Raw genomic sequence first — 144,179 nt, forward strand, 5'->3', positions numbered from 1 at the left:
CTCAATTTCTCTTTCCCTTCCCCAAATTTGGCATGTTTGAGTGTTATAAATCAGTCATTGTTTAGATTTCCTTATATCAATATCTTATTGCTGCTGTAACAAATCACCAACAATTTAGTGGCTTAAAGCAACACAAATGTAGTATTTTAAGTCTGGAGGTCAGAACAAAATGAGTCTCACTAAGCTAAAATCAAGGTGCCAAACTGACTGTATTTCTTCCTAGGGGGTCTACAAGAGAATCTGTTTTTCTTTTCTGTTCTTTTCTCTTCTTCTCTTTTCTCCTTTATTCTTTTTTCTCTTTTTTCTCCCTTCCTTCCTTCCTCCCCTTTCTTTCCTTCTTTCTTTCTCCCTTCCTTCCTTAAGATTTATTTATTTTGATTAGCAGCCACTCTCATTTTTTGGTTTGTGGCCTCATTCCTCTATCTTTTTAGTCAGCAACACCGGGTGAAGTCTTCTCACACACAGCTACTTCCATGATTCTCTTTCTTTTTGGCTCCCTTTTCCACCTAGAAGGACTCTTGTGATCACATTGGTATCACAGAAATATTCCAGGATAATCTCTCCATCTCAAGGTCATCTGATTAGCAAAATTTATTTCATTTGTAAGCCTAATTCATCTTGGCCATGTAACCAAATATATAGACAGATTCTGGGGATATGGATACCTTTAGGGAGGTCATTATTCTGATTGCCACAGCCTTTCATTTTGGGTTTTTCCAATGTCTCCTCAAGTCTTTTGAGCAAGAATATCACTGCTGCTGTTTCACTTCATTGCACATTCATGCATAGCACATCATATCTTTTGGATGCTTTCTTAGTGGTATTAACATTAATCACTTGATGATAATAGATCAGCCAAGTTTTGGCACTGTAATGTTACTTAGGAACATTAATAGCTCTTTTTGTGGTGAGAGTCTTGAATATCCCACCTCCATCCCCAATTTCAGTCACTACTTTTAGGATCCACTGTTGTATGTTTCTTAAGTTAATGATCATTCAGAATAATTGTTGAATGATGCTCTTCAAAACCATCATTTTTTCCATATTTATTTGGCTTACTAATCCAAGTAGCACTTTCTTTTCTATTATTAGTACATTTATATCTATGTGTACTTGCAGTTTCCTGTCTTAGTCAATGGTCTATGATTTCCTACTATCATTATTTTGATTCTCCAACCTGTCTATTTGGCCTGTGGGAATCTTTTCGACTTGACTTCTATGTCTTTTTTACTGAATCCCTATCATTCCCTGACCATCTGTTTACTTTCTTACAAAACAAGATTTATTAGGCTCACCTTATTTTTTCTCTACCCCAGCCCTAGATTTCTTAATTGGAGAGTGATACATGAGAAACAAGTAGGAACTAGAAGAGCTTATTGGTACTGGCAGTGAAAAAAGCCGGAAGAGATATGCATATATCTACATGCATACACACACCCCTATTGATTCCTGTATCTATGCATGAATGTTGGTAACCATAAGCATATTACAGCACTGCAAACATAGTGTTACACTACCTCCACCCACTTCTAAATGTCTGTCTTCCTTGATGGAGTGTGAAATACAGCTCCCATCACATCAATCTTCTTGAACACAGCCAATTTTCATGGCTGCCAGGCTGCTGTATTTCCACAAGTGTGGCCCTTAACTGCCTTAAGCCGGTCTAGCCCAGGGCTGCTGACGTCATTTGCGTTTGCCTAGTGGATCTTTGCAAAGGAAAGAAGGAAGGAAGGAGACAAGGAGAGTGGAAGCCAGAGTGAGAAAAGTGGTAAATACTGTTTAAAGAAAAGGGGAAGGGGTGGGGGGAAGAAGAACCGGCTCTGCCTTTGTGAGAGCCATTTGTAAATGTCTAGCGATTTCTAGAAATTTTTACTCAAATGATTTCAAATTTACAGAAAATTTGCATAAATAAAAGTAGTACAATGAACACCTATAAATCCTTTACTAGACTGACCTATTGTAAATACTTTGCCACATTTGCTTTCTCACTCTTTCACTCCCGTCGTCTCTCCATCTTATATGGCTCATGTGTATAAGCCTATGCAACTACATAAACATATATGTGTATACATACGACTCTGCGTATACATAAAAGCTTTTTCTTTCTAAATCATTTGAGGAGTTCCCGTCGTGGCGCAGTGGTTAACGCGTCCGGGTTAACGATCCGGCGTTGCCGTGAGCTGTGGTGTAGGTTGCAGACGCGGCTCGGATCCTGCGTTGCTGTGGCTCTGGCTAGGCCAGTGGCTACAGCTCCGATTCGACCCCTAGCCTGGGAACCTCCATATGCCGCGGGAGCGGCCCAAGAAATGGCAAAAAGAGAAAAAAAAAGAAAATCATTTGAAAGTTAGTTTCATATACCACAGCTATTTACTCCTATTTTAATGTATGTTTGCTCAAAATAAGAACATTGCCTTACATACTCCAGTATCGTTGCTTGCATGAGAAATGTAACATTGATACTTTTGTCTAATTAACTACATGTATTCCAATTTAGTCACTTTATCTAATAAGTCCTTTATAGCATTTTAAAAATTCAGCACAGAATTCCATCTAGAATCAGGTATTACAATTAACTGTCCTGTCTTTTTAGTCTTCTTTAATCTGAAGTACTTCCAAAGCCCTGCTTTGTCTCTTATGACACTGACATTGATAAAGAATACAGTTCCTCTACCTTTTTAGTGCATTACATCTGTTATTAAAATATGCATTTATTTGGATAAGCTGATTAGTTTCTTACAAATTAATATTATGTGAAATACTTCCTCATGTACATAAAATATGTTAATAATTGTGTAAATTTCAACTTTTTAAAAATAGAACATCAAAAACAATCTGTATATCTATTAAGAGAGAATTAGTTATATACATGATTCTGTGTCTGCATAATTGAAACACTACCTATTTATTCAAAAACTTAATATTTTAGTGATGGAAAGACATGCTTGAGTCATTATTACTGGGTAAAAAACAAATGATATAAAAGTATGATTAGTACTGTAATCACATGCATACCCTACCAATGTGTATACATTACCAAAATTATAGGGTATTGTTGCTTCTATAAGTATGATGACTGAACCACATTTTGAAAAATTTTATATTGATATTATTTTGAACTAAATATTTTTCCTATCCAGCACACAAATGTAGAATGTTTTTCAAATTACATTTTAATTCTAATATAAATCATTAAAATCTCTCTTATTTAAAAAATTTAGAAATTTTACTAATCAACTTCTTACATTAGACATCTATAAGAATTTTAGTGCCATCTAAAAGTATTATTATAACCTCAAGTATTTTACTCACTCTAGGATTTCTAATAGCAATTCTCTTTATAAATTCAGAAAAACAGTGTCCACTAGTGTTTTGAAGTATGTAAGGTTATTATTAATTAATATAACTGATAATTTTGATAACATGTCCAGTATATAGTCTATTACATACTGAAGATAAATGTCTGTGTGTTAATTGGCTATCTAAATAGTGTGTAGAAGTTATTGTTTGAATCAACTTGTAGATATTCAGAAAAGAAAGCCCCATGTAGAAATATACTCTATAATCAAAAGGCATGTAAATTCCCAACCCCCCCAAGAAAAATCATGCAATAGGTGGTAGAATATTGCTCCTAATTGGTATATGTTTTTCTCCTAAAAGTGAAAATTCTAACCTTTTACTTGACAGATGTTTGGGTAAAATGCCATGTAACATTTTGAGAGCTTATCTATGCTCTTTACAGTTGTGTTTATGCTGCCACACATTCAGGAGCAAACAAATGAAAAAGTAAACAAAAGGAAAAACATGACCTAGTTAGCTACTAACACATAAACACATAAATCAAAAGCAAGTTAATTTCAAATAGGTAAAACATTTAGGAAATTGATCCAATAAAATTTCAACCCAGAAAGCATATTTCTAAACATTTGGAACATTTGAGAACAAATGGCATGTAGGATGGTCAAGGAATTAGTAATTATAAATAAATACCATTCTGTATATTTTAAAACACATATAACTCTTAAATGGTCACAATAGCCATTTTGTTAGCATGTAACTACACAGTGGGCTTATACTATTAATAGTAGTGGCAGCTATTTTTTAGAGTTACTAAAATCCTTTCCAAATGTCATCTGGTCTCCAAAAATTTGGGAGAGAGTGATATCAGATATTTTATTAGTATTTCTGAGATGTTAAAATTTAGTCTCTGGGACATTTACCGACTTGTCTACTGGACCAGATGAAACCTATGTCTCCCAACAACATTTTCAACATCGTTAACACTACAGTCTATGCTGAAGAGCCCACCACAACAAAGACTTTCAGAAGCTAGTAGGCATGATTAAGACTGCTGATGATCCTATGTACTTTATTATTCACTATGGTTATATTTATGAATGTTGTATTGAATGAATATATTTACTAACAGGTTTTGTTGCAAATGCTCACTAAGTCCACATACAGGTATTAGCTTTGAGTTCTCGCCTCATAGAAATCTTAAGCCCATCAAGAGGAGTGATGAGTGTATTCCAAAAGAACAGATATGAGGACAAATTTGAGTTTCAGTGACTGAATCCACATTTTTATAAGAAAACAGTAATTTATTAATATGGCATCCATCTCATTGATTCATTAAAGAAACCTATCAGATATTGGACCTTAACCCTAATAATAATATTGAAACATAGCAATTAAGATGCCTTATCTAAAGACTTAAATCATAAAAGTAGAAAGCACTGATAAATCTTTTCCCTTTGATATGTTATATGACAGCATACCATGTACCTAGAAATTAATACCTCCCTTTGGCTTTGATTGGTTTCACAACAATGATATGCCAAAGGGCAACATGACAAGACAGATTTAAGGAGCTGAGAAAAACTGGCTGACAACCAGCAAGGAAATGGGGTCCTCATTCTTAATTATCACACAGAACTGAATTTGGCCAACAACCCTGGTTCACAGACAAAGGACTTTCCTTGTCTGCCTTGTTCACTCTTATAATTTCCAAACCCAAAATGTACATCTTATTGGCTAAGTCAGTGAATGAATGACTTGCATTTCTGCTTTTGTAGATTGCTCTTTAATATCACTTGCACAGTTGGGAGGGATTTCTTGTGAGATGATTCCATTTTTCTTGATTTGAAGGAGCTAGAGGTTCTCTATTAAATGTGTAGTATTGTAGGTAGCACAGTGGAAATGAATACCACTAGGAACCATGAGGTTGCAGGTTCAATCCCTGGCCTCACTCAGTGGGTTAAGGATCCAGCATTGCCATGAGCTGGATGAAGGTCGCAGATGAAGCTTGGATTTGGTATTGCTTTGGCTGTGGCGTAGGCCGGTGGCTACAGCTCTGATTGGACCCCTAGCCTGGGAATCTCCACATGCTGCGGGTGCAGCACTAAGAAAAGACAAAAAAAAAAAGCATAGTATTGTTAGAATGAGAAATTTAGAAGAGGAATCTATTTTGTAGGTGGAAAGAAATGCACCAAAGTGAGTTACTAGAAATAAAAAATAATTCATTCATAAAATCAGAAGACCACTGTCTTGTTCAGCTAATCTTATACAAAGAGAAAAAAAATAAGGAGAAAAAAATGTGCAGAAGTGTGGAAATTGCCCATTGTCTCTGGTGTAGGAGGGAAGAAGCAAGAATGCAGGGCTTCTTGGGTATATAGAGCTAAGGTTTTATTCAAGACTGAAGAATCACTCCTGGTTGCAGAGAGAAGAGTAGAATGAGTCTGCATAATAAAGAAGGCATGGAGGAAGAAAGGCGTATTATTTATAAAAAACACAAATTGAGTCCAAATGCTAAAGGGATGCTGGGGTGCTGTAGAGCTGTTCTTTCTACCATGGTTTAGCTACAATATTTGCCCACAAGTCAAGCAATTCAGGTTCCATGCTATCTTGCTCTTCTTCCCATCAGCTTGCTCCCTAAAAATGTCATTTGCCCTGGCAATGGTCAAGCCCCCCTAATGCTGGCCAATGAGTCGGGGACTTGAGAAAATGCAGCAGCTGCTGCTGGCCTTCCCTCTCACTCTATAACTAGGGTTACATCACTTGGAGATAATACTTAACAGTGTTTTTTCATCATCCTTGAATTTCAAAAATTAAAGGGGCTATTTCTGTGTTGGCCTCTACATTTTTCTTGGTAGTCAATAAGCTATTTTAATGAACAAAAGTGGGCCTTTGTTCACCCCTAAAACATTTTCCCCTCTTGTTTTTATGGTTATAGATCTTCCACATTTTCACATTCTATTTTGTTCTCTCCTTTACAGCTTGTTATTTATTATTGTGTCTGTTAATGGATACTCTGCACCTGTCGACATGTTTATTTTTCTCTGATTTTATTTCTCTTCACAGGCCCCTTTCCTTTGAATTACAGAAAAAAATAGCTGATTGTTTCCCTGTCTTCTCTAAGTTTTTTGGCAGTATGCCTTTTGATATCGACCAAACCTATTGTGGTTTTACATTTTGCAGTCATGACTTTTCGAATTTTATATTATTTCTCTTTCATGGCTGCTTCTTCAAGTTTCTTGGATTCACTATCTCTGAAACCATTTTTGAGAATATAACTACAATTTCAGAGAAGACTTTACATTAATCCCACTTCACAAGAGAATATATGTTCCCTGAATGTGGTGCTGAAATTCTTCTCTGCAGTTACCTGTGTGTCAGAAAGATGCACTCACCCTGTTCATCTTCACAGAAGGAGATCATTGAGGGTAAAGACAGTTTCCCCAAGAGACTGTGCAGATTCTGATCAGATTCAGACAAATATAAAGGTTTGGTTATCTGGGGGCACTTCCCAGAACTACTGATAAAACAAAATATACAATCACCCTACTCCCCACACCCTACTCTTCACTCTACTTCTCTCCAGTGCATAAGATATTTATGTTTTTTCTAATCTTTTCCTCTTCTTCCCAGGGAAGCAGCTTTGGGGAGTTAAGACTCAAGAAGTTTCCTTCAATCTAATTCCATCTCAAGCATATCTATAAAAAACTCTTCACTATTCAAATATGTCATCATTTCCTTTTCATATGATGTACATTTTTTTTCTTTTTCCTTAAATTTTCTAATGATATTTTCAATGACAATTTAGCAAAGTTTGAGTCAAGGGAGGGATAAGTGACATGTTACCAATTTACTTTGAAACTAAGGCAGTATTTTAGGCCTTGATTAATCAGAAATATTTATTTCTTTTTGGAGTTCCCGTCGTGGCGCAGTGGTTAACGAATCCGACTGGGAACCATGAGGTTGCGGGTTCGGTCCCTGCCCTTGCTCAGTGGGTTAAGGATCCGGCGTTGCCATGAGCTGTGGTGTAGGTTGCAGACGCGGCTTGGATCCCACATTGCTGTGGCTCTGGCATAGGCCAGTGGCTACAGCTCTGATTCGACCCCTAGCCTGGGAACTTCCATATGCAGCGGGAGCGGTCCAAGAAATGGCAAAAAGACAAAAAAAAAAAAAAGAAATATTTATTTCTTTTAATGTATGTGTACATTTCAAGCACTTTTGTTTCCTTAAATGTTTTCTTTCTAAACCCAAACTACTTGGAGTGACGAACTGCTGTCCAAAGTGCTGAAGGGTGTTCTAACTGAGTCCATGGAATATAGGGAATTCTATGGGTTGCTTCTTCAGAAATACTCCCCCAAAACAATGTACTGTTGTCAAGGAACAATTTTAGATATAAATGCACCAGAAATCAGTTCAAAAGCATTTAGCAGATTCCTGGAAGTGTCCATGACTCAAGAATCTAGTAACCACTTCTGTAATATTGTTAATGTATACTTGTCAAAATGGCTGAGTGATAAAATAAACTTTTCAACCCTCACCATTGGTATGCCCTTCTCTGGCTGCTTTTGCCTGTTCACAGCAGCTGTGCCCTTTACCTCTAACTAGATGGAATTATATGTCCATCTTTCACCAGTCAGGTCGAGAAAGATCTCTATATCTCAACAAACATTTTGCTGCTGAACCTGAGTAGTAAAATAAAGAGGCTGCTCCCTGGGCCATTTCTTATTTTCCTGCTACTTCTGAGATTTGCTTGTGTTACAATAGTTAAGCGTCCCACAGCAAATGAGGCTTCTGATCAAAGTACAGGAAGCTTTTTCTTTTAAAAAATAGATTTTTTCAATTATTAAAAGATATTTCATATAGTATAGTGCATCACACAAATTCATTTCACCTCTCTTAAAATTTTAATATTAGCAGAGCAAAGCTGCTTTGGGATCATTTTCTAAAACATGGTTACTTCAGTATTTGTACACAATGAGTTAGCTAATCAAGTACATACAATTTCTACAAGCATTCATGAAAAAATGTGTACAAGCTGAATTTATAGATCACTATCAAATTTATTGGAAAGGAGTTCCATAGCATTTAATAGATTCTTGAAAGGATTCTTGTCACAAAGGGGTTTGATTACCACTGTAACTTATTAATAAACCTTCAGAATAGTGTTAATTTATGTTTGTATAAATGGCCAAACAGTACAATACATTTAATATTTTTTCTTGTTTTCTGCTTTTCTCTGGTTTCTAAGCCTCAATCAAATAATTTAGAAGGGAAAAATAGGTAATCCCAACTCATCTAATTATTATAGCTAATAACACAATTTCAGAATTTAACCTGTGATTTTCTAAGACGAGTTGGCCAGTACTTAAATAAATCCTCAAACCTTTAAATTCCTAGTGTTTAATACTATGCTTATGGTTGTCACATATCAAACTTATATAGCAATAACCAGTTTTAGTGAGACATAAAGCTATGTCAGAAACAAAGCCAAAGTTGGACTTAATTTTTCAATGTTTAATTAAAATATTATACATCTTTATATTATATTTTAGTATTGGCAATTTGTAAGTGACCACGGACTTTTTTCTCTCATCTTTTCTAGAAACAAGTGACACTGACTCAGAAAGATGTGGACACTCTCTGAGAATCTGATTTTAGAGATTAGGTTTCAGCAGCTCCAAAAATCATTCCGGCCATGGTAAATTTAAAGACGATTCATGCCAATGGTTCCTTTTATTTAACATTTAACATGATTTCAAAAACATCACTTGAGTGGGAACAGACATGATTTTATTGGATATGTACTTGTTTACGTATGTTTAGGAGGGAAAAACTAAACAAAGGTGCTTTACCTAAAACAAAAGTCTGCTATTTCCAGGGTGACAGACAATAGCTGTTTAACAGTGGTTGGTTTTCAATTGAACTGCTCCGAATTTTTAAAAGATAAGAGGAAATAATATGCCTAGCTCACTGAAAAGAGGAATTTACATAAGTAGAACATAATTATCCAAGTAAGACCTTGTCACAGAGACTTGGGAGGGTTAATGATTATGATGATAATTAAAATGCAGAGGATTTGTAGAGCACTTATTTGCTTTCCGAAGAGCTCAGTGTACTCCTCTATTGATCTCTGTGCGATAGCTATACAATAGGATGTTTAAATACCTCAGAATAATGGGGAAAAAAACGTGTGACCTGTTATAACCCTAAGTGATGATAAGATTTTGGGTTTTGCCTCACCTGAAAGGCAGGACCTCCAGTGACATCGCTTTTTGAAACATCATTTCAGGTCATCATAGCAAAACTGACTCTGAGGAAAGAGTGCCACCTACTGAATCAAATTGCCTGGGTTTCCTCCTTGGGCTGGTCTCTCAGCTTTAGAATTGTCCTAACATACTTAACTCTAAGAAATAATGGGAACGCTGAACTATGCATGAGATACTTATTATTTTTGTCCCCAACTTCAGGCACTTTAACAATCCAGTAGTAATTTCTATAAGTTAACTATTTCATTCATAAACTTTTCATTTGTTTTGAAAACTAGTACACCAAGATTGAACAAATCTAACGTTGTTCTTATGAAGGGAATTTCGAAACCAAATGCCTGTCTGTCTTTATTGTCAAAGTGGCCACAAGGGGGCGCGAGCACGCAACTTCTTATGGGGCAGGATCGTTGAGATTTCATAATTAATTGAACACTTTTATTTCTGGCTAAGGCATAAGACATAAACATGCCATTTGAAATTTATGAAGCTCGAGATAATTTTTCTCAGTTACATTTTGCACAATGTAATCTAACTCCCCTTATTAATATATGCTAATACATTCGATATAATGTAACCTGTGTTTTTTGGTCTGACAACTCCTGTTTCTATTTGGCTTCTCTTTCAGATATTCTACACACAGGTACACAAACACAATTTATTTTAACTGTACCATATAATTTTCCATTGTAAAACCTAAATATAAAAATCTTAAATTGCCTGTTAAATTTAAGTCTCAATACTTAAACATCCTAAAGTAAGAGCCCTTGTTCAAAATTTCATCATTGGCAACTAATTTATAAATTTTTCCTTCTGATTTAATATTTAGAAATATACAGAAAATACATAACACCAGTTGGACATGTTTAGTTCAATAAATGAACACATTTAGTTCATTTATTGTGTGAATTTCAAATTCATAGAACTTCCATATTTCTGTAGGGTTAATCCTGGAGTTTTAACTTTGTTAGGAACTTACTTCCCATGGTGGAAGGAGAGCACATGTATATGAATATGTTATATTGTAACATAACATACATATAATAGAAGAGACTCAAAATATATCATTTTGTGACAAATATTTTCATAGCAAGATTGAATAATTTTTAAAAAATGAGAAAAAATTACCATTCAGTTTAATATACTGCTTACTGCTGAAGCTATTTTACATTTTTCTTATTTTTGTTGTTACGGAAGAGAGATTTTTGCTCTCAAAAATTTTTAAATTATAAAATATTTCTCTTGAAATTTAAAATTTATAGTTAATTTGAATTACTTTCTTAAAATTCATATCTATCATAAAGGAGAAAGATATGTTTTAGTGATTGTTCAATTGGTGGTGTGAATTTGGCATTTGTTAAAATGGGAAGCTTTAATTAAAACTCAGTAATTGGCCAATAGCTGTGTGTTGGAGATGAGTCTCAAATATCTGTAATACACAATGGAAACTAGAACTAGCTCTGAGTGAAACACCTATGGATTTAAATAAGATATTTCAATATGATATTAGCAGAGAGAGAATTTTTCAGTCATATAAACAGCTGCTGTATTGGAGATATTGGCCTCAAAAATTTTTCTTAAGAAATGTATTCTAGGGATTACGTCATGGCTTAGTGGTTAACGAACCCAACTAGTAACCATGAGGTTGTGGGTTCGATCCCTGGCCTTGCTCAGTGTGTTAAGGATCCCACATTGCCATGAGCTGTGGTGTAGCTCGAAGACGCAGCTCAGATCCCGCGTTGCCGTGGCTGTGGTGTAGGCCAGCGGCTGCAGCTCAGATTCAACCCCTAGCCTGGGAACCTCCCTCCATATGCTGTGGGTGCAGCCCTCAAAAGGCAAAAGACAAAAATAAATAAATAAATAAATAAATAAATAAATAAATAAAAATAAAGGTAGCCTGTTTAAAATAAGTAAAGAAAGAACTGTATTTTATTGAACTCAAGAAGACAGCAAGCCGCACAAATTTTGGAAGAATGTTATAACTGCTGCCATTGTGGCTGCATGCATAAACTCTCAGATGTACTACTACAGCTAGCTAATAAGAAATTTAAAGAACTTCTCTGAGATAAAATTAAATAACTTAAATAACAAAAAAATTCATAAAATGGTATTTTAAGTTTACTCCTTAACAATGAAGATATTTAATCATTTATTTAATGTAACAGTATTTAATCAGCCTTTACCAGTCTATAAAAATGGACCATGGTATTTCTCTGTTTGAAGTTGTTTCAACATAATCAATTTATCTTAAAGCTAGCATATCTTATTAATTAAATAAAGTCATGTTAATAAATATTTCTAAGTACTTTTTCTCAGTGGGTGTGCATCCACATATATATGTATTGATTAAATTACACAAGATCTTTGGATGTTCAGTATTTATGTAATTTGAAAAGAATAATCTAATTTTGGTTTAAAGTTGAGACTATCATTTGTAATTACATAGTGTGATTATCAACCAGTCTCTTCTTGAGAAATATGAGACTGTAAATTCCTCAGCTAGATATCATATATCCATAGCCAACTATGGTATAAAAACCAGTAGTAACTCTGAACTGTTTAATAATATATCATCTCTTTAAAAAAAATGAGCTTAACATTTTAAGAATAGTCAAAAAGAAATTTCTCAAAATGATATAGTAAACAGAAAAATGTTTGGGAAAAAATATAATTTAAGAGAGGGTTACAAATCAGGAGTGAATACATTTTCAAAAATTGTGTCTGGTTAATGGGAAGACAAACAATTGGAAATATCAATTGATTCCATTTCCTTTAAAAATGAAAGAGGGATGATATGTAAAGATTAAAATCAACTATTGTGGGTACATGTCAGTCTTTAACAACAGAACTCAATGCTACAAATTAATGTATAATACATCTGCTATGTAGTAGTTCTGTCTGCTCCCCTTGACCCAAACCCTCGGTATTCACCATAAGCATGGTAGTTCTCTTTCTATACACTAGGGGGAGGTGTGACACAATTACTCTGAAGGGTTGGTGGGCAAATTAGTGTCTGATGATGTGTTGCATGTCACTTGCTGATCTCTTCTTAGACGCTGTGGTTTTCCCCTCATTTGCATAACAGCACATCTAACTAAAGATAACTAATAAACCATATTACCCTTTCCTTGGAAGTTTTTCGTCTTCTTGTTTTTGCTTTACTGCAAACCTCAGGTAAGGATATTTTATGACTTTCCTTGGATTACTAATATAATGCAAAAAAATCATAGATTTATCATAAATAGGACAAATTTGATGAAGTGGTGATTAATATATGTGTGTAATCTCTACTCATGATGTAAGTCAGCTGCTACTTTTAAAGGAGTTCCTTAGTTGCCTAGTGGTTAGATTCAGTGCTGTCACAGCTGTGGCTGGTTTTGTATCCCTGGCCTGGGAACTTCCACATGCTGTGGGAATGGCCAAAATAAATAAATAAAACCTCTAAACCTCATTTTCCAAGGTACAAACCAAGGTACACACAATAGGACAGAGGTACGAACCCCTGCCTGAGAAATGTAAATGTGAGTTTCCATGGGTCAGGGTAGTTAGACATCCACTCAGGGAAAACAACTTAGATCTCTACAAAGCTCTAGCTCCCCTGTTTAGCAAAGGCATGTGCATGGAAACTCTCTATTTAGAAAATACAAAGACATTTTAGTATTTGAAGGTCTGGCTCTAGAGCACTCCTCTTTGAATTTTTAAACTGTTAAAGATAGTCTTTTAAGGGAATGGTGAATTTAGGATCCAGATCAGATTGCAATTCAGACTATAGGTAATCTCATTGAATCCTCTAGGAAATAAATAGCTCCTTTACCTAAATCTTTAAGCAATTTATCCTAGCAACAATCATCGGAACTTTCTTGTAATCGGTCTGGATTTGATTTTCTTTGAATCTTCACTGATTCATGTTAGACTTGTACATTAGTCATTCACAATTTATAAATGGCAACTTAACTTTAGTATTTATGAATAGCGATCAATAGTCTAGCAATCAAACACTCACCTTTTCTATTTCAATACTTCAATTTTCTTTTTCATTCTTAACTCTTTCCTGGAACAGCTGTATCACGAACAAAACCAGTCCTTGCTTGTGGATGTTTGTGATTATAGTTTGGGGAGAAAGAATCTCTGAGATTAAGAACTGTAGTGGTGGAAATAGATGAATCAGAACTCTGTGTGTGTGTGTGTGTGTGTGTGTGTGTGTGTGTGTGTGTTGGTAGTGATGGTGGTAATATTATTACTTAGAAAGCATGAATCTTAACAGATCTCCCACTGATCTGTCTTGGTATTTGGTGTTCAATTTCTAGTCACAGGGGCTTTGGCAAATGTGGCCATCGACACTTATTTGGTCTTAAGGTCTAACATTCAAATTTCCAATGGGAACTTTAATGACAAGACAGAAGTAAACAAAACACCAAAATAATTATGAGTTGGTATATGAATATCTGTTTTACTTTGAATCTGGGCTGGGATGTTGGTGACTGAAAAGGGTAAAGCCCTAAGTGTTATTCTGCTATATTTGAGTTTTAACAAGCTACAAAGCTTGAATTGACCAGTCTTTCTCCTTAAAGGGGAGACGCTTTTTCTCTGGAGAGACGCGGCCTTTCTTTCACAGGGCTTCTGCTTTTCTTCTGAAACGCTTTCATAATCAAGTGACTTTCCTTGTCAGGGTGCCTGGGGACAACCTATTTTCTCTGAGGATAAAGAAAGTTACATATTGATTGCTGTTGCTTGCGGTGTGCTTGCACCAGCGCGGGCAGAAGCGGGCGCGCTAGCACCCTCGCATTTACGCACACTCATTGAAATACACAACACATCCCCCCCGCCTCAGAAACGTACACGCGCAGCACCCCCCGCGCTCGCGTGCGCGCGCGCGCGCGCGTACACACACACACACACACACACACACACACACACACACACACTTCTGCACCTCATTTAGATGGGTCCATGCGCAACCAGAAGATCTGCGCCTCCTTTGGTATGGTTGAGTGTGTGGTGCTTGTGTGTGTGTACTGAAATCCATCAGGAAGACCGCAGCTACCTTATTCTGCAAGCATGCTGCGATTCCGGTTCCGTTTACATTGGATAAAGCAATAAACAGATCGCTGTCAAACTTTTTTTAAAATTTTCTCTTTTCCAGAAGAAGACGGTGGAGGCTCTTCTTCCGGTGGTTAAAAACTCAGGAGACCCTGCGGCGAGGCCCTGGGCTCCGCGGCCAAAGCTAGCGCTGGGCTCCGGCAGCCCGGCCGGTCTCCCATCTAACTGATCTAATCAATGGCCCTGAAGCTCCGGGCTCCAGGCTCCGCCCCCACCAGTCTCTCCTCTGCCTTCCATTGGGCGCAGGCCGAGGAGGCAGCGCCTTGCTCCTCACGCGGATTGGCTGGCAGGGAATCAGTATCAATGTTTAAGCGGCGGCGTGAGGTGAATAGAGTCAGTCAGCAAGAGGCGCTGGGGAGAGAGCAGGGACTGCGAGCCCCTCGGATGCGGCAGCGCGGAGGGCGGCTGGGGAGACGCTACTCCAACTGTTGAATTTTCACCTTTCATTTCCACCGATGGTTTGCTTGCGGAGATGGATTTATTTGCTTTGAAATCCGCATGTCTTTCGCAGGTTGTGAGCTGATCCTGACAGGCACCAGACTGAAAGAGACCACCCGTGACAGAAAAGAAGGAAAGGGGAAAAAAAAAACAAAAAACAAAAAAACCCTCCACATCGGACTGCACAATTAACTACGCACACCGGTGCTGGACTTTGTGAATAGAGAACATTGAGAGGAAAATCGTGAACTATGATGCGGGGCTAAGCTGTGAACAGTCACTGTAATCCTAATTTTTCCCCCCCAAGACTGAAAAATTTGGGGGTTCCTCACGCCTAACCAAAAGGGAAGGTTTTTTTTTTTTAATAAATAAATACATCTAGCAAAACAGACGCCTTGCTTTCCAGAGCCTCGGACTCCGGCAGAAAGAGGTAGAGTAAAAAGTGCTGCTGGATTCAGCTTCACCTTCCTCCTTCCCTCCCTCCCTTTCTCTCGCTTTTTCTTTTGCTCCAAAACATGAATCTGGCTTTTCTTTCCGTAGAGTGAGTCAGAGAAAGCGTTAGGAAGAAGCAACAACTAATGTCTGTGAAGGGAGGACCATGAGGCGAGAGTGAATACGATTCGTTCCGCTGCTTCTGACTCATCCGGCAGATCGGAACACCTGCATTTCTGGATGTGTCATTCCCGTTTGTCGAGGCGCCGCGAGAACCCGAAATAATGTGTAGACAGACCCGTGCCTAGCAGCCTCTGGGTGGTAGCTCCCCGGGGTGGGCGCCCTGGGTTGGACCGCCGCGGCCGCAGCTCCTTTCCCGCTGCCCTCTCGAGTAGCCCGGAGAGACTGCGAGAGCGAGACTGCAGAATATATCACGCCAAACCTTGATGTGTTCCTTTCATCCAGCCCACTCCTCCTACTATAGAAAAAATTGAAGCAAAAAAAAAAAAAAAAAAAAGCCCGCACTTTATTCGTTTCAAATATTCACTTTTATTCCTCGCCAAGGTTTTCCTTTCTAGATGAAGAGGACTGGGAGGCAGGGCCACTGGAAGGAGATGCTGAATAGAAAGAAAAGAGAGGCACTTGACAGCCCAGCCCTGTGAATGCAGAGACTGTTTCCCTTCTAGTGAGAGACAGGGAGAGTGTGTGTGCGAGGACTGGGAGGGTGGCTCCCCCTTCCTTTTTATTCCTCCTCCCCCTCCCCCTTCAAATCTGCACATCCAACCATGAGTTGCCTGTTGATTTCCTTTCGCCTGGGAAGAAAAGCAAACTGGAATTAAACTGCATCGAGAGAAGTCCTTCCTCGCGGGGAGAGAATGGGATGGTAGCAGCGGCTACTGGCTTGGCGTAGAGAAATCTCAAGAGAGTGTGTTCTACTCTCAGAGGAGGAGATATATCTATATATTTTCCCCTCTCCCAATAGACTCACACCGCAAAAGCTGATCAGGCGGTGGCTTTCCTGACTTGGGGGAGAGCCTTTTCCGAGGAAGAGAGGGAGGAGCCTGGCGGAGGGAGGAAACTACAAATCGGGACACTAGTTTTTTGCGCTGCATTTCCTCCCCTCCCTTTGGCTGCTCGGAAAGGAGAGAGAGAGGGGGAAAAAAAGAAAAAGAAAAAAGAAAAGAAAAATAAAACCCTTGGCTGGGAGATGCAGTCCGCCGCCACCGCTGCCTCAGCCAGCAAAGCAAGATTAGATCTCTAAATGCAGCAAAACACTGCCTGAAAACAGACCAACCCGCGAGGCAAGCAGACATTTCACCGGGCTCCGGGGAAGCTTCAAAATATATCTGACTCTCTCTTCGTTGTTCCTCATCCCCATCAATTTCATCACAGGAGAGGAGAAACAAGTAAGGATTTCACTTTCCGATCTGCCTGGAGACACACCTCCCCGCTCCCTCCCCCACCCGATGTGAAGAGTATTCCGGAGGCAAAAGGCAGGAGTGGATTTGCAGCGCCCTAGCGGGAGCGAGGAAAACCTACGGATTCTTTAGCTCATTATCATCTTTCCCAGACGCGATTTCCTTCTTATCGCTGGTCTCATCGCTCAAGTTTGAGTCGCCCGAAGTCCAGGCGGGAGAGACAAAGCCCCGGGCTTGTCCCCAGCCGCAGGGAGCCGCCGCCTTGCTCTGTGCCCCTGCAGCTCCGCTGCGCCGCTGCTTCTCGCCCAGTGCGGATGCTGTAGATCAACAGGTTCAGGGAACTTGAACCGAATAAGGAGAGACTGCGGGGTGCCGCAGCCCGGGAGCGAAAGGAAAGAAGGACCCACAGACTTGTAGCTCGCGTCGCGCGCGCACGCTGCGCCCGGGCCACAAGCTGGCGCGCACCCATCCGTTTGCCCCTCCAGTCCGGCTGCTCCTGCCAACACCCCACCGGTCTGGGATGTACCTTTCCATCTGTTGCTGTTTCCTCCTATGGGCCCCTGCCCTGACGCTCAAAAACCTGAACTATTCGGTGCCGGAGGAGCAAGGGGCCGGCACGGTGATCGGCAACATCGGCAAGGATGCTCGACTGCAGCCGGGGCTTCCTCCCGCAGAGCGCGGCGGCGGTGCAGGTGGGCGAAGCAAGTCCGGTAGCTACCGGGTGCTAGAGAACTCGGCGCCGCACCTGCTGGACGTGGACGCCGACAGCGGGCTTCTCTACACCAAGCAACGCATCGACCGCGAGTCTCTCTGCCGCCACAACGCCAAGTGCCAGCTATCCCTCGAGGTGTTTGCCAACGACAAGGAGATCTGCATGATCAAGGTAGAGATCCAGGACATCAACGACAATGCTCCCTCCTTCCCCTCAGACCAGATTGAGATGGACATTTCAGAGAACGCGGCCCCCGGCACCCGCTTCCCCCTCACCAGTGCACATGACCCCGACGCTGGCGAGAACGGGCTCCGCACCTATCTGCTTACGCGAGACGACCACGGCCTCTTCGCGCTGGACGTCAAGTCCCGCGGCGACGGCACCAAGTTCCCAGAGCTGGTTATCCAGAAGGCATTGGACCGCGAGCAGCAGAACCACCACACGCTCGTGCTGACTGCCCTGGATGGCGGCGAACCGCCGCGCTCAGCCACCGTGCAAATCAACGTGAAGGTGATAGACTCTAACGACAACAGCCCGGTCTTCGAGGCACCCTCCTACCTGGTTGAACTGCCCGAGAACGCCCCGCTGGGCACCGTGGTCATTGATCTGAATGCCACCGACGCCGACGAAGGTCCCAATGGCGAAGTGCTCTACTCCTTCAGCAGCTATGTGCCCGACCGCGTGCGGGAGCTCTTCTCCATCGACCCCAAGACTGGCCTGATACGTGTCAAGGGAAACCTGGACTATGAGGAGAATGGAATGCTGGAGATCGACGTGCAGGCCCGAGACCTAGGTCCCAACCCCATCCCGGCCCACTGCAAAGTTACTGTCAAGCTCATCGACCGCAACGACAACGCGCCGTCCATTGGTTTCGTCTCCGTGCGCCAGGGGGCGCTGAGCGAGGCCGCCCCGCCCGGCACCGTCATCGCCCTAGTGAGGGTCACCGACCGAGACTCGGGCAAGAACGGGCAGCTGCAGTGCAGGGTCCTGGGCGGAGGAGGGGCGGGCGGCGGCGGCGGCCTGGGAGGACCGGGAGGGTCCGTGCCCTTCAAGCTTGAGGAGAACTACGACAACTTCTACACGGTGGTGACGGACCGCCCGCTGGACCGCGAGACACAGGACGAGTACAACGTGACAATCGTGGCGCGGGACGGGGGATCGCCTCCACTCAACTCCACCAAGTCCTTTGCCGTCAAGATTCTGGACGAGAATGACAACCCGCCTCGTTTCACCAAGGGACTCTATGTGCTGCAGGTTCATGAGAACAACATCCCTGGAGAGTACCTGGGCTCTGTGCTCGCCCAGGATCCCGACCTGGGCCAAAATGGCACGGTGTCCTATTCAATCTTGCCCTCACACATCGGCGACGTGTCCATCTACACGTATGTGTCTGTGAACCCCACAAACGGGGCCATCTACGCCCTGCGCTCCTTTAACTACGAACAGACCAAGGCTTTCGAGTTCAAGGTGCTTGCTAAGGACTCTGGGGCGCCCGCACACTTGGAGAGCAACGCCACTGTGAGGGTGACTGTACTAGACGTGAATGACAACGCTCCGGTGATCGTGCTGCCTACGCTGCAGAACGACACCGCTGAGCTGCAGGTGCCACGCAACGCAGGGCTGGGCTACCTGGTAAGCACTGTACGCGCACTTGACAGCGACTTTGGCGAGAGCGGGCGCCTCACATATGAGATCGTAGACGGTAATGACGACCACCTGTTTGAAATCGATCCATCCAGCGGCGAGATTCGCACGCTGCACCCTTTCTGGGAGGACGTGACACCGGTGGTAGAGCTGGTAGTGAAGGTGACGGACCACGGCAAGCCCACCCTGTCTGCGGTGGCCAAGCTCATCATCCGCTCGGTGAGCGGCTCCTTGCCCGAGGGGGTCCCCCGGGTAAATGGCGAACAGCACCACTGGGACATGTCTCTGCCGCTTATCGTGACTCTGAGCACGATCTCCATCATCCTCCTAGCGGCCATGATCACCATCGCCGTCAAGTGCAAGCGCGAGAACAAGGAGATCCGCACTTACAACTGCCGCATCGCCGAGTACAGCCACCCGCAGCTGGGCGGGGGAAAGGGCAAGAAGAAGAAGATCAACAAAAATGATATCATGCTGGTGCAGAGCGAGGTGGAGGAGAGGAACGCCATGAACGTCATGAACGTGGTGAGCAGCCCCTCCCTGGCTACCTCCCCCATGTACTTCGACTACCAGACCCGCCTGCCCCTGAGCTCACCTCGGTCGGAGGTGATGTATCTCAAACCGGCCTCCAACAACCTGACTGTCCCTCAGGGTCATGCTGGCTGCCACACCAGCTTCACCGGACAAGGGACTAATGCGAGCGAGACCCCAGCCACTCGGATGTCCATAATTCAGGTAGGAGACTTTTAGCATAACTGGGGCTTCACTGTTTTGCTGGTTTGGGAGTTGTCCTGAAATCTTTGGAACAGGACAAGCCACAGTGCCAGCAGCAGGGAGAGGGGAAAATTTTTAAATGAAAAGAATTTACACTTTTGCCACTGCCTGTACGACACAGTCAATACAAAGCTCCTCCCATGTAAATTGTCTAAAATCTACAAGATGTAAATGTCTTTTGTTGCATTTTTAAAGTTTATTTTTATAGGTTTTAAAATGTTTCCAGGGTTCAGTATTCATAGTTTATTTTACTTTATTTGTTGGTCTGAATTTCTTTCCACAACAGAGGATTACTAGAGTAGGAAAAAAAATGGTTTTATTTAATTCACTTTAATTTTTTTGATTCCATAAAAGTCTGATGCCAAAAGAAAGAAATGTATATGCAGATATTAAGTTAACTGCTTGAAGTACAGTAGAGCAACCGGTCAGAATCCCAGAGACTGAGTCAGTTTGAGCTACCTTTCCACATATACCCCCCCAAATCAGTTTTATATTTAAAAAGTGTTTTAAATGACAATATGCTTGTTTATTCTTCAGCTGAAATTGCAGCATAATGCGTTAGTGTAGATTAAATTTTCAAAGTGTAAATTATGCTGTAAAGATCTTTCAACAGTTTGACAAAAATATTGGCTTTGGAAAATGACAAATAACTATGAAGTTTTTATTTACTTCGTCCTGTGATTCTCCTAATTTGTTTCACGTAGTCATTTAGGGGTGGAGGGGGGACTTATTCTGGGCTTTTGAAAACAGGAGGCAAAGTTGCACTAAAGGTACTTGTGCCAAAAAGAGTTCCAGGATACATTTAGTTTGCATATTGTGTAATTTCAGTATATTTAAGTGATATTTAATATATACTAGATAGTATAATTTAAAGTTACCGATATATGAAAAAAACTAGCTGACCCAGCATGGACCATAGACTCTAATAGCAGGTGACTGTACTGTGTCTACTTACTGCCTAGTTTCTTTTTATCCACTATTGAGTTGTGTCACAGAAAAACTTAATTTTTGCTTATTATGAATGTGTGTTACTACAAATTACTCTGGATGAGCAATACTTGAAATTCAATATTGAGATTAACTAAAAGTGACATTTTGGGAGGAAGATTAGTTTGGAACAAGTGAGAATAATTCAGAGTTTTGTGCTTTGCAAAAGCAAATATGTTTTAGTGACACTTGACTCAGTAATGATATTATAGTTAAAACAAAGTAGTGAAATTTCATAATCTTATTCTTTCTAACATAAGTATAACAAATACTAAAACTCAGTAAAACATTTTCTGATAATAGTATAAATTTCCTTGTAAAACTGACTCATACTTTATGATCCTGAATACTTAAGTATCAATCATAGTATTAAATCCCACTTTTTACAGTGTTTTCTATATACCAGTAGTCATGATTTTCTTGGAGTGCTACACGAAATTGAACAAGAAATTCCTCCCATGAAAAATTGTAGTTTCTATGAAAGTCTGTGACTATGTAAAACTGGCATTTATGTTTTCTTTAGAGGGAGATACAGTAAAATTTCTTTAGAAGAAGATACAGTAAAATACACACACACACACACACACAAATCATTTGCGATCATTTTTAAGTGTACATGTTGTATGTCTTTTCATATTTTCCCCATTGACAGCTAAAAAGATATCACAGAAGGTTAATGCTTCATCTTTCACTTCAAGTGCTATGAATTGAATTCTTCCTTAGGGTCCAGTCAAAATGAAGTTTGTGCAGTAGAATTCTCAGCAAGCCTGATTCCTGATCAGATAAGTGAGGAACAATCTTGGCTGCGAAGGATCCAGGAGGTTTTGGGAGATAGGGGTCCCCACAACTGTTCTTGAAGCTGGTCATTACCCAAGGGAAGGGTGATGATGATGATAATGGTGATTCCTCTCATTAGCACTAAAACCTGAGCCAGAGCAAATTTCACACACGCACACACACACACACACACACACACACACACACACACGGAAAGAGATATTAAGCAGAAAACGAAAAAGACAAATTTCCTTGCTATCCCTTTTCTTCTGGAATCTTAATTCATGCCATAAAGACCCAGAAAAAGTTTAAGTTCCTGAAAATTTTTTCCAAAAGGGCTCAGTTTCCCATATTTCTCCTGCCCTGGAAATATTCTCAAAATAAAATGTTAAAACAGGCACTTTTTTTTTTTTCTGTTAAGTTTCTGCTGTCCTATAAGGAATGGTTTTTAAGTTCATAATATGTTAATTCCATTTTGAACGTGTCAGGTTTTCCTCAGTACCTATTATGGAGAACAGAGTAAATGGACTACAGTGATCTTGCTGCTTTTTCCTTCTTTTTAAAACTAGTGTGCTGCAAACACTTTGTGCTGAGGCAACATGCTCAAATTAAGGTGTTCAGGTATCCTATGCTCTTGTTTCAAGTGCATTTATTAGTGTGTGTTTATTGAACACAGCCTGCTGAGGACACACACTACTAATGTCAGGCCTATTTCTGGAGGAGGAATTTTAATCCACAAAGTACGATTGGACTAGTAGCTGCTAGCTCTGGTTTATCTTTATTTTCCAGTATCTTGTGTGCTGTTTAGAATGTGGCCAGTGTATTTCCATTGCCAAAATGAAAATAATACCATCATTGTTTTGAGATACACTAGTAAGGAATGGTGATATGAAATTTAGGAACTTTAGTATTTATAAGACTCACGATTGGAGCTCACTATTTCTCAAACGATTTTGTGTGGGTGACAGGATATAAAATTTTAAGGTTCATGGTTATAGGTTCTTGGTCATAAGAGTATTTTTATTGAAATTGGATGCAGAACAACCATGTGAGCTGGTGTAGAAACAGTGATTTGTGAGAAAGGATTTTATTGTGGGTTTTCTTCAAGTTTCTCAGCCCAAGTCAAGTCAGTCTATGAAGTGTTTAAAAATTGACTAATGATTAAAATAGCCTTTAAATTATGATTAGTGGAATCATAACACAATGTTGTTATAATGAAATATTTTATTTATTTGAAAGCTACAAAAGTGATTTTGAAAAATAAGAACACATTTTGTGCTAGGAAAAGCAAATATATTATTACACAAATTTATAAAAGCACACTTCAATAAGAACAATTTTCATGTGGGCTATTTCATAGGTTAATTATGAGAATCTAAAATCAAGCAGTGATCATTACTAATTGTCATAAGTAACTGCTAATTGTGGCTTATCAAGAAATATTTAAGTCACAGGGTAACTTTTCAACAGGTTTTTTTCTATGAAGTTCTGGCTAAGAAGAGGGAGGAGGCTGAGGACCTCTCACTGGTGGGAGAATTTCCGATTTTGTTTAAACATCTGTGTTTTCAAATTTTTTTTAACATGTAAAATGTAGTCATCTTAATATGCTGTCATAGGAGAATATATTGAGCCAGCAGAATAACATCTACCAAAATAAAATTTTAAAAGAATACGTCCTTACACAGTGTTTTACAGTTGAATTTTAAAATATTCACATTTTGGTTGACATTAGGTTCTTTAATCTGGAAGAGAGAATCCGTTTGATATCCCTGGATGGCCTTTTCAGTAAAAGCAAATTAAACACATGATAAATACTTACGGCCAATCCAAATATATAAAAATGAGATTGAGGCATAGAAGACTAAAGCACTGTAGTGTAGACAATAAACTCAGTGTCTTAGAACGAAAAGATGAAAGAAAAAGCACATCTTTCCTAGAAACCTTATCTGTTGTCTGCCTGTATTCCTACTTCTCTAAAATGAGGGGATTCTTGATGTGGGACTCAGACGAACCATGATCTTCAAACCTCATACTCGAGTATGTTAGCAGATTCAGTAACAAACACAAAGGGTGTGGACAATTTTTTGTCATTTATGATTGTGAAGAATTTTTTGCAGTATTAGTCTATGATTGTTCAGTTTGGCTTTCCATAAATTTGATATAAGTTCTCTTTCTAGGGGTTATGATAGGCTGAGTTGGAAAGGATATCTTTTTCTTACTGCCTGCCCCTAGGACTATCTGTCCAACTAGTCTTTGTTTTTTAAGTTTTTTTTTTTAAAGATAGAATTAATTCGTACTTCAAATTAAGAAGAGTACATCATCATAAAACATTTTCTGTCTTTTCATATATTAAAAGTAGTACAAATAAAGTAGGAATAAACTTAACTAAAAAGAAAGTCAATGATTAAGGTGTTTTGAATTTCTTAGGAGAAGAAAAATCCAAATCATTATCATCTTTCTAAATATACTGTTATTTTTATTTTTAGTTTTGTGCACCTGTGAAAATCTCAGCTCTAGCCTAATTCTATGTGCATTTCCCTATTCTATAATAAATGAAAACGCAGAAAATATGACTTTTTTATTACAGAAACAAAAACTCCAAGAATCACATTTTTTAATATTTACTTATAAGGTCGTAGCATCTTTATCCGTTAGTTTTTAATTTTCAATAACATTTCCGAAACATTAGCTAGGTAATACTTTATCATCCTTACACAGTCTTTTAAAAATGTAGGAGTAAGATAATTTTTAATTACACTTAAATTATTTGAGTGAGTTTTATAATTTACTAGAGTTGTATGAGTTAATTTTATAATTTCAATAAGTATTACCATATATAAATCTGCATGGAGGATTTTTGAAATATTATTATTGGCATCTCCATGTTATTTAAGGCTGAGTGTGATCAGGAAAAATACTGGATCATAGAAGTATGCCTTAGAATTCCTATCTTAACTAATTGAACACATTTATTAGTCAAGCAAAAAAACTTTACATGTTCTAAAATGTTATATTTTGCCTGTGACTATTCTGATCAAACTACACACACCAAATAAAGATAAAAACAAACATATTTTCCAGAAACTTTTCCCTATAAACTGATGTTATAATACATATTATTCACTTTTTTTGGTGCATAGATACACATTTATATATAAAGTTAAAATAAGTAAATATTCCCCAATATCATCTCCATTAAAGGATGAAGAAATATACATATTTAAAAAGAAAAAGCCCTAAAAACCTCCAGATAAATATTTAGTACTGTTTTAAAATGTAATATTAATACTTTACCATGTTTCACTACCATTGTCAGGTTTCACATTTTTCACTGTTAGAGCTGCTTATGTAATATAATACAGTAGCAATATATCTATAAAAGTAAAATATGTGCATTAAGAAAATATTTTATGTTTTTTTTTTAAGATGTATTGCAGTAAAGATTGGCTCTGCCCATATTTATGAAAATGTGAGCAATAAAATTTCCTGGCAAAATTAGAGTTTGCCTTTATATTTTCAGTGTAATATATGTAAATACTCAAGCACAGATATTAGCCCATTTTTATACTTTTTTTAGTTCAAAGGTAGCTCTCTTTTTAAGGATGAGCTCAAACCTTTATTTTTCTTTGAAAATATGTTAAAACTTGATCATCTCACTCTTTTAAAGTTTCAAGTATTTTGAAGTTCCTTAAAGCAGAGCCAGCTATTGGAAAGCAGTTCAGGAACAACTGGCTTTCAATGGGCAATAGGCTGGAGTTTTACGTAGATTAAGAGGAAAACAAAATCTCATCCAAGCTTCTGGTTCTTTGGGGAGGATGGCGGGATGGCTGGAGGCACTATGAGAGTATGTGCTGATAGCTTGATGATGAAATAACAGGAGGAAGATGAAGCCACTAGATCTGGGCTCTTGACAGTTAAGAAGTGAAACTTAGCTCCCCTCTGCTCATTCTGGCAATACACTCAATAGTGGGTACATTCTTACAAATGCACCTGCTAATTATGATATTAGTCATTACTGCAGAATGTATTCCCCTCAGTGATGCTTCTGTTTAATAAATCCCACAGGGCATTATCTTAAAGCCATATTTTAGTAAAGCCATTAGGGAAAGGTTTTCTTTTTTCTTTTTTTTGTATTAAATTCCTTCAACCAGTGACTGTATTTGTTAAAAAAAATGGCATAAAGTCGTTTTGCCTAGCAGTTTGAAGATGGTGTGACTTTTGCCACCTACCTCCAAAATACTTTTAAATCTTCATCAGACCTACACTGATCTATTGTCAACCTATTCTAGGAAAGGAGACATTGACAAGAATTCCCTTCAATGGCGCACAGTATTTTACAGTTAGTCATAGCTTTCACCACTAGCTTTGACAGTGATGCATTGCTATCCTTTGCTCTCCTGAAATAAATTATCTATAATAAAGTAGTCCTTAATGACATCAACATCCCCTGCTGTGACTAAGCAGAACCTTGCTCTTACTTCCTTGCTACTGTAGAAGTATAAATTTAATATTTTTAAGGTAAAGCAAAAAAAAAAAAAAAAGAGAGAGAGAGAGATAAGATACAGATGCAAAATTGTGGCAGCGCGGGTGGCATTTTTCACTTGCGTGTACCATGTTCTTCCAGGGATAGACTGTAAAATTGGTTTCAGGCAGTGTTTGAGAGAATCTATTGATACACAAGTGACACAATTCTATTTGTCTGTTCTGGTCCTAGTGACATTCTCATAACTGGTATTTGTAGGCTCTGCCCTGGATCTAGTCCAGGGAGTTTGTTTTATTGTAGTGAAATGACTCTTACAGTTCATTGAGCATCTAGCCTCACTGTGCTAAATATGATTGGCACGTTTGCATATATTTATTCAAAAAATAAGGCAGTTAAACAGCATAATTATGGGAAAACGAATCATAACAATAAAAGACCATTTAAGTTAACAAGCTTTGTGATCAAAGGATAAATACAGGTTGGATAAATGTAACTTTAGATGTAACTAATCTGCATAAATAGACTTTGGTCTGATTAGGGGAATGGAATATATTGAAATAATTTAATGGTATTAGAAATGCATTTTATTTCAGTCATTTTGTAATATTTAAAGATCTGAGCTATTTTTCTTTATGTTTCTATTTGATGAAATGAACATGAGCCATATTTATTTTAAATGAAAAATGGGCAACTTGAAGATGAATAAAATCTTGTAATCTGCTTGGTGGAATACACCCTGTCTAAACAATATTATTTTTTTGACTTGTAGTGTTTTTGATTGATTTTTAATTAGTGGGACACATTAAAGGACAATTTCTTGTTTACTTCCTTTATCAGCGCAAAGCAGCCTTTGTGGAATATGAAAGAATAAGCATTAAAGCTCTATTTCAAGTTTCCAAAGCTATATATTCATTATTGTCTTGTAGATATGTACTCTTTTTAAGAACCAATGGATACATGCTTGTAAATTACGTAGATAATGACTTTATATTCTCAAAGTTTCAATTGCTATTTTAATGGCATATATATTTTAAAATAACAGATTTAACTTGCAATGTGACTTTAATTTCTTTCCAACAACTATGGTGCCTTAGGTATATTTCTTCTGCTCTTTTTTGGTGGTAATTTAAAAATGTAATTTAAGCATAAATCACAGTTGGTATACTTCTTTATAGTATTTCTATCTGAATCCTTAATAAGCATTGTTTAGCAATAATTGGGTTATAATTATGCCTAGAATTTTCATATCCTCCAATCAGTAAAACTCAAATTGAAATATACATATAAATCCTAAATTTTGATAGCTTTCTTTTACAAAGCAGAATTGCAACAGGCATTTTATTGTAGGCAGAAATGGTCATAGGGTCATAAATTCATTTTTACTTTTGTAATCCAATTTTAGACTATTGATGTCTTGGAAAAATTCTTAAATTTTTACGTATTTGTAGTACAAACACCTGTATCAGTTTTGAAACCTAAAACTGTAGTTTTTAACCCTTATGACACATTACTCCTTTTCTCTTTACAAACCCCAATACAAAATCCCTTGTTACAAACTCTTCATTTTGTTTTACCCATGGCGTAGTTTACCAGAATATAATAAGATTATTTTAGGGCTGAATTTGAAAGATTTTTGCTATTCTTCCACAACACCAGAGCAATTGCATAGGCAGAGCTCATATTTATAAAAGCAATTGATCTACAGTTATTATGAAGGAGATTATCTAGCCACAGTGTAATGTGGCAAAATGCACTTTTATTGAGGTATCCATTTCAATAGATGAGGTAACAGTAAGAAACAAAAATGCTTGAGAAAAAGTATGTTTAAAATCTTGGCAATCTAAGAAAAAAAGTTATTTAGTATTTTGGAAAAACAGAACTTAACTTCAAAATAGGACATTTTCTAAGTTCAAACTTGATAATTCCTTAGTGATACATCTTTATATAAATATTAGTCATCAAAACTTTCTGAGCAGCTTGAAACGTGATTTGCTTTGATTTCCATAGTTCTGTCATCAAGAAGCCAGCAGATCTTCTAAATATTGGTGACTTCTGTTACGGTGTCTTCTTAAGGCACAAAATTCTATTTGGCTTTGGCAGTTTTACATCTGTTTTAATATAGTTTATCCCAAATCAACTAATTGCATTAAGAATGTGAATAAGAGGAGTTACAAGTCATGCAAAATGAAAGAGAAATCAATCATCATTATTAGCATTCCCATTAAGGTAGAATTAAAGATTACATACAAACTTGCCTTCACATAGTTTCAAGGTAAGACATTCGATTGCATTCTTTCTGTGATTATTTTAGCTTTGCAGGACTTTGTGTAACATTAAAGAATTGTTTTTCTTTTTGTTTATGCCAACATTTAACCTCTTATTTCAATCCTTATAGATTAAATCAGAAAGTTTCTGATTACTGAGAAAGGTTTGGAGATAACAGATGATACAGATGACTCTTACTTAGCATGGAAAGCATGGGATGCATTTGTAATTTTAAGAACAATGAAATATGTCAGTGCTCATGCATGAACCTAAGTGTAGGATAAGACAGAATTATTGGTAGCAGAGATTATATGAACCATAGGAAATATTTTAATAGAACACATAGTTTGAAAAAAGTAGTTCATAACCTTACATTACACTTGTAATGTTTGGTAGATGCACGGATAGTAATTATTAGCTAAATTTCCAGATCCTGACCTTCTAGGAAAGCTACTATTTATTCCTAGATGATAATAAGGCAGGAAATAAGAAAACTATCCTACTAAAGAAATCATATGCACAGGCAAGATAAGGGTTATTGACAAAAGACTATTCTGCTTTGTGGCTCTGAGTGCAGACATGTCAATACCAAGTGAAGCACTGTGGCTAAAATTGGGAGAAACTAAATGACAGGGAATACATTTAAGGCAACCTTCCCCTCGCCCCGATTTTGAGCAATGTTTTCTACATGTTTTTTTTTTTTTTTTGCACAACCAAGGCAATTACATAGTAGTTTGGGTTAGAATGCATGCCCAGTTCCCCATCTCAAAAACCAATTTGTTACCACCTGTGGCTATTTCTATTAAAAAAAAGAAACATAATTACCACGAGTCTCAGCAGTCTTAGAGTAAATTTTTGCAATTACAATACTTCCCTTGGGCAGATGTGTGAAAATGGCAGATTAATTCCTGCCAGGATCTTTCTGTTCCTCATGCATTTTTAGGTTTGGTGTTGCCTGCTTATTAGAGTGTCTCTGTTTGCTCTGGTTAAAGGTTATGTCAGTGTTTCCATAGGAAATCCCTAGAAATGAAGATCCACCAGTCAGCCATTAAATTTTGCCTTAGGTGAAAAGTTGACATATAACATCTCAGCAAAAGAGTAGATAATATTTTCCATTGCACTCCTCTGTTGCCTGGTTAAAGTTTGTGGTAAATGGTAGTAGGACCACTTGGCATGGTTGGGAAAGCAGGTAAAAAGGGAAAGTGTTGTCTTTTGAATTATAAAATGATATCTAATCAACAGAAGTCAGTGGAAATATTTTTATATGATGCTTGATTAAAGATCCTTAATGCATGAGAATTTTAAAATTCTTGAGAGTGGAAGGCCCAGTTTTGAGACTGGGTGGCTAACAGGAGGTTTAACACTATAAATTTCCATTTATTCCTTCTTTTCATTGTGGTATGTAAATTCTATTCTTAATAAAGACCTAATTGATCTCCGTACAAAATAATTAATGTTATTAAGTTGGAACAGTTTTAAATCTCTGGGTCAATGTTGTAACTACTGGTGAAGTTAATTTGTCACAGAGCAAAATGTTTGAGGACAGTTAACACATCTTTGTTGTTATAGTTGAGAGAAAACTAGCCAGGTTTCTAATACATAGTGGGCACTTAAAAATATGAATTATTTGTAATGTCCTATGATCACTGATCAAATATGAGCTGGAGCTTGCATTCAAATCTAGAAGTTATTAAGTTCAAATGTAAGGTATTATTTCTAGAAATATGCTGAAATAATGATCTGTTGGTAAATAATTTATTTGAAAGTAGTTTATTTGATAATTTTTATTTATAGTTGTTGCCTTTTTAATTATTGCAATGAAAATTTCTATAGAGTTCTATTGATGATATTACCAGTTCAGGGGGAAAAAAGTAAAAAAAAAGGGTAATAAAGGTTTATAATTAATTAAGAGCATCAGGCCTTCCAGAATGTAGAAATATACATGTATATAAAAATTCAGAAATGTATTTATATTTATATATATAATATACAGTATATGTATCAAGAGAAAATAGGGTCAGTAAGGGAATACCTTTCATCTTTTACTCTATTACTTAGAATGGTTTGTAAAGTATTGAAACTGTGTAATTCAGATATTATGTCTATGTGTTAAGCCTTTAAAAATCACACAGCTCTGGAAAATTAAGAAACAATGTGATCCTTTTTTCTAAGTTTTGATTATTTTTCCTTTATTGTTTCATTTTGTTTTAATTAAAGATAATTGTATTTTAGAGACTCAATAAAATATAAATACATATTTTCTATGAATTTTTAATGAAATTAAATTATAGATAAACCTTAAATAGTAATTTTAGGATTACATTTACTTGTATTTGTTGGCATATAATTTTGATTTAATCACCTTGATACCAGCCATTTGCCATTTGTATTTGTTGGCATATAATTTTGATTTAATCACCTTGATACCAGCCATTTGCCATTTGATAACGGGAAAAGAAAATCACCATGGGTAGTTTTCAAACGTATTTATTAATAATAACCCAACTTACAAAACTTAAATTTTCAGAATCTCTCTTGTGTAGATGATATGAAATTTCAGTTCACATATTGGGGAAACAAGATATATTTTCATATAAATGCTATTTTCCCATATCATTATTGTTATTTAAAACACATCCAGGAGTTCCCTGGTGACTCAGAGGGTTAAGGATCTGGTGTTGTCACTGCTATGGCTTGGGTCACTGCTGTGGCTCAAGTCACTGCTCTGGTACAGGTTTGATCCCTGGCCCTGGAACTTCTGCATGCTATAGGCACAGCCAAATAAATAAATAAATAATAAAAAAAGTAAGTGATGTAAGTCAGAAGAGAAAGACAAATATGCCACAAATGAACCTTTCCACAGAAAAGAAAATCATGGACTTGGAGAAAAGACTTGTGGTTGCCAAGGGGCAGGGAGAGGGGCAGGGAGTGGGATGGATTGGGAGCTGGGGGTTAATAGATGCAAACTGTTGCTTTTGGAATGGATTAGCAATGAGATCCTGCTGCGTAGCACTGAGAACTATGTCTAGTCACTTATGATGGAGCATGATAATGGGAGAAAAAAGAATGTATACATGTATGTGTAACTGGGTCACCATTGCTGTACAGTAGAAAAAAATTATATTGGGGAAATAACAATAAAAAAAATTAAAATCTGCTGGTTGCAGAGTTGTTCAATCCACAATCATTAAATCAAGAATAAATAATGAAATAATTAAAATCTTAATTGAAATACTGTACTACTTTTAAGGTATTATTAATCTTAATTACTATGTATCTGAATTGTAAATTTTGATTGCAAAACCAATGTCAAACAATAAGGAGAGTTGTCAGAATAAAGGCTTCAAGTAGAATGAACTTTCAAACCATGTTTAAAAAGTTAATTATCCTTATTTGCTAGAGTAGCTGAGATTCAAAATGATGGAAAAAATAATGGAAAAGGAGCATAGAAATATAAATCTAAGAAGTTTAGGATTCATTGTCAATTAACATTCATAAAGAAGAGATTTTCAGAAAGATTAAACTGATAGTGCCAAATATTATGTAAGATTAGCCTACAAATAAGTTCTCAATGAGGACATTTATATACACAATTATCTAAACATTATAGTTCAGGTCCATTTGGAAATTCAGCCTGGAATATTTGGCATTTGGGAAAGAAAGCCCATCAGCAGTGAGTGTTGCTCTCTCCAGGCAGGAAGTCAGGCAGGATCTTGGTTTCATGTCACTGCAGGAGACCTATATCTCTGGGGCAGATAGTCTCTAAGACACAGTTGATCAGAAACTGGACCTGTAATGTTCATAATCTGTCTGAACTTTACTTATTTCTCAGAATGTACTCGTTCTTAAACTATCATACATGATTTTTAATTAATTAATTAATGGCCATGAGTGTGGAAGTTCCTAGGTCAGGGGATTGAATCCAAGCTGCAGCTGCAGCAACATGGGATCCTTTAATGCACTGTGCTGGGCCAGATATGGAACCCATGCCTCTGCAGCAACCAGAACTGCTGCAGTCAGGTTCTTAACCCACTGTGCACAAGGAGAACTCTCATGCCTAAACCAAAGAATACAGCTGAGAAATGTGACTTCCAAATAATGTTACAAATGTGAATGCTTTGCAAATATACTAGTTTTCATGTGTTTAGTTAGTGTTTGCATAAAACTGCACAATCTAAACACAAGTATCATTTGTTTAAACATTTCTAAAAGTTGTTTAAATATTTGAAAAATATCACTTGAAACATAATTTGAGTAAAGAAAATGGAAAGGAATTATTATTTATGACTTATACAGGCCTGTTCTAATTCTTTTCTTCTTACTCTTGCTCTCTGATCTCTTTTCTGTGATATCCATTCAGAAAATACATCAGGGATACCTCAATAACCTTGCACATCTATAAAAAACTTATATATGTTTTTAAAATTTAGATATATATGTTTTTAAAATTTAGATATATATGTTAGTAAGACCATAGTAACATTTATCACCAGATTAATATTTAACTGTACACTTATACCTCAGTATCTGTGGAGGATATATTTTAGGACCCCTGTGGATTCCAAAATCTGAAGATGCTCAAGTCCCTTATATAAAATGGCATAGTATTTGCATATAACCTACGCACATTCTCCCATCCACTCTAAATCATCTATAGATTACTTCCAACACCAAATGCAATGTAAATGCTATGTGAATAGCTATAAATGTGATGTAAATGCTAGGTAAATAGTTGCCAGCATGCAGCAAATTCATATTTTGCTTTTTGGAATTTTTAGGGATTTTTTTTCCCCAAATACTTTCTGTCTGCGATTGGTTGGATCTGGGAATGTGGAACCTGAGAATATGGAGAGTTGGCTATATAATCTTGGACTTGAGATTCGTATAGTTGACTTTACATAATGGCACTATATCAAGGTGGGCTGGATTTCAGATGGATTGGGTTGCTAGTGTTATATTTGGCATTATTCAAATCCATTCAATAGACTAGAAATATATTTATTTAGTTAAAATTGAAAAGCTTCTTGGATTTCCATTAATTTAGACTTGGGTATATATTTTAAGAAGTGTTGATTTTCTTTTTATATAAAAACAATAAAGTAAACCTCTCCACATGATTCCCTCTTTCTGTTCTTTAGGCAAGAATGTGCTCTATTGAGATATGGAAGAGTTAGAATCCTCCACCTGACACTTTCTAAAAAGAATACTTAATTTTTTTTACCTCTTGATAAACTTTCTTTATATATTTATGCCTATGCATGTCAGAGGAAAAGACCAAATCCATTCATAACATTAGCAAAGAAAATTTTTAGTTAAAGTTAGTTGAGTTCATTAAAATTATTTTCATGTGGAATTTCCTATTAAACCTCAGTGAACTTGAGCTTTATTCAAAAATTCATTGTTTAACTAGAGAAATTAAATGTCCAAGGACACATCTGTTACATAATGATACTGTAGTTTGGATTTTGTTTGGTGAAAGTATGGGAGGATCTTGGAAAGGCATAAGGGGCAGAAGAGGGAAAGGAGCTCTGATTCGATATCTGCAGGTAATATGATATAAATAATTGGGAAATGGAGATATTATTTCCTTTGGTAAATTGTAATAAACCTATTATCTTGTTAGAACATTAAGATAGAATCAACACGTTGGGAAACAGATAAAACGTGCATGAAAGCATTTAAAATTCAATCATTAGGTTTTATTGCACCCATCTGCTCCGAGGAAATATAATTGGAAATTTGATTCATTGACCTTTAACTGCCATTTTGGATCATGGTTTTCAAGTTGAAGTTAATTTGTTAAGGACATATTCAGTACATTTTTAACACAATTACTTTTTTGAACAAAAATTTCAAAAAATAAAATCAGGCTTAATGGTCTTGTGCATATCTGACAAAGAATCAGCATAGTTATTTAATCTGGATTGGTTAAAGCAACTAATGTTCAACTCAATTAAGGTTTGTATTAACTAGAAAGACTGGTGAACTTTTCACTGCTGTTTTATTTATTTATTTGTTTATTTATTTATTTATTATTTTTTTGGTGGGTTGTACCTATGTATTTCTCTTTTTTTAATTTATTTTTTATTGTTATTTCCCCAACACTTTTATTTTTCCCCCACTATACAGCATGGGGACCCAGTTACACATACATGCATATGTAATTTTTCTCCCATTGTCATGCTCTGTTGTAAGTATCTAGACATAGTTCTCAGTGCTACGCAGCAGGATCTCATTGCTAATCCATTCCAAAAGCAACAGTTTGCATCTATTAACCCCCAGCTCCCAATCCATCCCACTCCCTGCCCCTCTCCCTGCCCCTTGGCAACCACAAGTCTTTTCTCCAAGTCCATGATTTTCTTTTCTGTGGAAAGGTTCATTTGTGCTGTATATTAGATACCAGATGTGAGTGATATCATATGGTATTTGTCTTTGTCTTTCTGACTTACTTCACTCAGGATGAGAGTCTCTGGTTCCATCCATGTTGCTACAAATGGCATTATTTCATTCTTTTTTATGGCTGAGTAGTATTCCATTGTGTATATATACCACCTGCACTGTTGGTGGGAATGTAAGCTGGTACAACAACTATGGAGAACAGTATGGAAGTACCTTATAAATCTATACATAGAACTACCATATGATGCATCAATCCCACTCTTGGGCATATATCTGGAAAAATATTTCCTTAAAAAAGACACATGCACCCACACATTTATTGCAGCTCTATTCACAATAGCCAAGACATGGAAACAACCCAAATGTCCATTGACAGACAATTGGATTCACTGCTGTTTCATTCACAAACTCCTATTCCTCATTAACTACTCTCTGGATCCATAGTATACTACATTTATACTTAACATCCAATTATGCTAAATTACCTATCAAGAAAAAAAAAAGCAATATTTAGTGTTTCAGGTGAGCACCCTTCATTTCAAAAATTTTGGCACTCTTCAAGCCCCTTTCAACCAACACAAATATACCACAGAAACTTCTGCAAATATTTCTTAGGTCTTTACGCAGAAGGGTGATGTATGATAAAATTTTATGCCTCACACGAGAAATGCATTATGTAGATTGATCATGATTTCTTGTAAGCATCTGTGTACTGCTTTGCTTACTGAAGTTCATGTAACTTGGAAGAGAATCATGGTTAGACAAGTGTTTCCTCCGCCTAGGAGATCAAATTTTTGAAATATTTGCATAGTGACGAGCCAGATGTACACAGCTTAACCTTATAATCCCATTTCACAGCTTTTCCAAATACTTGGAAACTTGTTAAGTATGAAGCTGATTATTTTGGCAGCATAGCTCCATTAATAGGATTCAGAGCTTCCTTATTTACAAGCCAGTGCTGTTAATATAATCTGGTATATTAAATTAACATGGACACTGAAAAAGTAGAATCCATTTAAGGGCTAATTGACAGAGAAGCTTTTCAATTTTTTTTTTAAATTGACATCTTAATATTAGAATACATGTGTTGCAGGTGAATGATATAAATGTTTGGTTACTATGCTACTACCATTTTGGTGTGAAGCAATTATTACTCAGATTCCTCATACTTCTATCAAAATGTTGCTATAAGCCACTGAAGATCAAACATCTGCCCTTTACAAGCATTCTTTTCAGCATCATCTCAGTTGCAAGGTCTTGCATACTTTTTGACATGTGAAATTATTTTAAATGCACTCATCCTTTTTTTTAATGAATAGAGGCAATACGAAGTAATGTAATAATGTGTCATGATTTTCATTATGCTTATTTATTGGTTCTGCAATAATAGATGGAGAGCTTATTGTTATGCTTTCAGCTTGAGCTGTTTATGCACCATGCAACTAGGTGCACCATTTCATATTCGTGTTCTGTCCTCCCAAGAAAAAAGGGGATCAGGATCCTTAAATCAGATTAGGAAGAGTTTTATACATTGTCGTTTTTATATTAAGTGCACAGCTTTTATAAACTACCTGACTCTGCTTGAATAAACTCATGTTCCTTCAGAGAGAAGAAAAACCTATTTTTCAAACTATATTTGACAACCAGATTCCCCGTTTTATAAAGAAGGAAGGAGAAAACAGACTCTCAGTGAAGAGAACAATTTTTTTCTTTTTCTATCTCTTTTGGGAAAATTATCTGCTTTGTGTTTTGTATTTATACAAAAATGTGTCTAATGCACCAAAAATAAGGACACATAGTATTTTTAACATTGCTAATCATCAGGGAAATGTAAATCAAAACCACAATGAGATATCATCTCACACCTGTCAGAATAGCTATCATCAAAAAGAACACAAATAGCAAATGTTGGCCAGGATATGGAGAAAAGGGAACCCTTGTACACTGTTGACAGGAATATAAATTGGTGCAGCCACTGTGGAAAATAGTATGGAAGTTTCTCAAAAAACTGAGAATAGAACTACCATATGACTCAGCAGTTCCACTCCTGGTTATATATCTGAAAAAAAAATCAAAATCACTAATTTGAAGATACATGTATTCCAGTGTTCATAGCAGCATTATTTATAATTTCACAGATGATACAGAGGTAACCTAAATGTCCATCCACACATGAATGAATAAAGAAGACATGATATATACTCAGTCATAAAAAAGAATAAAATGTTGCCATTTTGCAGCAACATGGATAGACTTGGAGGGCATTATGCTAAGTGAAATAAATCAGAGAAAGGCAAAATCTATAAGATATCGCATATATATGGAATCTAAAAAATACAATAAACAGGAAACATACTCACAGATATAGAGAACAAATTAGTGGTTCCAGTGGGGAGAAGGCAGGGGCAACATAGGGGTGGGGGAGTGAGAAGAACAAAGTATTGAGTGTAAGTTAGGCTGAAAGACGTATGGTTCAACATGAAGAGATAGCTAACATTTTGTAATATGGCGCCAGCCTACGCCATATTTATTTATTTTTTCATGGCATAGTCCAAAACTGAAATTGCTCCACTGAGACTGTGTGGTAAATGGAAAGTGACCTTTAAAATTGTATTTAAAAAAACAACAATTTAACAGTTCTGAAAAAAATGGAACTTAAAAAAAAAATTCATTGTTTTTACTAGGAGGGGCAGCTAACCATCCTTCAAGGCCAAAGACACTGAAAATTAATTTACATATTAACTGGCACAAATCTGAAAACAGCTTATATATTATATATTCTTTTTGTTTGTTTGTTTTTAGGGCTGCACCCAAGGCATATGGAGGTTCCCTGGCTAGGGGTCGAATAGGAGCTGTAGCTGCTGGCCTACACCCACAGCCACAGCAACACCAGATCCAAGCCTCATCTGCGACCTACACCACAGCTCACAGCAATGCTTAACCTAATGAGCAAGGCCAGGGATCCCACCCGCATCCTCATGGATGCTAGTCAGATTTGTTTCCACTGAGCCACAGTGGGAACTCCTATATTATGTATTCTGAAAAGCTAAGTGACTGGTATTTGTCAAGGTAAAACTAGAGAATGTTTGTCCAGAAGCTCTGGCATACCCAGAAATTATTTAGATAATGACATTAAATAAAGTTCTGAGAATAATTATATATTTTAATAAAATAAATTTGCTAATACTTCCCAAAAAAACCCTACATAGAATTAGGTGACCTATAAAGAATTCTTCAAGGACAATTGAGATATAAATATATAAGAAGATTTTTGGTTTTTTTAATTTTATTATTTTATTTTATTGTCTTTTTGCTATTTCTTTGGGCTGCTCCCACAGCATATGAAGGTTCCCAGGCTAGGGGTCGAATCGGAGGAGCTGTAGCCACTGGCCTACGCCAGAGCCACAGCAACGTGGGATCCAAGCCGTGTCTGCAACCTACACCACAGCTCACGGCAACGCCGGATCCTTAACCCACTGAGCAAGGGCAGGGACCGAACCCGCAACCTCATGGTTCCCAGTTGGATTCGTTAACCACTGCGCCACGACGGGAACTCCCTAAGAGGATTTTTGGACTTTCCTTTTCTTTCTCTTTCTTTTCTTTCTTTCCCTTCCTTCCTTCCTTCCTTCCTTCCTTCCTTCACTTCCTTCCTTCCTTCCTTCCTTCCTTCCTTCCTTTCTTTCTTTCTTTCTGCCTTTTTTAGGGCCATACCTGTAGCATACGGATATTCCCAGGCTAGGGGTCTAATCAGAGCTATAACCGCCAGTCTACGCCATACTTATTTATTTTTTCATGACATAGCCCAAAACTGAAGTTGCTCCACTGAGACTGTGTGGTTAAGATCCAGGCACTGCTGGTCTAGTGCCTTTTGGCTTCAACTACTCTATCATCGAACTGGAAATTTGCAGTTAGCCTCCTGGGATGAATTGGCAATATTTGACCTCAGGGCCTTTCTTGTTTCATTTTTACTAAGTCAATAGTGTCCTTAGAAGAAGAGATTTTACTCTTGGGATAAACAACAACTATTACAAAACCTTAATATGCAAAAAATCATTTTTTCATTAAAATAATTCCAAGTTATTTTTCAGTATATGTGTCTTTGACTTTTTTCTTCATTTTTAAATAATAAGTGACTATATTTTTTTCCTTAATTTTAAGAGGATTTCTTACTGATTGGAAAAATTCACTAAGAAAAAAATCAGTGCTTGGTGTTTAGTAAGAACACATTACATATTTGTGAACTGAAGAGAGAAAGTAGCATTTAAAAATTTTAATTGCTGATAATTTAGTACTTAGAGGTAGCTGTTGCCAGCTTTTTGGTTTAAATTCACCATCCTTTCTCTAATTCTAAAATCTGAAGGACTCAGACATGAACTGATATGAGGCTATTTTTAACCTTTGTTAAAAACACTTAGTGTTTCCTATCAATATTTCTTACCGAAGGAATATTAATCTGTTTAATTTCGGGATGTTGTATCAGTCCCTGCTGGGATGGGTAATGCATGACACACACACACATATACCTCACTAGATTTTTTACAATAAATGGTACATACAACACAATATTGTAGCCTATGATATTTCAATTTTAAAAAGTGGTATATATGAAACGTGGTATATTAAACTTCTTTTTACTTTAAGTTATATAAATAGTTAACTTAGATATCTTTCTATGTCAATGATGTGGTTTCATACCAGTGTTGGGATTCTGGGCCCATTAATTGCTATATTATAATTTGTTTAATCAGCTACTCTCTGATTGACAGATCTTTACACTAAGATTCTATTCCCGAGGGCTTGGTTTACAAAAACAAAAAACTTTCTTTTCAGTCCAGACCAAGTTACCTAAGTTTTTTTTTTTTTTTTTCCTATTTTCTTCTTAGGTCTAATAATATTTGCTACTTACAAGATTGTCATAATTGTTAAGGATGACATATGATTATGCTTATATAGAATATTGACAACAATAAATTCTGAATAATTACTAACATATATTATTATTTTTGTCAATAGCAGAAGAAACAAAACAGTTTGGGACAGTTAAACTTGAGGGTACTGATACATAGACATATTCCCTGTAAAAACAATATTTTAATTGCCTCAGTGTTTGTAATTATACAGGAGTACAATTTTATTCCAGATTATTTATGATTATAAAAAAGTAGTTTGATTGGAATGATGATTTGTTTTACTGTAAATTTCTATTTAGACCCCTCTAAGCCAAGGGAGGTCACTTTTATTTTAACGTAAAGTAGACATTTTAAAATGTGACCAATGTTTGGAATACCATCTTACAGAAATTGGTTTCTAGGTATCTAAAACTTCTTAAGCTACCCAAATAAACACTTAAGTGGAAAGATATTATTGAGTCTTCTTTAAGAACTCTGCTTTTTATACAGGGAGACCTTGTGGGAGGAAAAGCTCACATCAGGTAGGAACTGAAGAGAAGTTTCCACAAAAGAACTGCTGTCGGGCAAGGAACACTAGAAAGTTAGAGACATATGATAGCATCTGATTTCATTTACACTTCTTTGCATGTGAGAAAACTGAAGCACAGAAATGCTACCATAACTTGCCAGGAATAGAGAACTAATGTCATCTGACTCAGACGTTAGGGTTTTTACTCCTACACCAGTTGGGTATCATGCTGATATGCATTTCTATTGAGGTATCTATAGAGGATGAGAATATCCGATAGCCAGAAAATCACTGCTACGAAGTAATGCAACTAGACTGCAGGTCAATTTGGAAGAAAATTCTTTAAGGTCTCCACATAGTAAGCCTCAAAAACTCTGCTGGAACCTACATGTAACATGTTGCTACGGGGTCTTTCAAATGGGAAACCAGCAGTAGTGTCAAGAAGTTCTGTAGTTGGTCCTGTATCGTGAAAATTCTTCCAAGTTTTGGAGACTCCAAAGCAGCTCAGGATTCTTAGATTGATCTGAGAACTGGTTTTGATTCTTTTATTCTCATCAAAATTTTCCAGTAGACATCAATGCTTTCATTTGTATTTATTCAGAGCTGAGCATTTAGAGGAACGAAGCCATCCAAAGGAACGTGACCTTGTATTAGAACTCTATAAAGTGTTGATTAATGAGCATTATTAGAATGAAAATAATCTGTAGAGTTAGACAATGGTAAATAGAATAGAAAGCAAAGTGCAGTACCTACAGAAACAAGATGAATCAGAAAGTACTTGCAGTTTTTTTATTTGAAAGAGTACAAAATTTTTGAGTCAAATGAAACTTGCTCATATTACTTACTCATATTGGGACCTCCAGCTAGTCTTTCAAGAATTCAAGACCTCAGCTTCTCCATCCAAAAAGTAGAAATATTTGTAATGACCCCAGCTGGTGAGGCTGAAAGAAATAACAGACTTGGAAAGATTGTGTTTTCACCCTGCAAAATATGCAAGGAAGCACAGGAGACAAAGGACTGAGAACTGAAGTAATTTTCCCTGGGAAAGAATGGGTTACTCTGATTCTAAGTACACGCTAGAGGAACTTGTAATACAGTTCAGAAAATTTTGTGCATCTATCTAAGTGCATTTTGTTTTCAGGGGTTCCCATGATGGTGCTGTTTCTGCAGTTTTAAATCATTTGCAATTGAATATAAACATGCTACAAATCACCTAAAACCTAATCCACTTAAAAGTATGAACAGTTTTTCAATCCGGTACCTTCCAAATCCATACTCTGTGAAGAAGTCTATGTCCTTCAGAGGATGAAAATGACTTGTATTTTTTCCTAAACCATGACCTAATTAGCATAGTGCATATGTGAAAATGCCTCATTACTATTTTATCTACGGGAGTAAGTAGAGCAAATATGTTAATTATATATTTAAAAACTGAGACAGTCTTTCTAAGCCAGGAGCCTGTAACATTTTTTTTTTTGTTATTATTATTAAGGACGAGATGGTATATATTTTAGGGCTCGTGGACCATGTGTTTTCTATCAGAAATACTCAACTTTGCCACTGAAACATGAAAGCAGCCTTAGATGACATAGAAATGAAAGGGCATGTCTGGGTTCCAATAAAACTTTATTTTCAAAAACCGAGAGTGAGCTCTTAAGCCAGAATTCACCAACCAATTTTGTAAGTCATGACTAACTGTTAATATGTCTTATTTCTTCCTATTTGAGTGTTTGTTAAAAAGTGCACTATGTAGACTATAAATAGTTTCTAACAAAATCAAAATGATTATCTGTTATATTAAAACAAGATATCAACAAATGTCTCATGAAGTGATTCTCTAGAAAAGATTGCTTCTTTAACTAGAGGATAAAAAGTCTTAGAATTACAGTCTTCAAGCAAAGAATGAACTGGGGATGTGTGAATTAGGTATTAAGTGACGGTCTGATAAAGAGTAGAGATATTTCATTTCCTTTGTGCTAATGTTTAATTAAAAATATGTTAACGTCAGTAAAGACACTTAGCTTCATTTTAATTTCAGGTATGAACGCCAACCTAAAATGGACTATTTCCATTGAATCATACATTTTAAATGTGATACTTATATTTCAGAGGGAAAATGAAGAATATTCTAGTAATCTAATACTCATAAATTTGATTAATAATTAATTTTTCCTCAAATTTAGGAATACCATTTCCCTTGTAATAGTCATTTCTGAGGATGCATGTTCCAAATTCCTTGTTATGTTACCCCCTAAAATTCCATAATTGTGCTTTCAAATAACTGTTTTGTTTTTGAGCCAGAAATTCAAGTCCAGTAGGTAATTTTTAAATTAAATTTATATTTTTATGTATTTTTCTGGAAAGTTTGGTAAATTATCTTTGAAACACATGCAAAAAAGGTTGGAGACTCAACCCCCCCCCCAAGTATATACTAATTATTGTAAAGCATATTGACTATTTAGCTGATTCACTGAATCATTACTTATAAAGAGTTAAAAATTCTCTATGCCTGTCAAGAATTAGAAGAAGGAAAAATTCGAAAGGTGTTGGGAGTTCCCATTGTGGCTCAGCAGATTAAGGGCCAGATGTGGTATCTGTGAGGATGCGGGTCTTGACCCATAACCTCACTAGGTGGGTTAAAGTGTGTTGCTAAAAGCTGCAGATAAGACTGGTATCCAATATTGCTGCGGCTGTGATGTTAGCCTCAGCTGCAGCTCCGATTCACCCCTAGTCTGGGAATTTCCATAGCCCACAGGTGCAGCCATCAAAAAAAAAAAAAAAAAATTAAAAAGATGCTGCATCATTCAATTTCAACTTGAATTCCTCAAATTTTGAATCCTCCTATTTGGAATTGGAATGCACCTATACAACTGATGACTTGGAAGGCTGATACAAAATCAGATAGGAAACTGATCTTATTGGTCATTTTATTTGCTTGCATTTGCAAAATGTAATCTGTTATCTAAATAATAATCAACTATCTTCTGATAAACAATTTAATATTTTGTGAAGGAAGACTAGTCAATTGTGATTAACAAATCATTGCATTCATAATGTTTTTAATTGTAGTGTATTGTGAAAAAATAAACTGATGAAATGGATAAAGGCACACAGCTTGCTTCACTTTTGAAATTAGTTATTTGTTTCTTGGGCATTTTAACCTAATGATTGACTGACTGTAATACCTTAAATTTGAGCTTTAAAAGGTAAATGTTCAGAGTTACCTATTTTGACAATTCATATATATGACTTTAATGATGGTAAGTAATCATATAGTTAAGCTTACTGCCTGCATTAGTAAATTTGATAATAAATAGCCATTATTAGGTTTTTATTTATTGGCCAAAGAAAAAAGATCATTATTAGAGTTAAATATAATATTCAGTATATTAAACATAATTTAACAAGAAAGTATGGAAAGCAAGGTAAAAGTGCACAAAGAGCCATCTTTTTGCTAGGGGTAATAGTAATACTATTTTTGCTTAGTCTGTAACAATATTTTTTTAAAAGCCTTGTGAGGCAATTCACATTAATTTCTCATTAACTTATTTTTGAAAATATTGGGATGGATCATTATTTTTCTCTATTTCTCAGAGAGGCAGTACATTACCCGACAGGTCCTGGCAGTCTTGGCAAGTGTTATTGTTCTACAATGAATTGGGTATATGACAAACAACTCTATAAAAGCCAGTTAGCTGTAGTTTCTCTGTTTTAAAAAAAAGTGGACAGTAACAGTATTGTCTCCTATGGCAGTTGAGAAGAATGAGTAATAAATATCAATAATACTGTTTTGTAGATCTTAATGTAGGAGAGCATATTCCCTGTCTCCAAGAACAGAATAGACACAGTCACTATTTGGGTGCAGTTGGGTTCAGTGAAGTATAGTTCCAAAGCATGTCTATATTAGCTAAGAGAATTAGACTAAAAACTGGTTTGAATCTAAATAATTAAATTTGTAAAAAATTCATTTTGTTTATGAGCAAGATTCTTAAAATTGATAAAATAAGATTTTAAGAATATGTATTTTGCAGAAGATTCAGCATTCATAGTGCTAATAAGATTATGACCAACCTACCTTCTTCCCTTTCTGTTCTTTATCTTTATAGGTAGAACATTCTAGAAATCCAGACTTGTAATGAATTTTTATTGGCAATGTATAATCTTTGAGTTGGTGGTCTTGGATACCAAATTGTAGAGAATTTAGTTTTGGATATTCTCTCCAGGGGGAAAATCTTCTGCATTTTGCATTCTTTTTTTTTTAAGGGTTATTAGAATTTTATCTTTCACAATCAAATCATTTAGAAGGCAGTTGGTGAGAATACAATCCAATTTATATTTAAGGACAAAAAGATAATCAGTAAATTCTGCATATTATGTGCATCCTCCACATTCTTTAGAGAGATGGAAAAATAATAAGAGGGGAGAAAAACAGAAGAGAGTTTCCTAAGACTAAATGTCTGGCTAAAGTAGGCAATAAAATGTAAAAGAACTCCAAACTCCCCCTGTCACTACCACCACTGGAAGGAAGAGGGAAGACCTGGCATTGGATAGGGTTGAGATGGAGAGGCTTACCTCACTGCAGAGAACTGACTAATTAGGGATGTAGAGATGAGCAACCTTTGAGTAAGTTTGGATTTTTTCCCTAAGACATTAACTCATGGTGCAATGCACCACCATTGCCACTGGAAAAGCTCAGCTAGTATTCAGTGGTGCCTTCGTTCTTTCTTGTCAAAGATGATTTTCTTTAAGGTTCACAAATTACACAATTAAATTCTGGCATACCAGTTATTGAAGTTATCAGTGTCACATGTAAAAGCGTTAACATTTGCGAGAGATTTTCAAATACAGCCACATGCCTTTAAAAATTCCTCTCAGTCATCTGAATTGAGCTGTAGACTTAGAATTCTCACTTACAGGATGGCACTATTCTTGTCCTCCCATTTTTAATTTAAAGTAATGTTAGTTTTTGGTAAATGTAGGAATTTCTCATGTTTTTATTATGTCTTTAGTTACATAACACAAATATGGACCACACTATATTTGTACAAAATGTATTAAAGTACACCATGCTATATTTGTATAAAATGTATTATTTTGAAAATCACTGATAAATACAGTTATTGCCATACCTCATGCACTTTAGAAATTCCAAAGCCGTAGGTGTTGTCAGATAATTTTATAAGTAGTGGCTTAAAATGCTGTTGCCTACTTTAGCAATGTGGAAAGAACCACACCATGTATTCTGTTGGAGGCAAAGCTATCAGAAGCAATGTCAGTATGAAAAGGCTTAAAGTGAATTATTCACCTCTTAGCACTCCCTTGGGCTCAGTCTGCCTCAAAGAGAATGCTTGTTATCAATGTGAAAAGCAGTGTCTTTGAATTAAGGGAAAATTTCAACTTGTTTTGTTTTGTTTGTGACCCAATGGCATCAATATGTGCACTCAATCTTCTGCCCCTAATTCAAAGGAATTTTCAAAATTTCACTCCCCTGTTCCTCTGGATTAGGAAAACACTGATCATCTAGGTATAACTGAAGCCATGATTCAACACCATAACTACCAAAATTAGGTTGTGAGAAGTTCTCTTTTAATGATGACTTCAAAGATTCATTTTTCTTCAACAATTCCAATTCTAGAATGACAACTACCTCTAGAATGAAAACTTTCTTCATATTTGTTACCCTTGGGAGATCCTTTTTGTATTTGACATATCTATATGCTCTCTAGTATATTACAAAATTATAAACAGGATGTGACAAAAATACATAAAGCTTATACAGATAAATACAAGGTATATATTTAATATTATGCATATATTTGTTGAGGCAAATGATTCTAGAACTTAGTGCAAAATGCTACAGCTTTTCTCCCTCATTGTCGAATCTGTTGTCAGTCTTATTCATATTTTTTATTTCAAATATTGTAATTTTCATTTTGAGAAGCTCCATTTTATGTCTTTTGGGTCATCTATTTCTCTCCTTTAGGCCCAAGGTAGGATGATGTGAGGGAAATACTTAGGGCTCAAAATTTTAGGTACTCACTCTCAGGGTTTTGCTTTTATATTCCTGATCATATTTTCAATATTCTAATAGATTGTGAGGTCCTTGTGGATAGTTCTGTCATCTTTTTCATGCCTATATCTGTTTTTATTGATTTATTTTCTCGTAGGTATGGGCTATATTTTCCTGGTTTATTGCCCGACTTGTAATTCTTGATCGAGTTTCAGATATTACAATTTTTACATTATTGAATGATAGATTTTTTTTAATATTGCCAATGATTTGAGTTAAATGCGTTTTTGTGGAATGAATTTACCTGCTGAGCCTCTGTCCCAAAGGTCTCCTCTTCAGTAAGGAAACAGACATAGAACAGCAAAATCATATCAAGAATGCCAGCAGTTTATAAACCACTGTCTTCTATGTTTCCACAAAAATGATTCTGGAAATGCCAGAACTGTTTGGTTTGTCAAAATTTTTCTCTCCATAGGAAATTTCCTGACTGTCTCATGGCTCCATAATGGGAAATGTAAGATAATACCGGCAGAGTAGTACAAAGATATTGTGTATATATTTATCACATAGTTATTGCACTAATCACAGATCAATTCTTGCATTGTTTACTTAAATGGTATTTATAATGGTGAAAAATAACCACAGAATCCAGTTTCCTAATGCTCACAATGTTTTTCTCTTTTCCTTTTGCAGAATAATATTCTAATTGTCTTCTTAGAAATTCCTTAAAAATGAAACTTAAAATGATGAGGTTTTTGTTTTTCTCATCCCACAATTGTCTCATTTTCTAGAAATTCAAGTCTTGTTTTATAATTTACTAAACTCTCATCAGTTATCATTATTTCATGATCATTACAGTGCTGCTTATAATATTTAAAAAATTTAAAGTTATGACAGGAGTGTCATTGTACACCTAAGAAATTTTCATATAATATCTCATATAATATCTCATAATACCAGACATTTTGGGTAGCATTATCCTATTTTTACCATCAAAGTCGTAAAATTATTTTGCCAATATTTTACATACACTTTTGTACAACTTAGATACTAATGCTTTCTTTTAAATGTTTTTAGAGTGTTTACAGTGATAACCTATTCATTTAATTCCAGATGTAGAATCAATTCCATAAGATATTTTCTAAATTCAAAAACTCACCATTTCTGTGGATGGATCCTGGTTTTTCACAATGTGGCCCTATTTTTTTCATGCATTGAATGGAAAACCTACTTCTTTGCAATAAGTGCAGTCTGAAATCTTTATTTAAAGTGTCTATTTTATGACTCAGTAAACGGGAACTGCACACAAGAAAAAGATCTTTGAAAAAAATGAAAATTGAGCTAAATAATTCATATTTAAGATGACAGTCTTATAGAGTGTTGCTTGGGTTTGTTAGTATGGCTAAATAGAGCTTTATATTTTGAATCCATTTGTAGCCTGTCCAAATGAATATGGGATTTCTACATTGCATTCTAAAGGCTGGCTCTGTATATTTTAAAAGACAAAGTTCAGAAACACTCTTTATTGAGACTAATGAAATAATTTGTTGTTTTATAATTCTGTGTGAGACAAAAATATCCTCAGTGTATATGAGATGCAGATAATGACCTATATATATTTGGAATTACCTTTTATTAGCATGCAGTCAAATGACACATTTCTTTTTTTTTGAATGTGGAGTTCTGTGTATTTTTTTTTTTTTTTCCCATGTATAGCTTCCTGAAACCAACCCCTCAATCAGGACTCTAAACAATTCTATCCTCCTAAAAAACTTCCTCATCCTGTATCTCTATAGTCAACTTTAACCCCTGCCATCCACTGATCTGTTCTTTGTCTTAGTAGTTTTTGCTTTTTTGAGAAGTCTTATAATGGAATCTTACAGTGTGCAATTTTTTGGAAACCAGCTTCCTTCACTTAACACAAATGCTTTTGAGATCCATTCAAGTTGTTGCATCAGGAGTTCATTTTTTACTGTTAGTTTTTCATTGTATTTATGTACCATAGTCTCTCTATTCATCTGTTGAAAAATATCTAGACTGATTCCAATTTGGGCAGAAAGAGACCTTGAAATATTCATGTACAAATCTGTGTGAGCATGGTTTTTTCATTTATTTAAAGTAAATATCAAATTACTGGGTTAATTTTGGTCTTCTTTTCCCCCTTATGGATCATATTTTTGGTATCTCGGCTAAGAACTCTGCCTAACACCAGGTCACACAAATTTTTCTAAAGTACTTTCTTGTAAAGTTTTAGAGTTGTACATTTTTCATTTACATCTATGATCCATTTTGAGCTTTTCTGTTTTTCATTTTTTTTTTTTTAATAACGTGTGAGGTATAGCGAAGGTCCATTTCTATTGAATGACCTTTCGCAACTTTGTAAAAAATCAGGTGCATTTGGTTACATTTGAACAGGTTCTTCTATCCCATTGATCTATGTGTCTTTTTCGTTGACTGTATTATACTGTCTTTACTAGTATAGTTTCATAGTAATTCTTAAAATAGGGAACTGTATTTCCTTCAAACTTAATCTTCTTTTTTTGAAATTGTTTTGGGTATTATAGTTCCTACACTTTTTGTTACAAGTTTTAGAATCCTCTTGTCTTAGCTACAGGAAATCATAAATTAGTGGAATTATGTTATATGTATAGATTATTTGGGGAACATTGACATCTTTATCATGTTGAATTTTCCTATTCATAAACATTATATATCTCTCCATTTATTTAGGCCTTCTTTGACATATTTCGTCAGTTTTTTATAATGTTCAGCATACAAATGCTGTACTTTGTTTTTAAATATCTATTTTCTTAGGAATTTGATTTTTAGGGGAATGTTATAAATGCATTCCTTTGGATATATCAGTTCATTGTGAGAATATAGAAATATGATTGATTTTTGTGTGATGACCTTGAATTTGGGAACATTGCTCAACTTATTCATTTTGAGAAGTTTTTTAGTTGTCATGGTTCCTTCTTATTTTCTGCTTAAATAATACTATTATCAGTGAATACAATAATATTGTGAAAAAGTTTTTCCTCGTTTTTCCATTTGTATGTCTTTTATTTATTTTTCTTGCCTTATTGAATATATTAGGACTTTCAGAGCAATGGGGAATAGAAGTGGTGAAAGCTAGGGTTAAAGTTTTCAGCCTTTCAAGTGTGATCTTTTTGGTAGATGCTCTTTATAGTTTTTATTTTTTTGCTCTTTATACATTTGAGGAAGTTTCCTTCTATTTCTATTTACTGAGAATTTTTATCGTTAATAGATGCTGAATTTTGTCAAATGCTGGACGTATTGATAAAGTTTCTTTTTTTCTATTTTAATAGTGTAACACCTATTTTGACTCCTTTTACTATTCATTTTCAGCTCAGCTTCTTTAGGTACATGTAAGTGGTCATTAATCTACTTCCACAATTAAGGAGCTTTCCCAATTTCAGGCAACTTGGTTCAGCTTCGCTAGTTGCTTTCTTTTAGTCCTTTTCAGTGATACTCATTTTTAAAAGCATAATTTGTTTTTTAAGAGTGCTAGCAGATGAGCGAATAATAGAAAATGGTGTATCTTAGGAATAGTTTATTATTGACTACTACTGATAAAGATTCTGATTTTGTATATCATTTATAAATTTACTACAATTTGCTGAGTACTAGTAGATAAATGCATAAAGGCAAATAAGGAAACTATTCATATCATACAGACTTTATCCACTTTGTGTGTTTATTTGATTACTTGTTTATTTCTTTATGATTTTTTGTACAAAGGAAAGAATATCTAAATTTTTATCTTCATCAAACAAAATAGCAAAAAACATAAAAAGTCAAATTAGGAGGGCACATTAAGTTTTATAAATTAGTTCAGGTCTGTTTTGTTATGAGCAAATTATCACTTAAAACAAAACAAAACAAAAAACCCCCAAACTTTTGTCTTTTCCTTTCTGAGTAAAATATTTTAAAAATATCATCATGTTCCAAAGTTTTTGAAGTGTCTTCTTTAGAACTTTTCTGTAACTATCCACCAATTCCAGGTATCCATTTTTTAATAATAAACAAATTACACATTTTAAAAATAGAAGTTAAAAGTTGCTGTGTTCACATTGTGTTTGAAGGGAAAACAATCTAGTGATTAATTTGTATGAAGAGGATAAAGTTTTAAGAGTTAAGCATATTTATTTTAATTACTCTGTTGAAGTCGAAAAATCAACAAGTCTCTGGCCTCAAATTTTACTTTCTTCCTAGACTTAAAAGTTAAGATTTATACTTGCATAAGATAGAGCTCGATTTTTAGAATACTGTGTTGGAAAATATCTGAAAGCCCTTCAATTTCTAAGTTAAATGATGCTATGATACATATGGCTTTTTTGTCTCTTTTTTTCATTTTTCTATGTAAATACTGTTTTATATTCAGATTGTTTTAAATGAGTTTTCAAACACCCTTGGAGCATGGATAATGAAAATGTTGTTTTCTATATTAAAACCAGTGTTTTTTTTTTTTTTTATCATGAATTAGTCATATGTTTGTTAAAGGCCAAATGGCTATTTCAGAATGATAATTATAAACACCACAATCTCTCATTCCTACCTATTTTGACGGATGAATGCAGACAGACATTATTAGTAAATTTCTGATATTCTTCTGCTGGTTAAGTTGCAGACTTCTAAAATTGTACTTTGTGAAATTCTATAATAATAAAACAACTTCTTTACCCTTTCCTGCCACCCTGCACTCTTATTTCACTCGCTGTCCTTTTTGTTTTTTTCTCTTCTGCCTCTCTATTTTTCACTCGTCTTTCCCCCTGCCTTTATTTTTTTCTCTTTCTTTCCTTCCCAAATTTCTTCTTTTATAATTTCCTCCTGTTTTTCTATTTTCATCACAACAACATTCAGTAACATTACTATGGCCCACTCCAATATATACATACAAACCTACATAGGCACATGTGAGCACACACACTCACTTATAAATTAAAATAGCTCTTCACTCAAAGGGAAAATGTATCTTATTTCTTAGTTTAAATTTCTTTTATTAGAACTTAGAATTTTGATAATATGCAAACATTTTTGATACTGTTTCTATTAGAACAGGGGAAGAAACGTTTTCCCAGTCTGTTTCCCTGTGTCTAACTGAATAGGGATCCACATCGTATGAGGTTCCACCTAATTTAAACCATCCAAATCACCAGATTAACTATAAAAGCCCTTTCATATTTTCTTAATATTTTACACTTTCACTTTACATTTTACTCTGTCATTAATTCCCTGCATTCTGTTTTTCTGAAGTGTTCTAAGTTACTCAGACTTAGCTTTTAACTGGCAGCAATAACGGATTGATACATATTTGTGACTAATTCAAAAAAATGAACTAGATTGTATTAGTTTAAATGATGACGTTTCTAAGTAATTATAACTTTTAAAATTGGCAAAATTTTTTTGCAAACATCTTTGCCCTTGGTGTTGGTTTCTATTATGACTTTTACTAGAAGATAAAGTTATCCTTATAAATTAGTCGTTTGTTATGGAAACGAAAACTAAGGTGCTTTACAGAGTCTGGACATTTGTAAAGCATGTTAATAAAAAAAAGGTCTACTACCAACCACTAGTTAAAGTGGATTAGGAGTGCAAAATCATTCTACCTTGTTTACCTTCATCTTATCATTTATTTTGCCAGAGGTCATTTCAACAACAAAAAAAGATTTCAGATTAAGACATTTGTGAGAGTTCTTCTTGTCGCCCAACTTTTAACAGACAGTGAAACTTAGCAAGCACTTTAAAACGTGTCTTTCCCCACCCAGTAATAGTTTAAAAAGCCAAAAAATTTAAATTGTACATGAGACCAAAAAAAAGAGTACTGTTAGTCTAAATTAGCCTTATTTATAAGGAAAACACATATTGCTCTACATTAAGACTTACCTTGGGCCCTCTGCTTCATGAATTGCACGCTCCTGTCTCACTGATACTTGTGTGCTGGATGATCTTGTAAGAACCCATAGCTGCTTCAGGGCACAATGGTGTGATACGAAGTGAGGCAGAAAACAGGAGAACCTTTGTTGCTGAGTCAGCTGCAAGAAGAAGTAATGTGTATGAATGTACAGTATAGGGAGATCTATGAAAGATCTTCTCTCTTTTTCCCAAAAGACTCTGTTCCATGGTACAAGGAGAATTCAGTTCTTTTTGGCAGACCTCCATGGCAGTTTGGAAGCAGTAAAAACAACCACAAAAACAAGCCTAGTTTCTCAGTGTCTTTACTCTCAATGTTTTAAGTGACATTTTATTTCTTATTTTTATTTTATTTGGATTTTAATAACCAGGAAGAAGCCCCCCTTTCGCTTGTATTGAGGACAATTTCCAGAGGAGGGAGACAGATGAGAATGAAGTAGAGAGATGTATTCAACCTTATGTTTCGAGCTCGTATTTGTTACTTTGAACGAATTTGAAGGAAAGGCCCTATTTCCCTTAGTTGAGGAGTGGATGACTTTAAATGATGTTACATCAAGAAGGGCATGGAATCCCAGCAGATGATGTAATTATGTTTAAAAATGAGTATTATTAAATAATTCACGCTTTTAATATGGAGAAATTAGGTCATTTTTTCACTCCTCCCACAAATATTCAATCTTAATATCTTAATAATGAAACAGCACAGACAGTGTTATCCATCCTGGTACTAACAGAGAATGCCAGTTATGACAGGCTCATTGTTTACTTTAACAGGTAATTTGTGGACCGGAATCACTTAATTGTTCTGAGTACATAATTACATGTCAGCAATTTCCAATTTAATTAAAATGTACAAATCTGAAGATTAAGGGAATTTTTGAATTATTAATCATTTTTCCACTAGGAAATCTTGTTGCTCTGCAGGAGATTTGTCCAGTGTACAACTATACGTATTTTTTTCCTTCTCTTTCGCAGACAGACAATTTTCCCGCAGAGCCCAATTACATGGGCAGCAGGCAGCAGTTTGTTCAAAGGTAAGGCCTATTAAATAACTTTCTCGGCTTCCCCATTTGCATTCGTGTCAAATTGCTTTGCGAGAGACTACACTTCAGATTCAAACTTGTAGAGACAACACTTTCTCTTCTTTTTTCTTTATATGTATTTCAGTAGCTCCACGTTTAAGGACCCAGAAAGAGCCAGCCTGAGAGACAGTGGGCACGGGGACAGTGATCAGGCTGACAGTGACCAAGACACTAACAAAGGCTCCTGCTGTGACATGTCTGTTAGGGAGGCACTCAAGATGAAAACTACTTCAACTAAAAGCCAACCACTTGAACAAGGTGAGTGAAGCCTTCTGATGCTTACCAAGTGTACAGCTTAAGCAATCAGTATAAACCTAATAGTACTAGAGTTGTAGTTTATCACCTTGGAATGAATCATTGATAATATTGCCAAAGGAGCAGCAAATTTGCCCCAGACAAAAAGCCATCATTCAATACCTTAGTAACCACAGCAAAAGGAAGTTCATGGATTTTAGTCTGTAATTCTTTTAGGACGAAAACTTGGCCAAAGTCACGAGATGCTACTTATCTTTATGAACATTTTTGAATCTTATTTTGTGTTTTGTTAACAAGGAAAATAAGGCATATGTTTCCTAGATATGCACATCTTAACATATTAAGATACAGGTTAAAATGAATAAATGTAGCACTTTTAGGTGAGATGAAAACTTGATTGGAATTATATAGCTCTCAGCAGTGTTGGTTTGTTTTTCATGTGGATTTTAGCTTAAAAGGATTTTTTCAAGAGTCATGTAACAGCTAAGCCAGAGTTCTGGCTTCTTCTTTTGATTTACACCTAAGTCTTCCTGGTTATCAAATAAACATGAACTTGTTTACCCTGATACAGATAAAAAAGTAATACTTCTTCATAAATATATGTTTTTTTTCCTAAAAGTCTATCTTCGGTTTATTAGTTTGATATGCCTCTTTATTAATTTTGATATTTTTGTTGTTTCAAACATAATGGGATATTTACTAGTGATTCACCAAAAGAGAGTTGAGCCACTCTTATGTGTAAGATTTAGACTTTCATAGGCTTTTTTTATGTCCACTTATAAAAAAATGCAAAGAACTGTTTTGTAGATTAAATTTCAGAATTAAAAATACATGATATATTACTCAATATTAGTTTTCAAAACATTAATCATTCTAAAATATATTGTATATTTATTTCCACTTTTTGAGAAACTGCATTTAAACTATTTGCACATTTATTTAGTCTTTTAAGTCACTTAGTGATTCATAGAAAGTCAATTTTTGCCTCTAGCACATTCTGTCCTCTCACATATACATCAGCAGCTAAAATGCTTTGTAATTTCTCTCATCTTATTGAAAGTTCAATTCAAACACACATGCATATACATACAGATAATTCAGTAAGAAATAAATTCATATATATAATGTTTCTGCATTGAATATAATTATGCTGGATTTATTTTAAGGGTAACCTCTCCCAAAGCCTTCTTTTCTAAGTAGTAAATGCCAGATATATCATAGCCGCTTTTTCGTGTAACAGTGCAATATTGTTTTAAAAATTATTTTTTAAAAAGCTATTTGAATGCTTATCTGATATTTATAGTTTCTGCAACTTTGAATGTTTACTTGAAATGCTGAAGTGACAAATGGTTTTGATGAATTTTGACTATGCAATGTTATTAGATATGAATATTTTAGGCACATTTTAAGTGATAGGTTGTTGGATCTTGATATGTGAATGCATAGTCTAACAGACTCATCTGTGTGTGTGATAAAGTGATTTACAACCAATTTATTGGCTACTACTTGTAAAGCTGCATAGAGTAAGTAAAAAGTTTGCATTTATTGTCAGAACTTCATGAAAAACTTAGTTAACATAAAAAAGCTGCTCATATTAACTCCTTAATTCCTTTTCAGCCACTGACTGAGCAGTGTATCTGAAAGGAATGAAAAAAGATCCCTATAGAGAAAGGAAATTTATGTCTGTAAATATAATATATAGTGAAAAGCTGCTTTTTCTATTTTGCTATCAAAAAGTAGTATCTGAGAAAGGTGGCTGTTGTTCTTAAAAAAATATATAGTTGACATTTTAATTAATATTATGCATAAAATAATTGCCACTCTATGAGTGAGAATGCCAATAGAAATGTCTCCTGTAAAACAAATAGTTTCCATACATCCTTGTTAACAAACGTGGGGAAGTTATCATGAATCTGAAAGCCACACTTAGGAGGTAAGCTATGAATTATGTAGGAGAGAGTCTGACTTTTGCTTTAAAACAGGATATTGAAGGGTTAATTACTTTTGTTGATTGATTGATTTGATTCATTAATTCATTTATTTAGTAAATAGCTATTAAATGCTTTCAATATGTAAGGAAAGTTAGGTTCTTCAGCAACATCAAAAATAAATGTGACTTGAAGCCAGCCTTCAAGAAACTGTATGTAACTAGTAGAGATGGGAGATCTCTGTCTCTGTCTCTGTCTTTCTCACAGTCCCCTCTCATTTACCTTCATATGTCATCTAACTCTCTCTCTACCTCCAATCTATCTTTCTCTTTCCATTATTTAGATCAATTTTTTTGTCTTTCTCTTTCTCCCTTCATTTCTTTCTTTTTCTTCTGTCTATGTGTCTATGTTTACAACTATCTAGCCACTTAATTAGATTCAGAGGAGACTGTATTTATTGAGTTTTTACTACCTACTGTAAGCTGTGCTAGCTTCATTTCAGCATAGCTTATTTAACCTGCAAACTCTAAAGTAATTATCCTTTTTATTTTACATATAAGAAAAGTGGGCTTATGGGAAATTTATTAACCTGCAGAACAGGTTGGAATTTTATCTTAGATCCAGATATGACCAGAACTTGTATCTTTTCTATACAACTTTATCTCCAAATGGGAGAATTCTGGTTCATTGCTATGACTATATAGCAAATAAACATTGAAGAGTAAGTTAAAACCTGAGGTCCTGTGTGCAAACCTCGGGGAAAACATCAAAATGGTTTATATGTATTGAATGAATTTTTCAATAGTTAAAACATAATATCCTGTTTCATGTTCATTTCATTTATAGGTAGGTAAGAACTGTTACTCTCACATTTAATAGATGTTAAGAAACTTTCTCAATGTTCTACAGCTGTAATTAGTGAAGTCAGCATTAGAAATAAAATAGGACTCCTTCAGGGCCTGCCTTCTTAACCAATGCGTTATACCATTCACATAATGAATGGTTTACTCAGAAAAAAATTAAAATGTTTGAAGAAGCAATCAGTTATTATCTTGGTCAGTGTACTCTGTTAATTTATTTGAAAAGCATCATGATACCCAATGCCAAATTAATTCAATGCATACCAATAAAGAATAATTTTCTTTACAGATGAAAGAAGATGACAGTTGTATTCAAACAATTATCTCATGTCAGATTTCATATGTTATACCCTAATTTTTAACACCTTAAAAAATATCCTAAAAAACAAAAGTAAATTTCCTCTTAAAGGAGAAGCTAAAGAAAAAGAAATCTTTTTATTAGTCCTTTTCTCATCCTAAAAAATGTTAATAGATTTCAATTAAAAAAAAGCATATTGTATTTTACATTTCTATATTAATTTAGCTGGCTTCTTTCCCTATTTAAAATATCTCTTTTAAGGGAAATAATGTTCTATTTATAAATTAAACTATTTCTTAAACTTAGAAAAAATCAATTTAAAAATAATCTTCAAATTTTCAATGGAACTTTATTATAATAAGTTTTCCTCTGCAAATAACATAGGTCTTTTGAGATTTTATTTTATTAGCTTCATTGTTACCTTTTTCCTTCTCTTTTATGCTGTTAATTTTTTTCCATTTGTTGTGGTCCTGATATTTGTGTATTTTTGCTACCACTAGTTTAATCACCCCCAAATATACAGTACAAGTATAGTTTAGAAAAATATTTGAAAAATAATTGAAGGTGTTATGTACTATACTACAGCTGAAGATAAGCTTTAAGGATTTTATATTAAAAAACACCCTCTAATATAAAGAAGTTATTTTAATTTCTCTTAATGTAATTTTTAAAAAATCTCAAAGAATATACTTAATTTATTTGTGAGTTCAGTTCTTGTGCCCTGCCTCTGAATTTGTCAGTTGGACTTTTCCCCATATATTCTTCATAAAATATTAAGGATAGGTAGGTAGGTGGAGAGAGAGAGAGAAAGAAAGAGAGAGAGAAAGAATAGATAAAACAATCCAAATGTTTCAGAATTGGTATGGTGCCATGGTAGCATATTACTTAAAAAGGCAAATATATATATTTATATATAATAAATCATGTTTTTCAAAAATGACACAGAAAATTTACTAAAAGACATTTAATCTTATTTTGCTGATTTCATATTTTGGAGTAAGGAAAAAAACTGTCAAGAACTAATAAAATATGTAATGCTATTTTTTCTATTTCTATAAAGAAGAGTCACAGTTTGGTAAAGAGTAAAATTCTTTGCAAAAAGCAAAAAAGGGAGTTCCTGTTGTGGTTCAGCACATTAAGAACCCGACTAGTATCCATGCAAGTTCCATCCCTGGCCTCCCTCAGTGGGTTAAAGGATCTAGCGTTGACATGAGCTGTGGTGTAAGTTGCAGATATGGCTCAGATCAGCATTCTTGCGGTTGTGGTGTAGGCCAGCAGCTGCATCTCCCATTCAACCCCTAGCCTGGGAACTTCCATGTGCTCTAAGTGTAGCCCTAAAAAGAAGGAAAAATTGTTTTGCTTTGTTTTGTTTTAAAAAAACTCAAAAAATTTTGAAAGTAACTTAACATTTTATACTTCAAAATATTATTATTCATAGTATCAAGATACTATGACTTCTTTAAAGAAGTACTATCCCTTTGCATTTCTATCCATCAAAAGCCCTGTAAAGGACTTTGATTGTTAGCAATAACTTTTTCTTTTAAAAAGCTTAATAAGCTTGCCCTAAAATTCAGTAGTCTCTATTGATTTCCAGGTAATAAATGTGCAGTATTTATCAATGCTGACCGGCGATCTTTCTGAGCTTCTTATTGATAGCTCAGTGAATTTTTCAATTTTCTAAGGATAATCGTCTTCTGATATCTTTATAATTGACTGAAACCAAGTCCTTGAATTGAAGTCTGAAGTGAGTGGAATAGCCTTGTGAGTTGTGAATACTGACAACCTATGTTGGGGATTGCAGTGGAAGCATCACCACTGCCAAATCTCCCTTTCCCCTGTGCCTGGATTCCAGCCTCAGGAGTTGCTCCATTCAAATTCTTTCTCATTTCTCATTTTATTTAATTGCCTTATAATTTCTTTTACTCTGTTCAGCTCTGTGCCACTCCTGTTCTCTCTACTGTTAGAAAATCTAACTTCTTAAATTACATTCTGGATTCAAAACATTTCACAATGGAATCCCTGATTAAAATCTAATAAAAATATAATCAATAGAAAGTTGAGAATAATGGAAACGTCAAATAAGCTAGATTTGCTCCAATGAATTCAGTTTTAAAACTAAATTACATTCTTAAAGGTTGCCTTCCCTCTTCCCAGAGGACATTCTGGAAAACTACAGAAACTAAAGCTAAAGGGTTTTGTTGTTGTTGTTGTTGTTCCTTATTTTTCCTTTAAGTCAGTGTTTGAATTTTGCTTGTGAGCCCCATATTCCAAACAGAATCAGGCCAATTTAAACAACTGCATTATTTGTTATATGATTTCAGAATTTGGGGAGGCTCTGAGCTCCACTCCTTCTCATCTCCCTCCCTAATTCACTGTATAATGATGGCAGTTTTGCCGTATTTCTAAGTATGTCTGGAAAGGAAACAGTTTAAGGTTTTCACAACCTATACTTCACCATGAAGGAGCTATTTACAAAAGTGTAGTATTAGGAGACTGGGAGAATAGCAGTTGAGGCTGTCGTCCACTGGATTGAGGGTGGAGCCATACAGCCAAGATTTACGAAGAGGGTTGGGACATTGTCCAACAACGTGACCTACTTTGCAATTTCCCCTAGAACTGACCCTGACTCAAAAAGTGCTAGCGCAATACTTTTATATTCTCAGGCTTCTGTTCTGTTTTCTATTCTGCATTCTGGTTACTGCAGTTTGAACCCCAATCAGCAGTGTCTTTTCCTAGACCAACCCATAACAAGCAACAGCAAATCCCCTTCTATGGAAAGAAGACCATAAAGGTGGTGACTGTGTCCATCCTTTCAGCAGCCATCTGGCAATCTCTGAAAGTAATTTTTAAAAGAAGTATTTCTGTACACTTATTAATAGTACATTTTTCTTAGAGAGAAAATGGAAAATGACTGTGATATATGGGGGCTGGGAAGGAACTGTTGAATATTTAGTGCCAGAGAAAAAAATCATTTAGGGATTTTTAGAGGCACTGACGCTTTATGCTTTGCACACATGGCGTTTAAGAAATTTCATTATTTGCCAAGAATTCATATTCTTTTCAAGCCCTGTAAGTTTTTATTAGGCTTTGTCTATCCAAGAGCACTGTAATATCAATTGTGCCACCTCCCTGAGCTGTCTTTTAGGACTTGCTGAATTCATCTGGCTTTACATTTTACAGATAAAATATTTCCCAAACTGTGAGCAGCTTTACTTTATTTTTGCTTACCAGGCTTTGCAACTGTCCCATAGTTCACCTAACTTTAAAAGTTTCAATGACATCTCTTTTACTCGTGTGCAAACATCTGCTTCTAGAATCCAGCATCTGGTATCATGAAAATAGAGAGATTTTATCACCCTCACATTTGTTGCTCATCGTAAGTAAAGCCTCTCTAACAAGTGTTGCATGATTTACTATAGACTCAATGTGATTTTGAGATTCTCTTTTTTTTTTTTTTAGTAAGCACAGCAATGACTTTTGCTGAAACATTCCAATTGGGAAACATTGGGACAGTATTTCCCAAACTTTTGAAACTCGTTTTGTCTTATCCTTGGGGCAGGGGAACCCTCCCTAGCCTTAGAATCATTCTCTCTCTCAAATCAAAGAACCGGAGGGTTTTACTTTTTGTATTTTTTTATAATGCTAATATTTTTTCATTTTTATAGATACAATTCTGTAATAATATATACATTTTTGTGAAAGTAGGAGTGTGCCCATTAACTACAAAAATTTAAAATGATTATCAATTCATCTCCTAATTAAGAACTGTAAGAAAATACGGTTATTAGATTTAAAATTTCTCCCAGCAATTTCCTGTTAGTTCACTTTAAGAGCGTGTTCCAATATCGCAGTTTCTTTGTTCTTTTGAAAACCATATTACAAAACATGAGGGCAAGAATCCCTGAAGTATAACTCCCCTATTGTGGAGGTAAGAAAACAGACAGATTAGGTGACTTCCGTGGAGTCTTCAAGTAGGTGGCAGAGGTAGAACTAGTTCCAGATTTATAATTATAATTTTCTGTCCAAGGCCCTTTCCATCCTTCTAGGAATTCCTCTAACATATTAAGAGATACCTCGAAATCTTCAAACTGGTACTTCAGATTTGTCATCACATTTCATTTCCTTATTAATCTGAAGATGTCAGCTGCCATGCTTCAGAACTTGATTCTTTCATTGAATAAACATTTTACATATATATGATATTGAATAAAAGCTCCAAAAAGGTCAATTAAATGTATTATTCCAGAAGTTTGACATTGACACTACTGGATTATTTGTCACCAAGCACTAGGATTGTAAAAATTTCTTCAATCTGGACACAATACCTACACTTCTCCTACCTATGGGCCCTTGATGCTTTCTTAGCATGTAAGGAATGGTGGTGCCAGGACAGATTTTCATTTGTTCAATCACTTAGGTTTTCTTTGAATAAATGTGCCAGGCATGCAAGGATGAGCTAAAGCACAGCCTGGGTCCTCAAGGAGCTCACGGTGTGGCAAGAGAATTTGACAGACAAACTATGCGATTGGTGCAGTAAGAAACCTGTCTTCAGTGTTAACGGAATCGGGAGAAGGGGAATATAGCCAGATTTGGGGGATTAAGGAAAAATTCCTGGAGGAGAAGAAGGCTTCAGAGCTGACTTTTCAGAACATGTTTAGCTCACTTGTCAGCGTGAAGTCAAAGTAGGGAGATTGGTATGTACTCTCAAGAAACATAGACGGAAGGAAGCAGTGTATGTCAAGCCACTGTCAGAGGCATGTCAATAGTGATGTGTAGGAGTAGGAATGATGGTCAGTAGAGATGAAATGGAGGAGGTAAGGAGAAGCCCAGAATGGGACCACTGACAGGCAGCCCTTAGAGGTTCAGAGGTAGCATGTCAAACTTTGATTTTCAAGGGATGATTTTTATGGCAATGTCTCCATAGATGGGGATACAATTAAGAAACTGAGCAAGTAATATAAAGGCAAGGCAAAAATGAAGCCTAGCGTAGTGAATAGATAGCAACAATGGAACAGATTGGAAGATTAAAAACTTCTTTTAAGGTATGCCACTACTTTTATGCTTATAATGTTACTTAGCATTCATTTGAAATTGATTTTGATGTAAGGATTTCTAAAGGAAAAAAAATATAATTTGATGCCCAAGTAAATTGGATATCACTTGAAATATTTAATGTCCTTTAATGAATTTAAGTAAGTTTTATGTAATATATACTACATATATTAAATTAACACATCAATATTTGAAACTTACTACATTTTCTCTAAATGATTAATGTTTATTTCTATACTGAAAATGACTTAATAAAGAAATTTTACCATTCAAAGATGCTAGGACAAAAGCAAAAACAGAAAACAAAAAACCTTCAATTTACCAGACCTTTGAGAAAAGATTCAGAAAGCAATAAGGTAGTTGTAAACTTGTTGTGATAATGAATCTCAGAATTGTGACTTGGGTAACTGAGTTCAGTTTACTAAGCTGGGAAAGACAGAGTGAGGTCATCATGGGGAAAACATGTGGGAGGTAAAAGGGGAAAACACATGGGAAGTAAAAAAGTTTAGCATCAGAAGAAGCAACTGGAGATGATAGTTTGGTTATTATAGGGGAGGTCGGGGGTATGAAGGTGGAAGTCATTGACATAGGATCACACTTAAAGTAAACTGATGATAGCAATTATTGAGAGAAAAGAGAGTAGAATCCAGGACAGAATCTTGCAAAAGGAGGTGAGAAGGAGAAAAGTTCAATAATCATTCAATTGGCAAAGAAACATAATCAGTATGTTCTGTGACAATCCAAAATCTGGAGACCCTCTAGATGAATTATTTGACTGAAGTCTAGACTTTCTAATTTCATTTCCAGCCAGTGTAATTGAGAGCCAAATTAAACCAATTCATCAATCAAGCTGGGTAACAGTTTTTATTTAAAACAAAATGATACTGAACTGGTTCTATTTTTTGGTTCACAAACTAGTCCTGAGAACAGTTTCTGAATAGATGATCTGGCATCACTGGCTTAAATGTGTGACTTCCAGAGCTCACTATTAAAAAAAAAAAAAAAACTTTACTTAGAATCATATGTTTTGAATTTTTAATAGAACTCAGTAACTTGTACATAGCATCTATTATGTATATGGCACTAACTTAGATGCTGTGTTGAATATTTATTCCAGAAATATTTGTTGGCCTTCTGGTATGTGCCAGGCACTTCTCCAAGTGTTAAGGATTGAGTAGTAGGTGGAATAAATAAATATTCCTGTTCATGTGCTGCTTACATTCGAATAAGGATATAATTTTCAAGTGAATCTTCTTGAAACTCATGAACCCCATTTTCACAGAACTTATAGTCTGAAAATACTATGAAGTGTAGAACATAACATGCTATTGATTATGCATAAATGAAAGTATATAAGAGTTTGAAAAGGAGGGATAAAATACTAATAATTATTCAAGGAAGACTTCATACATAAGATTAAGCTTGAGCTGGGACTTAAGCAATGAACAAGGTTTTTACTCTGAGATAGAAGAAACACAACAAATACATAAACTCAAACATAGGATATGGAAGTAATGTTGGGGGATAAATAGTAGTTTAGTGTGGCCAGCTGAGAACAGACAGAAGGAACAAGGGATGACAATGGAAACAGGAAAGAAGTAGTCAATAAGGATAGGAGGAACTAGCAGCCATGGTGTTGTCACATAGTCAAAGATAGATAAAAAGAAGCATGTTGACTCTTTAGATAAATGCAAGAAATGAGGCTCCAGGGACACTTCAATTTGATAACTGACAGGTCACTCTTGGTTTCTATGAGGAGTTATGATGGAATGATGAAAAAAGGAAGGAGATTTTTAAAATGATACACCAGGGAAGCAGGGTCAGGAATAGGAGACAGACATTTTTCTTATTCCAAGAAAACTCCCAAATGATGAAATAAGGAAAAGAAAGTGGAAAAAGTACTTAAAGTAGATGGAATTATAGATAGAAGAATGCTTTAATTATTCAAACTGAGTATCAGTACACAGAGGTAAATGATCCACTTATAAGGAATTAATAAAGGACAGTATGAATTAGGTAGAGGTTATTCCAGCATATTGGGGATGCTAGTTTTTGTTTTTGTTTTGTTTTTTTTTGGCTGTGCCTATGGCATGTGGAAGTTCCTGGGCCAGGCATCGAACCTGCAGCCATAGCAGTGACATGAGACACAGCAGTAACAATGCAAGGTCCTTTACCCACTGAGCCACCAGGGAACTCAGGGAGATGCTAGCTTTAAAGTGAAGATAAACTCTTTTTCCATAAAAGAAAGAAAGGAGAAATAAATTTAAGGAGATGAACAGCAATGTGGAGACCAAGGGAAAATACTTATCAGGAGCTCATAATAGGTGGTTCCAATCTTCTCTATAAAATGGAAAGCAAAGTTCATCAATCTCATTATTTCACAAAACACTGGTGTTATATAAATGAAACATTTGGGAAAAGCCATAGGAGCTTGGAAAGTTACCAAAATATTCTACTGCAAGATTAATATCTGTCAAAACAGATATGCCATTATTTCATATTTATAATTGTTAAAAAAACAGAAGTAGGAACCTATAATATATCAAACCAAGTACATAAATATGTTTAAATTAACTCTACTAGTACCTTTCAATTTTGTAGCTTGCATGGATTTTTGAAAGCTGATGTTTTCATGTGTAGGCCTACAATTTAGATGTTTTTACAGTCTTAAGAATTTTTGATATTTTAGGTAAATGATGTAATACATATACAATATATAAAATGCCCACTGGGATCTGTGCCAGTACTCACAATTAAACACATGAATAATTTTGTAGTAAAAATTCTAAATACTTATATTAAATGGGAATAAGTGAATAATATAGATAGCCCATGTCAGTTCAAGTCAATTTTTACTACCAAATGAGTAACAAAATTCCTGAAAAATTTTTTTGGATTTAAAATGTGTAAGAAATTGCAGAGTTTTACTTAGTCTGTATATTGGGGCTTTTCCTTCTTTAAATTCTTGGCAACTAGTTATATTGATGACAATTCTCATAGTAACTTAATGAAAAAATATTGTTTACCACCAAGAGAAATTATTCAATCTAGTTTCCTATTAAGTGATAACAGAAATCTGTAGTTGAAGACCCAGCATAGACCAAAATATTCTGTTACCCCTGAAATCATTTTATGTGATGAGTATTTACTTTGGCAAGAACACTATGTGTTTAATCCTTGAACATTTAAATGCTTAATCATGTCATAAGAACATTTTGAGTAGTAGTTTTAGGATTTGCAAACAGGTAACAAATGCATTCCCACCTCTGATACTGGGTATAATTTTGAAACAAAATACATATTTCATGGAGATTGATTCATCTTCCCTGGATTTCATTTTATTTATTTTTTGAGGTTTTTAAAACATATTGAGGGATGAAATTTTGTTTTATTTTTGTCCTAAGTCATTTCCTTCTTAATTTTAATTACTCTATTACATAATATCCTCTATATAGACATCTGACCCTTTATCCCTACAAAATAACATTTTTAAGGTTGTTTCAAAGAAGGATGGCAAGAAAACTTTAGAAAATTTTAATACATGCCGAATGACTTCATGATGTACATAAGGTACATTACTCCACACTGCTAGACAACCATAGGTGATTGAATCTTAAGTGAATATATCTGATAATTTTTCCTTTTACTCATGGAGTTGTATTGCTCAGGAGTGGCTCTCATTACCATTAATATATGAATATATTAACTCAATACATATTATTTCAGTACCCATGTATATGACTCTGCCTTCAAGGTGTTTAGCTTTTGAGGATGTCATCCCTCTATCCATCTAGCTGTAATTACATTTTTAAAATACTGTGGTATACATAAAAAATAAAAATTAAATGAATCCACTAGAGAATTACTTTATAATTTAGATATGCTTTTAATAGAGTCTTGATGGTAGAGCAGGACTACAAGATACAGATGAATTGAGTCTTCAAAGTTGGGAAAATAATATGATCCAAGATGAGGCAAGTCATAACAAAATTCAGGAATGGCAAATAAGTAGGGATATTTTTATGGGAGTATGATATGGAGAGTTGGAATGGGGAGAGATTGGACCCAATTATGAATGGATTGGAGTCAAATTATGAAAGACCTTAAATGCCATACTACAAAGTTCGAATCTGATTCTATAGGCCATTAAAAACTTTACTGAGTAAAGTTCCCTGATCAGAATTTTGTTTTAGAAAATTTAATTAATAAAATACCAGAGGAGGATTGGAAATCAGAGAAGTCCAATGGCCAAAACTGATCATTCATCAAGTTTCAAAAGGACAGAAGCATGTTTAATATATTCTAATTTTTGTATATCATAATGTAATTTAATTGCTGAGCCAAGAGTTTTTATTGAAATCATTCTGAGAAATAAACATAACTCAAAAGAAAGATTACTCACTTCAAAATACCATCTCTTTGTATTTCTCAGTTATGATCAAAGTTGATTTTTCCTTTCGTATTTATTCACAGCAGAACTGATGACCCTATCTTAAATATAAATCTGAATGAACCCCCTAAAAGATTATGAACATATAACAAGCTGCATGGACCTATTTAATCAGATAACAAAAGAACAGCTACAAGTTATAGGGAATTAAAAAGAAAAAAATATGAACAGCTACTATATATCAAACATCATACCAAGCACTTTTGAGCATATTTGTCCTCATGTCAGGCTGATGAGGTGGATATTATCCTTTTTTTAAAATTTTTTTATTACTCAAATGAACTTATCACATCTGTAGTTGTATAATGATCATAACAATCTGATTTCACAGGATTCCCATCCCATAGCCCAAACACATCCCCCACCCCCCAACTGTCTCCTCTAGAGACCATAAGTTTTTCAATGTCTGTGAGTCAGCATCTGTTCTGCAAAGAAGTTCAGTCTGTCCTTTTTTCAGATTCCACCTGTAAGTGATAGCATATGATGTTGGTGTCTCAACGTATGGCTGACTTCACTTAGCATGATAATTTCTAGGTCCATCCATGTTGCTAAAAATATTATCCTTAATAGATGAAAAACCTGATCATAAAGAACTGGTGTATCATGCCCATGGTTGCTGCCCTCGGCAGTGTAGTAGTTGTCTGTCTGATGCCATGTCTGTGCTTTCTCCATCCTACTTCCTTTTGTTTATTTACAGTCTTCAACAATAATGCGAGAAAGAGAGCTCACAGGGAAGTTATACCAGAATTTCAAAGTTCAAAAATAGGATGTCTTACTTTTGAAAGTAGAGTTGAATCTGATTATTGATGCTTAATGAATGGTTCTTCAGTACCACATTTAATTGCCATTATTTTATTATTATTATCATTTTGACATTTTCCTGAAGCGCTAATATTAAGACTGCTGTTGTTTTATCCTTATATACATTATTTGCCTTTACCTAGAATAATCTTTGTTTCATGGCTACGTATTCTGCAGTTAACCCTAGTCTTGGAGAGAAGACACAAGTTTTTCTAATATGTCGATACCATTTGGAAAATACTTTAATTTCCATATATATCTGAAAGTCATCTTCCTATGTGAGAGTAATTTTATTAATATGTAATCCTGGTAAAAACAATAAAACAAGAGAGTTCCAGATGTATATTCTATCTCCCCATTCATTTCTCTTAAGTTAGATAAAAAGGTGCTTTTGCTATTTTTGAATAATCAATGAAGTAAATTTTGTTCTTAAAATGCTTTCTGTATTAAGTCTACCATTAGTGTACTTTTAAAACTGACAGATTGCTCAGAGATATTTGTTATATACACAAATTTAATTCCACTTATATTTGTAATCTACAGTTTATAAGACACTGTAGTCCATAGGTATTCCTAAGACACTTTACAATTCTCCAGCATTAATCAGTGTTTTTGTGCAATTAAAATGGGGCAAAAAAACTTGAAAAAATTCAACTTATTTCATTTTTTCCACCCCCAAACTGCCAACACTCTCCCCCCCACATACAGTTCTTTCTCAATCTCTTCCAACAAGCTCCTTTGTAATCTCAGTAATTGGGGTTTTACATAGGCACTCCAGTCAGAAAGAAAGGAATTCCTCTTATTTCCTTTCTTTCCTCATCAAAGCATGTGTCATTAATCCTGTTGTTACCACCAGTCTATTCCACTTTTTCAATTCACTTACTTCCAGTGTATTTATCCATCACATCAAAATACCTTCCAAGGTAGATAGCTACCTGCTGCCCTCTCTGTTTGTTTGAGATGTAAATTCATTTAAAACTCAGATTGTTATGATCATTATACAACTACAGATGTGATAAATTCATTTGAGTAATAAAAAAAAAGTAAAAAAAAAGGTAAAAAAAATACTCTTTAATGGCTTCGCAGAGTACTTAAAATTTGGACTTTTAACTATGGCCTATAAACTCCCCCCTTTTGTCATTCTCCTGCTAATTTACTATAAACCAGCCTGGGAGATCTTTCAGTTTCTTCTTTTCTTACTAGAGAAAGAGAATCTAGTGCTGAAAACTTTCTTTGAGGTGACTTACCTCCCTGAGGAGTCAGCATGCTCTATGTGTGAAGGAGATGTTTTTATTCTGCAAGGTATTCCCAATGTTTAGTTTTTTTAAAAGATTTATCAAAATTTAAAACTACAGATTAAGATTTTAGGGAACTCAAAGTCATTGGATAAATCCTAAAGTATTTTAATCTGGTAAATGACATGATGCTGAATTAATCCTTAGAGAAGTCTATTCTATTGTGGTTAGAAACAGATCCCACAAATGTTTAATGACTTCAAATAAGTGAATTTTGCATATTTAATTGATTATCTCATTTAACATTGATGATTTTTCAATAATTTTATAAGATAGTCATTGTCATTTCCATTCTGAAGAGAGGAAATGACCAATCTAAAGTCACTGAACTTTTATGTGGCTGAGCCAGAATTTTGGCCTAGGGATCTGATTCTAATTTCATGAGTCATTTCATTATTTCACAGTGCGGTGGCTCACATGAGAGGCAACAAAATTCTAACTAGTCTAAGTGATAGTGAAAAATAAAGAGTGATAATATTTGGAGGATAAAGACCTTAACATCTTGGTAGTGAGTAAGAGAGGGTCATCAAATTTTTCAATATTAAAAACTTCCGTCAAGTCTTAATAATATGGTTGGACTGTTGAAAACCATAGGTTATCTAAAGCAAGGTGCAGAGAAAGTACGTGGTAGAGTAGGAATGGGTGAAAAGAGAAATGGACAATACAATAAGCAAGTACAATATATTTGAAAAATATTACTCCTGTATTTGAAGTATGTGTAGACACTCAGAATATACTCTAATATTGAGGGACAGATGGATAAATTTGGGTTAGCTTTTGAGCATCTATTTTTAATATTGGACTATACAGTATACAAAAAATTAAAGCAAGTAGATAAACTGACGTGTTCAGAAAAATAGTAAAGCAAATTGCTACTATGATACACAGGAGACATCAGTACAATGGAAGCCTATCTTGTAAGTAAATGCAATAATGAACCTTGGGTGAGGCAGATAAAGAGTCCACAGGGCTCAGAATTGGTCCTTCATATTCCTGGGCTGAGAAGATTTGCAAGAAAATAGATTAGAATCCAGCAAATGGTGTTTATTTACTTGTGAAATACGAATATTGTTGTAATTATCCATGTACTGATTTTATTTAATTTTTTTAATGAATCAATTAATTTATTGGCTATACCCATGACATGTGGAAGTTCCCTGACCAAGGATTGAACACACGACAGCAGCTACATTGGCTGCTGCAGTGACAATGGTGGATCCTTAACCCACCATGCCACAAGAGAACTCCAAAGGTTGTGTCTCTCTCTTTCTCTCTCCCTCTCTCTCTTTCCCTCTCTCCCTCTCCCTTTCTCTCTTTCTCTCACTCTCTCCTTTTTTCACCAGGCCTGGGGCATGTGGAAATTCCCGGGCCAGGGATGGAACCTGCACTGTGGTAGTGACATAAGCTGCTGCAGTGACAGCACCAGATACTAAACCTGCTGCACCACAAGGGAACTCCAACACGTACTGATTTTAAAAACTGTCAATTTATATAAGTTTATCCAAAGGAATAGAGTAGTGCAGTGAAAATAATAGTGAAAATGAAAGCTGTCAAAAGTGAAAGAAAAGGAATATCTGAAGGTACTCATACACTGAAGAGTTACTAAAAAGAAGGGTGAGTGTGCCTCTTCAGGGCATGATATGAGATCCACTGGAGTTAATATTTTAAGAAGAACATATATTTTTAAAAAATAAAGATTCAAGAAACAACACTTCAGAAATCAAAGTTTTCCAGATTTCTGCCTTGCATTTTACTGAGGACACCAATGCTATGTTTTTGCTCCTTTTTTAAGATAAAACATTGAGATTAAAAAAAAAAAACTAGGTTTTACAAAACTCCAGAGGTTAAGAAATACTTCTCCTTCTAGACCGTTTTTAGGAGATATAACTTTGAAGTTCTGTATTTTGATTAATAAACTTATTTTACATTTTATATCCACACGAATATGTATTAAAACATACAGGAATTTGTTTATACGGCTATATTTATCTTCATAATTTGAATGACAAAAGCTTTAAAAATTTATTTTAATTACACTTAGCCTACATCTATCAGAATATCATTAACTTCTCCAATGTATTGCAATTATGCCTGGAAATTATACCAAGTTACTAGACACTTGTCCTTGAAATTACGAAGTGTATGAACAATATATAATAATGCATTTTCACACAGATTTATTAGCACAAGAGTATTCAAAACCCATTAACAACCTCATTATATCTGTGTTCACATGACAATATTTTATTAACCATAATTTAAAAACTTTTGAATGTTGAAAAGGGTGCAAGTAGCAGCTTTTAAAAAGCCATAGGTCAGGTTATTTGTTTTTAGGTTATAAGTAATATGTTTTCATAAATAGAGGTTACATATTTTGCTTAATTTCCTTTTTGGATTGTATTATGATTATAAATACATTAATTTCAATATATTTATTCTTTACATATTATCAGCTCATTTGAACATTCTGGGTAATGTGTTAATACCATCAGTGTTTGAGTGATACACTGTCATTTTCTTCAGATGTAACCAATTTTTCTCTGATATCAATTCAATAATGTTAAACCACTTAATTTCACTTTAATAATGCAACATAGTCATTAATTCTATCTGGCAGAACATATCTGCATCATGAATTACTTTAAAAAGAAGTCATATTTCTATCTTGTTTTGATTCAAAGACATACTGAAATTCAAAAGAGTCAATAGTATGTTGCCATATAAATCCTTATTAACATCTTCAAATATAAATAGATATGATAGATAGTAATTAGTATCTCATCTACAATTTCTAATTTATTTTAAGTAATAATAAAAGTAGTTTAGTCCCTAGGTACTATAGGTATCTCTTTATCATTATGTTTATCCTCTTAAAAATATTAGGCAAGGTAAAAAAAAAATCTAATCTACCTAGTAATAACTATACTGATGTATAAAGCATTACTGGTGCTTCAAAGTGGTATATGCTTTTTTTCGTCTTCTCAGATATAGTTTGCATTAAATAATTCAACAGTTATTTGGGCCATATACTGTAAGTGGCACTAGGGAAAGAAATTATGCGCAAAACAAACCTGATTTTTTGTTTGCCTCAGTAGGTGTCTGTTTTATTCAAAGCTCTTGGAACAACATCTGATTTGACTTTTTATTAGTGAAACATATTCGTCTGAAAAACACACATTAGATCTAAGATGTGAAAATCAATGACTATGGAAAAGTTAACTTTCAAAATTAGGTGAGGTAAAAATTTATCTGGAGCTGTGAAAGTTGAGGATGGAATTTTTATCTGCTTAATACAGATGAAAATATTGAGGAATGATATCCCGCAGAGAGAATCTTTGAACAGAAAAAATAACATAAGGTAAAAACTAAGGAAATCTGAGTTAAAAATGGAGTTTAATAATAATGTATCAGTATTGATTTATTTAATTATGACAAGTGTTCCATATGAATGTAAGATGTTAAAAATAAGCCAATTGGGTGTGCATATGGAACACTCTGTAGTCTTTTTTTTAAATTTTTCTATAAATAAAAACTTTCTAAAAATTTAAAGTTTCTTTTAAAATTTATTAACTTTGGAAGAAAAATAAATTGAGAATACAAAATTGTGCAGAACTTTAACTCAAGTATTTGAGCATTTTTAATGATCGGCAGGAAGCCATTGAAAATGTGTGGGCAGGATCGTAACATAACTAGGAAGACTCTTTCCATGACTGCACAAATTGTAGGAAGGGAGCGGTGACTTCCAGGAAACCAGTCCAACTCAGTAATGTCCATATAAAGTAATAAAGACAAAAGTCATGTGGTGGTCAGTTTGAATGGAAAGATAAAGATATGATACACTGCAAATAAGTAATTAGCAGTATTTGGCAATTTATTGGATGTAAAACCTATCTGAGAACAAAGTCTGAATGATTTAGAAAAGAGATGTATAATGTGATAAAGTAGATATAGAATAGGAAAGTCATATATAAATTTTAGACTTAGAAACTAGATTTGCTGATGCTATATATTAGATAAGGCAAAAGAAGATATATTTGAGTTTTCAAGGTTAAATGAAAGTTTAATCATTTCCTCCACGAATGTCCTATGGTTAAATAATTTGAAATCTTTTGTGCAATCAACAAGGGATGTTTGGAATTTTTGAGCCCAGAATGTCACTGTGGTCTGTTTCACAACCTTTTTGTTATGATGATGATTGCATTTTTATTTTAAATATTAATATTTCCTCATAAGCACATAGTGAACTGTATCCTCTTAATGTATAAACTAAAAATTAGGAGTAAAATAGGAGGATTTCCAGCTGCCAGATATCTCAATCAGTAATCTCTAATATGTATTCAGAATATTAATTAATGGTTATAATAGAAGTATAAGAATGGCATATAACTGCAATTCCAAATTCATTTCATAAAATGAAATTTGAGGTAGTTAACTTTTTAAATTCTCATTTACATTTCTACTTTTGATTATTAAAAGGCATTTTATATTCTGTATTACACAAGTGGAAAATAAATTTCTTCTGACACTTTTAAATAAGGGTAAATGGTTAGAATTATTGAATTTGAAAAGTGATCCACAGGAGTTTCTGTCATGTCTCAGCCTAAATGAATCTGACTAATATCCATGAGGATGAAGGTTCCATCCCTGGCCTTGCTCAGTGGGTTAAGGATCTGGCTTTGCCATGATCTATGGCGTAGGTCTCAGATGTAGCTCAGATCCCGCGTTGCTGTGGCTGTGGCATAGGCCAGCAGCTACAGCCCTGATTTGACCCCTAGCCTGGGAATCTTCATGTGCTGTGGGTATGGCCCTAAAAGGACAAAAGGAAGGAAAGAAAGAAAGAAAGAAAGAAAGAAAGAAAGAAAGAAAGAAAGAAAGAAAGAAAGAAAGAAAGAAAGAAAGAAAGAAAGAAAGAAAGAAAAGAAAGAAAGAAAAAAGAAACGTGACCCACAAAACACCAGTAATGACTTGAAAGACAGAGAGAGCTGAAACTTCATTCCCATTGTGTGGAACGATCCCCTTGATGTCAATGTAGTTTCCTAGAATGTCTGGATAGGCCATTTGAAGTGTTTGAATTAGAAATAACTGTTTGATTAAACACAATCTCGATTGGATTTAAATTTACATCTTACAGACCTGACTGGCTCTTTAGGGTCATTCTTGTTAAAGAAACCAACTCTTCATTAACAAAAATTCTAACGTTGCATCATCACAAGACTAGCTCTGAAATAGTTCTTAGTGTAGGGGAAGAGGGCTCATTTATGGTTGACCTAGTGCTTTTCATTTGGATTCAGTAAAGTGTGACCTAATGTTATGATTGAAATGGATAAAACATGTATACATTTGACTGTGAATTTGACCACGAGGACCCAAAAAGAAGAATGGGATTTTCGTCCACACAGGAGGATGGAGAGCACAGACTCCTGTGATCCACCTTCCATATGTCTAAGGATTAAGCTGTGGAGGGATCCCCCCCGAGGGGAGGAAATCCTAAAGTATGATAGATTGTTTTCCCTCACCAGGTGCAAATATAATCAGAATGGTTGGAATCCCATGAGAGTATTTGGTCAGGATAAGCTGTGTAGAGAGAGATTGTTCATTTAGATCATTTATCGTGTTATAGGGTACAGACATCTTTGAAAATTTCCTCTGCTGAAAAAAGCTTAATCCAATTACTCCCTTCCCCCACTCCATTTCCTCTAAAGTCTTTAGAAATCATGGGTTCCTCTTTTTGGATAGGTAGGTAGTGCATTTAAAAAATTCTTTGGGAAAAGTTGTGTTTGTACACAGCAAGTACAATAAAATTTCCGTCTTTATACTAATTAATACATACTAACACAATTTTTATTTATTCATTTATTTTTTATCTGGAAAAAGCAAGGTTAGTGATTATCATATCTGAGACTGATCTTTTCTTTAATTCTAAATTTCTTTTTACAAATACTGACTGATGTTTAATTATCAACTACAGTTGCCTAAGTATTTGTAGAAATGTTATATATTATATAATGTCATTTTCATATATCATCAAATACATAGAAGTAAGGGGGTTCCCTTGTGGTGCAGCAGGTTAATGATCTGCTGTTGTCACTGCAGCAGCTTGTCACTGCTATTGCCTGTGTTTGATCCCTGCTCTGAGAACTTCCACATGTCATGGGCACAGCCAAAACAAACAAACAAACAAACAAAAAACACAGAAGAAGACTTGAAACGTTCTACAACATTGTAATGAATGTTAGATCAAGAATTGGTAGACTCAGTTCTAGTATTGGCACAGTAGTAATACTAGTATCTGTGTCTTTGACTATGACCTTAACCTCCTGGGTCTTAAATCCTTTATTTATAAGGGAAAGGACCAAACCAGATTATCTATAATATGCCTTACCACCTTATATTGCTATATTATATAAAGACATATGGAAACTGAAAAGTTTTGCCATTGTTAAGACTGATATCGCTACCTCTACTTGAATTCTGCCAATTATTTTCTACCTCTACTTGAATTCTGCCAATTATTTTCTCAATTCTGCATAGATTAGAACAATAAGAATTCATTAGAGAGGGAATTCATTTGTGCTGTCCCAAGTTTTCAGCAATCCTATTGTTGCTATGAAGAAGATGATATATTAATAAATGTTTCTGAGCAGTAACATGTTTTTACTGACTATATACAGTAAAACAGCTACATTGTATAAAGAGTAGACAGGAGAATATGGCTTTCTTGTCAACATATGAAGGAAATGGGGCAATAGAGCAGTGAAGGAAGTGAGGAAGTACAACCAGGTAGCTCTTGGGGAAGAGTTTCAAGCAGAGAGGCTGACCAGTGCAATCCTGGCTTGTCTGCCATATTGAAAAAAAAGCACAAATCCAACATGTTGGGGGCAGAGAAGGTGAGTCTGAGGCAAAAGAGCTGTCGAAGAGAGAAGAGCAGAGGTGTAAATGGATAGTATTAAAACCATACAGTCACAGAAAATGGAAAGGACACAATCTCTATTTATTGTACTGGTGGTGCTTATCTGCTTATTGAACAAATCATAGAAATAGAGTTCTCATAGTAAAATACCATACTTTGTGGGGATAACAGATTACAATCAAACTTGCCTGAAGATAACCTCTGTAAACATATTTGCATAGGAACTCCTTGGGATGTCTTTGAATGTATCTATATACCTCTATTTTTATTATCTATATCATAATTGGGTGTGTCTGAAATACATAATTTGTGACTTTCTCTTAACACTTAATATTATATCTTGAACAAATCTCTGATCCCTTAATTTTTTCAAAAGTGGTAGTCTGATTCAACTCAGTATTTAAACTCAAAACTCAAGACTGTGGTTGAATAATTCTTTAATGAAGCATACTTCTATTTGGGGAAAATCGTACATAATACAAATACATATCATAATTTTATAAATTAAACTTTATATTTTATAAATATTTTGATAAGTAATGGGCTATTCTAATTACTCTTACAGACATTATGCTATTGAAGATATCTTCTACAATAATATTTTTTATTTTTTTCCTGAGAAGTGATCTTAAGGGCATAATTGCTGTTTCAAAGAATACAAATTTCTTTTTAAGGTTCTTGATAAGAATTAAAACTCCATAGGATTTAAAGCAAAATTAGTATGCTATGGAGTCCTCAAATTTTTCACATGCAAAAATCAGCTCATTTTCCATAATATCCATAATGGAAATATTCTGAAGAAAATATAATTAGTTTTTCATATTTCATATTTAATTAGGTTTCAGAAATCATGTATGAAAAATAATTATTTTAATTTTTAGGCCAGCACCTTAACCATATTCATGCTGGGTTTTTATTATAATTGTTGGTATTATCTGGGCAAAATGTTTTCACAAATTACTTTTAAGAATTGCTATAATATCAAATTAATTTAATAGTGTTCAGGGGATTGTGTTCAAAGATTCTTTATTCAATTAGAATGTAAAGAGATCATTTAATGAAATAAACAACTTTAGTTTTTAGATACAGCAGTTTAGGAAACTTAAAATTATTACCATAATGTTCATGAAGGAATATGCCTTATTTTATCAAATTAGGCAACTGAAACTGAGTGAAAAGGGTGAAGGTGACTAAAATCCTGACTTTTTAGTAGGTGAAATAATATATTTAGTATGTGGCTACAATCAGAGTATTTGATTTCTGAATACAACTGAAAATTCTCATGCATAGACAAAAATAAATGAATCAATACATGAGCCATAATACAAATCTTTATAGTACATATTGATGTGTGATGTGTAAATTGTGTAGTTGTTACCTTGTGTCAGGTACAATTTTCAAAATAATCTAACCACATCAATTTCACTAATTGCATTCCTCTAACTAGTTATATTGCATGTTTTTTATTAGACAGTAGAACAATATAACCTTTGAAAATGGTGTCCCTTGTGATTTTTAAATGTGACATCAATATTTTGGCAGAATCATTTTCTAAGCATTTAAGTTCAGTGCATTTGAATTAAAAATTACATCTTCTGAAAAAAATGTCTTCAATAAACTTTTTATTTCCATCTACTCTTTCTTTTTGGAATTATAGTGTATTAATAATTCTTTGTGACTATTTGCCAAATCATTAATTAAAAATGTTTCTCAAAGTTGATATGAAGAAACTATGGCAAATATTTAATTATGTCAGCAAAATTCTATTAAATGAAAATAGAAAATGAAACAAATACGTTGTTCATTTGAAAATGAACTTCATTTGCTCATTGATTCATAACCATTTTAACAGCACTTAGTGACAATTTAATGGGATGACCATACGATTTATTATCCAAAATGGCCCTTTTTGGGGGGGGGGGATGAAAGGGGCACTTTTAATATTTTCACTGAGACAGAGTTTTCAGGGAAAATCTGAACTTATGGTCAACCTAATACATAGGAATTTTTAAAATAATAGGATAAAAAATGATTATGGAAAACTGAAATATAAGTAGAATGGAGAGATACAAAATGAGAAGAAAAAAATTGTATTGTTCTATTTAATTTCCTCTATGATAATTTTGACTATTTTTTAATGTTAAAATTTTAAATATTTGCATTTTAATTTTTAAAAAGAATGAAAACTGTTTTTGTTACTCATAGATGTAGAATGCACACACTAATTAAAAGTTTAACAGCTTTATGAAAAGCTTTACCCATTTTCCTGTGTATTTAGAAGTGAAAATGAATGGTTTGAGAGGCAATCTGTGAGAAAAAAATATTTAGAATTTAATTCTTAAAGTGGCACGTATAAAATAATTTTTGTTGATAGAAAAGTGAAAGTATACTCTTCTTACATATACTGCCTTTGCCTAAATCAATAAACATATTAATATTATGCCAGCTAATAAAGATAATTTCTTTTTGAACTAAAAGCAAAACTTTATTTGAATGCATATTAGACTACGTCTTTCTTTGAATATATACTAGAGCTTATTAAATTTTAATACAAATAAACCAATTTAAGATGACTTATGGTTTAATAAATGCCAGTGAGAACAGGAAGTTAAAAGGCTTGTAAAATTCAGGAAGATAATTTCAGCTTGATAATGTTTCATGATGAAGACTGATAAAATTTTTTCCTATCATTTTGCTTCATCCTCTATTTTCTGGTATCCAGATATTGATATTTAGCTCTTTCATGCTTTGAATAAGAGTTCTATGCTTATTGCTAATTGTCTGCAATTTTATGGATAAATAAAATTTATTTCTTTTTCCTCCATTTCTCAGCCATGCCCAGGAAGCATAGTGGCAGATTTCATGTCCATACATCAACAGAATGTTGCTTTAACTAGCTGCTCTCTTGGTTTGCCAGCAGTTAAACTGATCTGTATTAGTTTGCTTTTACTTTTTACTTTTTTAATGTTGTAGAATCTTTTGAGGTTAACTAGACTGATATTTGGTAATCTTATTTACATTGAAATAAGACTTTCAAAGCCTTTTATTAAAGTGAGTTCATACAACCATAAACTCATTCAGCTACTTCTATAGTAATTTAAATATTTTATTTATATGAGACTCACATCTGTGAATTCTAAAATGCTGTATTTCATATCTGTTTGGAACAGCTCTAAAAGTAGCAGTATTAGATGAATCAGTAACCTAGAACGAAAGGAAAGAACGCAGGTTAACTTCTACTTTAACGTTGACTAATTCTATAATCTTACTTTTCTTTCTTTCTATATTTTTTCTTTTCTAGTCCCCTTTTTTTGAAGAGGTGAAAAAACTGTTTAGTATTTCTAGCTCAGATTATAAAAGTAAATCTCATTTTCAAAACGACTATCAAATTTAAAAAATATGCAAACATATATTTGGCAGTAAGATGATCTCTGTGATGCAGTCTTTGAATTTATATGAACTTATTTTACAATCACAATATTTTATGTCTATTTCTCATAAATAAACAAATATGCTTTTAAGAGATTTAAGGATTTCTTCAATTGAAGAAATAGTGACATTAAAATTGACCAGCTTTCCCATGGCCAAAAAGAAATCCATGACGCCTCCTGAAGCCTCATCTCAAGGGATGTGCTTGTTGTCAGCACTTCCACTTCAAGATATTTCCACGGTTTTCAGATACCAAGGAAGCTAGTGCTCTTAAAGCAGTAAAATGAACACTGGAATGCAGATTGACATTTTTCTATTTCAATATAAATAACTCATTGCAAATTGAAATGATATTTGAAGTGAAATTTTTAAAAAGGGTACTGATACATTCACTTACATTCATAAGAACATCAAGGAGTTGGGACAGGAAATGCATTTTCTCAGAATAATGCTCAAATTTCAAGATTCAGATCTACTAAAAAAATTGCATTGCTTTTTCATGTTTTATTTTTTTAAAGTTTCAGCATATTATTAGAGGAATTGCAGAACAATCAGAGTGGAGGTGGATTCTATGTATTTTATTCAACGATAGTGAGAAATCAAATTGCTTAAAATCATTTGGATTTATTACATTAAATATTGTGGTGGGGTGCATAATAATTCAACACTGGTAACTGCTTTATTTTAAAATTTTCAGCTATACCAGAATAACTTTTAAGAAGAGTTAAACTATTACACAGTACTATACTCCAGTCAAAAAGTAGTTTTCTTAATTATATAAGGTTTTTTTTTATGTTGCTTTTCTCACATTTTATGATCTCTTACTGTCTTTGGAGGGTTTACATATCGTCAGAGAAAAGCTAGCACAGTTTTATAAACCTCTGATTTAAGAAGAAAATCTGCAAAATGATTATGTTTTTGCAGTTTTATATTCTATATTCTTTCATAACAATTCCAACCATGTCTTCAGAGACCAATTAAATTCAAAATAGTGTGTAAGGATACTTCCAATTTATAAACTGCAGATCTGTAAATTTTAGATATCATATTGGAGCATTCAGTGAGAGTTTTTTTTAAGGATGGCATTTTTAAGGGAGGTCCAGATAATTGATGGCAACTGGTCTTGGATAGTTCATAGCCAACTTCTATATTTTTTTTCCAAGATCAAGTTAGATGCAAAGTGAAATCAATCCTATCTTTGTTTGTTTTTGTTTTTGTCTTTTTGTCTTTTCTAGGGCCGCACCAGTGGCATATGGAGGCTCCCAGTCTAGGGGTCTAATCGGAGCTGTAGCGGGTGACAGAGCCACAGCAACTCGGGATCCCAGCTGCGCCTGTGACCTACACCACAGCTCACAGCAACCCCAGGATCCCTAACCCACTGAGTGAGGCCAGGGATCCAACCCGAAACCTCATTATTCCCAGTCAGATTCGTTAACCCCTGAGCCACAACAGGAACTCCAATCCTATTTTGATATGGCAAACACTGACTCAATTTTTAAGATGGTAGTGCTAGAAGTAGTGCTAGAATCAGCCCAAGTGTATGAGACCTATGGTATCTTTTCTCAGCAAAAGATGTTTGTGGTTAAAAATGTCTGATGGAAAGGGGTTATCTCCATAACAGATTTTAGGGCACAGTTTAATTGCTATATTATAATAGCTACCTTCTTATCTGGAGACTTATGTCAGCAGTGCATTGCATTCTTTACCATAGAGAGTAATTAAAATCCAGTAAGTAATGAATATTGAAAAGGTTTCCATGAGAATGACAGACTTGCCTCCTTTTAGTCTTCCTCTTACATGCAGGGCTTTATCCTGTGAAAGTACATGTCCAGTATTAGAAAAAGCGTAGGAAGCCTTAGCTAATTTGGAAGTTAGAAGCAAATTTTTAACCTTCCAAAATGAAGTCTGGTGAATTCATTTACTGTTGAATAAATATACTTAATACTAGTTTCAGCTCTAAAATAAACTATACAACTGTAAATTTTATCTTTTTTCCACACTATCCTGAAGTGTAATCTCCCCTCTCAAGATCAGCATTTAATGATTTAAAAATTTTTTAACCTTTTTTTTTTATTAATTTTGCAGCAAACTGAACAATAGTCACAGTATATGGTAGTATAATTGTTCTATTTTAATAGAATCTATTTTTTGCCCAGTCCTCAGAGAAATCTTATGTAGGCCAAGCCAGATGTATCATTCTAGAGTATATTAATCAAGGATCTGAATCAGGATGGCAACTCCTGTGTGTCCAAAGAGCTGGGTCAGGATGTTTCTATAATTCCCTGATGAGGAGTAGAAAGATATTGGCCTTTTGTGCTATATAGCCTTTAGTGTTTTGTATTTTATTAACCACTTGATTGCAGCTAAGTATATACCTGCTATGTAGGACACCCTTTTGTTCCAGTAAGTGAAAGTCTCGTTGTATAGTTGAATATAATTTTTACAAAAGTTTCCCACTGACTGCAATAAATGAAATCACTTATGTTTTTCCTTTCCAAATAAATTAAAATCAGGTGTATGGAGAAGAAGGGAAAATTCAGTTGTTTTTTCTCTATGCTTTATATCTGGTATAAAGCAATGGCTCCAATATGTTGATAATTTATATTTTAAAAAATTAAGTAATTCATAAAAAAGTGGGACAGCATCATATTTAGTTTGTTTGTAAATAATTGCCTCTTATTTAGCAATTTAACTCCTTGGTTATGACTTGCTCCCAGAAACAGGCTTTCAGTGTAGAAACATACAAGGTAAGATTGAGATGAAGGAAGAAAGGATGGAAGGAAGAAAGGAAGAGAGGGAGGGAGAGGGAACGAGGGAGAGGGAGGGAGGAAAGAAGGGAAAAAGAAAGAGGAGGGAGGAAAGAAGAGGAGGAAAAGAGGGAGAAAGAGAGGAAGGCAGGAGGGAGGGGAAGGAAGGGAAAGGATTTGTCTCTAAAAGTAAATTTTGTCTTTCCAGGAAATTGTGCTTACTGCAATTATTTTGATGAAAATCAACCCATTTTAATGTTATAGTGTATTGATTATCAGTTTTCCCCTCAAACTAACCTTCCTTTTCAGAAGTAAGGTAAATTTTGGAAAGGAGAATTAGGCCAGTTTTAAGAATTATGGACCAGTGCGGTGGAATATGTATCTGCCATTTACCACTTTCTTTGCTTTGTATCCAACCCTTTACATACGTCATCGCTGTCCTCAGAGGTAGAAACCTCTGTAATTTCAGTGTTAATCTCAGGTTACCAACTGCCCCATCTTCTTTAAATATGAAGTATAAGTGTACTGATAAATATATTACATATATATGTAGATACAGTTTAAAATGTGTACATATATGATGTTATTATAACAGCTCTTTTCAGCAAGAAATAGAAATAGATGGTTGATCTTTGTATCTCATTTGTAATTATTACCTTGGTTTTCCAAGGCAGTTAGCACTTTATGAAAATACTCTCTTGATTCTTGAATACAAAAAGAAAACCATAGATTGTATAAAATTATTTAAAACTTTGATTTAAGAAGCCAAATTCTTATACATCTTTAAAAAAGTGGATTTGCTGAGTTCCCGTCGTGGCGCAGTGGTTAACGAATCTGACTAGGAACCATGAGGTTGCGGGTTCGGTCCCTGCCCTTGCTCAGTGGGTTGGCGATCCGGCGTTGCCGTGAGCTGTGGTGCCCAAGAAATAGCAAAAAGACAAAAAAAAAAAAAAGGGGGATTTGCAATTTTATATAAACTAGTTGTATTTATCCCTAAGATTTATTAAAGAGGCCATAAAAATTGAATATGAAAATATATTGAAATAGAATATCTATAGAAAATGTCAATGTTACTTCAAATAGATCATTTTAACAAAGGAAAAATACAGATATATACTTTGGGCAAACAAAAAACATGAAAATAATTGAATGGATTTTAAGTGTCTTAGAATTAATTATTTGCATTCTATCTTAAATGGTAGCCAGCAAGATATATGACATGTTTCAGAGCATTAATAATGACACAAATTTGTTTTTATCATTTCCACTGGATAAAGGAAGTTAGTGGTTCTCATTTACAGGGAAAGTATGATTTTACACATTTTTAGTACTAACAATAAAGATTAGATAGGAATTATACATTGAAATTCACAATGAGAAAAAAAGCATTATTCCTTCTTAATGACAGTGAAACTGCTATATTTTTTCTTTTTTTCCTGTGTTAATGTGAGAAGAGTTAAATAAGAAGGTTGGAAGTGTTTTCATCTACTTAAATTCCTCCCACATTCACAGTTGATTGACATTCTCAACAAACTGATAAAGTACCCACTTGATTTGTTTAAATAATCCTTAAATTTTGTGCATTTTTTAAGTAGACTTGAAGAAATTATTAGGAAATACTTACATTAAGTGGAATCCTTTTCTTGTGATTTTTTTTCCTTTCATCATTTATTTATCTATTTACTATTAAAATTTTACTTTTTTAGAGTGTTTTTTTTTTGTTTTTTTGTTTGTTTTTTTACTGTGGGGAATCCATCTTTTCAGGAGGCAATCTTCTATTCATTTAGACAACTTGCTTACATTTTCAGACGACTCTCTCTACATTGAGCTGCATGTACTTATTTTTATTAAGTGAAAGCCCCATGAATCCAGTCTGGTTTTTCACTCTCTCTAGACTTTAATGGCTATACAGAGTAGTTCTTATGTATTCATGAAATAAAAATGATTTTATGCATATTAGCTATGTTGCAGAATGGCAAAATTTTGCATGAGTGTTTTATGCTAGAAATCTAACATATTTTCTTAACTCCTGAAGAGATAATAGTTTTTTAACCTGTCTTTTTAGATTTATGTTAGTCAGTATATTTAACGTCTACTATATGCAACTCATGTAGAAAAAAAAGATCTTGCTAAATAAGCAAAATGGGAAATTACGTTAAAAAGCTAATTGTCTCCTATCCAACATGAATAGCTCCGTTATCTACTGTTGGCTATTTATTTAATTTATTATAACATGTTTCTACCAAAAGTGAGCTCTGAACAACTTGTTGCCAAATCATATAGCTTGGATAAGAATAATTGTCTTTATACCCTCTGTATCTAGAGTCAAGAGTCAAATATTCTAGATTTTTTTTCATGATCACAGAATACTAATAATAAAATGAAACACAGAATCTACATGTTTAGCATCCTCATCTTATAGCTCAAAACAGAAGTGATTTTTTTAAGTCTACAAAGAAAATTTGAAAGGAGGTTAGAACTAAAACAGAAGATTCCAAGTCAGAAGTACTTCACATTGTTAGTTTATTTTTACTAATTAATTAATTAGTTAATAATTAGTTCAATGGCCAACATTCATGGCATATGGAAGTTTCTGGGCCAGGGGTCTAATCTGCACTGTAGCTGTGATTTATGCCACATCTGTGGTAACAATGGACTCTTAACCTGCTGCCCCACAGTGGGAACTCCTAAACAAGTTTATCTTTTGTTATGTGAAATCAAATGGATCATAATTTTACTTTGGGTTTTCATCATTCTGTTAAATATGTTAAAATGTAGTTTAGCATCCCAACTATACTTCAGTTGCTTCCATGGTTAGCCAACTCATAGCAATGGAGCATTTGAATTCAATGGTAGCAAGCATCAATAATCTTTTAAAGCAACAAAATGTATATTTGGGGTAATATGTACACAGAAGATTTCATCAAGTGGAATTTTTCCTTGACTTGATGCATTTTGTGGCATCATAGACCTATAAAATATCTGAATTGATTGAATTGAATGCTTTTTTGTATATAAATATGGAAAGAATTGAGCGATACATATAGAAAGAAGAGAGTGCATTTTTGTTTATTTTTTTGATAAGAGATCCTTTGTTTACATGCTTATTTTAAATATCATTTCTGGGAGATAGACACTTAAGGGAACAAGCTTTTTGTATTGACCTGATAGAGACGTTGCGACTACAGAGCATTTACATGTATAGAGTCACAGATTTGAGGTAAAATTAAGGTTCAACCATTAGTCTTCAGTGAATTATAGACATCATATTGCTTTCTCTTAATCTTCCTGAGAAACAGATGCTGTTAGCAGGGTTCTGATAATTATTCTTGCTCAAGTTATTGAAAACACCAACAGCATATTCTTTTCAATCTCAATTAGCAATCTGGAGCACTACGTAGTGAAATGAATTAACCTGTTTTACAGAAATCATCGAATAATGTGACCCTCTCAAAAATATTACAGTATATTGTCTCTTACTCTGAAGCTGAGTCTTTCCTGTCATAGATATAAAATAATCATAGAGGTTGCCTTGTAGGATGGCCTTGAACACCACCAAAGCCGGGTTTCAGAGCTAAAGAACTCCATGAGCACTCACCTTCATTTTATATAGCGTACATTTCTGAGAAAAAATAGTGATCTTCAGCACCTTGTAGAAAATCAGTATAAAATATACCAGCTAACCATTTTATGCAAGAATTGAAAGGAAAAAATATTAGAAAAGTCTTGACATCTTTTTTTTTTTTTTTACCCCACTCTGGTTCATTTCTATGTAAACAGAGCTCCATTTTGACAACTGTTTAGCTCAAGGCACAGATTTGAAGTATTAGAGATAATGGCAGATTTATTAGATTAACTTTTGCCTGGATCTTTTAGTGTCCTAGATAATTACTAGCTATGGTACATCTGAATGGTTTCTGTTTGTATTATTGTAATATGTGCATTCCTTTGTAGGCATTGATATTGTGTCAAAGACATTAGAGGTCTATATTTAGTTATGTTTCATTGATCTGTGGTTTTAAGATTTGTATGTGATATAATTCATATCTCTGGTTTCTTTCTTGCCCAAATTTAAAAAAAAAAGTAGTTAAGTTTCTTTCTATTCATTTTCTGAATTTTTAAGAAACTGTTTTCTTAGTGATCCTTCTAACCTTGATTATTGATTTGTCATTCTTTGATTCAAATTAGCACATTATATAGCTCCCTTTGTTTTGTATGATTGATTGGCACAGTCTTTTTGAATAGCTGCATTTTTATTCTGGATATAATGCGTTTTTATTCTTCTTTCCTTTTTATATGTGTTCTTTACAGGCTGCTTTCCCTAGTAGATGTTTTAGGAGACTTTTTTTTTTTTTTTTTGGTCTTTTTAGGGCTGTGCCTATGCATATGGAGATTCCCAGGTTAGGAGTCAAATTGGAGCTGTAGCCTCTGGCCTACACCACAGCCATAGCAACACCAGATCCAAGCTGGGTCTGCAGCCTACACCATAGTTCATAGCAAGGCCAGATCCTTAACCCACCTAGTGAGGGCCAGGGATTTAAACTGCATCCTCAGGGATACTAGTCAGATTTGTTTCTACTGAGCCACGATGGCAACTCTAGGAGACATGTTTTTATTACTACTTTTTATAAATTTTAATTTGCTTTAAAGCTTTTTGATTAGCTTAGTATTTTGTAAGAATTTCCCTATTTTTGTTCATGGTGGTGCCTACTGGTTCTCACAAAAGCAGTACATTTTTTTCTATTGCATTTTTCTGTGTATATGGATGAAAAACATTTTAATGCAGTCAATAAATATACAATTATTTTCCAATTTTAAATGATAACATTTCCTATTGTTTTCTAGAAAAAATATTGATAATGGATCTTGGATGAAATCAATGTTATATCTTTAAAAGACATTCTTGGAATGGATCACAGGATGCTAAACTTCCTGTGATCTCTACTTCCTGAATAGATTATCATATGTCATGGTTTACTCTGTCTACACCTGTTGTCTGGTATGGTTGTTAGCAGTGGCCCCTGTCACTTTCAAAAACTACCCTTGTTTGGACAATAGATTATGTGGTAACCCTGTTATGAGTGACTACAACAAAATAACATAAAAAGAGAAATTAGTAGATACATGTAGTATGGGAAAAAAAACTGTACTTGGAATCAGGAGAATAATTTTTGTTTTGCTATTAGCTATTCTGGACTTCAATTTTCTTTCCTGTAAAATGAAGACATTTTATTGCATGATCTCTAGAGTTCCTCCCGTTCCTAAAATATGAATTACTACCCCCAAATTACATTTCGTCTGAGACTCAAACCGCACAAAGATTGTATACGCATACAAATAATAGTAGCAAGGAAAGAAGCTTAGGTGGTTGTGCTTATTTAAGAGACAGGCTGATTGTAGGAATGACTATTTTCTTTTCTTTTATTCAGAGTTATGTTGATATTATGCAGATAACTTTGCAAAATATAAAATGAATGTATTAATGTAACTATCATTCTGTTTGTGATCGGTCAGTCATACACATGGAAACCTGAACCAGATTTAAGGAAAAGTTCAGGTCAATCAATTCTACAGAGTTCTTTCCAACATGTTCAATTAAGAGTTAAGATGCAGTTTTCTTATGTGACTGTTACTTTGAATGTCAATAAACTATAAGTAAATAATGAATAGAAAGTCAACATAAAAATAAACTTTCCTCATTTTTTCTTCTAGTATTAAAGATCTGGTGGAAAGGAATTGTTAAAATGGACTCTAGTTAAAAAAAAAAAAAATCAGAGACCAAAAGCTTGCACTACTTTTCATAGTCTATCAAATTACCTTGTCACAGTATTGCTTCATCTCTTTTGACCCTTTGATTTTTGTTGCACAAATCATAGATGTGGAAGGTGGGAAAAAACCCTGTATTGTAGATATGGGACATTTGTTCTAACTGGTTGGTTTTCTTCTTTTTAAATTGTTTTAAAAAATTATTGATTTACAATGTTGTATTAGTTTAAGATTTACAACAAAGTGAATCAGTTACACACACACACACACACACACACAAATTTCCATTCTTTTTTCCCATGTAGATTATTACGGAGCAATGAGTAGACCTTCCAGTGCTACACAGTAGGTGTCTATTAGTTATCTATCCTATTTCTAATTTGCTCTTGGTCCATGTCAAATGCTTTATCTTTCTAGTAGTTCTCAGATGTTTCCACTAAACAATCCCCAAAGCAGAAGACAGTAAATGTGAATGCTGAAGGTGTTTTATTCTCATGTTCTAATTTAAACATATCCATAATGTTGCTTTCTATTTTACGGTAATATTTGTTTTACAGATAATTTCCATCTATTAATATTTTTCTAAAGAAACATGTGTATTGTCCACTGTTGATTTTGCATATCTTGAACACAATTTTCTGTTAGAGAAGTGTAGGATAGATGATTGACAGCTCTGGAATTCTGATTCCATCATTACAAAAATAGAGGGAAATAATTGGGCACATTTATTGCTTTTTCACCTCCCCTGTAAATATCCCCCTCAGAAGAGTATGCATTTTACACATACGCTTAAATTTGGGATGATAAGTACTATATTGAGCATATTAAAAACAAAAATGACAATTTTATGTTTTGCTTTGAGGTGATAAAATAGAGTGTCAAAATGAATGGCTTTTACTTGAAGAGACTCTACATTCAGACTGAGGTTATGTCTCAAATCTATTGTGCTTTCCTTGACTCGCCAACCCCTCTCTAGTGTTCTAACATAATAAAAGTATTCATTGAGTGTTTTTTGTGAATTAAGTGCTTTGCGTGCATCTGCTATGCATCTGCTCATTTAATCCCTATAGTTACGCCATGAGGATATTCCCATTTCACAGATGAGAAAATGAAAAAATATAGAAGTTAAGAGATTTTTCCCAGAATATGTGAGTCTTTTCTATATTCAGTTCTGCCTTGCCTAAAGAGTTTGACTACCAAACATTATTTACACTTGTAAGAATCCTGCTACAGAGAGTGACATTTTCAATCCCCAAAATATGGTATGATGGTTCTGTCATTGCCTTTGGTGTGGTCCCTTCCTAGTACTGAATGGGCACAGCAGTATATGTGCAGCTGGCTTTGACTTATAAATAATCCACATGCAAGGAAGAACAGTCTCCCTTCCTCATTGTCTTTGCCACACTCTGAACCCCTGCTGCTGACTCCATTCAAAAAGTGGGAAAAGGAAACAGGCACAGTTAGGGATGCTGGCAGGCTCTCATGTGTCATTGTTTTTCTGTGTTTCTACAAAAATACGTATGCATGTGTGTGTGCATGTGTGTGTGCAGATGCACATGAGAATTTGTGTGTTTTGCCTTGATATTGTTTTTCCTTATTTTTATATATTTATTTTCATTAAAATATAGTTGATTTACAGTGCCATGCCAATTTCTGCTGTACAGCATAGTGACCAGGCATACATATGTATACATATGGGTGTGTACATATTTTTTCTCTCTCTTATTTTCTTGCATCAAGTTCTATCTCAAGAGATCGGATGTAGTACCCCATAGTACAGTGTGTGCTATACAGAAGGGTGTCATTGCTTATCCATTCTAAATGAAATAGGTTACATCTGCTAACCCTCATACTCCAAATCCATCCCACTCCCTCTCCCTTCGCATCCACAAGTATGTTCTATATGTCTGTGAGTGTGTTTCAGTTTTGTGGATAGGTACATTTGTGCCAATGAAAACAAAAATAAACCAATGGGATCAAGTTAAACTCAAAAGCTTTTGGATAGCAGAGGAAATCTTAAAAAAAAAAAAAAAAAGACAACCCACAGAATGGGAGAAAATCTTTACAAATGATACAATTAACAAGGGCTTAATCTCCAAAAGCTACAAACTCATGCAACTCAATAACAACAACAACAAAAAAAACAACCCATTCAAAAAATGGGCAGAAGACCAAAGTAGACATTTCTACAACGAAGATATACAGATGGCCAACAGGCACATGAAAGTCTGCTCAACATCACTAATTATTAGAGATACTGTTTTTCTATCACCAGTTTACTTTTATTAAAATTTCACAATTGAGACATTTAACTAGTTTTGTAAATGTTCCTATTTTTGTGAAGTTGGGATTTCTTTGGCCAGGAAGCTATTAAATAGTTCACTAAAGCTGCCTTATTTTTTTTCCTAAAATTTGACATAATTATATGTTTATTAAGTCGTATGAATGTAGACATAATTTAGTAGATCACTTTTAGGTATAACATATAACAATATGAACTGCTTGGCATGAAAGTTCTCTTGTGGAAGGAAGAGTCTATACGTAATTTGGGGCATAGAGAACTTATTGGGGGGGATCAATTGGCCAAGGTGATACTTCACAATTGGGAGAATAAAGGAAATCTAATAAACTTAGGGATGAGAGAAAGAGTGTTAAGTGGAGGGAAGATAAAGGAGGACAAAGGAGATTGGAGTAAAATCAACTTTGATTTCCTATGTCTTCATGGAATCACTTCTCTGTCTGGGAAAGAGGGAAATGGCTGTTCTTCTTCCACCTCCTATTATGTTTTATTTTCCCTATTGCTGACTTCAAATTAAAGCCAGAATTAGTATTCAGAGTACTATAGTTCAGCCCTCTATGAGTTTAGTACGTCTTTGTAAACTAAACATTTATTTCACTATGACTTTTTAACGTAGTGGAATGCATTTTTGAATTCCCAAAGTGAGAATTACAAGTAAACTTTCAGAACATAACTCATTTGCAATTGTGGAATATATATGAGCTCAGAATTTTGATTGCATGGATATGCACTGTGATATTTGTTTTCTGTCATAAGAATGCTGACATCTTTCTCTTTTAACTGTTATTGTTTTGAGTTAGGGAAATTCACAGAGAAATTTTCAGATAGGATTTATTCTGTTTTCGTTGATGTTTTAATACTCTTAGATACCTGTCTTCTGATTTCAAGACTAAATGAATGGGAATTCAGCTGTGTAAATTTGTAATCTCTGAGATTTAATTACAACCTGACCTGTACTTGTCAGTGTGCCATTTTGTGTTGTCATCAAATTAATATATGATGACATATATTGTCTATAGCCATTCTCTATAGCCATTGTCAAGGATAATGATGACTGCATGGCCTTCCTGACTTTTTTTTTTTTTTTTTTCGCTTTATAGGGCCGTATGTGCGGCATCTGGAAGTTCCCATGCTACGGGATGAATCAGAGCTGCAGCTGCCGGCCTAAACTACAGCCACAGCAATGCCAGATCCAAGCCACATCTGTGACCTACACCAAGCTCAAGGCAACACCAGAGCCTTAACCCACTGAGCAAGGCCAGGGATCAAACCTGCATCCTCATGGGTAATAGTTGGGTTTGTTACCACTCAGCCACAACTGGATCTCCTGCTTTCCTGACTTTTTGGTGGGCATTGCAGATTCCAAAATCTACTCACTAAAGTAATCCGATAAGTCTGCAGAAACTGTAGTAAAAGTGTAGTAAGCATTTTTCCCTTTGACTATAGTACTGATAATATATTTGTTTTTTTAAAAACTAAATTTGCATTGTATTTCCATATCAGTATAAAGATTGAGAGGTAAATATCAGGAAAAATTTAATAGCTGTTTCCTTATTGTAAAGCCTGGTTCAGTGACTCAAATTTCCTATCAAGAACCCACTGAAACCTGAGATGTGAATATGGTGCTTAGAAGATATTATTTGAAGCACAGTGACAGGGGGTAATTTGCTATGCTACAAAAAGACATGCATTGATTTTTTTCATTTAAAGAAACTGAAATAATATCGCAGAAAGATTCTACTGTGAACAATATCACAAAACAATAGATATATTCTTGCATTATGTGTAAAGTACTGATGTTACTTTTTTTACACATCCCTAGATTCAGTCACTTTGAGAGATATTATATGACTTAAATGTATTGATTCTTAAGATATGCACTTGCAAAGGGCACACAAATACTCAATAACTAACACATGTATGTGCGTGTACATATTCATATATACATACACACACAAATATATGTATATGTAAGTGTATTGGGATTTTTTTTGCATATTTTATTTCCACAACAGACAAATTGAAAAATTCACTCAATTTCTTGTTTTGTCTATGACATTTAGTCTTATTCTCTCCCAGGTCATTTCTTTTATTTCATGATATAAAATGCTGCTATGGATTGAATGTTTGTACCCCCCCAACTCCACCAAATTTATATGTTGAAACTTGAGGCCCAATGTGATTGTGTTTGGAGGTAGGACTTTTGAGAAGTATTAGGTCATGAAGGTAGAGCCCTCATGAATGGGATTTGTTTTCTTATAAAAGAGGCACCATTCCAACATGTGAGGACAGAGAATAAAACAGTCTTCCATGAACCAGAAGACAGGCCCTCTCCAGACTCCAAATCTGCAGGTGCCTTGGTCTTGGACTTTTTCTAAGCTTCCACAACTGTGATAAATAAATTTCTGCTATTTATAAGTACCAGTCTGTAGCAGTTTGTCATAGCAATCCAAGCAAATTGAGACATGTGTCTTATAAAAAATGACAATATTTTTTTCATTGATTGGAAGATTTAATAGTATTAAGATGTTAATACTACCCAAAGCAATCTACAGATTCAATGCAATTTATATCTAAGTCCCAATGACACTTTAAAGCAATTTTTAAAAATTTTTAATAAAATATTGCAGTAGAGTTGATTTAGAAGGTTGTGTTAGTTTCAGAAGTATAGCAAAGTAAATCAGTTATACACATACATATATTGATTCCTTTGCAGATTCTTTTCTCATATAGGTTCTTACACAGTATTGAATAGGTCACCCTGTGCTATACAGTAGGTTCTTACTACTTATCTATTTTATATATAGTAGTGTGTCAATCCCAATCCCCTTATTTATCCCTCTCCCTCACATTTCCCCTTTGGTAACCATTTGGTTTCAAAATCTTTGAGTCTGTTTCTGTTTGTAAGTTCTTTTGTATCATTTTTGTTAGATTCCACATATTAGTGATCTCATATGATATGTATTTTTGTCTGACATTTCACTTAGTATGATAACTTCTAGGTCCATCTATGTTGCTGCAAAAAATGATTTGATATTAATATATGGGGACATAAAGTCTTAAAAAACACAATGTGCATGTGTGTACTAAATTTACTTTAAAATGCTTTTCCTAATAAAGCATATATCTCTTGCTAAAGTACAGTATATTTTGGCGAAACAGCATCATATTTCTTAAAGGAAATATATTTCTGCCTTATTTTTTCTATTTAAATGAAAAGTGTATTCAAATGCCTTTCAATAAATGTTTACATATTCATTTCCCAAAAAGCAAAAACATTTATTAATATATGGCTTGAGATAACACTGACTATCTGTGGATTTAAATAATCTATTCATATTATCCACAGTAAGTTTCTCACTAAAATATACATGTCTTTGAGGCCAAATATGGAGATGTATTTTCGTCTTATAAGACATTGTTTCTCTTTTCATTGTTAATCCAAATACTCATGCACAAGCATCCATGTACCTAGAGCAACACATTTGGTTTATTAGTCCTCTAATATGCTTGGAAATTTTAAGTAAAGTTGTGATGCAGATGGTATTAAAATGTGATACATATACATAAAAATTAAGAGTAATACAAACTGAAAAGAGAAATCCTAGCAATCTTAGGAAATAAGCACAAAGAGTTTTTAATTGGCAAGAATTTTAAGAAAATATTCTGCTTCAAAGTTTTTGGTAAGATTTGGAAGTCACACATGTGTACACACACACAAATATACACACACATTTTCCTGGGTGATTTCAGTTGTCTCCTACCCAGCAGCATCAATTTTACTGATTTAAGTGCTTATCTCATATACCAAATTTAGTTTATTAATGAACCATAATATAGAAGACAATATTTTATTCATTTGTATCTCTCTCTCTCTCTCTGTATATACATATATTTACTTTTCTAGAATCTGTTTTAACTTGCCCCATTACTATTTTGACAGTTATCTGGGTATTTTATATTTTAAGTTTGCTTTTTGACTATGCATTAGTTTCCTGGGGTTACTGTAACAAAATACTGCTCAACTGGGTGGCTTAAAACAGCAGAAATTAATTTCCTCACAGTTCTGGAACTACACCCTCAAATCAAGGTGTCAACAGGGTCATGTGCTGTCATAGCTCCAGGGAGGACATTTCTTCTCCTCTTCTGTCTGGTGGCTGCTGGCCATCCCAGACACATCACTCTCATGTCTACCTCCATGGTCTCATGGTGTTTTCCTTGTTTAACTGTCACAGTGTCTCTTTTTTCTCTTCCTATAAGGATGCCAGTCATTCAATTAGGACTTCCCCTCATATTCACTGACCTCTTCTTAAATGATTCTATCTGCAAAGATCCTCTTTCTAAATAAAATCACATTCTGATTTTCTAGGTGGACATGAATTTGGGGGCAGGGGATGCTAATTTAACCCAGTCTACCCTCTGGCCCTCAATTCACCTCCATCCCATTTGCAAAATTCATTCACCCCTTTCAACATCATCCAAATGTCTTACCTCTTTCCAGCATAAATTCTAAGTCCCAAATCTAAATCAGGCATGGTATGGTCCATCCTAGGACAGCATTCCTCTCTTTCCATAGACCTATCAGACTAGGAAGCAAGTTACCTGCTTCTACAATACAGTGATGGAACAGACACAGGCTAGACACCCTCATTGTGAAAGAGAAAATGACAGGAATAAGGGGTTCCTAGTCTAAAGGAAGTAGGTGACACAGAAGGTCAATTTTAGAGGTTTCAAGGTCTGAAAATGATCCTCTATGTCTTATCGTGTTTTAATGCTCTGTCCTTTAAGGTTTCTTAACCCTCCCCACCTTAACCCACCCTCCTGGTATCCTTAGAGTCATTGTACCTGCATTTCATTCCATATCTGCTTCTTTCTCTTCAAGTTGGCCATATTTCTTCCAACAGTTTCCTTAAGAAAATGTAGGCTTTTTTAAAAACATGCATCTAAAACTCTTCTATCTTTATAGCCATTGCCCAATTCCAAAGTCACATTCACATATTTAGCTATTTGTTTGTTAATAGTAACATTTCATATCTGGTACCAAAATTAGTATGGGTTTCCTAAAGCTACCATAACAAAATACCATAAACAAAATGACTTAAAACAATAGAAATTTATTTTCTCACATTTCTTGAGGTCAGAAGTCCAAAATCAAGCCATCAGCAGGGCCATCCTTTCTGATGGCTCTAGGGAAGGACTCTTCCTTGTCCCTAGCTAGCTTTTGGTGGTTGCCACCATTCCAATCTTAACTTCCATTTTCATGGAAGTGTTACCCCTGTATGACAGTCTCTGTGTCTCTTACTTCTCTTACAAGGACCCTAGAGTTTGGATTAGGGCCCACTCTAATTCAGGATGACCTCATCTTAAATAATTTCATCTGCAAGTACCCTAATTCTGATGTTCTGTATTAGGGAACAATATCCAACCCATTGTATGACCTCTAGTCACTTTTTTTTTTTCCCCAGTTTGGGTGAGATGTATTTTTCTAAATAAAGAAGCCCTACAACTTATGTGACATTGGTTATATTATTTTAAGAAATAGAAGATATGTTTTGAAGCTATCTAAAAATGTGAGATATTGATTTCTGAGATTGGCTCATTATGAAGTGAATGTAAAGTAACTTCTGCACAGTAAAATGGTCAGTGGAGAGAAAAAAGTCCAATTTCTGGTAGGCCCCAAAATGTAAGAGAATCATGTCAAATGCAAAAAGACAAATGAGTCTGGTAACATAAAAATAAATGAAAGTTGGGAGTACCCATTGTGGCTTAGCAGTAATGAACCCAATTAGTAAACATGAGGACATGGGTTTGATCCCTGGCCTCGGTCAGTAGGTTAAGGATCCTGCCCTCTGAGCTATGGTGTAGGTTGCAGATGTGGCTTAGATCCCACCCTGCTGTGGCTATGGAGTAGGCCAGCAGCTCCAGCTCTGATTAGACCCCTAGCCTAGGAATGTCCAAATGCTGCGGGTGCAACCCTAAAAAAAATAAATAAATAAATGGAAGTTGTAGACTGTAACTTTTTCTCCTGTGACTTTGGCAAGGATTAGATTCTCTCTTCAGAATTTAAAATGGAATATAGTAACAAGGTAACTTACAGATTAATTATTTTCCTTCCCTAAACACATATTCTGTGTATCTTTATTCTCTCTACTGTGTTAAATATCACAATAGGCATTATTTAAACATGTGCACGAGGCAGACTTATTTTCAGGTCTTTCCATCTGTTATGGGAATATGCTTTAAGAGTAGGAGAGAAACATAAACAAATTAAACACGAAGCCAAGGGGAAAAAAGAAAAAAAAAAAGAAACATCTGTAGGGCAGCAGTGTGGAGAAAATGTTTGAGCTGCCTGTTATTAAGTATTCAACCTGTTTTACATTGGAATCCTGCATAATTACATTTCAGGAGAAGGGCAAAGGACAGATGTTGAATCAAGGTTAGAAATAAGAAAAGGAGACTGTTTAGGAAATAAAGCTACTTTTGCTCACCAAGAGGCATTTTTTGGCAGGCCTTTTAATCATCATCCGGTTTCATATATTCACTATACATTTCAATAACATTAATGCAAACAAAATGTTCTTTTTTTTAGTTGAAGAAAGTGATCATATACACTTCCATCATATACCTAACTTTAAGGTTCAGAAAAAGTAAAACAAAACCAAAAATGCTGCATTTCCCTTAATTTCATATTACTTAACTGTTTTATGTTGGTGAAAAAAGAGGAGACATTGTTACAGAAACATATATATTTCTCATTATTAATGTCAGTATTCTTTTAAAATATTGAAAGTTTCTAGGCAACTAAGTAAAATGCTAAATAAATTACAAATTGTTGTTTTAAGTTCCAGACAATACACATTGTGTAACTAAGAATAAGATGCAGCAAAAAAAAAATTATTAAAGCCTTGCTTTCTAGGGATATTAGACAGTTTGCAAGTTTAGTTTTGGTTCCTGCTTGTTTACAACTTCTACTTACTATTGAAAAGTTATATTTAGGAAAAATGTATCCATCATTATCATGAAAGTATTTCCCCATTGACCCAGGCATTCATATAGTTAATTTGCATTGTTTTTATCTCATCTAAACTGAAATACTCCCCCAAAGTAATTTTCTTCCAATAAGATTAATTCTTTTGTATCTGGGGAAATACCAATAAACCATCTCTTTAGGGACTGATCAGTCTAAAGAATTTTAATATACAATTTGAAATTGATATAGAAGGATTCCTGATTCAATTGGCCCTATTTTCCCACTTGGCTTTTCTATTTGTTAACTAAAAATATTTTATTTTTCAAGCATTCCCGACTTTGCTTTCCTTTGCTATCCTCACCCTACACACCATCACAAGTAGACTTCAGTCTGTTGATCTGCTTCCTCCAGGTGAGCAATTTCTTCATCTGCTAGCTTTCTTCTCTGTAATCCGAATTTTACTTGTTAGATGATGGCACTCATAGGACTATATACACATACATTATATATATAATATATATATGTATATCTATATTGTATATAGATATATACACATATATCCTTATATATATATATGCAGAACTTGTAGGCTTTATTTTTAGCATAGTAAATAAGTATTTATCCTGTTATATCTGTGTTGATATTATTAGTCTATCAGGAAAAAGATGTGTAATGTTAAGAGTTGAAAAGAGAATCTAAATATTCACTTATATTGGTTTTTTCATATTTATTATTCTTAAGCGAGTTTAAGTGGCTCAGTTCTTAATTATTTAGTATAAAAAATCTATCACTTGTATTCATTTCACTTTGGATATTGTGTAGGAAATGCTAAGGAAGAAATTGATGGAATGAAAAGTGGGCTGGAAGAGGAAAGGGGAATTGATTATTGTTCCTGGATGTTAGTTGTGGGTATAGAGCAAACTTCTCTATATCCTGAAGAATTGTATCACCCGAGAAACTCATTCCCTAAATTCTGCAATTACACTTCACATTAACTGTTATTTTGTAGACGTATATTAAAGACAACTTTTCACAGTACTTTGCAAAATCTTTACAAATCATCCTCACATAGATTCATGTATACATTATATATATAATATTGCTGTGCTTATAAAATATACATGTCTGGTATAGCAGTCTAACAACCATTGTTATATTTACTGGCGTAGCTTTATTCATGACAGAAAAAGAAAAGAAGTTGTATTATTTTCTGTAGAAATGAGTGGAGATTGGAGACAATATAAAAGTGAAGGCCTTAGACACATAACGTTGGAGTCAAAAAAGTTTTGCATGATTCTGATTTTGGAGGATGAGCTGGGATGTTTACGATGTGGGTGTGTATACACAAACACACACACATTCACACACACACCTATGTAAAATCTGCCTTGTTACCCTTAAATAATGTGATTTCATATTTACTTAATTATAATTAGTGGGGAAAGAGTTTTATTTCTCAGTTCTGTAAAAATTAAACTCAAAGATAATATCTATATCCATAGAGCATTTTAGCTTTTATTATTTTTATTTATTTTATTTTTTTTATGGCCACACCCATGGCATGTGGAAGTTCTGGGGCTGAAGTAATGCCAGATCCTTTAATCCACTGCTCTGGGGTAGGGATCGAACCCACATCTCTGCAGTCACTCAAGCCACTGCAGTTGGATTCATAACTCACTGTACCACTGTGGGAACTCTGCATTTTAGCTTTTAGAATATCAATTTTTGTCTAGTATTTTAGGTAGTCTTAAATATCTCCTCTCCTATTCTGAGCTCCGTTTTCTGTTCATGTTGATATTCCCAGTTTATGTGTGTATATGCACACAGGCACACACCTGTGCTTTGCCATGGCCAGCTTCCAACTTGAAATACAGAGCCATCTGGGAACTGTGGCTGAGGAAAACCAGAAGGTGTTATTAAGTGCATTAGGCCTTTTTTGTTTAATACCCACTAAATGATTCTTGAAAGGATTTTCTCTGAGGCAAGGCTCTTTCCATTCATTTCTATCTGGTATAGGAATGTGTTTTTTATCACATGCACAAAGGGGGCATGCATAAGGTTATGAATGCTTGCTTTTTAGTTGTATTTCTTTGTTGACAGTTGTCTGACGTATTGTAGTTATCTTACTGTTTCAGACTAATATATATATTTTAAAGTGTCAAGTTAGTGAAGCTTGTGAACATTTTCCATTAACATATATGCTGTAAAAAATTCTTCAATTAGAACTCAATTATTGGAGCTTATCGAGTGTAATCTTTTCCTGCATATAGATTTAATATAGATTTTATTCCTTGATTATCATTACACTATAATTATATATTATAATAATCATGTATGTATGTTATAAAATAATAAGAATAACTGTACCTTTTTGTTTAAATCACTGTCTCCCAAATATGTGGTTTCTATAGCTACAGTTTTTACATTTACAGACAGCAGGTGGTTCAATGAGTTATATATGTTAGACTGTACTTTTTAAATAAATGCTTAAACTCACATCATTTATCTTCGTAATTTTATGGAAAATTATATATATATATATGTTTAAAACAAAACAACCACACAGTAAATAGGAGTTCTGTTTTCCAAGTACATCTTACTTAGTAGTTTTTCCATTTTATAATATTACGTATCTCAATTACTATATTTACAATAATAATTAGTTAGGTAATTTTCTTTTGTGATCATGTACACTTTTTATCAATTCACTGAATAAATGTTAAAATAAATATTTTATGAGAAATTTGGCAGGTCAAATAAGTTAAATTGAATTTTAATTTAGCATGCATCTTGGATTTTAATGCTAATGCTAGATAATCTTAGATAAAGAAACACACTCATGTGAACCAGAAAAATTAAAATGTTACCTAAAAATTTAAGGTTAAGATGATACTTTCTCAAATTCAAGCAGATTTAATCCTAACTATATATCCAGTAATAGGTTCTGCATTCTCCAACTGACTTCAATTGTGCAATGCTCTAAAGGAATTTTAGAGTTCAATTACAAGATTGCTGCCGTTTTCTTAAAGCTTACAAAAAGATTTTCTATGAAAGAATGTATGCAAATTTACTTGTTACAATTTGTTCTTTTTTTAGTGATAGAATTATCTAGCAGATTTGTTTGGGTCAGATTACGGAGGGCTTTGAAAAACAAACTGAGTAGTTCAGATTATAACCTTTTTCATTATGACCATGGAAATCGTTAGGCAGCTACTCAAAAATAGATTTGACAGCACAAAGGATCACTTCTTTCTAAGATTGAGCATACATATTTTTAAAGGGAAGAACTCAAATATAGCATGCCCAAATTAGAAAAGACTATCTCAGTGAATCTCCTTGAGATGTCAATATGAATTTCCTTTTCAAGTAGTTTTAGATTATAAATCTGAAAATAAAATAAATTCTCATATATTTATATTTATTTCCCTGTTATTACTACTCATGGAGCTTACATTTTATTTTTATCATCTGTTCTTTTCTCTGGGTCTAGTTGATTATCAATTAAATCTCAGAAAATGCTCTCCAAGATAAGAAAGTATTTAACACACCATTGTAAACACCTTTTGATGTTTATAACTGCATTATGTATGGATACGCTTTCATATCCTTTTAAAACACATTTTAATAAAATCTTTGCTCTAATTCAAGGATAGTCTTCTCCAATAACTTTTTGACCCTTGATTTGATTACATAGCAGCATGATCCAGAAGGCCTCTTTCTATATGGGGGTTTCCTGACCTTTTTTACTCAGTTTCTTCTTTGATTCGGTGTGTTTTAATGATTGCAAAATATTAAAGCTGTTACTAGAAAAATGGCTTGTCATTGCCAGTAAAACCCATTACAAGATATACTTCTGTATATTTACTGTAGCACATGGATATTGAGTATATTGATTTTGTTTAAATTTTCATTCTTGGGATGACCCATTCATACAGGGCAAAAAACACTGGCTTCCAATAAATGCAGCACAGTGAAGATAATAACTGTATGGCTTTAGAGAAGTAATTACAAGAACTGTCTTTACTTAAAATGCCAAAATTATTTCTCCTTTCCATATATATATGTGTGTGTGTGTGTGTGTATACTATAATATATAAAATATATAAACATATATACTATAATAACAGTAGCAATAATAGTGGTAGTATTAGCAACTTTGTGGAAATTGTCTTAGTAAAATCAAGGTCAAATTGTTTAGGTTCAAACAGCCTATATTTTATTCTAAATTTATCTTTGGGACACTATCAATTTTAGCAGTTCTCTCAAAAATATTTCATTTCACGAGAGGCATTTTTTGGTGAAAATGCACATTTATTATCATTTGTATATGTGCATAAGTGCATACTGAGGATATTGAGATTCCATTTACTTTAAAATTATTATAACATTAACTTTTGTAGGAATTATTTGTGGAAAAGTAGAGTTTCATATATATCTTCCCACTTTAAATCTTAAAACATTTTTTGTATTACTTATTTCTTTAAAAAAATTACATTTTTTAAAATACTGATCTGAATGAGGCACCCATCTGTTCTTTTGGAATCATGTCCACTTAATTTAAGGAAACTTAACTGAAACTTTAGATCTATCTCTAGAGTAGAGGTCTATGAACTTAATGAGAAGCTTTTGGAGATGAGAATGTCATTAAAAATATAATAGTATTAAAATCTTTTTTAAAAATTCCATCTTCTGGAACTCCCAAATCCTATTGGCAGGCGTTGATTACTAAATAATAAGTAGCAGAGGATTAGTTGCATCTGAATTAACTGTTTTCTGAGATTGCTGAAAATGATTCCATTTCTGTTTGCTTGTCTCCAGCAATTGAAAACAAACAAGTGCTAAACACATGGTGAACAGTGGGATTTAAACTGGTAAATAGATATATATCCCAACAGAAATCAGATAGCAGTCAGGAGAGAAAAACCTTAATAACACAATCTTGCTTCTTACAAAGAGTTTGGCTTAATAGGCATGTTTTCATTGACCTTCCTTACAGGATTACCACTTTGCTAGCAGAATGACTTGAATTTCAGATGTATTCATCCATGTCATCAAAAATGGTATCATTATCAGAGATGGGGTTAGCATACACAAGCAAGAAAAGCATAAGGAAAACATCTTCTCCATAGCAGCATATTTAAATAGTCTTGAGTCTGAAATTCACAGTATTATTTAAGTTGCTGGAATTTTAAATTTGTCCTTGTAAACCAAATAGCTTTTACTAACTACTGCATGCCAGAGCAGCATGACTTTCTCATTGCATATAAATCAGGACTTTATGGAAGCTCCTTTAACCCATACAAGATTTTAAAATGACAAAGACTTTTTAATTAATTCACATATTGATGACAGCTATCAGATAAAGTATGAAATACAGAGGCAGCTACCTTAAAACAAAAGAGAGAACCTGGCACATTTGACCCAACAATGAAGGAGAAAATAAAAAAAACAAAAGGAGAAAACCCAAGAACGAAGAAGGAAACTTACAGATGCTGAGGTGTATGTTTTCAGGATACTCAATATTTTCCATAATTAAAAATTATAAAAAAGATGATTACTTAAATATAGGCTTCAATTTCAAATAACAGTGTCACTAATTAAAAAAAAAAATTCCCTCGCGGGAAATAGTCCGACCTCCATGTTTTAGTGGATACATGTCAGGTGGGATTTATTTAATTTATTTATTTAATTAATTAATTTATTTATTTTTATTATTATTACTTATTTAAAATGAAACCCTCAATAATAAATGGAGAGCTTTGGATTTGTATATGACTATGGTATTCAACAAGCAAATTTGATGTTACTTGAAATGTTATATATCTCATAGCAAAAGAGAGCTGTTATGTATAACTTTGTTTAGGTCCTGGGGTCATTCTGAAAACTGATATTATACCCTCATGAATGAATGGTTTTGAAATGAGTAATTTGTAGTTAATCATCCTTTACATCAATGAGATCATTCTGTTCAAATTCAGTAGTATGACTATTAATGTGTGTTCTCAAGGAATGGAGCATGAAAGAAGTACCATGATCTTGACTCTCAAGGGGTATAAGGAACTCAATGAGGCAAACAGATTAAAAAAAAAAAAAACACTTCTAGAGTTAGAGAGCAACACTAGAACATCTAATTCAATAGGGAATTGGTGTCATTATCTTTGTCCACAATGGAAATGCTTATTTGGGGGAACATTTTCAGGAATTTTCTTTTTTTTATTTATACTTCTTGATATCCAGAATAAACTTTGAAAATCTTTGGAGAGTCAACATTTTCCTTACTGTGGCCATTTTCCTTGCCTTGTAGGAGTAGTTATTACTTCTCTCACTACCTATAATGATCTTCTTTCTTCCAGACCTTCCCTCTTCTGGCCTTCTAGAATCCTTGAATCTTTCTCATACATAATCATATGCAGTCTTATGGTTGATTAATAATAACGGCAAACTCAAGAAAGCAGGAAGACAGGTAAAGTAGATGTAGGAAGAAAAATCTGTTTCAAATGCAAAATTACAAAGTGCAGGACTTAGGTTGTTAGTGTATAATATCAGTTGAATACATTAAGACTTTCTTTCGTTTAGGAGAAGTGGGATGAGATTCAAGCAGAAATGGGTAGCACGGGAGTTGGAATGACTGTGACAGGTTCTTTGTGCTCTGTTGGAAATATCATGGTTGGGAACAAAACTCTAGATATCTGTTTCCAGAAATAAATGCTGGTTTGAATACTCCTTGCCCTGCAGCCATCCCAGTTTTTTTATATATTCTTAAATGCTGTTGCATATATTCCAATGAATCACCTGCATATTTCAAGAATCTTCTGAGATTTACAATGAACTACTCAAATAATTATGTTAGTGCTCCATTGCCTGTTAACTAAATTTGTCTTTTATTCAGAACTTTTCCATTTTCTTTTAAATTCTAACCGATTTTCCCTACATAATTTTATTTTTGGCACTGCAACATACTTCCTTCAATCTATAAAGCTAGTCTCTTTATTACCCTGTGAAATGCACACTTCTAGGTGGCAATTGTTTTACTTTCTCATCTCTTTTCCTGGGGTGCCCTGACCCTGCTCTCCACTATCTGTTGAAACCCTAATCATTTTTTGAATTGCAAATCAAACACCACCTCCTATGTAAAGCCTTTCACATTATTACAGTCCACTCTTTTCTCTGTATTTCTGTTGCTTGACATTAATATTACACAGTTCAAAATGTAGTTGATCATGAATTATACCCCTATGCTGGTTTTACATGAAGTTTCTAATTTCCTATCAAAATGTAAACTCCTTGGTGAAGAGATACACTCTTCCAGACTCAGGCATTTTAGAGATGGGTAGACATAGATTCATTGGCCACAAATTTTTACCAGACACAGCACTCTTCCACAATATTCTATAGAAGACATCTTTACTTAAAAACTTTCCAGGCACAGATTTGGTGCTTAGCTCATCCTTACCTTGTGAATGATTGAGTGTAATTTCTTTAACTGCTGAATTATATACATCTGTTTCTCCCACTGAATCTGAGCTGTCTTTACTCTGGTGGGGCGTTTGGGTGGTATTATTTTTTCTTTGAAAGGTTATTTCAGCGTCTCTTTCTCAAAAAATAATAATAATAATAATAATGAGACCTGTTCCGTTTAGTACAGCCAGTTCTCCTCTGGGTACCTGTTAAGAACGAGATGGCCCCATTTATCTGTGCCTTCACTCCCAAGCATCTGCTGCTGCCCCAGATGATGGCTCCATCTATGTATGGGTTTGGGGTGGGAGGGAAGCAGCTAAATTTTGAATGTTAATTTCAGAACAGTGTGCCAGAGGACTCAATTATATACGTGCTATAGGTTCCCCATGCATGGTTTAGGTTCTCACCTTATATTTCTGGTGCTTTCATATCAGATTTCCTTATATCTTTTTGCTTTCATTCCTTAACATATGTTTCCTTTCATTTCATTTTCCTTCATCTCAGAGCATTATATATGGTTGTCAATATACATGCCAGAAAATTCATTCTGGTACACCTATTGTTATGTCCAAAGGGTCACAAACACTTCAGACCATCCCTGAAGGTGTACAGGTGCACTGGATTGTAAGTGCAAATTCTCCAAGCGCTCCAAATACCCAGCTGCAATTGGATTCAGTTGAATGTGATAGAGGCCAGTGGTTTCTGGTGTCTGAATGCAGCCGTGGCGACACGTTCAGAAGCATTGTGTGCTGCAGGTGCACGCCAGAGGATTGGCACTTCAAAGCTGCCATGGTTTGACTATTTGATAGCATTATAATAACTTCTTCAAAATGTGCTCTCCGCCGATCAACAGCAGATAGAATGGCATTTCACAACCAAGGTAAAATCTGGAAGCCAGATTGGCAGTGCTTTCACCTAAAAATATATACGTTTCTCTCACAGTATTTTTATTATGTGAACTATGGTTCTAAACTCTGATTTCTTATGGCCAATTATTGGGAAATTATTTAAGTTCCTGGTGTCCTCTACCCTCTAAAGTTTTGTCATTGTATCACTGTCAGTATGTGTACAAGCCTCCTCATGAAATGAGCAAATGAGTATATTGTAACAAAATATGTGCATATTTGTGTATCAGTTTCCTGATTAGTAAAACACCCCAGATCACTGTGTACAAGTAAGAAACATGGGAAATATAAGGTAAAAGATTGCTTAGCTAAAAAAAATTGATTGTTCTCTGATGCCATATCTTCCCTTGCCCTTCCCTTTTCTTCCCTGCATAAGTGATATGCCAAACTTATTAAAAATTATGCTAAAATTAAGCCTGAAAGTCATATGAACACTAGCAGGAAGAAAAGTGTGTGATTAAATTATAACATTGGGTTACTCCCTTCCATTTTTTTCCACACAGGGCAAAAACTTTTGAGACAATGGTCCAACACTGTCTCTAGAAACAATATTGACACTGAAATGTTTACCCCTCTCAGAGTCAGAGAAAGTGAAATCAGTAGGTTTATTTTTTATTGCATACTTTTTAAGTTGGAGTATAATGGCTTTACAATGCGGTGTTCATTTCAGGTGCACAGCAAAGTGATTCAGTTATACATATACATATATCCATTCTTTTCAGATTCTTTTCCATATAGGTTATTACAGAATACTGAGTAGTTTCCTACACTGAGCAGTAGGTCTTTGTTGGTCTGAAATTTTCTTTTTAATTAATATACTCTCAAATGGGACATAGACATCATAAATAGAAGTCATTTGAATGAATATACATTGTTAAGGTGTCATTTATATGGAATGACTCAGCCTATCATCATGACAAGTGTAAAGTGTTTATAGGATGGTAAAGGGAAGTCAATAATGATCAACATTGCCAAAAAGGGAAAGAACTATTTATGGTAGAAAAGTGTCTGTTCACAGGAGGTTGTAAATTATGTCAATTTACTGAAAGCAACATTTTATTAGAGGTTTGGTAGACTGTATTCCAATGAGATTTCTGTTTTCATATTTGTATTTTTTCTCTGATATGTTAGAATATATTGAGACTAATTGTAATTTGTTGTGCTTATACAAAATTGTGTATACATGTGTGAAATGGTGTTTGTGTGTTTGTGTGTGTGCTGAAGATAGAAAAAAGGCAGTATAGCAAGCTGCAGTTATGTCATTAAAGCCTTTCAGTAGAAAATTGGTACACATGAACTGTCAGTCTAAGGTCCTGGCTTGTCATTGTTTACTGGTAGATCATCTGTGATGGGCATCTACTTTAGATTCTGCAGAGTTACTCTCCAGAACACTTGTGGCCAGCCATAAATAGAGATGGGTGCCAGCTCTCTGCTTTCCCAGACAGTTAATTAGGTGTTATGAAAGCTTACGTTGGTGAAAGAAGGTAAATTAGAAATAAAAAAGAAAAATGAGAACAAATGAAAAATGAACTTCCATTTATAGAGTTGTCTACCTGGAAACAACTCTAATTTTAAGATACTGTTAGAAACAGTAGCAACCACCACACTAATAGAAGATATTTAAAGCTGTTTACAAAGCGGCAATAAGACCATTTTGTTGACTGTCATAAAGCACAGAAAACTCTCAAATATCCTTCCCCCATGGCCACAGCACTTTAGAACTTCCTCATTGATGTTCTGATTTACGGATGTTGGTTTTCAGACTTCTAAGACACAGACATTTATTTCTTCATTATAAAAATTAAAGCAGATGCATATTTGAAACTCTTATTCTAGAAACTATATGCATGTTTTAAGATGTACAAATATGTGGGCTCCAGAGGCATTAGTCAGATTTGAAATTAAGGGGAGGAAATCCTTTCATGTCTTCTAATATTTCCCTAAGTGTTAACAAATTAATTGCCAAGTATCTCTCTTTGGGTGGTGTGGTATAGTGCTTTGAAGACAGGGAAAATAAGCTTATCTTCTGATTTGTAATAAATTTCTTCCTGAGACTGAGATAGATTAGAATAAAGAGATGGTTTACTCTGAAGTAAGATATTGTATGGACTGGTCCCTCACCCTGTTTCCTTTGCAGTGTACACCACTGAGTCATAACACACAAAGATTTTCTCCCTGACTTTTCCCCAAATAACTATGTTGAACAAAGGCCCCTTTATCTCTCTTAATCCTTGCTAGTTTAAAGAGTGTTTTGACTTCAAATTTTAATTTTATACATAGTAATTTTTGGTGCCCCTTTTCCATCTTGAAATGACTGAGCACTCAATGATATATTGACAGTTCAAGGGTTAGGATCACATTGTGAATATTAAAGTTTGATAACCTTTGCAGAAGAGCGCTAAAATCCAATAATTCGAGGGAACTTATACTTTTAATTATTTTTTTTTTTACTGAAGTTCCGTTGATGTACAAAGTTGTGTTAATTTCTGCTCTACAGCAAAATGACTGTTATACACATATGTACATTCTTTTTAATATTCTTTTCCAATATGGTGTATCCCAGGAAACTGAATATAGTTGGGGCAGATAATTTGATGTTTTACCAAAATCTTTTTTCCTCATATATATGTAACTTTCACAATGACTATTCCTTTGAAGGTATATTTTTGAAAGAAAATAATTGTTTTCTTAATATCTTTAATATTAAGTTTTTACTATTGCCTTTGGAATAGATAATCAATGAGATCCTGCTGTATAGCACTGGGAACTATATCTAGTCACTTATGATGGAGTATGATAGTGTGAGAAAAAAGAATGTATGCCTGTACGTGTAACTGGGTCACCTTGCTATATAGTAGAAAATTGGCAGGACACTATAAACCAGTTATAATGGAAAAAATAAAAATCATTATAAAAAAGATTAAATTTTTAAAACAACTTAGTCTAGGTTAAAAAACAGAGACAGAGCTTTTATATTTGTCAGCCAATGTAAATATGTAGGTTTCAAATATTTTTATGTCTAAATTGATTTGAATTATATAAAATTTTAAAATCAGAAGTAGTCAAGTTTTTTATCCAATCTGAGAATTCACGTTCATAGTTGTAGGGCAAAGAAAAACATTAAAATATTTTTATTGGAGATTTTTAATAAAAATTATGTATATGTAAGTTGTATATGTTTTTATATTTATAAATGTTTATATAATATATATATATGTTATTCTTTACATTATAAATGTGAAACTTTCCTGTGCATTTTATTCATTTACCTGTATTTCTCTTATGGTAGTTACTGATTTTTAATTTTTAGGAGTACATTGGCTATGCATCTGAATTTTTAAATTTTGTTTGGACTCTTTCCTGGAGAAAGCTCAGTTTTATTGCACACTTAGAAAGATCTATACATGTGTATGTGTGTCTATGTGTGTGTGGTTTATGGTGGGCACCTGAATTGCAAGTGCTTATAGTCATCTGAGTGACTCTATCTTTTGCAAAAAAAATCATATAAATTAAGATGCAAAATTGAAACAAGTAAGATGATTGTGTTTAGATCACCCCTCTTGGAAGCTTGTGTAATAGTCAGATGTGATTATAGTAGTACAGAAAATGATTCTTAATACTAAACAAGTATTTAAATTTATCTGATTGTCACAAGATCCTTCAGGAAATTTTAGATTTACAAGGTTAGACTAGACACTGTAAACTTCCTCTACTGACAGAACTGCCTAGAGTTCCAGCTATTGGACTTCAGAATTGTTTTCATTTTACAATATAAACATACTTATCTCTTAGTTTCTCTCATCTATATACCTTTTGGATTATCCTGCCTTTCTTGGCAAAGGGTGCACTCTGTGAAAGGGTAATCCTGTTATACTAAAGGAAAGGATGAGAATGAGGGTAAATAATTTCTTTGTAATCCCAGACTGGTCCAGAAGAAAAAGTGGATCTTGGATCAAGGGTCTCCAAATTTGTTTTCTGCCTAGCATCTCTAATTACGTTTTTTGATGCAAATATCTAATCTGTGCAAATAGTGGCTATCTATATAACCTGCTTCTTTTTCATATCTATCATTTAGACTTCAACATATCTATTGAGCTTTCCCTTAGGTACAGAAAAAAGATTTGTTATCTACCTTTTTAGTTCTAGGGCTTGAGAAAGCCCTCCACAGTGTTATTTTTTATTATACACACTTGGTTAATTGAGGGGAGTTAAAAAAATAATAGAAGGCATGCATAGTAGAAATATCCTCAATACAACTGCGCTTCCTTTAAACCCCTCGTCCCCCCCTCCCCTCCTTTCTCCCTTCCTCCTCCTCTCCTTCCCTCTCTCCCTTCACTTAGTTTTCTTTCTTTCCTCTCTCTTTTTTTTTTTTTACCATGTCCATTTTTTTTTTTTTGGCCTAACTAGTCACTCATTATATACTGCCTATGTCTCTTTTATGTACCTATCTACTATCTATTTATTTATATTTCTTCAGCAATAATTCCACTCTTTCATAAATTCTTATATGACTCTTGGCAGTTACATTGTCCACTTTATGCTCATAGTTTCTGCTGCTTGTACAAAAGTGCTGATTTTCTTCACTGTCTGTGAACTGCTGCTGTCAAAATTACAGTCTAATCGTAAGGTGAACAGCATATAATGTATCATAATCAATACTCAAAATTTGCTCCCTAGGATGTGACAGAGTAAAAAGCCACAGAGTTTCAGTAGTGAAGTGCAAACAATCATCTCATGTTGATGATTTCAAATTCAAGGTCGATTTATACTTTCATATATCTGCATTATTCTAAATCACTCACTTTCTTCTTTAAACTCATATCAGATTCATTCAGAGCTGGGCTACCCAAATTGCTGAAATTGAGGCCAGTCAATATTGAAATATAAAGCTATGTTGTATTTCAAAGAAAATGTATAGTCTATAAAGGATTTTTTAAAAAATCACAGCTTTAAAAGATACAAAGTATTACCAAGTTTCATAGCACATTTAAAGTATTACCAAGTGAAATAGGACATTTTCCTACTGTATTTTTTGAAGGGTAAAACTGGTTAAGTGAAATGATACATATTATTTTTTTTTCCAACACTTACTGACAGAAATATAGAGACATAACATTTATAATTCCTTTTCAGATTAGATGATATAAACAGATACCTGACATTAAGCTTTTCAGATATCCTGTTGCTTAATTTCTGCTCTACTTTAAATTTACCCAGGAATGCGTTCTAGAAAATTTTATGTGGCTAGATCCTTCTGCCGTTTGTGTCCATCTGTCTGACCACCTTTCAAATCATAGACAGTATTTGAGTCTGTAGGTAGATAGTTTTGTTTGAGGCTACATTTCTCAAACATTCTTACCTTCATTACATAATAAACAATGTATTTAATCACTGATAGGTAAATATATTTTCAAAAATATGACAAAATTAAAATAGAGGTAAACCCTCTAGATACTTTTTTAACACTTCACGTGTGAGTGATACATACTATGAAATATCGTAGGATTTTTGTTCTATTAAAACACTATTTTCATTCTTTTATAAAAGAGTTTTTTCCATAGGAAATTATTTTATCCTAAAACATTTTGTGGTTTATTTTCTTTTTCTTTCTGGATAAGGAATTATTTATGTGTTCTAGATATGAACTCAGATTGGGGATGTGACTTTGAAAAGGAACTGTGTAGATCTATCAGTGCTATTAAATGTACTGCTTTCTATTTTAAATATCTTTATGAGGATTTTTTTTTTTCCTTGTGTAGGACACTATCCATTTGTAGAGATCCTCTCGCATCAATTAAATGGCAATCCCAAGGGTTCCCAAATGTGTAGGGAATTTTATTCCCATCACATTGAGGTAAATTGTAAATATCCTCTCCTGAAAAAAGTCTCTGATTTAAAAACAATCATTAAAGTTAAGGAGATCAACCATTTGTAGATGAAAGGGACAACTGGGAAGATGTAGTTCAAGGTTATAATGTAAAATATTGAGGTCATGGACCTATGTGGTTTTTGTCATAATGATGGAATTTTCTTTCGTTCTTGTTCAGCATCTTTGAAATAGTGATCATTGAAGAATGCTTTATTCAGATTATCTCCACACTTATTGCAAAAGAGAGAAGCAAAAATTCTCACAGAAAGCATCATCATTTAGAATAAGAATCATGATTTGTCATTCATTCTGAACTATATCAGTTGACTAAATCCATTTTCACCTACTTACACCGAAAACAAAAAGCTGAAGTGAAGAAAACTGATTACATGATCAATACGCAAATCTAATACAATAGGAATGTGCACTTTTTGACAAGCTTATTCATAACACATTCTGATAGAAAATTCCATTTCCTACTCTCTGTGGGAAAAGTTGGTTTTTAAAGGAAATTTTTTATTTCATGACTGTCACCAAAATAACAATTACAAGCAAAATAGGGATAAAATATGAAAAAAAAAAAAAGAAAAAGCAGCTTAGTACTTGTCATGGAAGTTTGCAATCCAGTTTTTGCACTGTTATTTGATTTGAAAAATTAATCCTCATAATCCTTTTTGAAGTTTGCTGTTTCCAGGATGGGTTATACAGAACAGAGACTAACTGATAGCCTCAGGAGGTTAGTTTACAGAGATGCTCTATTCTACTGAGAATGATTCTCCAATGGCCACTTTTTACTTCTTCCCAGGCTATGGGAATTCGTTAATATCTAGAGGATAGACTTAAATAAAACCATTGTCTCAACCAGCAGGTTTATGCAACCATCCTGAAATGTTTTAATTATTGTTTTCTTTTCCTTTTTAATTAAGAGACCAGAGGTCAAGCAAACCCAGGGAGAGCCTATCACAGTCTCTCGGTAGAAATGTAAAAGCAAACCTAATGATTGGATTTGCTGTTCTCTCTTTTGTCTTTGCAGAACCTGAAGAGTGTGTTAATTGCACAGATGAATGCCGAGTGCTTGGTCATTCTGACAGGTGTTGGATGCCACAGTTCCCTGCAACCAATCAGGCTGAAAATGCAGATTACCGCACAAATCTCTTTGTACCCACAGTTGAAGCTAACGTTGAGACTGAGACTTACGAAACTGTGAATCCCACTGGGAAAAAGACTTTTTGTACATTTGGAAAAGACAAGCGAGAGCACACGATTCTCATTGCCAATGTGAAACCTTATTTAAAAGCCAAACGTGCCCTGAGCCCTCTCCTCCAAGAGGTCCCCTCAGCATCAAGCAGCCCAACCAAGGCATGCATTGAGCCTTGCACCTCAATGAAAGGCTCCCTGGATGGTTGTGAAGCAAAACCAGGAGCCCTGGCCGAGGCAAGCAGCCAGTACTTGCCCACTGACAGTCAGTACCTGTCCCCCAGCAAGCAGCAGAGAGACCCTCCCTTCCTGGCTTCTGAGCAGATGGCAAGGGTCTTTGCAGATGTGCATTCAAGAGCCAGCCGGGATTCCAGTGAGATGGGCGCTGTCCTGGAGCAGCTTGACCACCCCAGCAGGGATCTGGGCAGAGAGTCGGTGGATGCAGAGGAAGTCGTGAGAGAAATTGATAAGCTTCTGCAGGACTGCCGGGGAAATGACCCTGTGGCTGTGAGAAAGTGAAGAAAAAAAAAAAAAAAGCATTGGCATTTTCTTGTCTCTTCTGTCGATTTAAAAATGATCCCTCCTGGTGACAACCCCATTTTATAGGGACAAAGAAAGACCGATGCTGCTTTAAGGCTTTTAGTGAACATCTGAAGTGCCCACAAGTATGTTCTTTTCACTGCTGTTTCTATTTCAGAGATAACAATGGTTTTGTTTTGACCAAACTTATATCAGGACAGAATTAATGATGCTCAAAGGGAAAAGAAAAACAGAGAAGAAGGAGAGAAGAAAAAGGAGGATGAGGAGGCGAGTTACCTTTTGACAATCTGTTAGGAAGGTATGCAGTGTGAAAATGGAAGTTTATTCTGATCACTCTGAGACTGTCCTCTGTGATTTATGCTGACTTTAACTGTTTACCTATAAACCCCATACAAAGCAGGGTCATAATTTGTGATCTGTGGTGGATTTCTAGCAGTCACCGCAGGCTTCTACTGAAAGTCCCGAAAAGACCTTGCAGTAGTCCAAGCTACACCAAACATTAACACATATTTGTGGTAAACATTTCTGTATAAAGTTACCTGCCACACACATAAACACAAAGAACATTCCATGTCATTAGTCGGAAAAAAAATTTAAAAACTGGGTCATTTGTGAAACACCTCATGTTGTATAAAAGTTAAATGTAAAATGATATAGTCCATTTTGTCCTGCACACACACAGACTAATTCACTTCATTAAAGGAGAAGAAGATTTAAAGGTTTAAAATGCTCTTTAGCATTTTAGTGTCCAACAAACATATAAATGGTCATGGATATGTTTTAAATATGACCTAGAAAAGTTTGAAAATCAGTTACCATTGAGTGATGATGTTCAGAGACAATTAACATGATTAATATGTTTTATTCATTTGTGGACACTAAAATAGCTCAGGAAAGTGAAAATGTCTTGGACATACACAAATCACATGACCACTTAAATGTGCAAATGTAAGAAGATTCAATGTGTTTACATCAAATGACATATTTTTTATTGATTTATTGCAGATTCAGTGCATATGAGCCAAATTGTTGAGTGTATAAGAGCTATATTGTGTATTTTATTAAATTAATATATAGTTGTGTTGCAAAAATATTTGGGCTTATATTGTAAATGGCAAGTGTTGCCTCGGTAGCTGTCGAACTCTATGAGTTTTGTTTTTTCCTGCTTCCTTTTCCCCATGGAGTGTTGGAAGCAGTGCCTCAGAGCAAAGTCTCTTGTTTAATGTATAGTCTACCAAGTACTACAGTACATAATCTGTTCAAAATGTGTTTGAGTGAGCTGATGGAACTAACTGAAAGGTCAAAAAATACATGTCAGTCATGGTTACGTGCAAGTCCTTGTGGAAGCTTTTATTAAAATCATGCTATATCACAAGAATTACATCTGTACCAATACCTGAAACTTCTTCACATTTTTTCAGTAACATAACAACTTCTGCCTTTGTAGATATCATACTGTTGATTGGTTCTAAAAAGTATCTTAAGTGGTTCAAGATGTGTGTTCCCATTATATTTCAAAACCATGCAAAATGCTTTAATGCATGTGTGGTACCAGCACTGGTTACTTGCATTGTGTTTTGTTTTATAAGAGGTCTGGGTCTTAACAAAAGGTTTGCCTTTTTTTTCACTGCTCTTCTGCCTCTTTTTATTGGTGTCCTTTGAGAACAATACACCTATTCCTTCATTTGGTTGCACCTTTCCTTGTGACATTTAGCAAGTTTCAAACTTACTTCCATATGAGGCTAGGAAACCTCAAATTTCAGGAATTGGGAAAAATAAAATTAGTACTTGCAGAAGTAGCAGCAGATGGGAAAATGCCTTGATTGACATTTTTCTTCAGCATTTAAAATTTTTGGCATTTTACAGCTTCATGACAAACAGTTTCCAGCCCATACCTTAGAAAATGTGGTGCTGAGTTAAATAAAGGCTGTTTGTGCACTGGAGCAGAAAAATGCATTATTTGCAAACTGGTGGAGAATTCTGTGCCTTCTTTCCTGGCCACCAAGCCAGTGTAGAAACAGCATAAATGTCATAAAATCCTTATATTAAAAACAAAAACAAAAGCAAAAACAAACATTGAAATGAATTAGTTTTTGTAATTTTCAACCTCAAAAAATCCAACTGAAAATATTTCTGTCAAATGCCGTCAAGATTTTAGACTGTACCTCGTTTGCAAAACTGCTTGAAAGGGAAGAGTGGACAACTCCCATCAGCCTTATTCTCTTGAGAACTGTATTTGGTTCCTAGTTACAGCCTTTCCAAAGCTCTACTCTTGGTTTTTTTATTCGTAAATGTTTAAATTAGAAAAGAAGGGATCTTGTACATGTGAAACCTAATTGACTCTCTATATTTTGGACAATTTATGTATCTGAAATGTGTTGTCTCTGTTATATGCTGTTATTTTTTGCCAGGAGACTACAGGTTGATTGAGCTTGATAGCTGAAATTCGATGGAAAACTGATTTCCATTTAGTCTGACCAAGTATTGCCTCTCTCTTACTAGCCAGATAGCCAAGTAGTAAAATCTAAGGCACTATGTAAATGAAATCAACAAAGAGAGTAGGATTTATTTTTAAAATGTTCTTAACGCTGAGTAACCAGTTGTTCAATTTCTTATATGTGTCTGAAGACGTTAAAATAATATCAGATTTTAAGAACTGGTTGTGCCAATGTGTGAGGGATTACCTTTAGGCTCTCTGTCACCAGTGATTTACTAGTGTTAGCTGTTTAATACATTATCTGTATTTAGTAGTGATTATTTATTTACAAGTTGGTGGTAATTCAACAGTCAGGACTCTAAGCTTTTATAGTTGAATTGAGGGAATCTCGCTTTTATTCATTTGGCTGACAACTGCCTTTATCACAGACCTCTGGTGCTTGGCTTCCAAGGAAGTCTATGAGATGCCAAAATTACCCCTTTGGGGAGCAGCTCGCTCGAAGGGGTGATGCATGATCAAACAGTGATGTATGTCAAGGGGTTTCAGCATAATTCAGAATGTGAAAAAATTACCTTAGTTCACATCTTCCGATTACTAAAAATCCCACACATTCAAAATGAATAATAATACTTTGTCTTTTACGTCCTTAAATAACTGAAGTCAAGCACAGAAAAAGAATTTATAGAGATTTTCATAAGAAAGTCAAAGTTCTAAAAATTGTTTGTTGTTGAACTAAAACAATATCAGTAACAAAACAATCTTTTCATAAAATGTCAGTGATAAAAGATCTTTTCATCAAAATTAGAAGTAGTGAGAATCAGTGTTAGTTATACCTATACCAAAGTAAACATTAAAGAGACGTATCATGCAATTTCAAAGAATGCTTTCCTATTATTTCTTAACCTGACATCCTTATCCTTAATGCAAGCAACACGTAAAGATTGGCTCACTACTCCATAAATTAATTGAATTCCTGGTAGGGAAATTGACTCATTTTGTTTTTCCTAAATTAGCTGAGATCTTGTAAAACATGACTTCCATTTAAAGAATCTAGGTACCGTTCAATTGAAAAAACGACACCATAAAGAAAAAAAGTCATGTAGTGATAGAACAGTCTGCTTTATTAGAACCAGGTTAAAAGCTGTTTGTTGCCTAATGGAGTAGAAGTTGCTGAGGTCAACAAGTTGACTGAGGTTTGGCATAATATATGCCCACTCTTTATTGTCTAATTATATTCTTTTGACAACAGACAGCATTTTTCGGAGCGTTAATTCAAATGAGAGGTTTGGCTATCAAGATGTGTTGATTTGAAATGTAACTGAATGAGCCCTGAATAAAGTCTGACTTTTCCTGGCCCTAGTGTTTTGCAGGTTGGCTATTCCCATTTATCAGCCCCATCACTCCATAAGGTTCTTAGCTGCACCAAGTGATTGGTGAACAAGGACAACGGCAACAAAGCAGCATACATTGTATGGATTTATCTCAACGCTATTGTTAAATGGCTGTGTTTAATGTGACCTATCTGGAAAATGAGGACTCCGAATAAAAAGCTTATACTAATAGTGGTGTGCCTTCCCTTGACTTCATTACTACGCTGCATACCGTAGGGACCCTGATCGTAATTATTTTGGAAAACAACTATGGTATCACAACTGTTTTTGTTAGTTCTTTATTTGCCAGTAAAATAAGATTTGGGAAAGTTTTATTTAACAATAATGTCAAAAGGTTCTCAGTGGGAATGGGTTATCAGTCTTCCAGGTTGCTTAGATAAGTTGGAAAGTCAAATAATTACCACGGATCAAAGCCTAATGGTATTGGTGGCTTTTGTTATTTATAATTGGTTTGAAGATAATTTGGTACAAAATCTTAAAAGATGTCAGAAAAGTCATTTTTATAAGATCTCTCATAATCTTATATGGCTGGTGAAACCATGTATTTATAAATGGCATTTTATTTATTTATTTATTTATTTATTTATTTTGTCTTTTTGCCTTTTCTAGGGCCGCTTCCACGGCATATGGAGGTTCCCAAGCTAGGGGTCCAGTCGGAGCTGTAGCTGCCGGCCTATACCAGAGCCACAGCAAAGCCAAACCCGAGCTGCGTCCACCACCTATACCACAGCTCACGGCAATGCCAGGTCCTTAGCCCACTGAGCAAAGCCAGGGATCGAACCTGCAACATCATGGTTCCTAGTCGGATTCATTAACCACTGAGCCACGACGGGACCTCCATAAATGGCATTTTAAAGTAAATACATATTTATTGTGGCATCAAAATAATGTTCTAAGTAGAAAAGCCTCTGTTTATACTCATTTAACACATTTATTGAACTCCTACTATGTGTTTTCCCTGGGTGTTGTGCCTCAGGAGTAAACAGGAAACAAGGATGGTACCTGGGTCACAGCCTGGTGGGAGAAAGAAATAGATAAGTTCTAATACACATTACTGTTTATAAATTGGATGTGCTTGTTTGCATTTTCCCTCAACTACTCCCCACATTTCATTTTTCTGCCATCTTGCTTCTGTTGAATGGCATATCCTAAATTACAAACCAACATAATATCCTGTTCCTGTATGTCTTTTTCTTTTGTCTTTTTAGGGCCAGTTCCCAGGCTAGGGGTCAAATTGGAATCGCAGCTGTGGCTGCTGGCCCATGCCACAGCCATAGCAACACGGGATCCGAGCCTTGTCTGCAACCTACACCACAGCTCCCAACGCCGGATCCTTATCCTACTGAGCAAGGGCAGAGAAGGAACCTGCATTTTCATGGATGCTGATCAGATTTGTTTCCGCTGAGCCACGAGGGGAACTCCTCTTTTTTTATTTTTTATTTTTTATTTTAATTTTGCTTTTCTTCTGACAGTATAACTTAAATCAAGAAGAGTGCATTGCTTTTTCATATTCAAGAATATATTTATGGTTTAGACTTACTGGGATAGACTAAATGGCTTATCTATCCATTATTTTACTCATTTATTTGTTAACATGTCTGTTTCTTTTTCATTGAGCACCACTTAAGTGTCAGGTGCCATACAAGGATCCTAAGGTACAAAGGACTAAGCCAATTACATTTTACCCTCTGAGTACTTATAGCTTGTGTCTAGGTGATATATGCTAACATAAGAATTGACCTGATTTTGCCTAGACACTATTACCCTTTTGTAGGAAAAATAATTTCACTTTTAAAAAAAGTAAAACCAGGTGCTTATCATGCCATTCATTGCTTTCAAGTGTGAGAGCTGTTAACTGACTCACCTGAACCACCTAATCAGAGTGGTGGGAACAGGGAGTCATTCAAACAAAGAATCCTACCTGGCCAGGATGTAACCATGAAGTCATGAGTGGACCATGTATCACAGGCTTACTTCAACTCTAGGTCAGTGAGCTACTAGAGCCCTTCAAATTATGTTTTTTTTTTTTTTTTTAAAGTAGATATGCCCAAAAGATACAATTCTTTGACAATCATAGAGAACAATGATTTGTAGGCTCTGAAGAGAACAAATTCCTAAACATCCTTAGAGCATCAATATGGCACACAGAAATAGATCATCAAGTTAATGGACCATCTTCTAACTCTTTATTACATGCTTTTGGAGATGGTTGCACATGGTTCACCAAGGAAATATATTGTTTTCTGTTCCTGTTAGACATTAATAATATGAGACAACCCATTGTATATTAGGGATTAAATTCTCAGTATTTATAAAAGATGGTGCAGCTTATTTCATTGTTTCCCCCTTTCAATATTTCAAAAAATTATCCAAATAACAGTTTTTTCAAACTATTTTACATGGTAATGAGTATCTTACATACAACATTTGATTAAGGGAAGGAAGATTTTTGTGAGATTTTACAAATTTTGTATCACCCAGTTTTTTGTATCATCCATTAGATTGAATAGATATTCTATTTTTTGTCTTACAAGTGCAACATTTCACTTTGAGAGTAGCAACTTGTAAATAATCTATAGCATGCTAATAAATGATTTTGATCATGATTTATATTTTAAAATCCAGGTTCTTAAAATTACAATCCAGAGAATTTTTTCAAAGATTGTCAAGGAACAAAAAGAACCAAGTTTGGAACCCTCTTTTTGTTCACCTTTCACAGATTATCAGTATATTTTGTGTAAAATACTGGTGTTTAGCACTCCTCATATGAAAATTGTGATTATTTCCCCTGAAAGTTTATAGCATCAGGCAGGCCAAATAAAAGAATAATTACACAAACCTAAATTAATACTGATAAATTCTATTTGCAGAGAATTTTCCAATTCCCAGAGAATTCTCACAAATTTACAAGACATTATAGAATTAAGAATTCTGAGGCTTAAGGGGGTAAATGGATTTATCCAAGGGCAACTAGCATGGAAGAGTTTATCCCATGCTTGAATATAGGTTCCTCTATTTGTTCTAAATTTTGTGAATTCTGCAATCTTGCCCTATTTAATAGCTTGCCTCTCCCGTGTCTTAAATTTATTTTCCCAAAGCACTAAATGATGCCAGCAATATGTTTTCCCCTTTAAATTGACAGTCACATCATATAATTTATGTTATCTCTATGTTAAGGGTTTATAACATTAAATAATTTGAAAAACAGAGAATAGGGATTGTAGTCTCTGAGAAAAAGACTTCATAAGAATTGAGCCTCTCTTCAGATTATCCTTAATTTTTTACTCTCATTTATAAAAAATATGTCACAGTACTGATGGTATGGCCTCCAAAATATTCTAAAAGAGTATTATGAAAGATCCGTTTTTCTGTGAACTTGGTATATTCTCACCTACAAGAAATTATATAGACTTTATTTAATTCCTTTATATCATGAAATTTCACATTTCTAAATTAATAGGATTACTAATTGGCTTCTTAGAAATAATTACATAAACTCTAGTAATATCAAAGGTGTTTTGCTATATTACATCCACCCGTATAAATTGATGTATATTCATATAAAGGCATGAGAGTCCAATCATTTCGAAAGCCAGTATCACAAAATAAAGAGAGGGAATTTAAGTAATATGGCTGAGAAATGAACAACACATTTTTTAACTTATGACTTGCCTCAACCATGTTGAATAAAATGTTATATTATTGCCATCGTCAATGATCCAATGAAAATGAGAGATTGCGATTCCTATCAAAGTCATTTTCTGGCTGGTTAATCCAAAGTGAAGTGTTTTGATTCTGCCTGAATTTAGCTTACTATAACATCTTTAAAAATCTCTCCAATTTACAGAAAGCCAACTTGTTCTTAACAGGTCCAGAAATAAAATTTAATGTCCTTCTAACACTAATAGGCTACTTTACATTTTGGAAATTTAAATTCAAATAGATGTGATAGTCATTCCTTCATTTTATTGATCAGCTAAATATATCAGCACAACCTCTTCAGCCTTATTAAATCATATTTTGAAATTATTTCCTTTATTTTACAGTTGAAAAACTGTGTCTTCAATATAATTATTTGCTTTGACATAATATTTTTGAAATTTTGTTTACTCTTTGCATTTAAAAATTAGATATTTTCTATATATCTTAACAAAATTAAACATTCTATGTTTATCTACTGTCTTGCATGGGACTGATCTCTTATGTTCATATTAATTTCATCATTTTCTCCAAATATCAATTATCATGTGGTCTCTTTTTCTATTTATTTTCCATTAAATATGTTCATATATGTACATTTTTTCCATATGTCTTGATATTAATGGATCCATTAGTGATGTCTCATTCAACAGTTACATTAAGGTGGAAAATGTTTAAACTGCTTTTTTAGCCTATAGGAAAATTAACTTTTTTAGATAACCTACATAGAGAGTAACAATTAATGAAATGCATAATAAAACATAACAGAAGTATACAGAGTGGTAAATAGGTTAGGATGCAAGATCTTAGTTAAAATCTTTATGCAAGAGAGACTAGCTACTTCACTGGAAGACTGAAAAATAATAAAAAATTAATCATCTTACTTTCGTATTACTAATAGCTATATATTAAGAAATTATCATTTTAATAGCTCATCATGTGAAATGTCTGGCTCTGACTGAAGGTAAGAAAAGACTCTTACTTCTGAGATTGTATGCTTATGATTAACAATCTGCATTTCTTCTCCAAACATCTAAAAATCAACTATTATGTACATTTCATTACTTATTTCATTTGGATAACTACAAAAATTTACTCTCTGCTCATGATCCAAAGGAGAAAAGGAAATAAATGAGTGGGTCAAAAGTGGCTTCTCTGAGAAAGTGACATTTCAGTTCAATTCAACATTAATTTATGGATCATATATTGTGTTTTGTAACACAATGGAGCATACAGATATTAGCAAAATGCAGTCTCTGTCTCAATAGAATTTAAAACATTCTGGGAAACGAAGTTACCCTAATGCAGTCTGTAGTTGGCACTATGAAAGAAGTGCAAGTTGTAGTGGGTAAAAAAAGAGGAAGAAAGAGAGAAAATTTTTTTCCGATGAGGAAATGAGAGGTGGGAAGGGAATCAGTAACAGCTTCCTGAAAAAGGCGGTATTTGAATTGAGCATTTAAGGTGAGGACAGTATTTTGGCAGCAGAGGTGTACAGGAAATGCATTCTGGAAGGGGAGAGAGGCAGTGTGTGCAAAGGTTTAAATAAAGTTGGAATATTTTCTGATTAGAAAGCTAGAAAGGTTTGAGAAGTTGGGTTAGATCAAGGTGAGGATTGTACTGAATGCTAAGATGACATGTCCTATGAATATCTTTTCTAAGGAAGAAGAAACTCCAGGGTACCTGAATTAGACCTCACTGGCTGGGAGAGCTCTGTGAAAGTCTTGCCAAGCTGAATGTGAATTCAGGAAAATAACACTAGGACAGCTTGCTGCTGCCTGGTGATCCATCCTTTATAAGATGCTGCCTAATAGCACCTTGTTCTTGGGTCGGGTCCAACCATCTAGAGGCAATGCCAACTTTGCTGAATCTTGCAGTTCTGAGCTTCAAGCCCTCAGCAGAGTATTTATGTGTATGCTTCCAGCTTCCCAGAAATAATTCTTCCTTTGAAATCTGTAATCATGTTTGAGGCTTTAGGCAAAGAGAGACAGAAGAGAAAAGAGAAGACCGAGAGCATAGAGGATTTTCATCCCAAGGAAAAGTGGCTTTTTAATATTCCCAGATTTTTCAGGCATCTCCTGGTATCTGTGTGAATTCTGTTAGGCAGAATAACTCTCCTTCTAAAGTTTTTATGTTTGTGTCCCCTGTCTCAAGGCCCTCCAGGCTGATATAGGTGTCCTATCTTAGTTTTTCCACAATGTCCCATGCATATCCGAAAGGAGCTTATAATTATTGACTGCTTAGGCACTGAAATGGGGAATAATGTCCTTTGATTAGTGCTTCCTAACTGGGGACAATTCCCCCCCCCCCCACCAGGGATATTTGGCAGAATATAGAGGCAATTTTGGTTGTCAAGAGGTGGGAGAGTTGGGTTGCTACTGGCATCTAGTAAGTACTAAAAATCCCTGCAATACACAGTACAGTACCCTCCACCCAATAAAGATTTGTTTTGTGGAAAATATCAGTAATATCCAGGTTGAGAAATCCTGCCTTAGAAAGGATATAGTTAGGAAAAGAGGAATGAACATCATTGGGCTTTGGGTAATGGACATTGAATATTAAATGGATTGGCATGTTTTCTTCCTGAGTTTTGAGAGGAGTCCTGGAAATTCTCCTAAATTACTTAGCATAACGATTTATTTCCAACTTCTTGTGGGTATATTCTGCTCTGGAGTTTGGCAGGGCCAGTGTCTTCTTGCAGCTGTGAGTGTTAGACTCTAATCAGTACCAATCACACATATTTAGAGAAAAATCTCCATGGGATGAAAAAGAAAGATATTGCTTGGAATGACAGTTTACTCCTCCTGAAGCAGTCAAAAGCTGATTCCCTAAGAAGAGCCGGTAAAACAAAATTCCCCAGCTGTATGCGGAGGGAAGAATCTGCCTCTGGGACTATCTCAAAGGTGTGGTCTATTATTGCATTAGAGGTCAATTGATATCAATTTAGCCTCCAATCTCATCACCTGTCCTTAACAGGTATATGGGATCTGCCATTCCCATGGCATTGGGAGTTTGTGAGGGCCAGGTGGGAGAAAAAGTAAAACGTGATAATGGTGGGAGGTGTCAGATCAAGGAATGGCAATGTCCAAACAGAAGCTAGGTGACCATAAATATGTCTGGATGCTGAAGAATGAATGCCTCTATTGATCTTAAGCATCTTCCTACTTGATTCCAGTTGTTTCAAAGTAATATGTAGAATGCCAAAAAATGTCAGATTGACTTTCTAAATGAGGTGAAGGGAAGGTGAGTGCAAATGGTTTCTTAAAAGTTTTATTTCTCTTGACACATATTCTGTTTTACCCCTCTGTAATGCAAGGTGGGCGGTTCCGATGCACATTTTATGAATTTGAACTTGAAATGACTCTGGTTTAAAAATAATAATGGTAATATGTTAAAAGGGTGACAGGAACTCCAGGGGCAAAGTTGAAAGTCTGCACATTGACAGAATAATTAGTATAAATAGTAGTTACCATAATCAATCCACAGTAGAGATTTTATTTGGTATGACTGGGCTGAATATGCCCTAGGTGTGTTAAAACCAAGTTATTATACACTGCAGTGAATGCTGGTGTTACCAGGAACACACTGAACAGTACTTGAGAGGTGGCCCCAGCCTCAGAGGTGCTCTTTCCAGGGGAAACTGTCACCTCCCAACCATACACAGTCTTGCTGGCTTTTATTTATGCAGGAATCTTTCTATATTAAAAAGCAGTATAATTACTGAAATACCACTACATTTCAAACTAATTTACTTTCTAATGGTCTATTGGAATAGTGGAATTTGCATTTTATTTCACAGCAAATGTTATGACACCACCTGCCCCATCTTAGATGAAACACCAAAACTAAGGGAAAAATAGAAACAGTTAAAGAGGAGAATGCATATGAGAAACTTCTCACTCACTCACCCCCACTTGGCAACACTGAACCCAGCAACCCGAAGAGAACATGCAAAACCCTGATGTTTTCAACCCTCATGACCAGGGCACTGACTTTCTGTTCCATCTTCTCTCTCTTTGTCTTGACAGTGCTTGCAGTTCAATGAAGTTAATTTCCACAGGTGATGTTGAACACTACAAAGTTCATTGTGAGGGTATATTCATTTTGGGAAATATAAAAGACAAGTGAGACATAGAGTGTCTTACCAAACTTCAACATCACTCCTGCTTGCCTGACTGTTATTGGCCTCAGACAGATGGGGGTGCTAAGTGTAGATCCCAGTCTAATGGAACAAAGCATTGCTTTCTGACCTCCTTCTGTGATCAAGAGCATGAAACTCGGGTATACATTTTCCCTTTTCACTGAAGCACATGCATCATTATATATATGCATTTTCTTTGGGGGCTTCAAGGTTCAAATCCTAGGGTGACAGCTGCCATTTTAAAGGTGACTCATTACAGTCATTTAGAGAGTCCCTGAACAGATGGATAGGACTTTGTTTCCCAGGGAACACTGACAGGTTGCAATTCTTAACAGCTTTTCATCATTGCAACAAACTCATACACATCTGTCAATTACCCTACTTGGTAAAGTTAATAATGCAGCGATCTAAGGGTGAAGAAGTGATGGATTCTTTTAAAAAAAAATATTCCGTAAATTTTTGCATGAAGAAAATGTAGGTCAAATTATATTGGAAAATTTGTTTTATCCACAGGAAGGATTCCATTTATTTTCAATAATAAAGTATATATTTAAGTGATTATTCAGAAGAATGCTTAGATGCTTCATAAATAAAAACATTAGGGACAAGACTATGAAAATATAAAGAAAACTGTATTTTTTTCCTTGAAAACTTTAATCATTGTACAAGAATGGAAATTGGAAGTATTTCCATTTACAGAGCTACAGAGAGGAAATAGAGGATAGTAGTTAAAAGTCATGGACTGTGCAGCTGAATCACCTCAGTTAGAGTCATAACTCTCACCTACTGCTCTCTAACAATGTGACCTTATATCATGAGTAAGCAAACTATGACCTTTGCATCAAATCCAAACCCTAGCTTATTTTTGTATATAAATATTGATTGGAAGCCAGCCACACTAATTTGTCTATTGTCTATACTGTCTATATTGTCTAATGTGTCTATTTGGTCTGTGGCTGTTTTCTAGTACAACAGCAGAGTTGAGTAGTGGAGACAAAACTGTATGGGCCAGTACATGAAAAAAAATTTGCTATCTGGCATTTTACAGAGGAAACGTGCATTGTATAACTACTATATCCATCAGCTTCTCCATCTGTAAAGTAAGAGTAACTCCTAAGGTAATTGGTAGTGAATAAATCAGCTAATATATAAAAAGCTTAGAAGCATTTTGGATGCATAGTAAAATCTCAATGAATGTTATCCATTGTTGCAAATGGATTCCTTCTGAGTAATATCAATCTATCCACCCATAACCACAATACATCATGTCAAAATCTTATTGACGGTCTTTGTCAGATTCTTATAAAACAAAGCACAGCAAAACAGCAATACTATCAAAGCAGTTCAAAGGTTTACTCAGTTACTGTAGTTTCCCAGTCATCACCAACAATGTTTCCTTGCATATTAATAGCTAGTAAGTCCCTTAAGCACTTGCCACTCTTACTGGAACTCAGATGCCTTCACCTTGTTTGCCACTAGCTTGTAGAAGTATGTAGTCCATGGTCAAATGCTTCTCAGCAAAGTTAAACAAGTGGCAGCTGGCACCATACAGCTCTGTTATAATGAAAACATGAGGTGGCTGCCATTACACAGTCCTGCACTAATGAGAACAGTAGGAGGCTAGCATTACAATGGTCTAATGAAAACAGGAAATGGCTGGCATTAAATTGGTATAATAAAAACAGGAGGTGGCTAGCATTACGATGGTAGAATAAATAAATTAAGAGATGTCAGACCTCCCCAATCTCATCTCCATTATATATGACCATAGTACCCACAATTTAGACCAGATCCATTCAAAATCAAACCAGTGATGGATGAAAACAAGATTTTTTTTATAATTTTCTTCAAAACTTTCTTCTATTTCAATTTGTGTTTCCCTTAGGCCAAAGCAAGCATGCTGTAAAATAATGATATAATTTACACTAAACTCTTTATTTTTCCTTCATTACCCCCCCCCCCCCGAAAAAAAGCAACATTATTTCTGACTCCAGAAGAAGATTGGTTGGAGTAAGTGCCAACAATTCAAAAAGACTTTCTAACTTGATCCTTGCTTTTTCCTCTCCTTTCTCTAAGTATCCAATGGTGACTAAATACTCAGAGTGGCATTAAGCAAAACAAAAAGGAACACAGAAAGGAAATAAAATGGTGCAGACAAAAAAATTAAGCACAAAATCAATCATCCAACTAATGGACTTTTTTTTCCCTGAACAAAAGGTCAGAGTTTCTCATATACTGGTTGATTTTTTAAAACTATTAGTATAGATAGAAAACCCTGTGTGTACCTCTCAGACAATAGATTTACAAGAATATTATGTTTTATTGTAACTCACAGAGCCAGCTGTATCTGATTCATCTGAGTCTTTTTTAATCTGGCTGACAACAGAGCAAGTTGGCACGGTTCAAGGTCAGTACATTAAGACAGCACATTAATCCACTCCATCACTCAGTACCTCCAAGTCACATCTTTAAAAAAAATCTATACTAGTAACTTAACTTTTTTTACATTAATATTTACTTATTTATTTGTTTGTTTGTTTACAGCTTACTTCAAATAAGAACTATGCCAAAACTGCTTCCATGGCAAGGGTCATGGTTCTAAAGGCTCATATACACTGACAGCTTTAGCTTTCCCATATAGAGAACAGAGAAATCTAGTGAGGTAGCCAGGTGATAAAAATAGCAAAATGATTCAAATAAGGTGAAAATACTGATAATCAAACAAAGCTTTTAAATCCAGTTTTATACATTGACATTTAATTTTCTTTCTTCCATAATTTTTATTAGCCTTTTTTAAGACTATTGAATTAGCTTAATGAACAAATCCAAATTCATGAATACACATCTGTCGAATAGGTACCAAAGAAGCAAGTAAGTGGGAAATAATCTTATGCTATTTCTATCATATTTTTACACTTGCGTATGATTAATTCTTTCTTCCTGAATACGCCTTCTTAAGAAATTACCAAAATTGATATTATTATATTTTAATAAGGAATCATGGAAAAAAAGTCAATCAAATTCCTTATTCATTTTTTTCCTAAAGACGTAGAATTACTAGTCTAAAACAAGTGATTTCTATTACATGTTTAAAGCCAGAATTAAATCTATGTTGTGTTGAACGCTAATGCATGTGTTGCATAAAATCTGTTGTTGGGCTTGCATGGGATTCACAGACATGGCTTAATCGAGACACAAAGTGATGTGTGCCATGCATTCAAAATTAGCATCTGGCCCAGGGCCACTCAATTTGGCATCCTAAGAACTGATTCTATCCTCTGCCAAGTTTCTACAGGGACTAGACTCACTGAATTCTGAATCACAGCCTCTAATTTCCCCTTCAACAGACCCTTTGAAGTGTGGGACTAGAGAAAAGTTGCACCTGAACACAAAAATTAAATGCGATATATAGAACTCTCCAAAGAAGAATATTCTAGATAAAAGATGGATACGGGACATAAAATATTTCCACTTAATTACTTATAAAGTAGATTGCTTGCTAGCCAGTTCACCCTCCATTCAATTTGTTTGTTTCTTTCACAGAAACTACACTATAGGCTGCCCATTCTGCCAGACTCAAAAAACAAAAAACAAAAAAACAAAAAAACAACTTGAGAGCTTATGTATTTTACATACCATAAATTTACTTGACAGGCCTCATCATATTGTAGGCAATATTTTCATTAGTCAACTTTGTGGAAGAAATTACATTTTGCCCTAATATCAAACAAACCAGTTCTGTCATGGTTGGTATCTTTATTACATTATTAAATACATCGGTCAATAATAGCTGGTGTAATTGAGTCTTGTTATGTAACACTGATAGTTGATAAAACTATGGATTTTTTTTCTCAAAGTCAAATCAACAGCCAGCAAACAATATTGCTGTAATGGAATTTTAGAAAAATATGTATTGCCATTGCAACTATTTCTGATTTAAAATAATGAATCAACCTTTCTTAAGATTATGCTCAATATCATTTATAATTGTGTTCCACAGAAAGTACTGTATTAAGTATTTGATTATGGTGATTTTAGTTTTGTGTAGCATATGCAACTGATGAAACCAAGCACCTGGAAGTTAACAGCAGGATCAAAATGCCTGAGGTGGCAACTGTAAGAATTTGAACAGACTTGCCTAGAATTGAAGGGTCGCGGTAGAGGGGGTGGGGATGTTAAAAACAACTAGAGAAGAGACGATTTTTTAGAAGAAAAATAAGTCATTCTTTGTTTTGAATTTTTTTTTAAAGCTCCAAAAGATAAAGTTTAGGAAGTTTTCTAGGGGTCAATAAATTTATTTTTAAATAAGTAGAAAAGATGCTAAATGAGAGAAAATTCAAGGAAAAAAATTGCAAGTGCTGAGTTTTTTTTTTTTCTTGCAAAGCTCATTAAAACAGCTTTTACTGCCTATATGCAATAATGGCACAGGATTAAGTTAAATTTTCACAGGCAAAATCAGCATTATTTTTAAAAATCAGTATCTAATCTGGATAATGCAACTTAATTTCTGATTTCACCTAAATCTTGAAACCTAATGCCTGTTCCATTGTGTTTTTCATAGATAAGTAAAATATTCTTATAATCTTATTCAGAATGAACAAAATTCCCATAAGAAATTTCTTGCATTCTTAGCATATCTGAACTTTAAGGATTCCACAGGAAGAAATCTTGGTCATAGTCCACATTGGAGCAGTTTATATGTGACTCACTTTAAATAAAAACAAAAAGTTAAATGAAAGATTCTTTAACCCCAAATTGAAATGATATATAACCATGCACTTTCAATAGTATTTTACAAAAGAATATCAAGTATGAAAAATTACCCTAAAAATTTAAGATACAAATTAGGTTTAGGAGACATATATATTTTTAGTAATACTTCTATTAAATAAAATTAGTCCTCTTAATTTCTTTTAAAACCAAATTGTCCTTAAGTATATAAAGGTCTTAATGTGCATGTGCCTACAAGGCCAGCACCAGGGTGTCAAAAAAAAAAAAAAAAAAAAACCACCCAAGAAAACCAGTATTCTCAGAAATATTCTTCTTCAGTTCTTACAACGTTCTCTTTTCTGCCAATTGGAAAACATTTAGGTGTTACTGAACATTGGGGGAGGGGAGGAGAGGGTGTGTCAAATTAAAAATTAGAGCTCCTTGGAGTTCCCGTCCTGGCGCAGTGGTTAACGAACCCGACCAGGAACCATGAGGTTGCGGGTTTGGTCCCTGCCCTTGCTCAGTGGGTTAAGGATCCGGTGTTGCCCTGAGCTGTGGTGTAGGTTGCAGACGCGGCTCGGATCCCGCGTTGCTGTGGCTCTGGTGTAGGCCAGTGGCTGCAGCTTTGATTCGACCCCTAGCCTGGGAACCGCCATGCCACGGGAGCAGCCCTAGAAAAGGCAAAAAGACCAAAAAAAAAAAAAATTAAAGAAAAAAAAAAATTAGAGCTCCACACCTTACCTGACAAAAAGAGACCCTTCAGGTTACTGTGCTTTTAAATATCCGCAATAAACTCAACTGAATACTTGACAACCTAAGAGTCATACACTAAAAGCCTATATACTATCTCTTATTAAACATTAGTTTCTTTTGCTATTTTTATTGATTTCATTTCAGTATCTTGGCTTAGGATTTTCTCAGGAAACTATACCTATTGAATTCTCATGATGGTTTCATTTTAGAAATCTTGATAAATAATAACTAAATTTGACAGGCAGTTTATAACAATATTAAGTATTTGAGAACATAATGAATCTGAATGTGGAAGATCAGTTGTGGGTATAGATGGTGCATTCAATCCAGATCTCCCAGCGAATAGATTATGCCTGTGTTAAGACCATCAACATTATAAAAATTAAAAATAAGTTTTAAGGAATTCTCATCTTGGCTCAGTAGGTTATGGACCGGATGTTGTCTCTATGAGGAGGTGGATTCAGTCCCTGGGCTTGCTCAGTGGGTTAAAGATCCAGCATTGCCACAAGCTGAAACACAGGTTGTGTGGCCATGGGTGTGGTGTAGACCTCAGCTGCAGCTCTGATTTGACACTTAGCCCAGGAAATTCCATATGCCGCAGGTGCAGTCATTTAAAAAAAAAGTTTTAAAGTGTGACACAATACTTTTAAAGGATCAATTTGATTATGGGGAGAATAGATAGGATCTCCAAATAGGTTGTTTACATAATATTTTTATTTTGAATTAGTTATGGAGGGCAATTTTAATTTTATGTGATAATTCCATTTATCTATTTCTAGCTATCTATCGTCTATTTATCTATAAGGATAGGCTATCTGTCTTTAAGGATTGGTTCTGTTTCTCTAGATAACTCTAATGAAAGTGGTGTACCATAATATTGTCTGTGCTTAGAGCTAATGTGCTTACTGGAAGCTTTGGTTTAGGACAGTAATAGACCATGTTGGGAAATGTGACATGAATTAGTCTCACGTCCAAGGCATGTACAAGTGGATTGTCAAACACGTCCATCAAAAATGTTGCCACTGGAAATAACTCACCATTCTAAAGGTTAAGTAGAACTTTGTATAGTGAATGAAGGGACAGAGAAATGATGAAAAGAATGGAATTCTAGGAAATGAAGGCACTGCCTACAAAACCTGGATGCCCAAAAGACAGACTTGTTTAGGAACTTATATATATATATATTTTTAGGAACTTATATTTATAGGAAACTTTATACTAGAATGATTGATTACTGTCAAAAATATCAGCTCATCGAATGATTTTTTGGCAAATGTGGTATTTAGGAAGATTTCTCAATATTTCCTTGGAGCACTTCTATTTCCTTAAAGAAGGACCTATTTTTATTCCTGAGTTACTAACAAATTATTTGTATTATTATCTTAGTTAATTGTGTACAAAAGCAAATACAAAACTGACTATGAATTCCATGCATTGTTTTTAATTGAAAAAATAAATTGGTAATTTTTATACAAATAGGAAGACAAATGTGATACATCTCAAATTAACCACAATTAATTTAAGACAGTAAATGATTGCATTTTGTTGAAACTAAATTGCCCCTAGAAACATGTGTATGAATACAGCATAATGTTCTGTTGAGGGAATGACTGCAGGTAGTTGCAAGTTTGGCATCATTAAACTCCTGTGCATTTTATAATGACACTAATCTACACTTATATCCTTTTGACCTATTGTAAAACATTCATTAATACATAACTCTGATGTCTTTTAAATGAAGAATTCATTTACATATTAATTATCTCTGTTCTTTTCTCTTTAGCCCACTGAAATAAATTAAATGTTGATAGGTCTTAACTTAATATCTAAAATTTTAGGAGTTTCCTGGTGGCTCAGGGGGTTAGGGATCCAGAGTTGTCACTGCTGTGGCTCAGGTTGCTTCTGTGGCAAGTATTAAACCCCTGACCAGGGAACTTCCACATACCACATGTACAGCCAAAAATTAATATAACTAAAATCTTATGATTTTAAAAATGAAACCTTATACTTTGAAAGCTCTGGCAGAAAATATTTTGACACTCAAGGATACGTCTGCATACCCAAGAGAATGCTTGGGCCTTGAAAGAAATTATTGTCAAAGAGTATTTTATTCTGGTTGTTTATTATCCTCGAATATTTTTGAGTCCAAAATATTTTTGTTCTACTTATCCTGTTCCTCATATTTTTTTTTCTCCAGAATATAAGCATTAAATTGTGAGATGCAACTGAAAGCACCATGGAAATGACTTTATGATTGAGTTGAAAAAAGACAGTCACTGCCATCCAGGGAACGTCTACAACAGAGATCATGTTTAGGTGGAGTGATAATCTTCCAAATGAAGAAAGGTCAATGAGATAAGGCGCTGCTTAGAGAGTGTTTAAATTTCTCCACTTTGGCAAAGATCCTAACAAGGAAGCAAGAAGTGGCATTGAAGTGTCTCACTCTCACCTTGATGAGCCCTTAAAATGTAATTTACTGTTGCTCTCAATTACTATACATTCCACAAGTTTTGACTGTTTTTGACTTACAGCAGCCTTACAGTCAAATGATGATGAATGAAGATAATGACAAGTTCTGTTTTAACAGAAATCTAGTGCTAAAGAAAATAAGATATTTCGACTAATCTGTATGACTCCCACTTAAAGTTTTAATAAACTGCCAAAACAATGTGCTAAAACTAGTGAAAGTTATTCCACAAAGATGGATATTTTTCCAAGGAAATACCTAATTTCCTTCAAAAGGAAGTGATAATTTGGTGTGTTTTCCAAATGTGTTATTTGTATTAATTATCTAGATTCTAGAAGGTCTTACTTGATATTGCCAAGAAACTTGATAACTAGCAATGAATTCAAATGGCAAGCATTGCCCAATTACACTTAGTGAAAGTACTTTTTCTGAAGTTATGTCATAAGTGCTACATATATCTCACGATATACGTGTATGTATATATACTGGCTCTTTAAGGTCTACGTGGTGGCCAAAAGCAAAACAACAAAGCAAAAACTAACTAAAAAAACATTGGCAGGGAAGACGATACATATGGATGTGGGTGGCAGTGTTTGAACAACAGATCTGGTAGTCCCTAAGGGAACATTTCAGGAAAAAAAAAATATTTATGCCAAACTAGTGCATTGTGTTACATTGAGTGAAGGTTTTTACCAAATATTTATATGCTATCAAAATTATAACCTTTGCCATTATTGGCTTGGTGCCATAGATCTCATTTGTGAGATAGAAATTTTGGAAAGTGCTCTGTTCTCTCTTTGCCCTACATATTTTAAATTTTGTATTTCTTGTATAGAATTAGTTTTAAAACATTGAGTTCACATTAATGTATGCTCCACAACATGAATATCTATATACATTTATTTCACCAGAGGTCCAACTCTCAGGCTATAAGCAAAGAAGAAAAATGAATATATTTGAAATTCAGTATGTAATACATGATAAAATGCTCATTCCTTTTCTTTATTCTCATCTAAAAATTTCTCCACTTCAAATTTGAGATGTAATTAGAGATCATGTGTTAAGAGCATAGGCTTTGAAACCAGAGGTATATATGTGCAAATCTTCAAACTCTTGTAATCTGGATGAACTTAGACAGTTTATAAATGATCTGAATTACATTTTCTCACTTGTATGATTATACCGACTTTATTAGGTTATTATGAAGATGAAAGTGATAATGGTTATGATAAAATGTATATACAACATATTTCCTGGCCTGGCTCATATTAATTTCTTTTATTTTTTATTTTTGTTTTTTTTAGGGCCACACCTGTGGCATATGGAAGTTCCTGGGCTAAACTGGAGCTGAAGCTGTCAGCCTACACCACAGCTACAGCAACACTGGATCCGAGCCACATCCACGACCTATGCTGCAGCTTGTGGAAATGCTGGATCCTTAATTCAGTGAGCAGGGCCAAGAACTGAACTTCACCCTCATGGATACTATGTCTGGTTTAACCCACTGAGACACAATGGACACTCCTTAATTTCTTTTTAAATGTTAGTGCTGATTATTAAGAAATACTTTATTTTTTAATAAGTTACTTCAAAATGTAAAAAACTTATTTGGCTTTAAAGAAGAAAAATGTTAGTTCCTGTGTAAAATAAAAAAGATAGCTAATAAAATAGAATCTTAAGTACATGAGGGAATCCATATTCCCATACTAAGGAAGATGAAAAGCAACACACAATTTTTCTAATCAAACATTTTAATTCATTTAATTAAAAAAATAATGTGTTGTATATTATTATCACGCCTCCTTTTTTTTTTTTTTTTTTAACTGTCTTTTTGCCATTTCTTGGGCTGCTCCCACAGCATATGGAGGTTCCCAGGCTAGGGGTCGAATCGGAGCTGTAGCCACTAGCCTAGTCCAGAGGCACAGCAATGCAGGACCCGAGCCACGTCTGCAACCTACACCATAGCTCATGGCAATGCTGGATCCTTAACCCACTGAGCAAGGCCAGGGATCGAACCTACAATCTCATGGTTCCTAGACGGATTTGTTAACCAGTGAGCCACGATGGGAACTCCCACTGCCTCCTTTTTTGATGAGTAAGAAAACTGAAGGATTAAACCAAGGTCTAGTTTTGAAATACACACCTTCTCACCAATATGTTGTTTTGTCTGGATGAATTCCACCCAAGGGGCTAGAGGACACCTTCACATTTTGAAGAATATATAAGCATACCTCATTTAATTATGCTTTGCTTCACTGCCTTTGCAAAAAATGCAGTTTTTTTAAAAAACAGATTGAAGATTTGATTTAACCATGCATCAAGCATGTCTATAGGTGCCGTTTTTTTCAACAGCATTTGCCCACTTCATGAGTGTTTCTGTCACATTTGGTAATTCTCAAAATATTTGAAATCTTCCATCAGTGAAAATGTTGACTCTCTAAAGGCTCAGATGACAGTATTTTTAGCAATAAGGTATTTTTAATTAAGGTATAAATATTGGGGTTTTTTTAGACATAATGCTATTGCACACTTAATAGACTACAGCATGGTGTAAATATAACACTTTTTTTCATTGGGAAACAAACAAAAAAAATGTGACTTATTTATTGCAATACTCACCTTATTGAAGTGGTCTGGAACCAACTAAAAAATCTTCAGTGGTATGCCTGTACCATTTGAACTAGACCTTCATGAAATTAAATGGGTAGGGAAATGGAAGAAATTTTTAGAATAAGAAACCATCAAGTGAAAAGGGACATATGGCTAATATTTTGTATATCATTGGATATTGGGAAGTACATTAATGTGATTGAAATATGGAACAGGGAGGAATGAAGCAGAATGTGATATTCATATGTACTAGATTTGGAGGAACTTGAATGCTATGAGTTTGTTCTTCTTACTACAGATGATAATGAAAGGTTTTTGAAACTGCCCATCAGAAATATAATGCACAATAGAGTAAAAAATAAAATGAATTGATAAGGCAGTTGTCCTGATAGGAAACTGTAATAATCTAAGTCCTTTACAGATGTCAATATACATTCTCAAATTTCATAATGTTGCTTCCAACTTCAGGAGAAAATTGAAATAATCAAAAGAGAAAATGGGACATGCACCCGCAATCTCTGACTCCACCAATATCACCATGATTGAGACCTCTGTTCTCCCAAGCAAACAATGTCCCATTTCTGCACCGATTTCCATCTTCTCAGGGACTGCACTATTGGCAATTCTTGAACTGGTTCTGAATTATTGATAGGTGGTTCTCTGTTGAGCATTGCAATAAGCAAACAAATGTGTTGTTATTTATAAACACACACACTCACACACACACATTTCTCCAGATCCACTTGTCCTATTAGCATATTTTGTTGTCGTTTTCCTTGAACAAATTTTCTATACTATTTCATCAAATCCTTTTATTCTGTTCTCTCTGAAATACAATCCATTTAGGCTTTTTTTCCCTCCTACTTTCTCAAAGTCCTGCTCTTGTAGAAGGTTGCTGATCACAAGGCTGATTTCCAGGATGTTGAATACAGTAGCATCATTTCAAGAGTTGATCACTCCTTTCTCACTGATATATTTCTTACCTTGGATTCCAGGACTCTCATGTTTTTTGTTTGTTTGACATAGATTGATTCTTCAGTATCATTTGTTGACTCTCTTTTTTTTCACAAACTCTTAATTTTGGAGTATCCCAGAATTCAATCTTTATATCACTTATATTCTCTACATATATGCATTCCTCTTGTGGTTTCTTCTGGTCTCATGGATTTAATCAGTGTGAGAAAAATGATTCCTAAGTTTATTTAATCTAGACCTCTCTTTCTAAATCCCAATTCCACATATCCAATTCCTTCCTTGATATCTCCACTTACTATGTCTAACTCAACATCTCAAAAAAGTTGAAGTCTAATCTTCACAATGAAAACAAAGTGGAACAAACAAAGCAAAAGAACCCATTTACCATCTGCATTTCGGTTAATGCCAACTCTAAACTTTCAGTTACTCAGGCACTTAATACAGAGGCGTCTTTTAATTTTTTTTTTTTTTTCAAACCTACTTTCAAGCCATCAGGCAACCTGTTGCTACTTCTTTCAAAATATGCATAAACTTTCCACTTTCCATGTCTTCCACTACCCCAGTGCAAGACACCATTTCTCTAGCCAAAGTTACTTGATAATCTTGACACATGTGTTCCTGTTTCTAGCTTTGCTCTTTTAAGCAATTATTCTTAACCCAAAGGCAGAGTGACCCTTTGAAATCATAATCTACAAATAATTCCCACGCCACTTGGAGAAAAAAAATCAAGACCTTATAAGGGCTTACAAGATGAGGTTTCTCTTTACTTCTATTATCTTACACACTGCCATTCCCATATTCTGTTTTCAGGTGCATTGGATTCTTTCTTCTGGATGTCACTTTGGTTGAGCCCTTCACTTATTTAAAGGCTTGGCTTAATTCTCACCTTGTCACTGAGACTTATCCTTATCATCCTACTTAATATTGCATCCTACCACCCAACCTACATTCTCTGGCATACCATATTTTCTGTACACTGTTCTTATTTTTTCTTAAGAATTATAACTTTCTAAAATAATAATTTACTTGTGTTGGAGTTCCTGCTGCGGTGCAATGGAATTGATGATGTCTCTACAGTGCCTGGATACAGGTTCAATCCCCAGCCTGGCACAGTGGGTTAAGGGATCCAGCCTTGCACGAAGCTGCAGGTCTCAACTGCAGCTTGAACATGATCCTTGACCCAGGAACTCCATATGCTGCGGGGTGGCAAAAAAAAGGAAAAAAAAAATTACTTGTGTTTATTGACTAATCTCATCCATAGAAGATACATTTTTTAAGGGCAGAGGATCTATTTATTGCTTTCTTTTATATTCTTTTCTTTATTTTGTATCCTAAGTACCTAGAATAGTGTACCTCGAATATTATGGATCTTCAGTAAACAGTTGTTGAATGAACTTGAACTTCAAAACAACTGAATTAAATAAACATGTAGCAACTTGGAAGATTATGATTATGACTTTAGCAAGTAAATAATTTAAGAGGAGAAGCTGATTAGATAATATTCTACTCGGCTGGCTCCATTTAAATGCACAAAAGATAAGAATAGAGCAAAGCAACTGGTGGATTTTGATGAAAAGTATGTCATGGGTGTCTCTGTGTTTGTCAAAATTGAGTCAGGCAGGATGTATAATAGTTAGGTAAGGAAAAAAAATCTTTCCTACCTGAGTATTGTAAAACTAATGAAGATTTATGTCATCCTGAGCTCTGATACACAAAAGTCTAAAAAAAATAAACAGTAAATTTATTTTTTCTTTTTTGCATTTTAGGGCTGCACCCGAGGCATATGGAAGATCCCAGGCTAGGGGTTAACTTGATTGGAGCTGCAGCTGCTGACCTGTACCACAACCACGGCAACACAGGATCTAAGCCATGTCTGCAAACTACACCACACCTCATGGCAACCCTTGATACTTAACCCCCTGAGCAAGGTCAGGGATTGAACCTGCATCCTCATGGATATTAGTTGGATTCATTTTCACTATACCACAATGGGAACTCTCTACTTTCGTAACTTTTTAGTTAACTTTTTAAAACTAAAAATATTACTCATAGAGATAAATTGAGTATAAGTTATAAATAGCCTCAGTGTTACTTGCCTAGAATTAAAATATTATTTAGGTAGAAATTTTTAGTAATTACCAAGTTTTCTTTTTCTTTTTTTTTTTTAGGCTTCCATTTTGGCCCTTTTTTCTTTCAGTTTTTCAACTTCTTGCTTGTCCAACTATGTGCATTTCTTCATTCACAAGGCCATACATTTATTCAATCATTCTCCATTTAGGCCTACAAATTGTCAGATACTGTTATAGGTCTTTGGGATAAAATTGTGAACAGTACAGACAAGGCTCTCTTGTAATGGAACTGACATTTTAATTTGCTCGGACAATAACTAAAGAAACAGATAAGATATTTTCAAATGGTGGTGTATGCCATGAAGATGATGAAATGAGTGCTATAATGGAGATTAGTGTGGGGGATGGGGTATCATTTTAGATGGTTAGATCAAGTAAAGATTTCAGAGAAGGTAGTATTTGAGCTGTAATTAGAAGGAAGAGAAAGAAAAATAATCGAAATAACAGAAGACTAGAATATTTCTTTCAAAGTGGGGACAATATTGGCAAAGTCAAAAAAAAAAAATTAAGTCAATGGAGTAAGGAGGCAACTGATAAAAGATATAGTTTAAGAATCAAAATGCAACCAGGGGACAAATCCTTAGATCCACTTAAAATTATAAAAAAGTATTCTGGATGCTATTAGAGGAATGATTTGTATGACTTTGAGAATATAAACGGGGGCATTACTTAATAGATTATTATAGTTAGTACACAAGAAAAATGATTGTGGCTCAGACTAGAGGAATGTTGGTGTTGATGTTGGCTGAGGGATGTGGACAGGATTGAAATCTATTTTGAAAATATAAGGGATTGAGGGATTGAATGAAAGAAAGTGAAAGCATGAAGCAAAGAGGACAGAGATTCAAGGATAACTTTCAGGTTACAAATACTGTATGATATCACTTACATGTGGAATCTAAAAAAAATACAACAAACTAGCAAATATAACCAAAAAGAAGCAGACTCGGAAATACAGAGCACAAACCAATGGGGAGAGGGAAAGAAGGAGGCATAGAGGAGTAAAAGGTACAAATTATTAGGTATAAAATAAGCTGCAAGTACATGTTGCACAAAAAGGGGAAGATAACCAATATTTTATAATAACTGTAAATGGAGTATAACCTTTACACTTGTAAATAGTTATACTGTACAACTGTAATTTGCATGATATTTTATAGCAACTATACTTCAATTAAAAAATTTAATTTAAAATATAAGATGAAATAAAAAAGAAGACTTGAATAATTGAAAAAGACATACCATGTTATTTAATAGGAATATTAACCTTCATAAAAATGTCAGTTCTACCCAAATAAATATGTAAACTTAATTTAATACCTATAATTTTATTTTTAACATTTAATCTACTGTCTATAACTCACATGGAAAAATATGTATTTCTTAAAGCTATTTATTATAAGAGTATGGGAACAATGATAGACTGTGTGCACTGAAATCTCTAGATCCTAGAACTTGATTTCATTTTTATTTATTTTTATTTTTTTTTTACTTTTTTTTTTGGTCTTTTTGGGCCTCACCAGCGGCATATGAAGGTTCCCAAGTTAGGGGTACAAATGGAGCTATGGCCACTGCTCTACGCCAAAGCCATAGCAATGCAGAATCCAAGCAGCTTTTGAGACCTACACCGCAGATCAGGGCAATGCTGGGTCCTTAACCCACTGAGTGAGTCCAGGGATTGAACCCATGTCCTCATGGATACTAGTCGGGTTCCTTAACTGCTAAGCCATGACGGGAACTCCCCTAGAACTTGATTTCAAAACACCACTCCTAAATAAAGGAACCAGGGCTTCTTGAAGGAATTACTGTTTTTAGATTGGGGAAAGGTAAATAAAATAGGTGATTGTATCATTTTACTACGTCAGATGTCATCCACAAATGAGGTGATGTCGAAGGGATTTAGACCCACTGGCCAAATTCAGGACAGTATGACCTTCTGAAAGAGTAATAGCTTCCAGTAATTAGCATAACATGTTGAATAAACAAAATCCATGAGATCCTCAAAAAAAAGTAAATAAATAAAGAGAAAGGAAAAAATGGTTATCATTGAAATATAAGTATTACACAAACTTTGAAAATCACTAATTATATTAAAATAATTAAGCATTTCCCCTGCCTTTTATTTTTTTGGTTTTAGGGCCACACCTGCAGCATATAAAGATCCCCAGGGTAGGGGTTAAATGGGAACTATAGCTTCCTACTGGCTTATGCCATAGCCACAGCAACTGGGGATCCAAGCCGCGTCTGCAACCTACACCACAGCTCATGGAAATGCTCTCTGGATCTTTAACCCACTGAGCAAGGCCAGGGATCTAACCCAAAACCTTGTGGTTCCTAGTCGGATTCATTTCCGCTGAGCCATGACGGGAACTCCTCCCCTGTCCTTTTTTAAAAAATGAGTATTTTAATTTATCCCCAGAGTATAAGAAATTCATTTTTCTGCAGAAGAATACCAATACACAGAAGAAATAATACAATTGGAAAAACAATTTTAAAATCTGCTATACAGTGGTTTATTCAAACAATTAAAGAATATTTCTACAATGAAAAATGTCTTCTCATAGATTGTTTATTACTAGCAAAGAGAAATAAAAAACCTTCTCAAGATATCTTGTTTCCACAAATTTAACTGAGTGATAAAATTAATCTCATTAATAGTAAGATAATCTGATGGCATGTGACTCCTAGTACATAAAATATAAAGGACCTAGATTATATATGATATATCCTCACCTAGAATGTTTTATTTGAATGTAAATCAAGACCTCAGAACTAACATTTACTTTACAGGAAATGCCAGTGATAAGAGGAATATATTCAGCAAAGCAGTAAAGAAATAAGCAGACAATCAGACAATTTCGGCATACAGGATATTTAAAAGGAAATGTCCTGGTCTCTTTAAAAGTTGATAACCTGCTTTAAAAAAGTGTAAGTGTTGGACTTCTTCTGTGGTGCAGTGGGTTAAGGATCTGGCATTGTCACTGAAGTGGCATTGATTTGATCCCCAGCCTGGGAACTTCCATATGATTAAATGTGACTAGTCAAAAAGAGGCCAAGAGCCAAAGAGCCAAAAATCAAATTCAATGTGATTATTGTTGATTATGTTTTGAATTTGATGTGTATTTAGAGTTAAATGTCAAGATATTCTTAATTTATTTGCAAAAGATTCAAGATAAATAATTGATAGATATTAAAGAAATAAGATAAAATGTTAATTATTGAATTGATGCATATAGGTGGTTGATACATTGTTATTTGAAATTTTTGTGTTTCAGAATTTTTTTTATTTGAAATGGGAAGAGAAAACAGACAGTAAGAAAGCTAGAGATGAAAAATAAGGTGGCCAAATAACATAAGCAAGTCATGACTTGTAGTTACTGACTCGGCACATGAATTCTCTTATACTGTGAAAACTCCTCTTGAATTTATTTTATGAATAAAATTTTTTCTCCTTTTTTTTTATAGAAATCAGTAACCTTGGGTACTTTCATACAAAGACAAAACTGTACTTCATAACTGTAATCATAGAGAAATAGTGAGTTGAATAAGAAAACAACCTGGTAAATAAAAATTTATTATTTAACAAAATACTGAATTATTCACTTTCCCTAAAAAATAAATCTTTTGAAGGAATTTGGAAGAATACGTCATTAAAGTGGTGATTTAAAAGTAAGTATTAGGTGTTAACACTTTCCAGGGATTGAAAATAGTTGGTATTTTTGAACCAACTCTCAAGCATTTAAAGTCTATAAAATGGTTTTGGAATAGAAAGAATAGATACGATGATGTATGTGCTTAGAGCTTAGTAATCTTATAATATTAAATGTTTGTCCTTATAGTCTTAGCTATATATGCATCTCTTCGCTAGAACTTCTATTTCTCTAATATTATAACATAAAACAGCAAGTGCTAAGTAAAGGCTTACTATGTATTTAATTAGGTACAGTTATAAGTGTTTTACTGTTTTCACTTAGTTATTCCTCACAATATTGCTGTGTAGTTAAGCATTATTATTACTTTATCTGTATCAATGAGTAAAACTAAAGTTCAGAGTATGGTAACTTGCACAAGGCACTAGGAAGTAAGGGTGAAGCCCCAATTCCCATCTACCTGGTGAAACTGTAGAGGTCATATTTTAACCACTTGATATTACTACCTCTTTGGAAAGGGAGGCAATATAAAATTGGAGTCATGATAACCAGTTCAGACTAACAGGCATGTGAAAGGAGAAATAATAAATAACCTGGCATTTTTTAGGAGTTTGGAAGAGATTCTGCTCACATTCCTGCCTGAAGGGACAAAACTGGAGAAGAGGGACAAAAGCTTGAGAATTAAGTAAAGGAACTTAAAGATGGCCTGAGTCCTCTGAACTCAAACTGGAGAGCTGGAATGCCCTGTCCCATGTTTTTTAAATTTCTTTTTTATTATTTTAAAAAATTTTTATTTAAGTATAACTGACTTACAATGTGATAATTTCTGAATCAACAAAGTGATTCAGTTATACATGTACACATATTCATTCTTATTCAGGTTATTTTCCCACGTAGATTATCACAGAACATTGGGTAGAGTATACTGTGCTATACAGCAGATTCCCACTGAACAATCATTCCATATCTCAGTATGCATATGCCAATCTCAAATCTCCAGTCTATCCTTCCTATCCCCACTTGTCTCCTTTGATAACCATACGTTTTTCAAAGTCTGTGAGTCTGTTTCTGTTCTGCAAAGAAGTTTGTATCTTTTTTTTTTGATTCCATCTATAAGTGTTATCTTTTTGTCTTTCACTGTTTGACTAACTTCACTTAGTATGATAATTTCTAGGACTTTCCATATTGCTACGTTATATTATTTCATGCCTTTTTATTGTTGAGTAATATTCCATTATAAATATGAATCACATATTCTTTATCCACTCTTCTGTTGATGGACATTTTGGTTGTTTTCATGTCTTGGTTATTGTAAATAGTGCTGCAATAAACATTGGGGTAGAGGTATGTTTTTGAATTGTGGTTTTCTCTGGGCAGATGCCCAGGAGTGGGATTGCTGGGTCATATGGTAGTTCTATTTTTAGTTTTTTGAAGAACCTCTATACTGTTTTCCCCAGTGGTTGTACTAATTTACATTCCTACCAACAGTGTAAGAAGGTTTCCTTTTCTTCTCATTCTCTCTGGCATTTATTGTTTGTAGATTTTTTGATGATGGCCATTCTGTTTGGTGTAAAGTGGTATCTCACTGTAGTTTTGATTTGTATTTCTCCAATAATTAGTGATGTTGGATATTTTTTCATGTGTGTTTTGGCCATCTGTGTGTCTTCTTTGGAGAAATGTCTATTTAGATCTCCTGCTCATTTTTCAATTCTTTTTTTTTATGATATTGAGCTGCAGGAAGTGTTTGGGTATTTTGGAGATTAATACCTTGCTAGTCACTTAAGAGAACACACAGAATGGGAGACAATTTTACAAATGTTTTTAACTTCTAATGTGAATGACCACTGTGTCACATACACCAAAAAGTGTACTGTGGTCATTTGATGTCAAAAGACTTAATTTGTCTGAGCTCGAGGCCTGAGGACCTTGAGGGCAGTCTCAATGACTGAAGAAGGCCGCAGCCAACTTGCTTCCTGCAGCAGTGGGAGTAAAACAGGATTATACAGTTCAGGGGAAACTTCCAAAGACTTTATTTCTCACAACCTCTTTATTTCACATTTGAAATTGAGATTCAAGGTTGTGTTACTTTAGGATTAGTGGTAAAGTAGGATCAGAAATACTCTTCCTTTTCTCTTTCCCTGAGATAAATACCACACCTAATAAGATTCGCTAAGGGTCAGTTAACATCCTTCTGTCTTTTAATATTATGTCCTGAATGTAGAAAACCAATGTGAATAATTCAGAATTATTGGGCTACCTTTCTTCAATGACAGAATGTGTGTTTCCTACTTATGATTTTGCACTCATCACTGCATCTCTACTTTGCCTGTGTAGACAAAGCCAGCATTAACTTTTATGGGGTGTGAAATCAAGCAAACTGGAACTAATTGAAGTGTTAGTCAACACTGTATTCAAATTGAATAAAGCAAGATTAATATGGCTCAGGTAATAATTGAAATACACATCTCATTCTGGATAATCTCATCTTCAAAGTAATCATGTATTTTATGTCATAAGAATAAGCAAGTTTGTTTATGTATATATGCAACTATCTATCCATCTCTCTATAGATATGCCTACATGTGTATGGGAATATATAGGAATCTAAATGCACCTTAAGCTTGTAGCACTGTAAAAGAACAGTATAACTTAATGTTAAATATGGCTTTTGATCAGACATATTTGGGTGCAATTCTTAGCTGCAAGACTTTTGGCCATTAATTTTCTGCAAAATAAATATAGTGATACCTAGTTCAGAGCTTAA

The 144,179-nt window shown here is 34.5% G+C and overlaps 1 protein-coding gene across 1 annotated transcript; it reads left to right on the forward strand.

Moving 5' to 3' along the window:
- The first annotated feature begins 17,117 nt into the window (after nt 1-17,117).
- Nucleotides 17,118-116,455, forward strand: PCDH17 (protocadherin 17). Its single transcript, XM_047756225.1, has 4 exons — nt 17,118-20,033; nt 53,321-53,379; nt 53,513-53,685; nt 111,753-116,455. Exons 1-4 carry the CDS (start codon nt 17,463-17,465, stop codon nt 112,433-112,435), a joined length of 3,486 nt encoding a protein of 1,161 aa, XP_047612181.1. The 5' UTR covers nt 17,118-17,462; the 3' UTR covers nt 112,436-116,455.
- Nucleotides 116,456-144,179: the final 27,724 nt, after the last annotated feature.

This window comes from Phacochoerus africanus, chromosome 13 (genome assembly GCF_016906955.1).
Source record: "Phacochoerus africanus isolate WHEZ1 chromosome 13, ROS_Pafr_v1, whole genome shotgun sequence".
Classification (NCBI taxonomy): Eukaryota; Metazoa; Chordata; class Mammalia; order Artiodactyla; family Suidae; genus Phacochoerus; species Phacochoerus africanus.

Bases quoted from the DNA above. Each gene is read 5' to 3' on its own strand.
- PCDH17 (XM_047756225.1), top strand. From the start codon at position 17,463: ATGTACCTTTCCATCTGTTGCTGTTTCCTCCTATGGGCCCCTGCCCTG. The intron at 20,034-53,320 runs GTAGGAGACTTT...TCTCTTTCGCAG, and splicing joins CTCGGATGTCCATAATTCAG to ACAGACAATTTTCCCGCAGA. The intron at 53,380-53,512 runs GTAAGGCCTATT...TATGTATTTCAG, and splicing joins AGGCAGCAGTTTGTTCAAAG to TAGCTCCACGTTTAAGGACC.